The sequence below is a fragment of the Ascaphus truei genome, chromosome 13 (genome assembly GCF_040206685.1).
Source record: "Ascaphus truei isolate aAscTru1 chromosome 13, aAscTru1.hap1, whole genome shotgun sequence".
Taxonomy (NCBI): domain Eukaryota; kingdom Metazoa; phylum Chordata; class Amphibia; order Anura; family Ascaphidae; genus Ascaphus; species Ascaphus truei.
Window position 1 is genome coordinate 48,612,380 of NC_134495.1, and position 144,179 is coordinate 48,756,558.

General features: G+C 48.5%; 3 protein-coding genes across 7 annotated transcripts; 2 read left to right on the top strand and 1 right to left on the bottom strand.

Annotated features, from left to right (window-relative positions):
• Positions 1 to 12,521: 12,521 nt before the first annotated feature.
• METTL3 (methyltransferase 3, N6-adenosine-methyltransferase complex catalytic subunit) lies at positions 12,522 to 30,485 on the top strand. The gene is made up of 11 exons (XM_075569131.1): positions 12,522 to 12,823; positions 13,364 to 13,572; positions 14,138 to 14,524; positions 14,695 to 14,870; positions 23,090 to 23,306; positions 23,896 to 24,083; positions 24,404 to 24,442; positions 24,531 to 24,639; positions 25,686 to 25,751; positions 26,432 to 26,544; positions 27,326 to 30,485. Exons 1-11 carry the CDS (start codon positions 12,724 to 12,726, stop codon positions 27,435 to 27,437), a joined length of 1,716 nt encoding a protein of 571 aa, XP_075425246.1. The 5' UTR covers positions 12,522 to 12,723; the 3' UTR covers positions 27,438 to 30,485.
• Positions 30,275 to 48,787, bottom strand: TOX4 (TOX high mobility group box family member 4). Of its 5 annotated transcripts, none has more exons than XM_075569127.1 (11): positions 48,692 to 48,786; positions 41,901 to 42,098; positions 41,216 to 41,284; positions 40,968 to 41,126; positions 40,549 to 40,632; positions 39,901 to 40,161; positions 39,427 to 39,654; positions 38,161 to 38,241; positions 35,635 to 36,300; positions 31,883 to 32,049; positions 30,275 to 31,026 (listed from the first exon to the last, which is right to left on the bottom strand). In XM_075569127.1, exons 1-11 carry the CDS (start codon positions 48,752 to 48,754, stop codon positions 30,966 to 30,968), a joined length of 2,037 nt encoding a protein of 678 aa, XP_075425242.1. In that variant the 5' UTR covers positions 48,755 to 48,786; the 3' UTR covers positions 30,275 to 30,965. The 5 variants fall into 5 exon arrangements, with proteins under 5 accessions (XP_075425242.1, XP_075425244.1, XP_075425241.1 ...); XM_075569129.1 differs by having other exon boundaries at positions 48,684 to 48,700; XM_075569126.1 differs by lacking the exon at positions 48,692 to 48,786 and adding an exon at positions 43,092 to 43,328.
• A 241-nt stretch (positions 48,788 to 49,028) lies between these two features.
• RAB2B (RAB2B, member RAS oncogene family) lies at positions 49,029 to 110,495 on the top strand. Its single transcript, XM_075569132.1, has 8 exons — positions 49,029 to 49,186; positions 98,860 to 98,931; positions 101,186 to 101,253; positions 106,708 to 106,790; positions 106,979 to 107,071; positions 107,172 to 107,283; positions 109,230 to 109,298; positions 109,444 to 110,495. Exons 1-8 carry the CDS (start codon positions 49,141 to 49,143, stop codon positions 109,546 to 109,548), a joined length of 648 nt encoding a protein of 215 aa, XP_075425247.1. The 5' UTR covers positions 49,029 to 49,140; the 3' UTR covers positions 109,549 to 110,495.
• The last annotated feature ends 33,684 nt before the right edge of the window (positions 110,496 to 144,179 follow it).

Here is a 144,179-nt window from a genome sequence, read left to right on the forward strand (position 1 = left end):
AGGTAACATTGTCTATTGTTACTGTTTGCAGCTCAGCACAGTCTCCTGCTGGGAACACTGCAACCATTTCATGTATGTAAAATGTGTTGCCACAAATCTTGCACTGCTGAGGAGGTGCTAAACCCAAAGGAGGCGCAGTATATTAAAGCAGCAAAAGAGGAAATCTTATATTTGTGTGTGTGTGTTGTTTTTTTTAACGCAGTTCCTTCGTATTAGAGAATTGTACATGTTTTTGTGCTTTGTTTTGTTTTAAATTCAACTCAATATAATTTTTGATGAGTTTTAAAGCATCCTGTGATTTCTATAGCAGGTTTTAGCCCACCTCCCAAGCAGTGCAAGAACTTTGCAACACTTTCCTGTTTGTGTTCTTTGGTTTCCAATGTTCCCAGCAGTTGGAGTTGCAAACTAACAATAAAAAAATGTTACCTTAGTAATAATTGGATACACTGTAGCTGTTGAGTTACACTGACTGAAGGATTGATTGAGACTGCATGTACTGACTGATATGTGTGGTTGATTTCAAATGCTGGTTGTTTAAAGTGTGTGCAGTTAGAACCAGAAGGAAAGGGAAGTACTGGGTATACTAGCAGGGGTGGCTGTTTTTTGGGAGTGTGCAGTGGGTTAATCTATTTTTAAAGTGTGCTGTAATTTGAAGCCTGTACCTTTTTTTTCCCTTTCTCCTGCCTGAGGCAGAGTGGGTGTGGTTGGTTAATTGGCTGGCCTAACACACCTGCAGTGGGTGGGGTTAGTTAATTGATAACCTAACACACCTGGTGGGTGTCCCTATTTAAACAGAGGCTTCTAACGAATCCTGAGCTTGCGTGTACTGACTGATCTGTGTCGTTGATTTGAAGTGCTGGTTGGTTAAAGTGTGTGCAGTTAGAACCAGAAGCAGTTTGAACAAGGAAGAGGTTAAACATGGTTTAGTATATTGAAGTACAGTTTACTGTTAGTACTTCTAAACTTCATAGTTGCTAGAATGAGCAGGATTGAAAATGCCAGTCAATGCACATCTTGCCACATGTATGTGCACTTGGAGCAACTGTTCCAAGGAGCATACCGCTGTGAGAGGTGTGAGCGGGGGGTCTCTTTAGAATCAGAGATTGTTGATCTGAAGAGGCAACTTGCAATATTGAGGGACATTGGCAATCTTGAAAGGGAATTCGAGCTCACTGAGCAGGCCCTTGCTTCGACTAGTGGTGCAGATGGTGGCGCTGTTAGTGAGGAGCAGGTAGGTAGCTTGGTTGCTGTTAGTGAGGAGCAGGTAGGTAGCTGGGTGACAGAAGGGGAAGCAGGGGCAATAGGGAGAGGCAGGTTGTTTCTGAGCTGACACATCCCAATAGATTTGACATGTTGAGTGAAGATATTGGGAACGTTGGGGCAGAAATGGCAAGGCTGGGGGAGACTAATTCCTCTAGCAGCCAGGGGAATAGTTCCTCCAGTACAGAGGGGACTCAGGATGCTCAGATACAAAGAAAGATTGTGGTGGTAGGGGACTCCATTATTAGGAAGGTAGATAGGGCAATCTGTTGCCGTGCCCACATGAACCGAACAGTTTGTTGTCTCCCGGGTGCTCGGGTTCGGCACATTGCGGATCGGGTAGACAGATTGTTGGGGGGGGCTGGGATTGACCCGGCGGTCTTGGTACACGTTGGCACCAATGACAAAGTTAGAGAAAGATGGAGGTCCTAAAAAATGATTACAGGGATCTAGGCCAAAAGCTTAAGGCAAGGACCTCCAAGGTAGTATTTTCTGAAATACTACCAGTGCCATGCGCTACCGCAGGGAGACAGTCAGAGATCAGGAAGGTTAATGCATGGCTAAGAAACTGGTGCAGGAAGGAGGGGTTTGGGTTTTAAGAGCACTGGGACTCCTTTTCTGAGAGGTGCCATCTATATTCTAGGGACAGATTGCACCTCAATGAAGAGGGATCTTCTGTGCTAGGGGGGAGAATGCTAAAAAGGTTGGAGGAGATTTTAAACTAGGATGGAGGGGGGAGGGGAATGAAACAGATTAGGAACTAAATGGAATAGATGAGGATACAAGGTGGTATGGAGGTAGAATGGGGGCAAGTGCAAGTTTGACAAGCAGTGAGACACCCATAGTAAATACAGATAATACTAGAAAACTTCTAAAGACTAAACAAAGTGGGTGCAGAAAGGAAGGAGCAGATAAGATAATAGTACAGGCTGAAAAAAAACAAATGCATGCTTGCTAATGCAAGAAGCCTGACAGTTAAAATGGGGGAGCTTGAATTAATAGCTGCAAGGGAGCAGTATGATATCATAGGCATTACTGAAACATGGTGGGATGAAACTCATGACTGGACAGTTAATTTAGAGGGTTAATCTCTTTTTCGGAAGGATCGAACAAATAGAAGGGGAGGTGGAGTATGTTTAAATGTTAAACCGGATCTAAAAGCTATTATAAGGGATGATGTTTATGAAGGGAATGATGAAAATGTAGAGACTTTGTGGATAGAAATTAGCAGTGGAGGTAAAAGTATAAAGAAAATGTTTGTGGGAATATGCTATAAACCACCAAATATCTGTGAGATTGAGGAAGCTAAAATACATTTGCAAATGGAGAAGGCATCAAAACTGGGTCATGTTTGCATAATGGGGGATTTTAATTATCCAGACATAGACTGGGGCAATGAGATTAGCATTACAACAAAAGGAAACAGGTTTTTGGGGGGTGCTTAAAGACAATTATATGACCCAAATTATTGAGGAACCAACCAGGAGAGGGGCAGTACTGGATTTGGTAATACCCAAATGTTTCAGGACTTGAATATTTGTTAACAGTGATCATAACATGGTCTAATTTGAAATAAATTATCAATAAACAGATTACTTGGGTTCAAAAAAGACCTTACATTTTAGAAAGGCAGATTTTAATAAACAGGTCTAATCTACAAGTAATACACTGGGATGAGGTTTTTGCAGGGAAAAATGTAGAAGATAAATGGGCAGTCTTTAAAACATTGTTAGAAAAGCACATTTATCTGGATTTGGTCATATCAAACGAAGTAATAACAAATATTCAAGTCCTGGAACATTTGGGTAACAGTGATCATAACATGGTCTCATTTGAAATAAATGATCAAAAAATAGATTTCTTGGGTTCAACAAAGACCTTAAACTTTAGAAAGGCAGATTTTAATAAACTGAGGTCTAATCTAGTAGTAATACAATGGGATGATGTTTTTGCAGGGAAAAATGTAGAAGATAAATGGGCAGTCTTTAAAACATTGTTAGAAAAGCACACTTCTCAGTGTATACCCTTGAGTAATAAGTATAAAAGAAATAAGTCAAAACCAATGTGGCTAAATAAACAGGTAGGGGAGGAAATGGGCAAGAAGAGGAAGGCGTTTAGATTTTTGGCTTTTGATACGGTTTCACGCAAGAGGTTGGTGTACAAAATAAAGAAAATTGGACTCAGTAATAATATATGCACCTTGATTGAAAACTGGTTAAAGGATAGACAAAATAGGGTTGTCATAAATGGAACTTTTTCAGATTTGGCTAAAGTCGTGAGTGGAGTACCTCAGGGATCGGTACTGGGACCCCTGCTTTTTAACTTGTTTATTAATGACCTTGAGGTTGGCATCGAGAGCAAAGTCTCCATCATTGCTGAAGATACTAAAATGTGTAAGGTAATAGAATCAGAGCAGGATGTAATTTCTCTTCAGAAGGACTTGGAGAGACTGGAAACGTGGGCAGGTAAATGGCAGATGAGGTTTAATACAGATAAATGTAAGGTTATGCTTTTGGGATACAAGAATAAAAAGGCGACTTACAAATTAAATGGAGATATATTGGGGGAATCCTTGATGGAGAAGGATTTAGGAGTGCTTGTGGACAGCAGGCTTAGCAATAGTGCCCAATGTCATGCAGTAGCTGCAAAGGCAAACAAGATCTTATCTTGCATCAAACGGGCAATGGATGGAAGGGAAGTAAACATAATTATGCCCCTTTACAAAGCATTAGTAAGACCACACCTTGAATATGGAGTACAATTTTGGGCACCAATCCTAAGAAAAGACATTATGGAACTAGAGAGAGTGCAGAGAAGAGCCACCAAATGAATAAAGGGGATGGACATTCTAACTTATGAGGAGAGGCTAGCTAAATTAGATTTATTTACATTAGAAAAGAGGCGTCTAAGAGGGGATCTGATAACCAGTGTTCGACAAACCTATACATTTGCTCGCCCCGGGCGAGTGGATTTAACCCCCGGGCGAGTAAATATTGGTCCAAGCAGCACACATTTGGTACTAGGTGGCGAGTAGATTTTTTTGTGTGGCGAGTAGATTTTTTGGTGATTTGTCAACCACTGCTGATAACTATATACAAATATATTCAGGGACAATACAAGGAGCTTTCAAAAGAACTATTCATCCCAAGGGCAGTACTAAGGACTCGGGGCCATCCCGTAAGGTTGGAGGAAAGGAAATTTCACCAGCAACAAAGGAAGGGGTTCTTTACAGTAAGGGCAGTTAAAATGTGGAATTCATTACCCATGGAGACTGTGATGGCAGATACAATAGATTTGTTCAAAAAAAGGTTGGACATCTTTTTAGATGGGAAAGGTATACAGGGATATACCAAATAAGTATACATGGGAAGGATGTTGATCCAGGGATTAATCCGATTGCCAATTCTTGGAGTCAGGAAGGAATTAATTTTTCCCCTTAATGGGGTTTTTTGTTTGCCTTCCTCTGGATCAATAAGTATAGATAAAGATAAAGTATCTGTTGTCTAAATTTAGCATAGGTTGAACTTGATGGACGTACGTCTTTTTTCAACCTCATCTACTATGTAACTATGTAACTATGTTACATGGTACCAGCAGCTGGAGAGATGTGACACTGTATATATATGTTACATGGTGCCAGCAGCTGGAGAGGTGTGACACTGTATGTGTATGTTACATGGTGCCAACTTGATGGACGGAAGTCTTTTTTCAACCTCATCTACTATGTAACTATGAAAGGCGGCCATTATGTTAGGCACACAATCAGAACTCTTACAGATTTATAACAGGATCACCAAACGATTGCTAGCTTAGGTAAGAATATACAGTTGGGTGAAAAAGAAAGTTCACCCTCTCTGAATTATATGGTTTTACATATCAGGACATAATAACAATCATCTGTTCCTTAGCAGGTCTAAATATTAGGTAAATGCAACCTCAGGTGAACAACAACACATGGCATATTACACTGTCATGATTTATTTAACAAAAATAAAGCCAAAATGGAGAAGCCATGTGTGAAAAACTAAGTATACTTTATGATTCAATAGCTTGTAGAACCACCTTTTGCAGCAATAGCTTGAAGTAATCGTTTTCAGTCTGTCACATCGTTGTGGAGGAATTTTGGCCCACTCTTCTTTACAACGTTGCTTCAGTTCATTGAGGTTTGTGGGCATTTGTTTATTACAGCTCTCTTAAGGTCCCGCCACAGCATTTCAATCGGGTTGAGGTCTGGACTTTGACTGGGCCATTGCAACACCTTGATTCTTTTATTTTTCAGCCATTCTGTTGTAGATTTGCTGGTGTGCTTGGGATCATTGTCCTGTTGCATGACCCAATTTCGGCCAAGCTTTAGCTGTCGGACAGATGGCCTCACATTTGACTCTAGAATACTTTGGTATACAGAGGTGTTCATGGTCAACTCAATGACTGCAAGGTTCCCAGGTCCTGTGGCTGCAAAACAAGCCCAAATCATCACCCCTCCACCACCGTGCTTGACAGTTGGTATGAGTTGTTTGTGCTGATATGCTGTGCTTGGTTTTTGCCAAACGTGGTGCTGTGCATTATGGCCAAACATCTCCACTTTGGTCTCGTCTGTCCAAAGGACATTGTTCCAGAAGTCTTGTGGTTTGTTCAGATACAACTTTGCAAAGCTAAGCCGTGCTGCCATGTTCTTTTTAGAGAGAAGAGGATTTCTCCTGGCAACCCTTCCAAACAAACCATACTTGTTCAGTCTTTTTCTAATTGTACTGTCATGAACTTGAACATTTAACATGCTAACTGAGGCCTGTAGAGTCTGAGATGTAACTCTTGTTTTTTTTGCAATTTCTCTGAGCATTGCACGGTCTGACCTTGGGGTGAATTTGCTGGGACGTCCACTCCTGGGAAGATTGGCAACTGTCTTGAATGTTTTCCACTTTTGAATAATCTGTCTCACTGTAGAATGATGGACTTTAAATTGTTTGGAAATGGCCTTATAACCCTTCCCAGATTGATGGACAGCAACAATTGCTTCTCTAAGATAATTGCTGATGTCTTTCCTCCTTGTCATTGTGTTAACACACACCTGAATGCTCCAGACCAGCAAACTGCTAAAACTTCGGCTTTTATAGAGGTGGTCACATTTGCTGATGATCAATAAATCAAGGGCATTTTATTAGCCGCACCTGTCTGCTACTTAACATCTTAATTCCTATGGAAGCAGTAAGGGGGTACTTAGTTTTTCACACACGGCTTCTCCATTTTGGCTTTATTTTTGTTATATAAATCATGACACTGTGTAATATGTCATGTGTTGTTGTTTATCTGAGATTGTATTTACCTAATTTTAAGACCTGCTAAGAAACAGATGATTGTTATTATGTCCTGATATGTAAAACCATGGAATTCAAAGAGGGTATACTTTCTTTTTCACCCAACTGTACATTGTCACAGGCTTTACATATAAATTAAGAAAAATTGGGGAAAGTAGTATTGCTGCTTTAAAACTCATTAGAAATGGCATTAAGATATGAATTGATTTTTTTAATGTCGTAAGTATTATGTAATACTACAAAACGGATTTATTTAAAAAAAAAATATTTAGGATATTTAATGTTTTGCTCCTTTAAAGCAGCCTTATTTTCTCTTCCTATTTATGGTGACAAGCGTAGTCTCCCTGCTGCTAAACTGGGACACTACTCTTTCAGGAACCACATTTACCAAGGACAAAGATGTAATTGATCCCCTGGGGGATATGATAAGGTTTCCCGGGTGTAAAACAGGGGCAGAATTTGGCAACACATTGTGCCTGATTTTTCAAAGAAAAATATCCCAATATTTTAAGTGAACCCCATTGTTTTCTGATAATATAGGGTTTATCAGGCAGGGGACAGCGTGCTTTTTTCTTTGTGGAAGACTGTATATATAACCATACTCCTCCCTTTAGACGTTTGCTGCTGGTAAAAAGATTGAATAGTGAAAGTACTGCTGTCTTGCGCTCTGGATACTTTGCTTACATAGAGTCTAATCGGAATATGAAATGCCGGGAGTGAGGATATTGGAAGTGTGGAGATATGGACGCTGCTGTTCTATTTTTGTGCCATTAAAGCTTTCTATTCTTGATCCTGGTTACACTGAGTTCTTTTGCCTACCATTGCTGCTGCTCCGGATACCAGCGCATTTATTTGCTATTCCTTCACCTGGTAAAAAGATCGGCCTTGCATATAGAAAAACATAAAGAACGATTCCAGCGCTCCTACCAATATTCGGCTAAAATATAATAGTGGTCTCATGAATAAGGGTTGTTTAGTTAAACCATTTGGTCAAAGCATTATAAGCCTGCAGCCAACATCAAGGCATAACCAAATTTGCAGGTACCTACTGTACACTGAATTTATGTAATTATTGTCCCTTGGACTAGTGAAAATGTGAGAAAGCCCTGAAGGGGTTAAATAAAGCATATGCTTTTGTGAATAGTGCAATTAAAAGCTGGCCAAAGCCTGTATCATAGTTACCTTACTATAGAGGTAAACGGTGGGATCACAAATTCCCTGGTGTGACTATAATAAAACTTACACATATTTCTTTATGTCAGCCTTATACATTCATTGGTTATGCCTTGACGTGGCATGCAGGCTTATAATGCTTTGGCCAAAGGGTTTAACTAAATAACCCTCACTCATGAGATCACTATTATATTTTAGCCTAATTGGTAGGAGCACAGGAATTGTTCTTTATGTTTTTCTATATGTAAGGCCGATCTTTTTACCAGCAGCAAACTTCTAATGGAGGAGCGTGGTAATATGTGCAGTCTCTCACAAATATTAGGCCAATCCTTCTCCTTGCTGCATACTCCATGAGGGCACTATATTATAGTGTTACTGATACATTACGTCATAGGGTAGGCTATTGGCTCATCTGCTTTACATAGCAGTGAGTTCCTTGGAGGTGTATGTCTCCTCCCTTCAGGACAGAGCTCGTAACAATTCTCCAATTAGTACAGGTGTAATACCCCTCAGTGTCCGTCTGCACATCACCCTCCCTTGGTAAGAGCGCAGGAATCTTCTTTATGCTTTTTTCTTTGCTGTCCGTGCACCAGTTTGTCAGCAGATCGGTTTTGAAATATCCATACCAGATTTGCTTACCTTGCTGCGAGTTACATTTACTGCAGCGCAGATTCCTCATCTCGGCCTGAATACCAGCGCACAGTGTGGGCAAGGCTACACCTACTGAATGCGTAAACTAATATACAAAGGCAGGTGTGTCAACAGGCAGTTCCCCAACACTCATGGCAAAAATATTAAAAAGATGTATTGACTTAGATCCTGAACGACTCAGTACCATCAAGCCAAAAGTCAACCTCTTTAATGACGTGTAGAGTTCTTATATATCCAAATGATCTTATAGGAACCATTTGTAAGAACAGCCAAGGGACTCACTAAGGTTCACTAGGTACGCTGTCTTTACAAACAGCGTTGGACTAATATATCAGGGCCACGCAGCGTAAGTGGCAAAGCTAGCATAAGATCAACTTCTGTTCTCTTACCAAGGAAACAAACATCTAATGCATTCTGTCTTCATTGGTTTCTTTGGCCTCTAAGCAATGTGAGATTAATAGAGAGGGGGTGGATGTTAGCAGACAGGGGGGAGGCTGCAGGGGGATTCACTGGAGTAGAAACAGAGAGACAAAGAAAGAAGTAAAAACATAGAAAGAAAGAAAATCCTCAGGGGTTTGGACAATGTTCGAGTCTTGGGTGACCAAGAAATGAATGCAAATTCTGTGTAAACGTCTCCAGAGGAATTCGTGGGAATGGAAAAGGGAACATTGTGAGCTGGAGAAAAGCAGGTCACCTGTTTGAAATAAAAGGGCCTAATTCAAAAGGAAGCTGGTTAGATACTGTGTGCGAGAGAAGCAAAAAGGAGAAATGACAAGGAGTGAAAGAGAAGTTGGACGTATGAGGCTGAGCAGAGTTCCAAATTAGGGTTGAGTGCTGGAAACCGCTCCAGATATCGCTTGTGTTGGAAAAATGTTACCCATTAAGGGGTGGTTTATTTGTATAACATAATTGTGCACATTTTGGATAGAAGAAGATAAGTGCTGAATGCACATTTAAAATGTAAAAAAGAAACAGTGGTGTATTTGTGGAGCCATTTTGGGGGACAATTTTTGCTCAGTGAGTAAAGTCACTGACTCTGAAAACAATGACACTGAGTATGAAGCAGGGACGCCAGGTTCAAATCCCGGTGTCACCTCCTTGTTACCTTGGGTAAGTCACCCTGTGGCCGCAGGCACCACAAATATAGACTGTAAGCTCTACGGGGCAGGGAACTGTGCCTGCAAAAATTCTATGTACAGCACTACGTCCACTGTCAGTGCTATACAAGAAAAAATAATAATTATCATCATGATGCAGTTGAGAGCTGCTTAGTGTTTGAGACAGCACATGCACTGGCTCTTGTCATGCTGCAATGCACCTACGGTTATATAGTGGCAGTCCTATTTTACACTAGGCAATATTCAGTTGCCATAATAGTTAGACTTCACTTTATCCCATATTATTTGGGAATTGGGGGGCACCTTCATATGCTATCTAAGCAAATCAGATTTGTAAAATAGGTTATAGGTTTACCATTGATCTTTATAAACCCCTATTATAAGGGAGACATAGCATAGGATTATACCCTGATCTGCTTTCATCACCTACACCTATTATTAATACTAGCGTCGCTTTATGTTTTGTTAGTTTTGTGTCACATTATTTTACTATATACCCAATAAAGGTTACATTTGAATCCATTCATATACACAGAGTTGAGTGCTTGATAACGGGGGCCTTTCCTGTTCGTGCCTTACAGATAGGATTGCCAGGTGGCTTCTCCGAAAATACTGTACTCAATGGTGAAAGGTGCGTCAGGTCGCTATGTCCAGGGAGGAAAATACCGGACACATACATGTCCAGTATTACAGTATCTCTCATTGTTTACTGGACAGAGTATCCAAATACAGGACAGTCCAGTTCAATACCGAACACCTGGCATCCATACTTACAGACCAGTGGTCCGCTGTAGCCATTTCTGGAAATCCTTATGGTAACAGCCAAGCCGCTCCTCTGCAAACCGATCCCAACACTTGTTAAAGGACATTGCGTGCGGTGATCACACGGTTAATGTTATTTTGACCTTAGAAGCCGTGCAGCTCAGGGGAAAATGTGCTCACAGTAAATGTTTAAACTATGTAGCACACTAACAAATGAGAAATAACTGCATCATTTCAAGGTTAACCCATTCCCAGCCGGACAAATGTCTGTGCAACCCTTTCAGTGCCGAACATCGGAAAAGGGGGGTTCTAAGTGACCTTTTCGTATTTTGCAGTTGGTCCTGAATCCTAAATAAAATAACTGCAAATAAATCAAAGCACGGTCAGGACGAAAGTGAATTAATACACGTTGCACTCTAACATAAATACACCAATTTATGCAACTTTACTTCATCAACTGATAAAAGGAAATGCATAAGTGTACAGGTTCAATAAACTGGTAACGACAATACACATTACAGCATGAAACACTTTGGAATCAATTATAAGCCAACTTAAGTCTCCTTTGATATGTAAAAGAAGTGTCCCCCACTCCTTGTCACTCTCTGTGACCCTCCATTTGTCTTCCTGGCTTTTGTTCCCTCAGCTGTGACCTCTGGTCAGTTTCTTCTGTCTCTTGCTGATCTATTTCTTAATGACTCTGTTACCGACTTTCCTGACTCTTATTTCCCCTGGAAATCCCTCTCACTGGACCATCTATCGCAGACTAAACCCCCTCAATCTCTCTGACCCCGCCACCTTTCTGAACCCGCCACCTCACGTTATAACAGACAGGCCCCACAAACTCCAGCACTCCGTACTCAACCCTAGCAAGCCAACAATCTGTATAAGGTTTATCATAACATCGTCCCATGCCCAGAATAAATAGGTGATAGGAGATGTAGAAGAGGCCGGGTTGCCATCACTCCGAGTTTGACTCTGAGACTACGAGTCCAGCCACATATCTCTGGGCTATGGGTTTACCTGGAGAATCCGGATGGTTCTTCTTGGGGTATGTTGCTGGTAATGCTGCAGCATCTTTATTCCGTACAGTGCAATGAACCGGGCCGCCAGCCCTACCAGGTCCCCTCCTTACGTTAGTGGACCTCAGTCATTGGAATAGTTTCACACATTAAAAGCCTGCACCTCGTATTAGAAGCAGGGGGGCGCAAACTGGGGGACGCGGCTCTTACAGCGGCCCTTCGCTCTTCACCAAAGCATTTACATGAAATGCTGGGGGACCGTGCAAGGCCTCTGTAAGTTCCCTTACCTTCGGCGTCATGACGTCACATGACGTTGTGACGTCAAAAACGCCGGAGACAAGGTAAGGGGGGGGGGGGGGCGCGAGTAGCGGGGGAGAGCAGGCATGGGGGCGCAGATGAAAAAGTTTGAGCACCCCTGCATTAGGCCTCGGGCATGGTCAGCGCACTGCTGCTCGGCACTGAGCCCCTGTAGTCGTAATGAGAGCGGCTTTAGCAGGGGCTCGCGCACGCGTCAGCACGCTTGGGGAAGCGCATAGGGGAAGCGTGTGTCTGACGGAGTTTTTACATTTCCCCGCTTGCCGGAGCGCTGGGTCGGTCACGTGAGCGGTTCGCCCTCAGCTCCGTGACGTCACTGGCCCGCCCCCGACCCGGGCCCTGACGGCGCGCTGTGTAAGGCCAGAGAAAGCACCGCTTTCCCAGAGCCTCAGCACGGAACGCCCTGTTTGGGGCACTATGTCCCAGGCCTTAGAGGAATGTCTCGCTCATTAGAGGACTGTCTCTCATTTGAAGACTCACTCATTAAAGAACAGTCTCTCATTTGAAGACTGTCACTCATTAGAGAACTGTGTCACTCATTAGAGGACTGTCTCACTCATTCGAGGATGCGCTCACTCATTAGACAGTCTCATTAGAAGATGGTATTACCCATTTGAAGCCTAAATACACTCACTGAATGATATGTTTGCCACAGATGACACATTGTGGCACTTGGGATCTTTCAGCATCCCACAACCAACATGACCGTAACTCTGAAACAATAAGTGGGTCTCCCAGCAATACCCTGGGTCCCGAGCCCAGCACATCTCCATCACTACCCCACACTATAGGATACTGCCCATTCCCTGGGAACTACCAAGCAAAATAGCTGCCAGGACCAAAGATGGCTGCCGGCGACTTCAACCGGAAGTGAGGAAAGCGAGAGCAGGGGAGACCGGGAGTCCTGCTACTGAAAGGCTAAACGGAAAGACGGGGGAAGGAAAATAGTGGCGTACACAGGGAGAGGAGAGTGTGCCACCGGGAATGATAACCGGCTAAGGGAGGCGCAGGCTTTGAGAGAGTCAGGGGGGGAGAGGTGTCCCACTGTGAGGATATTGTCCCCCTATGGGGCAACGTTAGACGGGGGATTACACAGAGAGGGGCAGGAACATGTCAGACACATGGAGCTCCATCCAAGCTCACAAGAAGCAGCTGGACTCCCTGCGGGAGAGGCTGCGGCGCAGGCGGAAAGATGTCACGTCTCAGCTGGGTAACTGTTACCTCCTGTCCCGTCACCCCTTTCCCTGTCACCCCTTTCCCTGTCACCCCTTTCCTGTCCCTGCCCCCCTTTCCTGCCCCTGCCCCCCTTTCCTGCCCCCCAGCCCTCCTTTCCTGTCCCTGCCCCCCTTTCCTGGCCCCCCTTTCCTGCCCCCCCCCCTTTCCTGTCCCTGCCCCCTTTTACTGGCCCCCCCTTTACTGCCCCTGCCCCCCCTTTACTGCCCCTGCCCCCCCTTTACTGCCCCTGCCCCCCCTTTACTGCCCCCGCCCCCCTTTCCTGCCCATGTAACTCCCTTTCCTACCCATGTAACCCCCTTCCCTGCCCCCCCCTTCCCTGCCCCCCCCTTCCCTGCCCCTCCCTTTTCTGCGCCCCCTCCCTTTTCTGCGCCCCCTCCCTTTTCTGCGCCCCCCCCCTTTTCTGCGCCCCCCCCTTCCATGTAACCCCTTTCCTGCTCCTGGTCACCCATTGTCCTGGTCCCCCCTTTCGATGGCTGTTCTGAGATGCACCGTTTGCATTCATCTTTCTCCACAGATCTTCAGAACCCGGAGGCAGGACAGGCCCCGACACTTTGCAGCGACAGCCCAGTTCCTGTCGCCCCTCCACAGCCCCTGAAGGGACCCAGCGGGTCAGCAGAGGTCACACCGGACCCTGAACTGGAGAAGAAGCTGCTGCATCACCTCTCGGACCTGTCACTCGTCCTGCCCGCCGACTCCGTGTCCATCCAGCTTGCCATCGCTTCGGTGAGAGGGACTGATGACATACATGTATATCTGCTAGAGGAAGAAACCCCTACCAAACTTCTTCATGTGCCACCCTAGAGTCTGGATGGTCGTGAGGTCCCCTGTAAGATTGTGTCACTTCACCACCCTGTCTGCACTTGGAGGGAAAGGTTGGGTGGATCTGTTTATCCCCCTTCTATGTCTTTGTCATGCCCTGGTGCAACAAAAAAGGCTAATTTAGCAGTAGACTGTGTCTGTCACTATGTCACTGTCACCCCGCTCTTCTTTTCCGTGACACATACTGGTGGAAGATGGACTTGGTGGGCTTATGTCCATTTAATATCTGTCACTTGTTTTTTCAAATTGCCATTGGTGAAATATTCCTCTGCTCTCCCTCTGTCAAATCTCTCTTTTTTTTCTCTCGTGTTTTTCTTTATCTTCTGTGTCTCTTCCTGCGAACGTACCCATCTTCTCTTACCCTTCTCTTACCCTTCTCTTAACCATCTTCTCTTACCCTTCTCTTACCCTTCTCTTACCCATCTTCTCTTACCCTTCTCTTACCCTTCTCTCCTCTTTCCCATTGCAGCCCAAATTCCCAGTCACACGTCAAAGTGTGGAGAGCCTGCTGCAGAAATTTGCCGCTCAGGAGCTGATCGAGGTTAAAGGTTGGGATCTGGAGGATGATGACCGCCCCGCTGTGGTAACATTCGCGGACCGCTCCAAGCTCTCGGCCATGATGGGCGCCGTGACAGAGAGGAAGGGTCCCTCGGATCCTCCCGGAGCCAAGAAAAGACGACTGCAGGAGCCAGACCCCGCAGCCTCCTCTTTATCTTCTTCGTCCGCTGCTAGTACATCAGGGGAGAAGAAGACCTCAGAACCCCAGAAAAAGGCCCGGAAACAAGCGTCCCATCTAGACCTGGAGATAGAGAGCCTCTTGAGCCAGCAATCCACCAAGGAGCAGCAGAGCAAGAAGGTGAGCGATGGAAGGGGGCAGGAAAGTAAAGCTTAAAGCGAATGCTATGAAGAGCAGCAGCATAATGAGAAAGTGTACTGGGCCTGGGTGGAGATCAGAAGAGAGAAGGTGGGAGGCTGGAGTTCTGATATGGTTCTGTCACCTCCTGACCCTACTATTTGTGGTGTCAGATGAGTCGGGAGATCCTGGAGCTTCTAAACGCCAGCACGGCCAAGGAGCAGTCTATTGTGGAGAAGTTCCGCTCCAGGGGAAGGGCCCAGGTCCAAGAGTTCTGTGACTACGGAACTAAAGAGGAGTGTATGAGGGGAGCCGGAGCCGACATGCCCTGCCGCAGGCTGCACTTCAGGTAACGTGAAAACCGGCACAACGGGAGAGAGACAGGCGATTAAACCGAGGTACAGAGAGACAGTCACACAGGCAGTGAAACGGAGGTACAGAGAGACGGTCACAGACAGGCAGTGAAACGGAGGTACAGAGAGACGGTCACAGACAGGCAGTGAAACGGAGGTACAGAGAGACAGTCACACAGGCAGTGAAACGGAGGTACAGAGAGACGGTCACAGACAGGCGATTAAACGGAGGTACAGAGAGACGGTCACACAGGCAGTGAAACGGAGGTACAGAGAGACGGTCACACAGGCAGTGAAACGGAGGTACAGAGAGAGAGACAGGCAGTGAAACCGAGGTACAGAGAGACGGTCACAGACAGGCAGTGAAACGGAGGTACAGAGAGACGGTCACAGACAGGCAGTGAAACCGAGGTACAGAGAGACGGTCACACAGGCAGTGAAACGGAGGTACAGAGAGACGGTCACACAGGCAGTGAAACGGAGGTACAGAGAGACGGTCACAGACAGGCGATTAAACCGAGGTACAGAGAGACGGTCACAGACAGGCAGTGAAACGGAGGTACAGAGAGACGGTCACACAGGCAGTGAAACGGAGGTACAGAGAGACGGTCACACAGGCAGTGAAACCGAGGTACAGAGAGACGGTCACAGACAGGCAGTGAAACCGAGGTACAGAGAGACGGTCACAGACAGGCAGTGAAACGGAGGTACAGAGAGACGGTCACACAGGCAGTGAAACCGAGGTACAGAGAGACGGTCACAGACAGGCAGTGAAACCGAGGTACAGAGAGACGGTCACAGACAGGCAGTGAAACGGAGGAACAGAGAGACGGTCACACAGGCAGTGAAACGGAGGTACAGAGAGACGGTCACAGACAGGCAGTGAAACGGAGGTACAGAGAGACGGTCACAGACAGGCAGTGAAACCGAGGTACAGAGAGACGGTCACACAGGCAGTGAAACGGAGGTACAGAGAGACGGTCACAGACAGGCAGTGAAACCGAGGTACAGAGAGACGGTCACACAGGCAGTGAAACGGAGGAACAGAGAGACGGTCACAGACAGGCAGTGAAACGGAGGAACAGAGAGACGGTCACAGACAGGCAGTGAAACGGAGGTACAGAGAGACGGTCACACAGGCAGTGAAACGGAGGTACAGAGAGACGGTCACAGACAGGCAGTGAAACCGAGGTACAGAGAGACGGTCACACAGGCAGTGAAACTGAGGTACAGAGAGACGGTCACAGACAGGCAGTGAAACGGAGGTACAGAGAGACGGTCACAGACAGGCAGTGAAACCGAGGTACAGAGAGACGGTCACACGGGCAGTGAAACGGAGGTACAGAGAGACGGTCACAGACAGGCAGTGAAACGGAGGTACAGAGAGACGGTCACACAGGCAGTGAAACGGAGGTACAGAGAGACGGTCACAGACAGGCAGTGAAACGGAGGAACAGAGAGACGGTCACACAGGCAGTGAAACGGAGGTACAGAGAGACGGTCACACAGGCAGTGAAACGGAGGTACAGAGAGACGGTCACACAGGCAGTGAAACGGAGGTACAGAGAGACGTCACACAGGCAGTGAAACCGAGGTACAGAGAGACGGTCACACAGGCAGTGAAACGGAGGTACAGAGAGACGGTCACACAGGCAGTGAAACGGAGGTACAGAGAGACGTCACACAGGCAGTGAAACCGAGGTACAGAGAGACGGTCACACAGGCAGTGAAACGGAGGTACAGAGAGACGGTCACACAGGCAGTGAAACGGAGGTACAGAGAGACGGTCACACAGGCAGTGAAACCGAGGTACAGAGAGACGGTCACACAGGCAGTGAAACGGAGGTACAGAGAGACGGTCACAGACAGGCAGTGAAACCGAGGTACGGAGAGACGGTCACACAGGCAGTGAAACGGAGGTACAGAGAGACGGTCACACAGGCAGTGAAACCGAGGTACAGAGAGACGGTCACACAGGCAGTGAAACGGAGGTACAGAGAGACGGTCACAGACAGGCAGTGAAACCGAGGTACAGAGAGACGGTCACAGACAGGCAGTGAAACGGAGGTACAGAGAGACGGTCACAGACAGGCAGTGAAACCGAGGTACAGAGAGACGGTCACACAGGCAGTGAAACCGAGGTACAGAGAGACAGTCACACAGGCAGTGAAACCGAGGTACAGAGAGACGGTCACACAGGCAGTGAAACCGAGGTACAGAGAGACGGTCACACAGGCAGTGAAACCGAGGTACAGAGAGACGGTCACAGACAGGCAGTGAAACCGAGGTACAGAGAGACGGTCACAGACAGGCAGTGAAACCGAGGTACAGAGAGACGTCACACAGGCAGTGAAACCGAGGTACAGAGAGACGGTCACACAGGCAGTGAAACGGAGGTACAGAGAGACGGTCACAGACAGGCAGTGAAACCGAGATACAGAGAGACGGTCACACAGGCAGTGAAACGGAGGTACAGAGAGACGGTCACAGACAGGCAGTGAAACGGAGGTACAGAGAGACGGTCACACAGGCAGTGAAACGGAGGTACAGAGAGACGGTCACACAGGCAGTGAAACGGAGGTACAGAGAGACGGTCACAGACAGGCAGTGAAACGGAGGTACAGAGAGACGGTCACAGACAGGCAGTGAAACAGAGGTACAGAGAGACGGTCACAGACAGGCGATTAAACGGAGGTACAGAGAGACGGTCACACAGGCAGTGAAACGGAGGTACAGAGAGACGGTCACACAGGCAGTGAAACGGAGGTACAGAGAGACGGTCACAGACAGGCAGTGAAACGGAGGTACAGCGAGACGGTCACAGACAGGCAGTGAAACCGAGGTACAGAGAGACGGTCACACAGGCAGTGAAACGGAGGTACAGAGAGACGGTCACACAGGCAGTGAAACGGAGGTACAGAGAGACGGTCACACAGGCAGTGAAACCGAGGTACAGAGAGACGGTCACAGACAGGCAGTGAAACGGAGGTACAGAGAGACAGTCACACAGGCAGTGAAACCGAGGTACAGAGAGACGGTCACAGACAGGCAGTGAAACGGAGGTACAGAGAGACGGTCACAGACAGGCAGTGAAACGGAGGAACAGAGAGACGGTCACACAGGCAGTGAAACGGAGGTACAGAGAGACGGTCACAGACAGGCAGTGAAACGGAGGTACAGAGAGACGGTCACACAGGCAGTGAAACCGAGGTACAGAGAGACGGTCACAGACAGGCAGTGAAACGGAGGTACAGAGAGACGGTTACAGACAGGCAGTGAAACGGAGGTACAGAGAGACGGTCACAGACAGGCAGTGAAACGGAGGTACAGAGAGACAGTCACACAGGCAGTGAAACGGAGGTACAGAGAGACGGTCACACAGGCAGTGAAACGGAGGTACAGAGAGACGGTCACAGACAGGCAGTGAAACCGAGGTACAGAGAGACGGTCACACAGGCAGTGAAACGGAGGTACAGAGAGACGGTCACACAGGCAGTGAAACCGAGGTACAGAGAGACGGTCACAGACAGGCAGTGAAACGGAGGTACAGAGAGACGGTCACAGACAGGCAGTGAAACGGAGGAACAGAGAGACGGTCACACAGGCAGTGAAACGGAGGTACAGAGAGACGGTCACAGACAGGCAGTGAAACGGAGGTACAGAGAGACGGTCACACAGGCAGTGAAACGGAGGTACAGAGAGACGGTCACACAGGCAGTGAAACGGAGGTACAGAGAGACGGTCACAGACAGGCAGTGAAACGGAGGTACAGAGAGACGGTCACACAGGCAGTGAAACGGAGGTACAGAGAGACGGTCACAGACAGGCAGTGAAACGGAGGTACAGAGAGACGGTCACACAGGCAGTGAAACCGAGGTACAGAGAGACGGTCACAGACAGGCAGTGAAACGGAGGTACAGAGAGACGGTCACACAGGCAGTGAAACCGAGGTACAGAGAGACGGTCACACAGGCAGTGAAACCGAGGTACAGAGAGACGGTCACACAGGCAGTGAAACGGAGGTACAGAGAGATGGTCACACAGGCAGTGAAACGGAGGAACAGAGAGACGGTCACACAGGCAGTGAAACAGAGGTACAGAGAGACGGTCACAGACAGGCAGTGAAACGGAGGTACAGAGAGACAGTCACACAGGCAGTGAAACCGAGGTACAGAGAGACGGTCACAGACAGGCAGTGAAACCGAGGTACAGAGAGACGGTCACACAGGCAGTGAAACCGAGGTACAGAGAGACGGTCACAGACAGGCAGTGAAACGGAGGTACAGAGAGACGGTCACAGACAGGCAGTGAAACCGAGGTACAGAGAGACGGTCACAGACAGGCAGTGAAACCGAGGTACAGAGAGACGGTCACACAGGCAGTGAAACGGAGGTACAGAGAAACGGTCACACAGGCAGTGAAACGGAGGTACAGAGAGACGGTCACACAGGCAGTGAAACGGAGGAACAGAGAGACGGTCACACAGGCAGTGAAACGGAGGTACAGAGAGACGGTCACACAGGCAGTGAAACGGAGGTACAGAGAGACGGTCACAGACAGGCAGTGAAACCGAGGTACAGAGAGACAGTCACACAGGCAGTGAAATGGAGGTACAGAGAGACGGTCACACAGGCAGTGAAACCGAGGTACAGAGAGACGGTCACACAGGCAGTGAAACCGAGGAACAGAGAGACGGTCACACAGGCAGTGAAACGGAGGTACAGAGAGACGGTCACACAGGCAGTGAAACGGAGGTACAGAGAGACGGTCACACAGGCAGTGAAACGGAGGTACAGAGAGACAGTCACACAGGCAGTGAAACGGAGGTACAGAGAGACAGTCACACAGGCAGTGAAACGGAGGTACAGAGAGACGGTCACAGACAGGCAGTGAAACGGAGGTACAGAGAGACGGTCACACAGGCAGTGAAACGGAGGTACAGAGAGACGGTCACACAGGCAGTGAAACGGAGGTACAGAGAGACGGTCACAGACAGGCAGTGAAACGGAGGTACAGAGAGACGGTCACAGACAGGCAGTGAAACAGAGGTACAGAGAGACGGTCACAGACAGGCGATTAAACGGAGGTACAGAGAGACGGTCACACAGGCAGTGAAACGGAGGTACAGAGAGACGGTCACAGACAGGCAGTGAAACGGAGGTACAGCGAGACGGTCACAGACAGGCAGTGAAACCGAGGTACAGAGAGACGGTCACACAGGCAGTGAAACGGAGGTACAGAGAGACGGTCACACAGGCAGTGAAACGGAGGTACAGAGAGACGGTCACACAGGCAGTGAAACCGAGGTACAGAGAGACGGTCACAGACAGGCAGTGAAACGGAGGTACAGAGAGACAGTCACACAGGCAGTGAAACCGAGGTACAGAGAGACGGTCACAGACAGGCAGTGAAACGGAGGTACAGAGAGACGGTCACAGACAGGCAGTGAAACGGAGGAACAGAGAGACGGTCACACAGGCAGTGAAACGGAGGTACAGAGAGACGGTCACACAGGCAGTGAAACCGAGGTACAGAGAGACGGTCACAGACAGGCAGTGAAACGGAGGTACAGAGAGACGGTCACAGACAGGCAGTGAAACGGAGGAACAGAGAGACGGTCACACAGGCAGTGAAACGGAGGTACAGAGAGACGGTCACAGACAGGCAGTGAAACGGAGGTACAGAGAGACGGTCACACAGGCAGTGAAACGGAGGTACAGAGAGACGGTCACAGACAGGCAGTGAAACCGAGGTACAGAGAGACAGTCACACAGGCAGTGAAACGGAGGTACAGAGAGACGGTCACAGACAGGCAGTGAAACGGAGGTACAGAGAGACGGTCACACAGGCAGTGAAACGGAGGTACAGAGAGACGGTCACAGACAGGCAGTGAAACGGAGGTACAGAGAGACGGTCACACAGGCAGTGAAACAGAGGTACAGAGAGACGGTCACAGACAGGCAGTGAAACGGAGGTACAGAGAGACGGTCACACAGGCAGTGAAACCGAGGTACAGAGAGACGGTCACACAGGCAGTGAAACCGAGGTACAGAGAGACGGTCACACAGGCAGTGAAACCGAGGTACAGAGAGACGGTCACACAGGCAGTGAAACCGAGGTACAGAGAGACGGTCACACAGGCAGTGAAACGGAGGTACAGAGAGATGGTCACACAGGCAGTGAAACGGAGGAACAGAGAGACGGTCACACAGGCAGTGAAACGGAGGTACAGAGAGACGGTCACAGACAGGCAGTGAAACGGAGGTACAGAGAGACAGTCACACAGGCAGTGAAACCGAGGTACAGAGAGACGGTCACAGACAGGCAGTGAAACCGAGGTACAGAGAGACGGTCACACAGGCAGTGAAACCGAGGTACAGAGAGACGGTCACAGACAGGCAGTGAAACGGAGGTACAGAGAGACGGTCACACAGGCAGTGAAACCGAGGTACAGAGAGACGGTCACAGACAGGCAGTGAAACGGAGGTACAGAGAGACAGTCACACAGGCAGTGAAACCGAGGTACAGAGAGACGGTCACAGACAGGCAGTGAAACGGAGGTACAGAGAGACGGTCACAGACAGGCAGTGAAACGGAGGAACAGAGAGACGGTCACACAGGCAGTGAAACGGAGGTACAGAGAGACGGTCACAGACAGGCAGTGAAACGGAGGTACAGAGAGACGGTCACAGACAGGCAGTGAAACCGAGGTACAGAGAGACGGTCACAGACAGGCAGTGAAACCGAGGTACAGAGAGACGGTCACACAGGCAGTGAAACGGAGGTACAGAGAAACGGTCACACAGGCAGTGAAACGGAGGTACAGAGAGACGGTCACACAGGCAGTGAAACGGAGGTACAGAGAGACGGTCACAGACAGGCAGTGAAACCGAGGTACAGAGAGACAGTCACACAGGCAGTGAAATGGAGGTACAGAGAGACGGTCACACAGGCAGTGAAACCGAGGTACAGAGAGACGGTCACACAGGCAGTGAAACCGAGGAACAGAGAGACGGTCACACAGGCAGTGAAACGGAGGTACAGAGAGACGGTCACACAGGCAGTGAAACGGAGGTACAGAGAGACGGTCACACAGGCAGTGAAACGGAGGTACAGAGAGACAGTCACACAGGCAGTGAAACGGAGGTACAGAGAGACAGTCACACAGGCAGTGAAACGGAGGTACAGAGAGACGGTCACAGACAGGCAGTGAAACGGAGGTACAGAGAGACGGTCACACAGGCAGTGAAACGGAGGTACAGAGAGACGGTCACAGACAGGCAGTGAAACGGAGGTACAGAGAGACGGTCACACAGGCAGTGAAACAGAGGTACAGAGAGACGGTCACAGACAGGCAGTGAAACGGAGGTACAGAGAGACGGTCACACAGGCAGTGAAACCGAGGTACAGAGAGACGGTCACACAGGCAGTGAAACGGAGGTACAGAGAGACGGTCACACAGGCAGTGAAACGGAGGTACAGAGAGACGGTCACACAGGCAGTGAAACCGAGGTACAGAGAGATGGTCACACAGGCAGTGAAACCGAGGTACAGAGAGATGGTCACACAGGCAGTGAAACGGAGGTACAGAGAGACGTCACACAGGCAGTGAAACCGAGGTACAGAGAGAGAGACAGGCAGAGAGACGGTCACAGAGGCATGAGAAAATACTGAGATGGACAGGCAGGCGAACAGCTAATAGTGACTGGTCTTGGGATTTCTTACTGGGATACAAGTTTGCTGCAGAAACGGATGCAATAAAATCTCTGGCGGTTGATATAACCGTCACCGTGAGCCAGTACTGGTGTAATGGGTATGAAGCAGACGTTCTTTGGAGCCGAAGCGTGTTAATTTCAGCTCCGCAGGCCCCTGCTCCCAGGGCTGATCACCTTCACTGGTGCTATAGGTCCTCCATGATTCTTTACCTCCCGCGGGATAGGAAGCGGATTACGTCTCGGTAACTATTGGCCCCTGTGCTGCGGGAGATTAAAGCCTCTATATTGTTTATCCAGCCGGGAGCGCTATTGGGAGCACCTTCGGAGGGAAGAAGGGGGTCCGCGGGGCTGAAATTAATGCAGAACAGCCCCGGAGACCCCCTAGAGGGGACCAAATCTTTAAGCATTGAAATTGCACCCTATGTTTTAACGAGGCACAGAGACCTCACCGTGTCGGTCTCATCCGTTGTGCTGAATGACCGTTCCTTTCCGCCCTCCAGACGCATCATTAACATGCACACTGACGAGTCTCTGGGGGACTGCTCCTTCCTCAACACCTGTTTCCACATGGACACCTGCAAGTACGTTCACTACGAGATCGACGCCTGGGCAGAGCCTGGAGGGACCACGGCAGGAACCGTCTCCGCCCCCAGCCAAGACATGGCGCTGACCAAGGGGGTGGGAGACCCCAGCGTGGGGCGACTCTTCCCTTCACAGGTGGGAAGTGAGTCATGGTACACAGGTCAATAGAACGTGCTGAAGCAGGGACAGTACATATGGCGGGTTCCATATTGATGAGTATCACCATATTCTCACAGAGAGCAGAACGTAGAGTGGGAAACACCTTTTGTATGGATATTATTCTACGTAGATATTTCCAACTTAAACGACAATGTTGCTGTGTATGTTTGTATTTATGTATATAGAGCCAGTTAATGGGTAGAGTGCCTCCCATGTAAGAATAAATATTCGGAGGGGTCCCCGCCCCGAAGAGCTTACAATCCAAGTGATGGGATGCAGGAGATTGCATCAGTATATTGGGCATGGCCAGCCACGCTGTTCTCTGCCTGCTGGGAGATGTCGGTGCTGCGCCCGCGCATTGTAACAGGATGTGACGGAAGAACCTCTGGGCCCCTCTTGGATACTCGGCTTGCATGTTTAGGATCACAAGCATGTTTCTATTCCCTTACCGTCGGGAGGGTATTCCACGTGTCTACCACTTCTCTTTCTGTGGCATATGCTTCCCTCCTGTACTTTGTTGAATCCCGTTGTTTCCGTGGCTCACGTACTTCTGTGTGTGTGTTAGTGGATCCGCTGTGACATCCGTTACCTGGACATGAGCATTCTGGGGAAGTTCTCGGTGGTGATGGCCGACCCTCCTTGGGATATCCACATGGAGCTGCCTTATGGGACACTGACCGACGACGAGATGAGGAAGCTGCAGATCCCAGCGCTGCAGGACAATGGGTTCCTCTTCCTCTGGGTCACTGGGAGGTAAGGAGGGGAGACACAGGATCTCATAATTACACAGATTCAGGCAATGACTCGCCTGTCATTCACAGCCATGACAGCCGCTTACCAGCTAAACTCTGAAGCCACTTTGTTGTTAGGACAGCATGGGGTCTATTTAGTGAAGTCTCCCAGTTGCAAAACTGGTGCAATATCGCCTAAGCCTGGGAGATCGGCAGCTTTATCTCAGCACAGAGGTCCTGCTGCTCCAGTTCCCATATCGGAGAGACAGGAGGCTCCCACTGTCCCCTGCGTTGATGTGTGAGAGGTTGTTTGGGTTTGAGCAGAGTTGTCTCTGGTTTCAGGGCCATGGAGCTGGGCCGGGAATGCTTGAAGCTGTGGGGGTGAGTATGTCTTGTCTCTCATACATTCACCTGCTCCTGAGCCGCCTCCGCACTCTCTGACTCTCCGTCTCTTTCTCTCTCTGTACAGATATGAGCGAGTGGATGAGATCATCTGGGTCAAAACCAACCAGTTACAGCGAATTATCCGAACTGGACGCACGGGTCACTGGCTGAACCACGGCAAAGAGCACTGCCTGGTAACCCACTTCAATGACTGTCTTGTCACACTTCTCTGCCCCATAACCCTCACCGAATAGTGACCGGCTGTACTGTGTGTCATTGTCACCCTCACCACCTAGTGACCGGCTGTACTGTGTGTCAGTGTCACTCACCACCTAGTGACCGGCTGTACTGTGTCAGTGTCACTCACCACCTAGTGACCGGCTGTACTGTGTGTCAGTGTCACTCTCACCACCTAGTGACCGGCTGTACTGTGTGTCAGTGTCACTCACCACCTAGTGACCGGCTGTACTGTCAGTGTCACCCTCACCGCCTAGTGACCGGCTGTACTGTCAGTGTCACTCACCACCTAGTGACCGGCTGTACTGTGTGTCAGTGTCATTCTCACCACCTAGTGACCGGCTGTACTGTGTGTCAGTGTCATTCTCACCACCTAGTGACCGGCTGTACTGTGTGTCAGTGTCACTCACCACCTAGTGACCGGCTGTACTGTGTGTCAGTGTCACTCACCACCTAGTGACCGGCTGTACTGTCAGTGTCACCCTCACCGCCTAGTGACCGGCTGTACTGTGTGTCATTGTCGCCCTCACCACCTAGTGGCCGGCTGTACTGTGTGTCAGTGTCACCACCCTCACAGCCTAGTGACCGGCTGTACTGTGTGTCAGTGTCACCACCCTCACCGCCCAGTGACAGGCTGTACTGTGTCAGTGTCACTCTCACCACCTAGTGACCGGCTGTATTGTGTGTCACTCTCACCGCCTAGTGACCGGCTGTACTGTGTGTCAATGTCACTCTCCCCACCTAGTGACCGGCTGTACTGTGTGTCAGTGTCACTCTCACCAGCTAGTGACCGGCTGTACTGTGTCAGTGTCACCCTCACCGCCTAGTGACCGGCTGTACTGTGTGTCAGTGTCACTCTCACCACCTAGTGACCGGCTGTACTGTGTCACCCTCACCGCCTAGTGACCGGCTGTACTGTCACACTTATCCATTAGGTACCAATTCCTCTATCCGCCCTCGACCTCTCTCATGTACAGAGTTAACTCTCTCTCTTCTTGCCCAGGTCGGGGTTAAAGGAAACCCGCAAGGATTTAACCGAGGGCTGGACTGTGACGTCATCGTAGCAGAGGTAAGAGCGCTAGGAGTGACGCTCTTCAGGTTTTTACCAGGGGAGGATTAAGAGTATGATGCTCTGCAGGTCTCGATTCTCTAGCAGGGAATGTTTTAGGAGTGATGCTCTGCAGGGAATGTTTTAGGAGTGATGCTCTGCAGGAAATGTTCTGGCAGTGATGCTCTGCAGGAAATGTTCTGGCAGTGATCCTCTGCTGGAAATGTTCTGGCAGTGATGCTCTGCAGAAAATATTCTGGCAGTGATGCTCTGCAGAAATTGTTCTGGCAGTGATGCTTTGCAGGAAATATTCTGGCAGTGATGCTCTGCAGGAAATGTTCTGGCAGTGATGCTCTGCAGGAAATGTTCTGGCAGTGATGCTTTGCAGGAAATGTTCTGGCAGTGATGCTCTGCAGAAAATGTTCTGGCAGTGATGCTCTGCAGGAAATGTTCTGGCAGTGATGCTCTGCAGAAAATGTTCTGGCAGTGATGCTCTGCAGAAAATGTTCTGGCAGTGATGCTTTGCAGAAAATGTTCTGGCAGTGATGCTCTGCAGGAAATATTCTGGCAGTGATGCTCTGCAGGAAATGTTCTGGCAGTGATGCTTTGCAGCTCTCTGAATGTTTTGGGAGCAATGCTCTGCAGATCCCTAGCAGGGAATGTTTTGGGAGCAACGCTCTGCAGCCTCTCTCTCCTCCCAGGTCCGATCCACAAGTCACAAACCAGATGAGATTTACGGGATGATTGAGCGTCTCTCCCCCGGGACGCGTAAGATCGAGCTCTTCGGGCGGCCACACAATGTGCAACCAAACTGGTGAGTGCTGGGTACCCTGTGTGCTGGATACCCTGTGTGCTGGGGTACCGTGTGCTGGGGTACCCCCTGTGTGCTGGGTACCCTGTGTGCCGAGTACCCTGTGTGCCGAGTACCCTGTGTGCGTCCCACTGCGAGACCTATCGGACACGTTACATTCAGTGTGCTTAGCATAAGGGTCTCTCCCATTGTAAAAGGGTCGTCAAATATCCCTAAATGTGACATGTTCTCAATGTTACTTCCTTAAATAAGCAGCGTGCTGGGCTGAGGAAACGGTCTGATAAAGGGCCTGTTCTTGCTGCACTAAGTCTTACACTTGGTAGGATATCCGTGAGATGATTTTATGATGGGGATAAATTCCCACAGGGGACGTATTATTAGTGCTGCGAGGAGACGTTCTCATGAAGCTGGTGGCCTTCTAGCAGTCAGAATGAGGCTATGGGCACACCACTCCATGTGTAAAACAGGCTTTTCTGCAAGTATCAATGTTTCGGCCTAACGACACACCTTCATCGGGATGGTATGCCGACACCTTCATGCCCGGTGTGGCTTATATCGTCATTCTGACGTGTTTCATGGGCCGCAGCTTTGATTGAACGCACTTGGCGCTACGTGTTGTGGCATTCTCACTGTACGGGGCACATTCTCTCTCTGCGATTAGCGGTCTCCTCTTAGGAATTGGTGAGACGTTCTTGTAACATGTCTCTTCCTATTACATCGGAGCCATGGGGGGGAGGGTTCTTATAACCGCACATCCTTCCTGTAACGGTGTGTTTCTCTGCAGGATCACGTTGGGAAATCAGCTGGACGGGATCCACCTGTTGGATCCGGATGTGGTTGCTCGGTTTAAGGAGCAGTATCCGGACGGAGTGATCTCGAAACCAAAGAACATGTGAGCGAGCCAAAGTGGCATTAAACAACCCGCCGGGAGGTCTCTCCGGGCAGAACATCTCGGAGTCCTACGCAGCGGGGCTGCTGCATTAGCGAGAGCCGTCCTGTGATTTCTGGATCATCTGCCATTTACCTTTTACGTAATTTTTTTAAAATAATAATAAAAAAAAAAAAACTAAAATTATATGGATTGATCGGAAGGGGCTGTCCCACTTGGATGCTGACACAACCTTCTTTTTTTTGTTTTGTAAACTTACCAATGTAATTGGCTTCCTTAAATACATAGGAAATGTTCGTTTGCAACCTCTTCAGGAAGAGGGACCCCTTTAGTTTTTCATCATACCCTATATATATTTCTCACTCAATCCCCAAAAACATTTGCACAATTGTAGGCCTGTTATGTAAAATAACACTATATAAGAGGCACAATTTAGACAATCTAACTAAACTAAACTGATGTGACTGTATTCTGTACCAGGTACAGTGCGGGAGCTTCATGTAGATTAAACGAGAAATAGGAGTTTGTTCTCCGTAGCTCGTAAATGTGTTCAACTGTTGTAATCTGATCTAAAACACTGGGATTACAATGAAGTTTGAGTAGTGTCCTGCTGCTGAAATGTGCACCCGAAGACACCGCCGCCGCTGTCCGATTGTATCATCGCTAACACCCAGGACATACATGAAAACGAGAGGTAACTCTCAATGTATTACTTCCTGGTAAAATATTTTATAAATAAACACGGTCGGGAAGGAATTTTTTCCCCTTATGAGATATCATTGGATGAAATGTCACTGGGGTTTTTTGTTTGCCTTCATCTGGATTAATATACTGTAAGTACGGATATAGGATAAAGTATGTCGTGTACATTTAGCATAGGTTGAACTTGATGGACGCATGTCTTTTTTCAACCTCATCTACTATGTAACTATGACCCAGCTGCGCACACTTCTGAATGATACAAATGAGTTGTTTTCAGTCTCCCAGCGACCATCCTTTATCAGGAAATATTATGTATTTATTAGATAATTCAATTCTTAAATGTAATCTGTGACAGACCTATAATTGTGCAAATCTTCATGAAAACGTAGTGATTTTTCTGCAGGATGAAAAATAAAAATGGCCCTGTTTTGTCTGAACAGTGTGTGGACCGATATCTCAACAGGATTCCTGATCAAATATATTGAGGGGCAGGTTGGATGTAAGTGACCCGTGAAAAAAAAAAAAATCAGACGCAGAAGTATTTTAAAATAATTTTTTGCACTTCATATTTACATTGATCAAGTTTGGCATCTGACCACAAACATACATTATTTAGTCATCAACATTGCTGGCATAGCTTTGTTCCTTCATGTACTTTTTGTTGCCAAACCGCTGATCTGATTGAATCCCCACGAGAACAGACTCCTATTCATTTGTCACGTGATGTTATTGGAGGGGAAAGTGAATGTTTTTAAGGAAGCCAAGTACACGGACAGGTTGATTTTGTGACCTGCCCCTTGCAAAGGAAATTTAAGAGCGACCTACATGTCCAAAAACATGTAGCAGCCCCCCGCTGGTAACGTAACTACACCTAGAAAGAAGCGAAACATCAGCGTCTGCAAAATAATTTATTCTCCCCAAACGTTCAAGAACTCGTTCATCCTGTAAAACTCCGCCTGTTTCTTCCCCTTCGCCTCCTAAATATATTGTAAAAAGCAAGAGTGCAGCTAACTCCCCTCTCCCCCTCCCCACATACAGACTGAAACCCCCCTCATGGTGACATGCGGAGTCCTGGAAATGTAACATACCCAGCACTTCTGTTAACCCCGTTCTGCCAGCGTGGAGCACGTTGCAAACCAGGGAGCCCTTTAACCGCTTTGATGAAATCTCTGCCTGAGAAAGGAGTCTCTTAACCCCTTAGCTGCCAGGAATACTTACAGCTGCCCCCTTCTGTATTCAGTTTTTTGCTTTTCCTTCCCATTTATGGATTTGAGGTCGCATGCGCGCCCCACTTCCGGTGCGTTCATGACCTCACTGTGTGACCAGGAAGGAAGAGGGGAGCAAGAGTTACGTCAACACAAACATTGAACGAGCGCACCCGCACAGCGCCGCGTCTGCCCAGAGCTGGGTGTCGCGGTGCGGGTCACATTTGCACGTGTCGTGCGCATGTTTGGTTTTTCTGCTAGAACTTCCAGAAAGGAGTTAAAGAAACAGAATCGTCACGTAATTAAAACTGCAGCCGATCGATTGTCAGCCGTGCGATAATTCAACTTTTATCCATGATCACCGGGTCTGGGAAACTGCAACTCACACGTGATGAGCAGAGAGGAAGAAACGGCAGTGACTGCTTTGTAGAGGGGGGAGGTTATTAGGACCCTTGCTTGGTGGTTACACCATGTGGCGGATGAGCACAGCTGGGCACTGGTCCTGTTTTTTGTGCCCCCGTTGATGTTGGAGCAAAAACAAAAACATGACCAACCCCAGTAATACTTTAAAAAACCCTTGTACAGCGACGGCTCGGGGGGCTGCGATAGGAACCCCCTGAAATAGCCATTTCTTGGTATAACGGTGCTGTCACCGAGGACGAGACAAGTGACATGTTCAACCCATTCCCACACAATGACAGACGCTTGTTCAGAAAATTACGTAGAAAGATTTTGTCTTATTCGAACAACCAAAACCATTCCAGTTACAACCAGGTCCACGGACGTCTGCTCCGTACCTGTGACGTGTCGGTCAGATTTAGGGACGCTCACCCGGTCTCTAAGGTAAAGCGAGAACGCTAACGGAGATATAAGTCCTGTAATACTCCACACGTCAGATTATCTACCTCTACAAGGATCAGTATTTGCAAAAATAAAATGTTTTAAAATGTAATTGGTTTTCTTTTAATGGCCTCAACCAGCCAGTCTGAACCTGTTAAACACGTCTGCCGTTGGGTCAGTTTGGTCCGACATGTGACTGCATCTTTAAAAGAGGCGTGGAGGAACAGACTGGAGCCCCGGCTGCGATGGGTTACAGGAGCAAGGTAAGGACAGGTCGCCACCGTTTATATGGGGCCGGGTTCCATAAATACTTCCGATACGCTCGCGGTCCATAATTCCAACGCTGATCGCCATGATGTGTGGAAGAGGGAGGCAAACCCCAGTGTGACCCTGTCATTGCCAGAGGGGTATGCACCGCTAGAAACTACAATCCCCGCTGGAAGAGAGAGTTCATACAGCCACCTTATCCGAACACCCGTCACCTCCATGTGCACAAAATCGTGTGAAATATACATTTACTAGAACACCGTTTGAAAGGGAAAGAGGGGAAGAAAAAATAAAATAATATTGGATTAAAAATTCAATCCGTTTCCAGCCAAAAGCGGAAATTACAAATCCACAGAGGGGGTTAGTAGCGGTTTTTCCTGGTGTGCGCCGCCCCCCCCAAAAAATAATCGTATGTACAGAGCTGTCGGTAAAAAGTTGTCTCTTGGATCTTCACGTTATCCGTTAAGTCGTAGGCTTCTCATCAGGTTTGTACACAATGCCCCCTTCCAGGGGAGCGAGGGTTATTTCACAAGTGCCAGAGTGCCCTGAGCGCGGGACACCACCCAATTCAGGAACGTGTCTCTGCAGGGGACGGGAGAGAGACGGGAGATCAGACAGTGACATTTCTCTTGCATGCAGCACGGTCATCGTTCACACAACTCAATATCCAAAGTGTGTTAGGAAAATAACACAACGTTTTTTTATTATTTATTTATTAGCACGGGCTCAGATCCGACTACGTAACAATGTCATGATTAGAGACCCAGTGTAACATGGAGTCAGGAAGGAATTTATTTTCCCCTTATGAGATATATCATCCAATGATGTCCCTGGGGTTTTGTGTTTGCCTTCCTCTGGATCTATATACTGTAAGTATGGATATAGGATAAAGTATCTAAATTTAGCATAGGTTGAACTTTATGGACATATGTCTTTTTTCAACCTCATCTACTATAACCACACCACTCCACACCAAGCAAGTATGCAACACCACAACTATGCAACGCAACTAGTTAACACAACTATGTAACTATATAACTCAATCTTCAGCACGAACATTTCATTGCTCAAAAACATTTGAATCTTTTTTATTTGATCTGAATCGCTACATTTATGTAACAGGAGAAATCCCTCCCGGTTTATCTGGGCTCCTGTGTGTATAGATCTGATGTACACACACAAGGTGTTGCAAACTGTATAGGAGGTAGAGCTGCGGGACACGGCTCTTATCAGCTGTGAACATGCGTCTGGCTGAGAACAGCTGAAGCCACAACTAAAAGCCAGGGTAACCTTAATGTACAAACCGAACCCCATGGCCATGCACCAGGTAAACCAAGCGTCACACATGGTCAGCAGCTGGGGGCGCGCATCGCCGGTGACGCACACAGACGCGGTGTACGCGCGTACTCCCCCTGCCCGCCGCATTCTTCGCGCTCACCTGCAGTGCTTCACAACGCACTCGTTGCTGCAGTATTCATTGTCCCAGTCCTTGCTCTCCACGGGGAGGTTATCGCACCCGGAGCAGACGCAGCGTGGCTGTGGGGAGGGGCTGCGAGGGGGCGGGCTGCTCACCAGCTCCACGTCCATCTGCGGCGGGGGGGAATCCTGGGAGAGGAGGGGGTGACAGGTCAGGGTTGTCTTGTCCCCAGAAATCAGCGTGCAGGGAAGAGGACATGGACAATTAGCCACGACCGTTCAGCCGCGGAGGGACAGTATGGCCGTGTCGGCCCTGAAGTGTTATGTCTAGGACGATTAGCGTTAAGATTAGGGGTGAAGGTTTGGGCTCTCAGGGTAAGGGGTGAAGGTTTGGGCTCTCAGGGTAAGGGGTGAAGGTTTGGGCTCTCAGGGTAAGGGGTGAAGGTTTGGGCTCTCAGGGTAAGGGGTGAAGGTTTGGGCTCTCAGGGTAAGGGGTTACGGTTCGGGCTCTCAGGGTAAGGGGTTACGGTTCGGGCTCTCAGGGTATGGGGTTACTGTTTGGGCTCTCAGGGTAAGGGGTTACGGTTTGGACTCTCAGGGTAAGGGGTTACGGTTCGGGCTCTCAGGGTAAGGGTTGAAGGTTTGGGCTCTCAGGGTAAGAGGTGAAGGTCTGGGCTCTCAGGGTAAGGGGTGAAGGTTCGGGCTCTCAGGGTAGGGGGTGAAGGTCTGGGCTCTCAGGGTAAGGGGTTACGGTTTGGGCTCTCAGGGTAAGGGGTGAAGGTCTGGGCTCTCAGGGTAAGGGGTGAAGGTTCGGGCTCTCAGGGTAGGGGGTGAAGGTCTGGGCTCTCAGGGTAAGGGGTTACGGTTTGGGCTCTCAGGGTAAGGGGTTACGGTTTGGGCTCAGGGTAAGGGGTGAAGGTTTGGGCTCTCAGGGTAAGGGGTGAAGGTTTGGGCTCTCAGGGTAAGGGGTTACGGTTTGGGCTCTCAGGGTAAGGGGTTACGGTTTGGGCTCTCAGGGTAAGGGGTTACGGTTTGGGCTCTCAGGGTAAGGGGTGAAGGTTTGGGCTCTCAGGGTAAGGGGTTACGGTTTGGGCTCTCAGGGTAAGGGGTGAAGGTTTGGGCTCTCAGGGTAAGGGGTTACGGTTTGGGCTCTCAGGGTAAGGGGTTACGGTTTGGGCTCTCAGGGTAAGGGGTTACGGTTTGGGCTCTCAGGGTAAGGGGTGAAGGTTTGGGCTCTCAGGGTAAGGGGTTACGGTTCGGGCTCTCAGGGTAAGGGGTTACGGTTCGGGCTCTCAGGGTAAGGGGTTACGGTTCGGGCTCTCAGGGTAAGGGGTTACGGTTCGGGCTCTCAGGGTAAGGGGTTACGGTTTGGGCTCTCAGGGTAAGGGGTTACGGTTCGGGCTCTCAGGGTAAGGGGTTACGGTTCGGGCTCTCAGGGTAAGGGGTTACGGTTCGGGCTCTCAGGGTATGGGGTGAAGGTTCGGACTCTCAGGGTATGGGGTGAAGGTTTGGGCTCTCAGGGTAAGGGGTGAAGGTTTGGGCTCTCAGGGTAAGGGGTGAAGGTTTGGGCTCTCAGGGTAAGGGGTGAAGGTTTGGGCTCTCAGGGTAAGGGGTGAAGGTTTGGGCTCTCAGGGTAAGGGGTGACGGTTTGGGCTCTCAGGGTAAGGGGTTACGGTTTGGGCTCTCAGGGTAAGGGGTTACGGTTTGGGCTCTCAGGGTAAGGGGTTACGGTTTGGGCTCTCAGGGTAAGGGGTTACGGTTTGGGCTCTCAGGGTAAGGGGTTACGGTTTGGGCTCAGGGTAAGGGGTTACGGTTTGGGCTCAGGGTAAGGGGTGAAGGTTTGGGCTCTCAGGGTAAGGGGTGAAGGTTTGGGCTCTCAGGGTAAGGGGTTACGGTTCGGGCTCTCAGGGTAAGGGGTTACGGTTCGGGCTCTCAGGGTAAGGGGTTACGGTTCGGGCTCTCAGGGTAAGGGGTTACGGTTTGGGCTCTCAGGGTAAGGGGTTACGGTTTGGGCTCTCAGGGTAAGGGGTTACGGTTTGGGCTCTCAGGGTAAGGGGTTACGGTTCGGGCTCTCAGGGTATGGGGTGAAGGTTTGGGCTCTCAGGGTAAGGGGTGAAGGTTCGGGCTCTCAGGGTAAGGGGTGAAGGTTCGGGCTCTCAGGGTAAGGGGTGAAGGTTCGGGCTCTCAGGGTATGGGGTGAAGGTTTGGGCTCTCAGGGTAAGGGGTGAAGGTTTGGGCTCTCAGGGTAAGGGGTGAAGGTTTGGGCTCTCAGGGTAAGGGGTGAAGGTTTTGGCTCTCAGGGTAAGGGGTGAAGGTTTTGGCTCTCAGGGTAAGGGGTGAAGGTTTTGGCTCTCAGGGTAAGGGGTGAAGGTTTTGGCTCTCAGGGTAAGGGGTTACGGTTCGGGCTCTCAGGGTAAGGGGTTACGGTTCGGGCTCTCAGGGTAAGGGGTTACGGTTCGGGCTCTCAGGGTAAGGGGTTACGGTTTGGGCTCTCAGGGTAAGGGGTTACGGTTTGGGCTCTCAGGGTAAGGGGTTACGGTTCGGGCTCTCAGGGTAAGGGGTTACGGTTCGGGCTCTCAGGGTATGGGGTTACTGTTTGGGCTCTCAGGGTAAGGGGTGAAGGTTTGGGCTCTCAGGGTAAGGGGTGAAGGTTTGGGCTCTCAGGGTAAGGGGTGAAGGTTTGGGCTCTCAGGGTAAGGGGTGAAGGTTTGGGCTCTCAGGGTAAGGGGTGAAGGTTTGGGCTCTCAGGGTAAGGGGTGAAGGTTTGGGCTCTCAGGGTAAGGGGTGAAGGTTTGGGCTCTCAGGGTAAGGGGTGAAGGTTTGGGCTCTCAGGGTAAGGGGTGAAGGTTTGGGCTCTCAGGGTAAGGGGTGAAGGTTTGGGCTCTCAGGGTAAGGGGTGAAGGTTTGGGCTCTCAGGGTAAGGGGTGAAGGTTTGGGCTCTCAGGGTAAGGGATTAGAGGATACATAAAATGCGACGGTGAACTGTCCTGGCGGCACAATGTCCCAGCTGTGAAACGGCCACGGCTAATTGTCCTAGGCGCCCAGGTAAGTATTGGGAACCAAACAGGGTCACACCGCGCTCCAGGATACCAATACGGGAAGTGATGTGACCCCTGTCAACGATCATGTTATAAAAGGGACCTCGGTGACCATATTTGGTGATCAGCCGCACTGCATCATGGGACATACCAAATATAACACCGAGGCCTCCATGATGAAGTCATGATACTACATTACATCCAGGAGTGTCAACAGTGAAGCAGACCAGAGAAAGAGAAGAGCTACAAGCAGAGGCCACGCTCTGACGCTGGAGGGTGGGAGGCTCAGGGGAGAAAGAACTTCTTCATGGAAAGGGTGGTAGACTCGGGGAGTCGCCTCCCAGCAGAGGTGGTAAGGGCCAATACAGTAAAGTGAATTCAAAACAGAGAGATACAAGGGAATCTTAAATATGAGAGAAACTAATAGGATTCGCTATTTTACCAGAGAAGGAAACGTGCTGGGTGGGGGACAGAAACGAGTTATACCCGCTGTATTTCTATTGTGCATCGTTAAACAAGTGTAACCCCTTCAGGGCCGGTCTGTACATCCTCAGGAGCCGGGAAGGGAACTACAACATGCATTACAAAGCCCCTGTCGCACTAACTGGGCGTTTCCTACATGCACCTGCCATTCCCTTTACTCCCCAGTGCCACGCTGGTAAAGCTACCCGCGGTTTCCCACTCCAGAGAAATATTGATGGACTCGGTAAACATGGCGGCCGTTCTGATTGCTCACCTCCTGCACGACCTCCGTCAGCAGCTCCAGGCGGGCGGGGGAAGCGGGGGGCTCGGGAGACGGGGGCACGCTGATGACGGGGAGGCTCTGGATTTGCACGGCCTGAGGCTGGGGTTGCAGTGGAGGGGGGATGATCTTGATCTGCAGGGGAGGGGGCTGATGCAGGTTCAGTCGCACGTTCTGCATGGACTGCAGCGGAGGGGGGGCCTGCAGGATGGTGATTGACGGCTGCTGGGAGGGGGCCATCTGCTGGAGCCGGGGGGGCTGTTGCATCTGCTGCATCTGCTGCAAGGGAGGGGGCTGCAGGCGGGGGGGCAAGTGCATGGCCGCCTGCACCACGGAGCGAGTCACTCTCTGGGCCTGGGGGCTGGGCTGCAGCTGGTGCAGGGGAATTCCCCGGGAGGTCATCATGGTGGCCGGGATGACGGTCACCATGCCCTGGGACATGGCGATGGTTGTGGGGATCTGCCCAGACTGCAGCATCTGCTTGGAGATGATGATCTTGGTGATGCTCGGCTGAGGTATCACCACCTGAGGGGGCGGGGTGGGCATGGGGGGCAGAGTCACGCACTGCGGCAGGCTGGCAGCTGTTACTACAGAGGAGGACTCGGAGAGGAGCCGAGGGGAGACGGAAGGAGGGTCCAGATCCACCATGTCAACAACCACCTGCAGTGGGGGGAGAAGTGTCAGCAACGCACAGGGAACAAGGACATCGCGCTCTGTTATATGAACCTTCTATAGAACTGCAATGTAACTAATTCCATTCGCCGCCAAACGGCTTCTCTGCGACCGTCCGAGGTTCGGAAACCATTATCCGCTATATATTTCTGTTCCAGCTGCAGTTTTATTCCACGGATTCCTGACCCAGAGGTCTCCTTTGAAATATAGTGCAATATGTCTGTGTTAAATTAAAGTGATGCTTTTCTTCAGATTCTGGTGACGTGTGTACTCACAAGTCTCTCTCTTGTGTGGTGTATATAAAGGTATCTTTATGGCGTCGTGCCTGGTTTCTCCATAGAGATAATTTCCTTATTGCTATAATGAAGCAAGAGAACCGACCATAGTGCGATCAGAAAGTAAAAGCTTTATCTTAAAAATATGGTAAAACACTCGCATGGTGCTGGTAGGTAAAACAGCAAATGGATCATAAAATGATCCACGTCGGCAAACAACTGATCGCTCTTCCCGTCTGTGTCTGTTCCGGTGGAATCCCCGGGTGACGTCAGACGACGGGTGCCGCGCTTGGACAAACTACAGGTCGCACTGCAATCAGCCTCCCTCTTGGTACAGGATACAGGACACACTCAACGCGTTTCTCCTCTGCGTTTCTTCTCATCAGACCTCAGCAGAGGAGAAACGCGTTGAGTGTATCCTGTACCAAGAGGGAGGCTGATTGCAGCGCGACCTGTTTGTCCAAGCGCGGCACCCGCCGTCTGACGTCACCCGGGGATTCCACCGGAACAGACACAGACGGGAAGAGCGATCAGCTGTTTGCCGGCGTGGATCATTTTATGATCCATTTGCTGTTTTACCTACCAGCACCATGCGAGTGTTTTACCATATTTTTAAGATAAAGCTTTTACTTTCTGATCGCACTATGGTCGGTTCTCTTGCTTCATTATAGCAATAAGGAATTTATCTGTATGGAGAAGCCAGGCACGACGCCATAAAGATACATTTATATACACCACACAAGAGAGAGACTTGTGAGTACACACGTCACCAGAATCTGAAGAAAAGCATCACTTTAATTTAACACAGACATATTGCACTATATATTTGTGTGTTTTTTGTCTTTTACATATCTGCGCTCCCCAAACATACCTGGATTTCTACAACTTTAATTTGGATTGCGAGGACAATCTAATATTAGGGTTTGAGCTGCATATTTCAATCTGGGTGCATTGGTCACTTTCACATTATTGTATGTTAATTGCACGGTTTTTGTACATTTAATTTAAATATCACTGATTATATTTAAGCGCCACATTGATAACTACTTGTTTTTTCACCGTTTTGTCTCCTTTGAAATGAATGGGAGAACTGAAGATCCTTCTTAACGCAGCAGGGGGGGAAATTAAAGTCTCCTCGCTGCACAAACACTGCGACGAGAGATCAGGGGAGCGCCAGATACACTGTAATGTGTCAACATCTAATTCGTGCATGAAAACTAAATGTGACTACAATATGTAGAAATAGTACAATCACATTTAGTTTCTATTCACTAATTAGATATTGACACAGAGTGTAACCTTTAGGAGGGTTAATTTGGGTTTTGAGCCACCGTAAGTAACTCCCTATTAACATTATGACTACTACAGTATTTATTAACACGGTCATATTAATCACCACAGTAAGAGCGCCTTGGTGTTAGTTTTTTGCACAAACACTGCACCAGATGCAATCCAATTGCTTCTCATTCCCATGTTATTCTGTAATAAATTCGGTGCAGTTTCTTTCGCAACCGGAAGCATTTGACAAATGATCCTCATTACGTCCCATGATCCCACCTCTCCCCCGAGTTACCTGCTTAAGCTGACTTGCTTTGTACAGGGCTAACGCCTTCAAATACTCCTTCTTAGCTGCCTCTGTTTTCCTCTTGTACACCTGCAGGGAGAGAGGGAGGTTCATATCGGAAGATCGATCCTCAGCCTGGCGGAAGTGTGGAAATCCGGCAGGCCGCGCAAATGTCTCTACGTCATAAACATATCTACGTGCAACGCCGCGGTGGGAGGCAGGAGCCATCTGAACTATATCGGAGATTATAATCTTATTTATGTGAAGAAAAAACACAGAACGCACCGAAGGTAAAAAGTTATATTCACAGAAATAAAAAGAAGTATATGAACACTTACAATAGGGTGCTGGATGGCGAGCCAATCACTGCGCGCTACTCGCCGGGTCAGCAGAGCGGCCAGGATGGCCCAACGCTGAGCAGCTCCGTGTCCTGCGCGGTGGGACAGATCTTCTGCTACAAGTGTGAAGCGACCGTCACTTCTTGGATGCATCAGCAGCTTAGGCTCCGACGTGATTAGCTCTGGTGTCGGAGCTGGGGCGCAACGTGAGCACTACGCGTTTCGCACGGCTTGTGCTTCATCAGCGTTGTGCCATCCTGGACACTCTGCTGACCCGGGGAGTAGCGAGCAGTGATTATCTCACCATCCAGCACCTTATTGTAAGTGTTCATATACTTTTTTATTTCTGTGAATACAAGTTTTTACCTTCGGTGCGCTTTGTGCTCCTACACAACAGCAGCAAGGAGATTCAAGTTGCGCAAATAAACTCACCTACAAAACTTTGGAAGCACGAGCGCGGTTTCACCTCTCCTCATTATTTATGTATGCTTATCTTTATTTATATAGCGCCCACAGTGTACCAAAGTACACTTTACAAGAGAGACAATACAGTGAATTGTAATACAATAAGAGTAACAAACAAAATCAGAGTAGGAAAGGAAATCGCTGTCCCAGAGAGATTACATTGCAGCGGCATTACCTGTCAACAAGGCACGCGAAATCTGAGTCACTAACTTATTCCCCTCCCCCAAAGGGCTTCCAACACAACCCCTTAGTGTGTTACTGCTATGAAAATCCTACAATGAAAACAGCCTGTGACACAGAGAACAGACTTCTGGTGTCTCCGTTCTAGGGGCGGTTGATACGATCATGAAATTCAGATTTAGGAGTCGGAGTAATATCCGTCTAAGGAATCAGGGAAGACACATCGCGTCCTGTAAATAAGTGACACCACATAGACACCCCGTGAATCCTTCATCAGCCTCCATTGTATTACCTGTTTCTGCTCCTCCCCCAGACTGTCCCACATGGAGGCCACGATTTTGGACACCTCTCCGAAGGTGGCATTGGGGTTCTGGCCCTTGATGGCAGCCTGTGTGTCGCGGAAAAACAGGGCGTACGCGGACAGCGGCTTCTGAGGCTCGTTAGGGTCTTTCTTTTTCTTCTTCTTAGGGGTTTTCTGCTTCTTGGGCTGTTCCACCACGATGGCTTTAGGGGCCGTTATCTGGAGAGGTGAGGGGCAGGGACAGAGCGGTCAGGGATGGAATGGCAAGAGTGTACAACAGATCAATGAGGTGCAATGGGAATGCCATGTATAGATGCCGAAATGGGTGTGTCAGTACTGGAGCAGCAGAGATGAGATGCAGTGGGAAGTGTGTTTGTGTATAGGTTCTGTAGTGCATGAATGTGTTGTGTGTGCTGTGTGTGCTGTGTGTGCAGCAGGCACAAGTGATTTGTCTCCTCCTCTCACCCTCCTGAAGTCCTCCATGTCCTCATCATGCAGAGAGCTGGTTGGGGATGGGGTGGTGGAGAGAAGATCCTCAGGGGACTGAACAGGGGGCAGGATGGTACCCCCTCCAAGGCTCAGTCCAAGCTGGGAGCTCAGCTCAGACTGGTCGATGGTTGTGAGCTGACTGTGGGACAGGAGACTGGATGACATGTCGGTCATTGAGACATCTATCGTGACAGGGGGGTTGGCGTTGTACGGGGTGACAATGGGGTGATCCAGGTCCTGCACGAGATAAAGCAAAGATTCAGAGGGACCAGAGCACACCTGAGTCTGTGTTTGACCAATAACACCAACACAGTGATAAAGTGACAGACATAGTGAAAGGAGCCATCGGCCTGTCCCTTCCACCGCACGGTGACACCAAGACACAAGGAGAAGGGAGCCATCAGTGACACGGACACAAATTGAAGGGAGCCATTGGTTTGCCTTTGCCACTGCAAGATCACTCAGGCAGAAGGGACTCATTGATCTCCTTTGCAGGATGACGCAGACAGGAAAGGAAAATGTCCCACTAAGTTTGTTCCTCCCTCAAGATGAGAGAGAATGAAAAACATCCCTATCCAATTAAACAGCACATTCACACAAAATGTCAGGAGAAGGGACACTTACCATGGCCAGCCCGGCTCCAAGCAGGGCCCCTGCTTGTTCCATCACCTCATGGGACAACTCCACTGGCATGTCCAGAGTCTGCACCTGTGGAAGAAACGAGGCATCACACGTGTTTTAGGAGAACAGTCTGCCAGAGACTATGTTTATTGAAGGGGAGCGAGAGAGCAACAGAAGTTTTCAGTATTCGTATAGTTTCACACAGAAGGTGGAACTTTCCAATGATAAGCAGTAATCAGCAGAAGCAGATCTTGTGGTTAGATAATAAAAGCCTAGTTATAGCAGATTCTGAGAATAGCAGACTCTGAAAGTAGGTGAAAGGAGACTATAGTATATTTCTTTATCACATGCATTAATTCAGAACAACATGCTTTACCCATCATACATTGCAGTAACTGAGCCTGAGGCCTTATTCTACACACCCCATACTGTGCTGTGAAGCCCCCATCCTGACCCCCTGAAGGGTCTCCGAGGTCATCAAAGTGTCCAACAACATCTGAGACTGCCAGGGAGGGGTCTGAGTCCAGAGAGATTGGCGGGATTTCAAACTCCTCGTCCCCCAAGCTGGGTGTGTGGAAGGTCTGCACCGGAGGAGGGGACAGAGAGGGGACAGTCAGTGATCCCAAGGAGACTGTTGCATACCTGGTCAAAACCCCTACCCCCTACATACCTCCGCCCCAGTCAGGAAGGGGTGTCCCGATCCTGTGATGGTCAGGTAACTGTCACTGCCCCCCGGAAACTGGAATACAAAAGAGGCAAACATGGTAATGGTAAGAACAGTGCATTGGGATTGGGTGAACCCGTTTCCGGGCCCAGTGTCAGCTTCCTGTGACCGTGGGCCTATCAAACTATCTCACTGTGCCTCAGGCACCAACAATTAGATTGTTAGTTCTGCAGGAAAATCTTGTGGCTGCAAAATAATGTACTGCGCTGTGTATACGTCAGCGCTATATAGCTATATATATATATAAATATATATATAAAGTTATAAGCACCACTTCCCTGCCAGGGGGGCTTTGCATGCCATTATAGTGCTTTCAATACAACAGGCAGTAAGTAAATGGTTGTTTTGCGTTCCCTTGGTAACCCTGCTTTGCAAAGAGCGTCATTTAAACTGCGCTGGGACCAGGAGCATGGAATGCTGGGAGTAACAAAGCAAACTGAGAACAAGTAGACAGGAAACATCCCGGCGCCCATCTTATTCCATTAACAACTCATCTCTTACATAAAACAGATAACCCTTTGAGGAGAGCACATGTGGTTATAACACAGGCACAGCTGCCCTGGTTAGGTCACACGATTTAAAGTAAACCAGCGTTTCTGATTGGTTAAGCACGTGCCCCTGGACCCCTCACCTTGCTGTGCCCATACACCCCATAGAGGTGCTGGGAGGGCATTAACCCCTGAGCGTCCAGGGAGCAGGAAGGACCCTCATCGCCCGTCAGTAGCAGATGGTGGCCGGGAAGTCCGGCACCTACATCATTGCCATCAGGGTCCAGACCAGAGAAGTAGTGCAGGTCCATGGAGGGGTGCAGGAGGGTGAGCTCAGCCCCCTACAGAGCACACAACACGGAGGGAAACAGCAATACCCTAATTACACCCACAAAGGACATTCATGTGGAGAGATTATCAGGAGACCAGAGATCAACGACAGGGAAAGATCTAAGAGAGGGGGAACCACTATACTTCTCACTTATAAACCACCACAAAAAGCAGATATCCAAATGTATAAACACACAACTACATGTCAAGCTGATGGGATAAGCACCAACACACACAACATTATATGGCCAGAGAAGGTACACACCCCAAGATCAGCAGTGTTACCACTCTGCGTGATCTCTTAACCAACAGATCCCGGCACAGAGAGCCCAAAATGATGCCCAAGTGACAGATCCTGGTGTATTGGGGCTTCATGCACAATATAAGCGCACAACACGTCCCTAACTAGACAGGGTCCGGTAAGGAGGTGGTGGGATAGAGGTTAGCACACTAGTAGCAGAACAGTAAAGCAGACAGGGACTTTTTTTATACCAGGGCGCCTCACCATGCCACAAAAATCTGTATATATACATATCAGGCCCCTTACATGCAAATGGTGTCCAATTTATCACTACAAAGGAGCATTATGCCAAACAACCATTAGTGTGTAATAACATGGGGCCCTTATACACAGTGGGCATTACATATCACATTAATAGAAAGGGAGCATCAACTAACAGTGCAGACAGGCCCTTGTGTGGCAGCATCCCTCTGCATATTACTATATAAGGTAATGCTGAGTCCTTATAGAGCCTATGTATCACAGTGAGGCTCCCTTATACACAGCTGTAGACCATTTTATAGAGGGCCCTGCCTCAGTATACAGTCTGAGAGGGGGCACAGGAAGCAGCAGGCACACAGACAGCCACACAGCCCAGGACAGTGAGAGCTCATTCCCACACACCCCTCAGCACCCACTGACAACGACAAGCTGCCGCGCTTCGGGCTTAAATACCCGCCACCTTTGCACGTCACCAAACACCACGTGACCGACCGCCAATCACCGTGGTACTACTCCTCCATGCCACAGAACAGGCTCCACCCCGCGCTCTTTCCCTCTCCGCGACGCGAGACCAACGTCCACTGCACGCGCACGGCATGCGAATGAAGGAGGCGGGGGTCACGCGTCGATGCTTACGCGCCACGTACAGAGGGACTCGCGTGTTTTTACCTGACGCACGTGGCGCCCATCTTTACTGTGGGCACAAAACCGAATAAACAACAGCAATCGTGCTGATGTACAGGGTCTCCCACTCATTCCAGTACTCACTCATATCAGTACGTACTCACTCATATCAGTACATACTCACTCATATCAGTACACGTCACTCATTCCAGTACTCGCTCATTCCAGTACACTCTCTCCCACTCATTTCAGTACACACTCAATTCTGTACACACTCATTCCAGAATACTCACTCATTCCAGAACACTCACTCATTTCAGTACACTCATTTCAGTACTCACTCAATTCAGTACTCACTCAATTCAGTACTCACTCAATTCAGTACACACTCACTCAATTCAGTACACACTCATTCCAGTACACTCACTCATTCCAGTACACTCACTCATTCCAGTACTCTCTCACTCACTTCAGTACTCTCTCATTCCAGCACATTCACACTCATTCCAGTACACACTCACTCATTCCAGTACACACTCACTCACTCCAGTACACACTCACTCATTTCAGCACACACTCACTCATTTCAACACACACACTTCTGTACACACTCACTCATTTCTGTACACACTCACTCATTTCTGTACTCATTTCATTACACTCACACATCAGTACAATCACTTGTCAGTACTCTCATATTTCAGTACACACTCACTCATTGCCGTGTCACACTCAGTGTTTCTCACTCATTTCAGTGCAGTGTCACACTCATACAGTGTCACACTCATACCATTGTCTCATTTCAGTGCAGTGTCACACTCATTTCAATGTCACACTCATACAGTGTCTCATTTCAGTGCAGTCACACTCATACAGTGTCTCACTCATTTGAGGGAAGTGTCACACAGTCTCATTTCAAGGCAGTCTCACACTCACTGATATCAAAATGACAACAATAAAATCTCATTTTAATCCACAATTTCGCACATTTCTCTTAATACCTCCAGCAGAGGGAGGGAGAGAGAGTGAGAGGCAGCTGTCCAATTAGATTGCCAACTAATAGGACACACAGTTGCCAATGAGAAAGAGACTGCAAAGTGAGGCTGCTATCCAAAAAGAAAGCCAACTGACAGCAAGACAGCTAAGAAATCAGAGAGGCTGCCAACTGATGAGAGAATGTTCACAATGGAAAGAACTGCCATGTGAGTGCCAACTAATGAGACAGGCATTCTGCCACTGATGAGAGTTTCCACTGATGTTGATGTAAACCCCAATGTTGTTACATTTTACAGTAAATAACTTGTTAATCACAGAGAGAAAATCTTCATCATACCACCCCAGAGACCTCCATATACAGAGTCGGGCTGTTCAGAGCAGGACACAGAGACCCGGACTGATTCCTTATTAAGAATGGGAGGTAACTCTCACTTCCAAGCCAATGTGATGATGAGGAAGGTGGAGAGACCTCCCTCATTTCCATCCTATGTGATGACCATACCTCACTTCCATCCCATGTGATGACCAGGTGCAGAGACCTCCCTCACTTCCATCCCATGTGATGACCAAGAAGATGCAGAGACCTCCCTCACTTCCATCCCATGTGATGACCAAGTAGATGCAGAGACATCCCTCACCTCCATCCCATGTGACAGGGGCAGAGACATCCCTCACTTCCATCCCATGTGACCAGGTGCAGAGACATCCCTCACTTCCATCCCATGTGATGACCAGGAAGATGCAGAGACCTCCCTCACTTCCATCCCATGTGATGACCAGGAAGATGCAGAGACCTCCCTCACTTCCATCCCATGTGATGACCAGGAAGATGCAGAGACCTCCCTCACTTCCATCCCATGTGATGACCAGGAAGATGCAGAGACCTCCCTCACTTCCATCCCATGTGATGACCAGGAAGATGCAGAGACCTCCCTCACCTCTATCCCATGTGATGACCAGGAAGATGCAGAGACCTCCCTCACTTCCATCCCATGTGATGACCAGGAAGATGCAGAGACTTCCCTCATCTCCATCCCATGTAATGACCAGGAAGATGCAGAGACATCCCTCACTTCCATCCCATGTGATGACCAGGAAAATGCAGAGACCTCCCTCACTTCCATCCCATGTGACCAGGTGCAGAGACATCCCTCACTTCCATCCCATGTGATGACCAGGAAGATGCAGAGACCTCCCTCACTTCCATCCCATGTGATGACCAGATAGATGCAGAGACATCCCTCGCCTCCATCCCATGTGATGACCAGGAAGATGCAGAGACCTCCCTCACTTCCATCCCATGTGATGACCAGGAAGATGCGGAGACCTCCCTCACTTCCATCCCATGTGATGACCAGATAGATGCAGAGACATCCCTCACTTTCATCCCATGTGATGACCAGGAAGATGCAGAGACCTCCCTCACTTCCATCCCATGTGATGACCAGGAAGGTGGAGAGACCTCCCTCACCTCCATCCCATGTGATGACCAGGAAGATGGAGAGACCTCCCTCACCTCCATCCCATGTGATGACCAGGAAGGTGGAGAGACCTCCCTCACTTCCATCCCATGTGATGACCAGGAAGGTGGAGAGACCTCCCTCACTTCCATCCCATGTGATGACCAGGAAGATGGAGAGACCTCCCTCACTTCCATCCCATGTGATGACCAGGAAGGTGGAGAGACCTCCCTCACTTCCATCCCATGTGATGACCAGGAAGGTGGAGAGACCTCCCTCATTTCCATCCCATGTGATGACCAGGAAGGTGGAGAGACCTCCCTCACTTCTATCCAATGTGTTGAGCAGAATAAATGTCGGGACTGTGTCAGATCTGTATCCATTCTACGGTTAACTTGTATACAGCTCCACAAAACATTGTGATCATGAAAATATTTAGGTTATATTAGTTATCCTACTTTGCACAACTGGACAAGTCGCCAAACATTAAGCACACTCACACTAATTTAACGCCTCCAAAAAACCCACAACAGCCATGTGAACTCTCACGAATATGGACAGAGACTAATTGATTGGAAGGATGTCACATCAAAGGTAAATTTCCCTCAAAGTAACAGTCAATCATAGAGTGAGGGTTTTGAACAGCCACACCAAGACTCTGTCAGTGACGGTCAAGAACAGTAGCAGCAAGTCTCCCTCATTGAGGCACAGTCTCACTCAGAAGCAGTCACCCTCATGGAGTGGCAGTCACATAGCAGATCTGAGTCTCTCTCGTTGAGGGAGTCTCACAGTTGCAGAGTCTCTTATTGAATGACAGTCTCCAACAGTAGCAATGAGTCTCATTGAATGACAGTCTCACACATAAGCAGTCTCCCTCATTAAGTAACAGTCTCTCACAGTAGATTTGACTAATTGAGTGACAGTTACACAGCAGATCCGAGTCTCAATGAGTGACAGTCACACGGCAGATCTGTCTCTCTCAGTGGGTGACAGTCACACGGCAAATCTGTCTCTCATTGAGTCACACGGCAGATCTATCTCTCATTAAGTCACACGGCAGATCTGTCTCTCATTAAGTCACACAGCAGATCTGTCTCAGTGAGTGACAATCACACCAGATCTGTCTCTCAGTGAATGACAGTCACACAGCAGATTTGCCTCTCTCATTGAGTGACAGTCACACAGCTGATCTGTATCTCTCAATGAGTGACAGTCACACAGCTGATCTATGTCTCTCTGTGAGTCACACAGCTGATCTCTGTCTCTCTGTGAGTGAGTCACACAGCTGATCTCTGTCTCTCTCAATGAGTGACAGTCACACTAACTGTCTCTCTCTCAGTGAGTGACAGTCACACAGCTGATCTCTCTCAGTGAGTGACAGTCACACAGCTGATTTCTCTCTCAGTGAGTGACAGTCACACAGCTGCTCTCTCAGTGAGTGACAATCACACAGCTGCTCTCTCAGTGAGTGACAATCACACAGCTGCTCTCTCTGTCTCAGTGAGTGACAGTCACACAGCTGCTCTCTCGCTCTCAGTGAGTGACAGTCACATAGCTGATCTCTCTCGCTCAGTGAGCGACAGTCACAGAGCTGATCTCTCGTTCTCAGTGAGCGACCGTCACACAGCTGATCTCTCTCGTTCTCAGTGAGTGACAGTCACACAGCTGATCTCTCTCTCAGTGAGTGACACAGCTGATCTCTCTCTTTCAGTGAGTGACAATCACACAGCTGATCGATCTCTCTCTGTGAGTGACAGTCACACAGCTGATCTCTCTCTCAGTGAGTGACAGTCACACAGCTGATCTCTTTCTCTCTCTCAGTGAGTGACAGTCACACAGCTGATCTCTCTCTCTCGCTCTCAGTGAGCGACAGTCACACAGCTGATCTCTCTCTCGCTCTCAGTGAGCGACAGTCACACTGCTGCTCTCTCAGTCTCAGTGAGTGACAGTCTCACTGCTGCTCTCTCTCGCTCGTTCTCAGTGAGAGACAATCACACAGCTGATCTCTCTCAGTGAGTGACAGTCACACAGATGATCTCTCTCTCTCTCTCTGTGAGTGACAGTCACACAGCTGATCTCTCTCTCAGTGACAGTCACACAGCTGATCTCTCTCTCAGTGACAGTCACACAGCTGATCTCTCTCTCAGTGACAGTCACAAAGCTGATCTCTCTCAGTGAGTGACAGTCACACAGCTGCTCTCTCTCGCTCTCAGTGAGCGACAATCACACAGCTGATCTCTCTCTCAATGAGTGACAGTCACACAGCTGCTCTCTCTCTCTCAGTGAGTGACAGTCACACAGCTGCTCTCTCTCTCAGTGAGTGACAGTCACACAGCTGCTCTCTCTCTCAGTGAGTGACAGTCACACAGCTGTTCTCTCTCTCTCTCAGTGAGTGACAGTCACACAGCTGATCTCTCAGTGATTGACAGTTACACATCTGATCTCTCTCAGTGAGTGACTGTCACACAGCTGATCTCTCTCAGTGAGTGACTGTCACACAGCTGATCTCTCTCTCAGTGAGTGACAGTCACACAGATGATCTCCCTCTCTCTGTGAGTGACAGTCACACAGCTGATCTCTCTCTCTCAGTGAGTGACAGTCACACAACTGATCTCTCTCTCAGTGAGTGACAGTCACACAGCTGATCTCTCTCAGTGAGTGACAGTCACACAGCTGATCTCTCCATCAGCGACAGTCACACAGCTGCTCGCTCTCTATGAGTGACAGTCACACAGCTGACCTCTCTCTCAGTGAGTGAGTCACACAGCTGACCTCTCTCTCAGTGAGTGAGTCACACAGGTGATCTCTCTCTCAGTGAGTGACAGTCAAGCCGCAGCTCTGTCTCTGTGAGTGGCAGTGTCCGCTCCCTCCCTGTATCTCACACAGAGAGTTGTGCCCCTCCCAGGCCCCCAGACTAGGTAGCAGGACCTGTCCCTGACCATTCCTGTAGTAGGAACATACACAGCTCCGCAGAGCGCTGCCCCCTGCGGCACTCTCACACCCCCATGTATTACCCTCTCACCTCCATCATCCCGGCCGAGGCTTCCCCTTCTTCTTTAACCACTTTCCCCGCCTCCACCAACATGGCGGAGCTTCCGCTTCCGGCGGAACAGATGACGCCATTTTGGTGGAGGAGGAAGGAGTTACACAGCTCACACACTGTCCAGCAACATATTACCTCACCACCTAGCAGAGAGCCAGCCAGGCGAACAGAGCGCCTCCTCCCAGAGCAGTGGAGATGGCTCCTGGCAGACAGAGCGCCTCCTCCCAGAGCAGCGGAGATTGCTCCTGGCAGACAGAGCGCCTCCTCCCAGAGCAGTGGAGAAGGCTCCTGGCAGACAGAGCGCCTCCTCCAAGAGTAGTAGAGATGGCTCCTGGCTGACAGAGCGCCTCTTACCAGAGCAGTAGAGACCGCCAGGCGGACAGAGCGCCTTCTGTATGCACCTAGCTCTCGGGATCTGATTTGCCGTCATGTCGTACGCCTTCCTCTTCAAGTACATCATTATCGGCGACACAGGTTAGTGGGAACCAAGATGAGTTGTGTCACCAACACTTCTCTATACACACACAGTGACTGTAACCGACACGTCTCTATATACACACGCAGTGACTGTCACCGTCTCTATATACACACGCAGTGACTGTCACCGACACGTCTCTATATACACACGCAGTGACTGTCACCGACACGTCTCTATATATATACAAGCAGTGACTGTCACCGTCTCTATACACACACAGTGACTGTCACCGACACGTCTCTATATACACACACGCAGTGACTGTCACCGTCTCTATATATACACGCAGTGACTGTCACCGACACGTCTCTATACACACGCAGTGACTGTCACCGACACGTCTCTATATACACACGCAGTGACTGTCACATCTCTATACACACACAGTGACTGTCACCGACACGTCTCTATATACACACGCAGTGACTGTCACATCTCTATACACACACAGTGACTGTCACATCTCTATACACACACAGTGACTGTCACCGACACGTCTCTATATACACACGCAGTGACTGTCACATCTCTATACACACACAGTGACTGTCACGATACATCTCTATATACACACACGCAGTGACTGTCACCGTCTCTATATGCACACGCAGTGACTGTCACCGACACGTCTCTATATGCACACGCAGTGACTGTCACCGACACGTCTCTATATACACACGCAGTGACTGTCACCGTCTCTATATACACACGCAGTGACTGTCACATCTCTATACACACACAGTGACTGTCACCGACACGTCTCTATATACACACACAGTGACTGTCACATCTCTATACACACACAGTGACTGTCACCGACACGTCTCTATATACACACACGCAGTGACTGTCACCGTCTCTATATAGTGCTAGAAAAGAGTGATAAAACAGGCGCTACTTCGTGAATGAAATTTAAATGAGAAAGGTGGTACAGATAGGATTGATAATCCAACCCCTTGCTCAAACCTCACTGGTGGGACCTGTGTCACGGGTTCCAAGGGTTAAGTATTGCTCAAAACATCCAGGGGGAGTATGTGGGGAGATAAGAGAACAATATATACAATATAAGTGCAGACGTCAAGTATTTTATGGATATACTCCTGACGAAGCCGAGAAACAGTTTGGTAGCTGAGGCGAAACGCGTAGAGTTTTACCGGTGGACCAATTTTGGTCTTGGAGACGATCCGTAGAACCAGCTCTGAATGCAGTGACGTCACATCTTGCAGACGGGCGCGCAGAAGGAAGCTCCGGTCCAGGACGCAGAGCTGTAGAAGCCAGCAGACTGACCTGTTGGAGGCGGTGAGCTGTTTCGGGAGATCCTCCATTCACATATTGTGATACATGCTTTTAACTTTTGTGAAAATTGTAAGTGCGCATTTTTATTGTGTTTTTTCAAATATAAACTATCATATTGATCGCACTATGTAGTTTTCTCCCTCTCTCTATACATACACTGCTGACGGAGAATCGTTAGGGGGGTACAGCTCATAGATATCTTCAAGGGTGGCAACCCAATTTGCCAACTGCTTATATTATCACCTTGCTCCTGTGAGTAGATCAACCATAAGAGCCAAGACACTGCTTTTATATCCATAAAATACTTGACGTCTGCACTTATATTGTATATATTGTTCTCTTATCTCCCCACATACTCCCCCTGGATGTTTTGAGCAATACCGTCTCTATATACACACGCAGTGACCGTCTCTATATACACACACACAGTGACTGTCACCGACACGTCTCTATATACACACGCAGTGACCGTCACCGTCTCTATATACAAGCAGTGACTGTCAGAGATACGTCTCTATATACACACACGCAGTGACCGTCGCCGTCTCTGTATGCACACGGAGTGACTGTCACCGTCTCTATATATACACGCAGTGACTGTTGCGTCTCTATATACACACACGCAGTGACTGTCACGTCTCTATATACACACACACGCAGTGACTGTCACGTCTCTATATACACACGCAGTGACTGTCACGTCTCTATATACACACACGCAGTGACTGTCACGTCTCTATATACACACACGCAGTGACTGTCACCGTTTCTATATACACGCAGTGACTGTCTCTATATACACACACGCAGTGACCGTCTCTATATACACACGCAGTGACTGTCACGTCTCTATATACACACGCAGTGACTGTCACGTCTCTATATACACACGCAGTGACTGTCACGTCTCTATATACACACGCAGTGACTGTCACGTCTCTATATACACACGCAGTGATTGTCGCCTTCTCTATATGCACACGCAGTGACTGTCACGTCTCTATATACACACGCAGTGACTGTCTCTATATACACACGCAGTGACCGTCTCTATATACACACGCAGTGACTGTCACGTCTCTATATACACACGCAGTGACTGTCACGTCGCTATATACACACGCAGTGACTGTCACGTCTCTATATACACACGCAGTGAACATCGTCGTCTCTATATACACACGCAGTGACTGTCACGTCTCTATATACACACGCAGTAACTGTCACGTCTCTATATACACACGCAGTGACTGTCACGTCTCTATATACACACGCAGTGACCGTCTCGTCTCTATACACACGCAGTGACCGTCGCCGTCTCTATATACACACGCGGTGACTGTCGCCGTCTCTATATACACACGCGGTGACTGTCGCCGTCTCTATATGCACACGCAGTAACTGTCACGTCTCTATATACAGATGCAGTGACTGTCGCCGTCTCTATATACACACGCAGTGACTGTCACGTCTCTATATACACACACGCAGTGACTGTCGCCGTCTCTATATACACACACGCAGTGACTGTCGCCGTCTCTATATACACACACGCAGTGACCGTCGCCGTCTCTATATACACACGCAGTGACTGTCACGTTTCTATATACACACGCAGTGACCGTCTCGTCTCTATATACACACGCAGTGACCGTCGCCGTCTCCATATACACACGCAGTGACTGTCACGTCTCTATATACACACGCAGTGACCGTCTCGTCTCTATACACACGCAGTGACCGTCTCGTCTCTATATACACACGCAGTGACCGTCTCGTCTCTATACACACGCAGTGACCGTCTCGTCTCTATACACACGCAGTGACCGTCTCGTCTCTATACACACGCAGTGACCGTCTCGTCTCTATATATACACGCAGTGACCGTCGCCGTCTCTATATACACACGCAGTGACCGTCGCCGTCTCTATATACACACGCAGTGACCGTCTCCGTCTCTATATACACACGCAGTGACTGTCACGTCTCTATATACACACGCAGTGACCGTCTCCGTCTCTATATACACACGCAGTGACTGTCACGTCTCTATATACACACGCAGTGACCGTCTCGTCTCTATATACACACGCAGTGACCGTCGCCGTCTCCATATACACACGCAGTGACTGTCACGTCTCTATATACACACGCAGTGACCGTCCCGTCTCTATACACACACGCAGTGACCGTCTCGTCTCTATACACACGCAGTGACCGTCTCTATACACACGCAGTGACCGTCTCGTCTCTATATACACACGCAGTGACCGTCCCGTCTCTATACACACGCAGTGACCGTCTCGTCTCTATACACACGCAGTGACCGTCTCGTCTCTATACACACGCAGTGACCGTCTCGTCTCTATACACACGCAGTGACTGTCGCCGTCTCTATATACACACACGCAGTGACTGTCGCCGTCTCTATATACACACGCAGTGACCGTCTCGTCTCTATATACACACGCAGTGACCGTCTCTATACACACACACGCAGTGACCGTCGCCGTCTCTATATACACACGCAGTGACCGTCACCGTCTCTATATACACACGCAGTGACTGTCGCCGTCTCTATATACACACGCAGTGACTGTCGCCGTCTCTATATACACACGCAGTGACCGTCGCCGTCTCTATATACACACGCAGTGACCGTCGCCGTCTCTATATACACACGCAGTGACTGTCGCCGTCTGTATATACACACGCCGTGACTGTTGCGTCTCTATACACACACGCAGTGACCGTCGCCGTCTCTATATACACACGCCGTGACTGTCACGTCTCTATATATACACACACGCAGTGACTGTCACTTCTCTATATACACACGCAGTGACTGTCACGTCTCTATATACACACGCAGTGACCGTCGCCGTCTCTATATACACACGCAGTGACTGTCGCCGTCTGTATATACACACGCCGTGACTGTTGCGTCTCTATATATACACACACGCAGTGACTGTCACGTCTCTATATATACACACACGCAGTGACTGTCACGTCTCTATATACACACACGCAGTGACTGTCACGTCTCTATATACACACGCAGTGACCGTCGCCGTCTCTATATGCACACGGAGTGACTGTCACCGTCTCTATATATACACGCAGTGACCGTCTCGTCTCTATATATACACACACGCAGTGACTGTCACGTCTCTATATATACACACACGCAGTGACTGTCACTTCTCTATATACACACGCAGTGACTGTCACGTCTCTATATATACACACACGCAGTGACTGTCACGTCTCTATATATACACACACGCAGTGACTGTCACTTCTCTATATACACACGCAGTGACCGTCTCGTCTCTATATACACACGCAGTGACCGTCTCGTCTCTATATACACACGCAGTGACTGTCGCCGTCTCTATATACACGCAGTGACTGTCGCCGTCTCTATATACACGCAGTGACTGTCGCCGTCTCTATATACACGCAGTGACTGTCGCCGTCTCTATATACACGCAGTGACTGTCGCCGTCTCTATATACACGCAGTGACTGTCGCCGTCTCTATATACACGCAGTGACTGTCGCCGTCTCTATATACACGCAGTGACTGTCGCCGTCTCTATATACACGCAGTGACTGTCGCCGTATCTATATACACGCAGTGACTGTCGCCGTCTCTATATACACACGCAGTGACTGTCGCCGTCTCTATATACACACACGCAGTGACTGTCGCCGTATCTATATACACGCAGTGACTGTCGCCGTCTCTATATACACACACACAGTGACTGTCGCCGTCTCTATATACACACGCAGTGACCGTCGCCGTCTCTATATACACACGCAGTGACCGTCGCCGTCTCTATATATACACACGCAATGACCGTCTCTATATACACACGCAGTGACTGTCTCTATATACACACGCAGTGATCGTCTCTATATACACACGCAATGACCGTCTCTATATACACACACAGTGACTGTCTCTATATACACACGCAGTGATCGTCTCTATATACACACGCAGTGATCGTCTCTATATACACACACGCAATGACCGTCTCTATATACACACACAGTGACTGTCTCTATATACACACGCAGTGATCGTCTCTATATACACACGCAATGACCGTCTCTATATACACACACAGTGACTGTCTCTATATACACACGCAGTGACCGTCACTGTCTCTATATATACACGCAGTGACTGTTGCTGTCTCTATATACACACGCAGTGACTGTCTCTATATACACACGCAGTGATTGTCGCCTTCTCTATATACACACGCAGTGACCGTCTCTATACACACACGCAGTGACCGTCACCGTCTCTATATACACACGCAGTGACTGTCTCTGTCTCTATATACACACGCAGTGACTGTCGCCGTCTGTATATACACACGCAGTGACTGTCGCCGTCTGTATATACACACGCAGTGACTGTCGCCGTCTGTATATACACACGCAGTGACTGTCGCCGTCTCTATATACACACACGCAGTGACTGTCGCCGTCTCTATATACACACACGCAGTGACTGTCGCCGTCTCTATATACACACACAGTGACCGTCTCTATATACACACGCAGTGACTGTCTCTATATACACACGCAGTGACCGTCACCGTCTCTATATACACACGCAGTGACTGTCGCCGTCTCTATATACACACGCAGTGACTGTCGCCGTCTCTATTTACACACGCAGTGACTGTCGCCGTCTCTATATACACGCAGTGACTGTCGCCGTCTCTATATACACGCAGTGACTGTCGCCGTCTCTATATACACGCAGTGACTGTCGCCGTCTCTATATACACGCAGTGACTGTCGCCGTCTCTATATACACGCAGTGACTGTCACCGTCTCTATATACACGCAGTGACTGTCGCCGTCTCTACATACACGCAGTGACCGTCGCCGTCTCTATATAGACACACGCAGTGACCGTCTCTATATACACACGCAGTGACCGTCTCTATATACACACGCAGTGACCGTCTCTATATACACACGCAGTGACCGTCACCGTCTCTATATACACACGCAATGACCGTCTCTATATACGCACGCAGTGACTGTCTCTATATATACACGCAGTGACTGTCTCTATATATACACGCAGTGCCTGTCTCTATATATACATGCAGTGACTGTCGCTGTCTCTATATACACGCAGTGACTGTCGCTGTCTCTATATACACGCAGTGACTGTCGCTGTCTCTATAAGCACGCAGTGACTGTCTCTATACACACACGCAGTGATTGTCGCCTTCTCTATATACACACGCAGTGACTGTCACGTCTCTATATACACACGCAGTGACTGTCACGTCTCTATATACACACGCAGTGACTGTCACGTCTCTATATACACACGCAGTGACCGTCGCCGTCTCTATATACACACGCAGTGACTGTCACAGACACGTCTCTATATACACACACACACGCAGTGACTGTCACGTCTCTATATACACACGCAGTGACCGTCGCCGTCTCTATATACACACGCAGTGACCGTCTATATGCACACGCAGTGACCGTCGCCGTCTCTATATACACACGCAGTGACCGTCGCCGTCTCTATATACACACGCAGTGACCGTCTATATACACACGCAGTGACCGTCTATATGCACACGCAGTGACCGTCGCCGTCTCTATATACACACGCAGTGACCGTCTATATACACACGCAGTGACCGTCTATATACACACGCAGTGACCGTCTATATACACACGCAGTGACTGTCGCCGTCTCTATATACACACGCAGTGACCGTCTCGTCTCTATACACACACACGCAGTGACCGTCTCGTCTCTATATACACAAGCAGTGACCGTCACCGTCTCTATATACACACGCAGTGACCGTCGCCGTCTCTATATACACACGCAGTGACCGTCTCTGTCTCTATATACACACGCAGTGACTGTCGCCGTCTGTATATACACGCAGTGACTGTTGCGTCTACATATACACACGCAGTGACTGTCGCCGTCTCTATATACACACACGCAGTGACTGTCGCCGTCTCTATATACACACACGCAGTGACTGTCGCCGTCTCTATATACACACACGCAGTGACTGTCGCCGTCTCTATATACACACACGCAGTGACTGTCGCCGTCTCTATATACACGCAGTGACTGTCGCCGTCTCTATATACACGCAGTGACTGTCGCCGTCTCTATATACACGCAGTGACTGTCGCCGTCTCTATATACACACGCAGTGACTGTCGCCGTCTCTATATACACGCAGTGACCGTCGCCGTCTTTATATACACACGCAGTGACTGTCGCCGTCTCTATATACACGCAGTGACCGTCGCCGTCTTTATATACACACGCAATGACCGTCTCTATATATACACGCAGTGACTGTCGCTGTCTCTATATACACACGCAGTTACCGTCGCCGTCTCTATATACACACGCAGTGACTGTCTCTATATACACACGCAGTGACCGTCGCCGTCTCTATATACACACGCAGTGACCGTCGCCGTCTCTATATACACACGCAGTGACCGTCGCCGTCTCTATATACACACGCAGTGACCGTCGCCGTCTCTATATAGACACGCAGTGACCGTCTCTATATAGACACACGCAGTGACCGTCTCTATATACACACGCAGTGACCGTCTCTATATACACACGCAATGACCGTGTCTATATACACACGCAGTGACCGTCTCTATATACACACGCAGTGACCGTCTCTATATACACACGCAATGACCGTGTCTATATACACACGCAGTGACCGTCTCTATATACACACGCAGTGACCGTCTCTTTATACACACGCAGTGACCGTCTCTATATAGACACACGCAGTGACCGTCTCTATATACACACGCAATGACCGTCTCTATATACACACGCAATGACCGTCTCTATATACACACGCAGTGACCGTCTCTATATAGACACACGCAGTGACCGTCTCTATATACACACGCAATGACCGTCTCTATATACACACGCAGTGACTGTCTCTATATACACGCAGTGACTCACTGTCTCTATATACACACGCAGTGACTGTCACTGTCTCTATATAGACACACGCAGTGACCGTCTCTATATACACACGCAATGACCGTCTCTATATACACACGCAGTGACCGTCACCGTCTCTATATACACACGCAGTGACCGTCTCTATATACACACGCAATGACCGTCTCTATATACACACACGCAGTGACTGTCACGTCTCTATATATACACGCAGTGACTGTCACTGTCTCTATATACACGCAGTGACTGTCGCTGTCTCTATACACGCAGTGACTGTCGCTGTCTCTATATACACGCAGTGACTGTCTCTATATATACACGCAGTGCCTGTCTCTATATATACATGCAGTGACTGTCGCTGTCTCTATATACATGCAGTGACTGTCGCTGTCTCTATATACACGCAGTGACTGTCGCTGTCTCTATATACACGCAGTGACTGTCGCTGTCTCTATATACACGCAGTGACTGTCGCTGTCTCTATACACACGCAGTGACTGTCTCTATATACACATGCAGTGATTGTCGCCTTCTCTATATACACACGCAGTGACTGTCACGTCTCTATATACACAGACGCAGTGACCGTCTCTATATACACACGCAGTGACTGTCACGTCTCTATATACACACGCAGTGACCGTCTCGTCTCTATATACACACGCAGTGACTGTCGCCGTCTCTATATACACACGCAGTGACTGTCGCCGTCTCTATATTCACGCTGTGACTGTCGCCGTCTCTATATACACACGCAGTGACTGTCACGTCTCTATATACACACGCAGTGACCGTCGCCGTCTCTATGTGCACACGGAGTGACTGTCACCGTCTCTATATACACACGCAGTGACCGTCGCCGTCTCTATATACACACGCAGTGACCGTCTTGTCTCTATATACACACGCAGTGACCGTCACCGTCTCTATATACACAAGCAGTGACCGTCACCGTCTCTATATACACACGCAGTGACTGTCGCCGTCTCTATATACACAAGCAGTGACCGTCTCTATACACACACGCAGTGACCGTCGCCGTCTCTATATACACACGCAGTGACCGTCACCGTCTCTATATACACACGCAGTGACTGTCGCCGTCTCTATATACACAAGCAGTGACCGTCTCTATACACACACGCAGTGACCGTCTCGTCTCTATATACACACGCAGTGACCGTCACCGTCTCTATATACACACGCAGTTACCGTCGCCGTCTCTATATACACACGCAGTGACCGTCTCTGTCTCTATATACACACGCAGTGACTGTCGCCGTCTGTATATACACACGCAGTGACTGTCGCCGTCTGTATATACACACGCAGTGACTGTTGCGTCTACATATACACACGCAGTGACTGTCGCCGTCTGTATATACACACGCAGTGACTGTTGCGTCTCTATATACACACACGCAGTGACTATCGCCGTCTCTATATACACACACGCAGTGACTGTCGCCGTCTCTATATACACACGCAGTGACTGTCTATTTATACACACGCAGTGACTGTTTCTCTATACGCATGCAGTGACTGTCACCGTCTCTATATACACACGCAGTTACTGTCGCCGTCTCTATATGCACACGCAGTGACAGTCTCTATATTCACACACGCAGTGACTGTCACGTCTCTATATACACACACGCAGTGACTGTCACGTCTCTATATACACACACACGCAGTGACTGTCACGTCTCTATATACACACACACGCAGTGACTGTCACGTTTCTATATACACACGCAGTGACTGTCGCCGTCTCTATATACACGCAGTGACTGTCGCCGTCTCTATATACACGCAGTGACTGTCGCCGTCTCTATATACACGCAGTGACTGTCGCCGTCTCTATATACACGCAGTGACTGTCGCTGTCTCTATATACACACGCAGTTACCGTCGCCGTCTCTATATACACACGCAGTGACTGTCTCTATATACACACGCAGTGACCGTCGCCGTCTCTATATACACACGCAGTGACCGTCGCCGTCTCTATATACACACGCAGTGACCGTCGCCGTCTCTATATACACACGCAGTGACCGTCGCGTCTCTATATAGACACGCAGTGACCGTCTCTATATAGACACACGCAGTGACCGTCTCTATATACACACGCAGTGACCGTCTCTATATACACACGCAATGACCGTGTCTATATACACACGCAGTGACCGTCTCTATATACACACGCAGTGACCGTCTCTATATACACACGCAATGACCGTGTCTATATACACACGCAGTGACCGTCTCTATATACACACGCAGTGACCGTCTCTTTATACACACGCAGTGACCGTCTCTATATAGACACACGCAGTGACCGTCTCTATATACACACGCAATGACCGTCTCTATATACACACGCAGTGACCGTCTCTATATAGACACACGCAGTGACCGTCTCTATATACACACGCAATGACCGTCTCTATATACACACGCAGTGACCGTCTCTATATACACGCAGTGACTGTCTCTATATATACACGCAGTGACTCACTGTCTCTATATACACACGCAGTGACTGTCACTGTCTCTATATAGACACACGCAGTGACCGTCTCTATATACACACGCAATGACCGTCTCTATATACACACGCAGTGACCGTCACCGTCTCTATATACACACGCAGTGACCGTCTCTATATACACACGCAATGACCGTCTCTATATACACACACGCAGTGACTGTCACGTCTCTATATATACACGCAGTGACTGTCACTGTCTCTATATACACGCAGTGACTGTCGCTGTCTCTATACACGCAGTGACTGTCGCTGTCTCTATATACACGCAGTGACTGTCTCTATATATACACGCAGTGCCTGTCTCTATATATACATGCAGTGACTGTCGCTGTCTCTATATACATGCAGTGACTGTCGCTGTCTCTATATACACGCAGTGACTGTCGCTGTCTCTATATACACGCAGTGACTGTCGCTGTCTCTATATACACGCAGTGACTGTCGCTGTCTCTATACACACGCAGTGACTGTCTCTATATACACATGCAGTGATTGTCGCCTTCTCTATATACACACGCAGTGACTGTCACGTCTCTATATACACAGACGCAGTGACCGTCTCTATATACACACGCAGTGACTGTCACGTCTCTATATACACACGCAGTGACCGTCTCGTCTCTATATACACACGCAGTGACTGTCGCCGTCTCTATATACACACGCAGTGACTGTCGCCGTCTCTATATTCACGCTGTGACTGTCGCCGTCTCTATATACACACGCAGTGACTGTCACGTCTCTATATACACACGCAGTGACCGTCGCCGTCTCTATATGCACACGGAGTGACTGTCACCGTCTCTATATACACACGCAGTGACCGTCGCCGTCTCTATATACACACGCAGTGACCGTCTTGTCTCTATATACACACGCAGTGACCGTCACCGTCTCTATATACACAAGCAGTGACCGTCACCGTCTCTATATACACACGCAGTGACTGTCGCCGTCTCTATATACACAAGCAGTGACCGTCTCTATACACACACGCAGTGACCGTCGCCGTCTCTATATACACACGCAGTGACCGTCACCGTCTCTATATACACACGCAGTGACTGTCGCCGTCTCTATATACACAAGCAGTGACCGTCTCTATACACACACGCAGTGACCGTCTCGTCTCTATATACACACGCAGTGACCGTCACCGTCTCTATATACACACGCAGTTACCGTCGCCGTCTCTATATACACACGCAGTGACCGTCTCTGTCTCTATATACACACGCAGTGACTGTCGCCGTCTGTATATACACACGCAGTGACTGTTGCGTCTACATATACACACGCAGTGACTGTCGCCGTCTGTATATACACACGCAGTGACTGTTGCGTCTCTATATACACACACGCAGTGACTATCGCCGTCTCTATATACACACACGCAGTGACTGTCGCCGTCTCTATATACACACGCAGTGACTGTCTATTTATACACACGCAGTGACTGTTTCTCTATACGCATGCAGTGACTGTCACCGTCTCTATATACACACGCAGTTACTGTCGCCGTCTCTATATGCACACGCAGTGACAGTCTCTATATTCACACACGCAGTGACTGTCACGTCTCTATATACACACACGCAGTGACTGTCACGTCTCTATATACACACACACGCAGTGACTGTCACGTCTCTATATACACACACACGCAGTGACTGTCACGTTTCTATATACACACGCAGTGACTGTCGCCGTCTCTATATACACGCAGTGACTGTCGCCGTCTCTATATACACGCAGTGACTGTCGCCGTCTCTATATACACGCAGTGACTGTCGCCGTCTCTATATACACGCAGTGACTGTCGCCGTCTCTATATACACGCAGTGACTGTCGCTGTCTCTATATACACGCAGTGACTGTCGCCGTCTCTATATACACGCAGTGACTGTCGCCGTCTCTATATACACGCAGTGACTGTCGCCGTCTCTATATACACATGCAGTGACTGTCGCCGTCTCTATATACACGCAGTGACTGTCGCCGTCTCTATATACACACGCAGTGACTGTCGCCGTCTCTATACACACGCAGTGACCGTCGCCGTCTTTATATACACACGCAGTGACCGTCGCCGTCTTTATATACACACGCAGTGACCGTCTCTATATACACACGCAGTGACCGTCTCTATATACACACACGCAATGACCGTCTCTATATACACGCGCAGTGACTGTCTCTATATATACACGCAGTGACTGTCGCTGTCTCTATACACGCAGTGACTGTCGCTGTCTCTATATACACACGCAGTGACTGTCGCCGTCTCTATATACACACGCAGTGACTGTCGCCGTCTCTATATACATACGCAGTGACCGTTGCCGTCTCTATATACACACACGCAGTGACCGTCTCTATATACACACGCAATGACCGTCTCTATATACACACGCAGTGACCGTCACCGTCTCTATATACACACGCAATGACCGTCTCTATATACGCACGCAGTGACTGTCTCTATATACACACGCAGTGACTGTCACTGTCTCTATATAGACACACGCAGTGACCGTCTCTATATACACACGCAATGACCGTCTCTATATACACACGCAGTGACCGTCACCGTCTCTATATACACACGCAGTGACCGTCTCTATATACACACGCAATGACCGTCTCTATATACACACACGCAGTGACTGTCACGTCTCTATATATACACGCAGTGACTGTCACTGTCTCTATATACACGCAGTGACTGTCGCTGTCTCTATACACGCAGTGACTGTCGCTGTCTCTATATACACGCAGTGACTGTCTCTATATATACACGCAGTGCCTGTCTCTATATATACATGCAGTGACTGTCGCTGTCTCTATATACATGCAGTGACTGTCGCTGTCTCTATATACACGCAGTGACTGTCGCTGTCTCTATATACACGCAGTGACTGTCGCTGTCTCTATATACACGCAGTGACTGTCGCTGTCTCTATACACACGCAGTGACTGTCTCTATATACACATGCAGTGATTGTCGCCTTCTCTATATACACACGCAGTGACTGTCACGTCTCTATATACACAGACGCAGTGACCGTCTCTATATACACACGCAGTGACTGTCACGTCTCTATATACACACGCAGTGACCGTCTCGTCTCTATATACACACGCAGTGACTGTCGCCGTCTCTATATACACACGCAGTGACTGTCGCCGTCTCTATATTCACGCTGTGACTGTCGCCGTCTCTATATACACACGCAGTGACTGTTGCGTCTACATATACACACGCAGTGACTGTCGCCGTCTGTATATACACACGCAGTGACTGTTGCGTCTCTATATACACACACGCAGTGACTATCGCCGTCTCTATATACACACACGCAGTGACTGTCGCCGTCTCTATATACACACGCAGTGACTGTCTATTTATACACACGCAGTGACTGTTTCTCTATACGCATGCAGTGACTGTCACCGTCTCTATATACACACGCAGTTACTGTCGCCGTCTCTATATGCACACGCAGTGACAGTCTCTATATTCACACACGCAGTGACTGTCACGTCTCTATATACACACACGCAGTGACTGTCACGTCTCTATATACACACACACGCAGTGACTGTCACGTCTCTATATACACACACACGCAGTGACTGTCACGTTTCTATATACACACGCAGTGACTGTCGCCGTCTCTATATACACGCAGTGACTGTCGCCGTCTCTATATACACGCAGTGACTGTCGCCGTCTCTATATACACGCAGTGACTGTCGCCGTCTCTATATACACGCAGTGACTGTCGCCGTCTCTATATACACGCAGTGACTGTCGCTGTCTCTATATACACGCAGTGACTGTCGCCGTCTCTATATACACGCAGTGACTGTCGCCGTCTCTATATACACGCAGTGACTGTCGCCGTCTCTATATACACATGCAGTGACTGTCGCCGTCTCTATATACACGCAGTGACTGTCGCCGTCTCTATATACACACGCAGTGACTGTCGCCGTCTCTATACACACGCAGTGACCGTCGCCGTCTTTATATACACACGCAGTGACCGTCGCCGTCTTTATATACACACGCAGTGACCGTCTCTATATACACACGCAGTGACCGTCTCTATATACACACACGCAATGACCGTCTCTATATACACGCGCAGTGACTGTCTCTATATATACACGCAGTGACTGTCGCTGTCTCTATACACGCAGTGACTGTCGCTGTCTCTATATACACACGCAGTGACTGTCGCCGTCTCTATATACACACGCAGTGACTGTCGCCGTCTCTATATACATACGCAGTGACCGTTGCCGTCTCTATATACACACACGCAGTGACCGTCTCTATATACACACGCAATGACCGTCTCTATATACACACGCAGTGACCGTCTCTATATACACACGCAGTGACCGTCACCGTCTCTATATACACACGCAATGACCGTCTCTATATACGCACGCAGTGACTGTCTCTATATACACACGCAGTGACTGTCACTGTCTCTATATAGACACACGCAGTGACCGTCTCTATATACACACGCAATGACCGTCTCTATATACACACGCAGTGACCGTCACCGTCTCTATATACACACGCAGTGACCGTCTCTATATACACACGCAATGACCGTCTCTATATACACACACGCAGTGACTGTCACGTCTCTATATATACACGCAGTGACTGTCACTGTCTCTATATACACGCAGTGACTGTCGCTGTCTCTATACACGCAGTGACTGTCGCTGTCTCTATATACACGCAGTGACTGTCTCTATATATACACGCAGTGCCTGTCTCTATATATACATGCAGTGACTGTCGCTGTCTCTATATACATGCAGTGACTGTCGCTGTCTCTATATACACGCAGTGACTGTCGCTGTCTCTATATACACGCAGTGACTGTCGCTGTCTCTATATACACGCAGTGACTGTCGCTGTCTCTATACACACGCAGTGACTGTCTCTATATACACATGCAGTGATTGTCGCCTTCTCTATATACACACGCAGTGACTGTCACGTGACTGTCACGTCTCTATATACACACGCAGTGACCGTCTCGTCTCTATATACACACGCAGTGACTGTCGCCGTCTCTATATACACACGCAGTGACTGTCGCCGTCTCTATATTCACGCTGTGACTGTCGCCGTCTCTATATACACACGCAGTGACTGTCACGTCTCTATATACACACGCAGTGACCGTCGCCGTCTCTATATGCACACGGAGTGACTGTCACCGTCTCTATATACACACGCAGTGACCGTCGCCGTCTCTATATACACACGCAGTGACCGTCTTGTCTCTATATACACACGCAGTGACCGTCACCGTCTCTATATACACAAGCAGTGACCGTCACCGTCTCTATATACACACGCAGTGACTGTCGCCGTCTCTATATACACAAGCAGTGACCGTCTCTATACACACACGCAGTGACCGTCGCCGTCTCTATATACACACGCAGTGACCGTCACCGTCTCTATATACACACGCAGTGACTGTCGCCGTCTCTATATACACAAGCAGTGACCGTCTCTATACACACACGCAGTGACCGTCTCGTCTCTATATACACACGCAGTGACCGTCACCGTCTCTATATACACACGCAGTTACCGTCGCCGTCTCTATATACACACGCAGTGACCGTCTCTGTCTCTATATACACACGCAGTGACTGTCGCCGTCTGTATATACACACGCAGTGACTGTTGCGTCTACATATACACACGCAGTGACTGTCGCCGTCTGTATATACACACGCAGTGACTGTTGCGTCTCTATATACACACACGCAGTGACTATCGCCGTCTCTATATACACACACGCAGTGACTGTCGCCGTCTCTATATACACACGCAGTGACTGTCTATTTATACACACGCAGTGACTGTTTCTCTATACGCATGCAGTGACTGTCACCGTCTCTATATACACACGCAGTTACTGTCGCCGTCTCTATATGCACACGCAGTGACAGTCTCTATATTCACACACGCAGTGACTGTCACGTCTCTATATACACACACGCAGTGACTGTCACGTCTCTATATACACACACACGCAGTGACTGTCACGTCTCTATATACACACACACGCAGTGACTGTCACGTTTCTATATACACACGCAGTGACTGTCGCCGTCTCTATATACACGCAGTGACTGTCGCCGTCTCTATATACACGCAGTGACTGTCGCCGTCTCTATATACACGCAGTGACTGTCGCCGTCTCTATATACACGCAGTGACTGTCGCCGTCTCTATATACACGCAGTGACTGTCGCCGTCTCTATATACACGCAGTGACTGTCGCCGTCTCTATATACACGCAGTGACTGTCGCCGTCTCTATATACACATGCAGTGACTGTCGCCGTCTCTATATACACGCAGTGACTGTCGCCGTCTCTATATACACACGCAGTGACTGTCGCCGTCTCTATACACACGCAGTGACCGTCGCCGTCTTTATATACACACGCAGTGACCGTCGCCGTCTTTATATACACACGCAGTGACCGTCTCTATATACACACGCAGTGACCGTCTCTATATACACACACGCAATGACCGTCTCTATATACACGCGCAGTGACTGTCTCTATATATACACGCAGTGACTGTCGCTGTCTCTATACACGCAGTGACTGTCGCTGTCTCTATATACACACGCAGTGACTGTCGCCGTCTCTATATACACACGCAGTGACTGTCGCCGTCTCTATATACATACGCAGTGACCGTTGCCGTCTCTATATACACACACGCAGTGACCGTCTCTATATACACACGCAATGACCGTCTCTATATACACACGCAGTGACCGTCTCTATATACACACGCAGTGACCGTCACCGTCTCTATATACACACGCAATGACCGTCTCTATATACGCACGCAGTGACTGTCTCTATATATACACGCAGTGACTGTCTCTATATATACACGCAGTGCCTGTCTCTATATATACATGCAGTGACTGTCGCTGTCTCTATATACACGCAGTGACTGTCGCTGTCTCTATATACACGCAGTGACTGTCGCTGTCTCTATAAGCACGCAGTGACTGTCTCTATATACACACACGCAGTGATTGTCGCCTTCTCTATATACACACGCAGTGACTGTCACGTCTCTATATACACATGCAGTGACTGTCACCTTCTCTATATACACACGCAGTGACCGTCGCCGTCTCTATATACACACGCAGTGACTGTCACAGACACGTCTCTATATACACACACACACACACACGCAGTGACTGTCGCCGTCTCTATATACACACGCAGTGACTGTCGCCGTCTCTATACACACGCAGTGACCGTCGCCGTCTTTATATACACACGCAGTGACCGTCGCCGTCTTTATATACACACGCAGTGACCGTCTCTATATACACACGCAGTGACCGTCTCTATATACACACACGCAATGACCGTCTCTATATACACGCGCAGTGACTGTCTCTATATATACACGCAGTGACTGTCGCTGTCTCTATACACGCAGTGACTGTCGCTGTCTCTATATACACACGCAGTGACTGTCGCCGTCTCTATATACACACGCAGTGACTGTCGCCGTCTCTATATACACACGCAGTGACCGTTGCCGTCTCTATATACACACACGCAGTGACCGTCTCTATATACACACGCAATGACCGTCTCTATATACACACGCAGTGACCGTCTCTATATACACACGCAGTGACCGTCACCGTCTCTATATACACACGCAATGACCGTCTCTATATACGCACGCAGTGACTGTCTCTATATACACACGCAGTGACTGTCACTGTCTCTATATAGACACACGCAGTGACCGTCTCTATATACACACGCAATGACCGTCTCTATATACACACGCAGTGACCGTCACCGTCTCTATATACACACGCAGTGACCGTCTCTATATACACACGCAATGACCGTCTCTATATACACACACGCAGTGACTGTCACGTCTCTATATATACACGCAGTGACTGTCACTGTCTCTATATACACGCAGTGACTGTCGCTGTCTCTATACACGCAGTGACTGTCGCTGTCTCTATATACACGCAGTGACTGTCTCTATATATACACGCAGTGCCTGTCTCTATATATACATGCAGTGACTGTCGCTGTCTCTATATACATGCAGTGACTGTCGCTGTCTCTATATACACGCAGTGACTGTCGCTGTCTCTATATACACGCAGTGACTGTCGCTGTCTCTATATACACGCAGTGACTGTCGCTGTCTCTATACACACGCAGTGACTGTCTCTATATACACATGCAGTGATTGTCGCCTTCTCTATATACACACGCAGTGACTGTCACGTGACTGTCACGTCTCTATATACACACGCAGTGACCGTCTCGTCTCTATATACACACGCAGTGACTGTCGCCGTCTCTATATACACACGCAGTGACTGTCGCCGTCTCTATATTCACGCTGTGACTGTCGCCGTCTCTATATACACACGCAGTGACTGTCACGTCTCTATATACACACGCAGTGACCGTCGCCGTCTCTATATGCACACGGAGTGACTGTCACCGTCTCTATATACACACGCAGTGACCGTCGCCGTCTCTATATACACACGCAGTGACCGTCTTGTCTCTATATACACACGCAGTGACCGTCACTGTCTCTATATACACAAGCAGTGACCGTCACCGTCTCTATATACACACGCAGTGACTGTCGCCGTCTCTATATACACAAGCAGTGACCGTCTCTATACACACACGCAGTGACCGTCGCCGTCTCTATATACACACGCAGTGACCGTCACCGTCTCTATATACACACGCAGTGACTGTCGCCGTCTCTATATACACAAGCAGTGACCGTCTCTATACACACACGCAGTGACCGTCTCGTCTCTATATACACACGCAGTGACCGTCACCGTCTCTATATACACACGCAGTTACCGTCGCCGTCTCTATATACACACGCAGTGACCGTCTCTGTCTCTATATACACACGCAGTGACTGTCGCCGTCTGTATATACACACGCAGTGACTGTTGCGTCTACATATACACACGCAGTGACTGTCGCCGTCTGTATATACACACGCAGTGACTGTTGCGTCTCTATATACACACACGCAGTGACTATCGCCGTCTCTATATACACACACGCAGTGACTGTCGCCGTCTCTATATACACACGCAGTGACTGTCTATTTATACACACGCAGTGACTGTTTCTCTATACGCATGCAGTGACTGTCACCGTCTCTATATACACACGCAGTTACTGTCGCCGTCTCTATATGCACACGCAGTGACAGTCTCTATATACACACACGCAGTGACTGTCACGTCTCTATATACACACACGCAGTGACTGTCACGTCTCTATATACACACACACGCAGTGACTGTCACGTCTCTATATACACACACACGCAGTGACTGTCACGTTTCTATATACACACGCAGTGACTGTCACCGTCTCTATATACACGCAGTGACTGTCGCCGTCTCTATATACACGCAGTGACTGTCGCCGTCTCTATATACACGCAGTGACTGTCGCCGTCTCTATATACACGCAGTGACTGTCGCCGTCTCTATATACACGCAGTGACTGTCGCCGTCTCTATATACACGCAGTGACTGTCGCCGTCTCTATATACACGCAGTGACTGTCGCCGTCTCTATATACACATGCAGTGACTGTCGCCGTCTCTATATACACGCAGTGACTGTCGCCGTCTCTATATACACACGCAGTGACTGTCGCCGTCTCTATACACACGCAGTGACCGTCGCCGTCTTTATATACACACGCAGTGACCGTCGCCGTCTTTATATACACACGCAGTGACCGTCTCTATATACACACGCAGTGACCGTCTCTATATACACACACGCAATGACCGTCTCTATATACACGCGCAGTGACTGTCTCTATATATACACGCAGTGACTGTCGCTGTCTCTATACACGCAGTGACTGTCGCTGTCTCTATATACACACGCAGTGACTGTCGCCGTCTCTATATACACACGCAGTGACTGTCGCCGTCTCTATATACATACGCAGTGACCGTTGCCGTCTCTATATACACACACGCAGTGACCGTCTCTATATACACACGCAATGACCGTCTCTATATACACACGCAGTGACCGTCTCTATATACACACGCAGTGACCGTCACCGTCTCTATATACACACGCAATGACCGTCTCTATATACGCACGCAGTGACTGTCTCTATATATACACGCAGTGACTGTCTCTATATATACACGCAGTGCCTGTCTCTATATATACATGCAGTGACTGTCGCTGTCTCTATATACACGCAGTGACTGTCGCTGTCTCTATATACACGCAGTGACTGTCGCTGTCTCTATAAGCACGCAGTGACTGTCTCTATATACACACACGCAGTGATTGTCGCCTTCTCTATATACACACGCAGTGACTGTCACGTCTCTATATACACATGCAGTGACTGTCACCTTCTCTATATACACACGCAGTGACCGTCGTCGTCTCTATATACACACGCAGTGACTGTCACAGACACGTCTCTATATACACACACACACACACACGCAGTGACTGTCACGTCTCTATATACACACGCAGTGACCGTCGCCGTCTCTATATACACACGCAGTGACCGTCACCGTCTCTATATACACACGCGGTGACTGTCGCCGTCTCTATATACACGCAGTGACTGTCGCCGTCTCTATATACACACGCAGTGACTGTCGCCGTCTCTATATACACAAGCAGTGACCGTCTCTATACACACGCAGTGACCGTCTCGTCTCTATATACACACGCAGTGACCGTCGCCGTCTCTATATACACACGCAGTGACCGTCTCGTCTCTATATACACACGCAGTGACCGTCGCCGTCTCTATACACACACGCAGTGACCGTCTCGTCTCTATATACACACGCAGTGACCGTCGCCGTCTCTATATACACACGCAGTGACTGTTGCGTCTACATATACACACGCAGTGACTGTCGCCGTCTGTATATACACACGCAGTGACTGTCGCCGTCTCTATATACACACGCAGTGACTGTTGCGTCTCTATATACACACACACAGTGACTGTCGCCGTCTCTATATACACACGCAGTGACCGTCTCGTCTCTATACACACACGCAGTGACCGTCTCGTCTCTATATACACACGCAGTGACCGTCGCCGTCTCTATATACACACGCAGTGACCGTCGCCGTCTCTATATACACACGCAGTGACCGTCTCTGTCTCTATATACACACGCAGTGACCGTCTCTGTCTCTATATACACACGCAGTGACTGTCGCCGTCTCTATATACACACGCAGTGACTGTTGCGTCTCTATATACACACACACAGTGACTGTCGCCGTCTCTATATACACACGCAGTGACTGTCGCCGTCTCTATATACACACACACACGCAGTTACTGTCGCCGTCTCTATATACACACGCAGTGACTGTCGCCGTCTCTATATACACACGCAGTGACTGTCGCCGTCTGTATATACACACGCAGTGACTGTTGCGTCTCTATATACACACACACAGTGACTGTCGCCGTCTCTATATACACACGCAGTGACTGTCGCCGTCTCTATATACACACGCAGTGACCGTCGCCGTCTCTATATACACACACGCAGTGACTGTCGCCGTCTCTATATACACACGCAGTGACTGTCGCCGTCTCTATATACACACACAGTGACTGTCGCCGTCTCTATATACACACGCAGTGACCGTCGCTGTCCCTATATACACACGCAGTGACTGTCGCCGTCTCTATATACACACACGCTGTGACTGTCGCCGTCTCTATATACACACACGCTGTGACTGTCGCCGTCTCTATATACACACGCAGTGACTGTCACTGTCTCTATACACACACGCAGTGACTGTCGCCGTCTCTATACACACGCAGTGACTGTCGCCGTCTCTATATACACGCAGTGACTGTCGCCGTCTCTATATACACGCAGTGACTGTCGCCGTCTCTATATACACACGCAGTGACCGTCGCCGTCTCTATATACACACGCAGTGACTGTCGCCGTCTCTATATACACGCAGTGACTGTCGCCGTCTCTATATACACACGCAGTGACTGTCGCCGTCTCTATATACACGCAGTGACCGTCGCCGTCTCTATATACACACGCAATGACCGTCTCTATATACACACGCAGTGACAGTCGCCGTCTCTATATACACACGCAGTGACTGTCGCCGTCTCTATATACACGCAGTGACTGTCGCCGTCTCTATATACACGCAGTGACTGTCGCCGTCTCTATATACACGCAGTGACTGTCGCCGTCTCTATATACACGCAGTGACTGTCGCCGTCTCTATATACACGCAGTGACTGTCGCCGTCTCTATATACACGCAGTGACTGTCTCTATATATACACGCAGTGACTGTCGCCGTCTCTATATACACGCAGTGACTGTCGCCGTCTCTATATACACGCAGTGACTGTCGCCGTCTCTATATACACGCAGTGACTGTCGCCGTCTCTATATACACGCAGTTACCGTCGCCGTCTCTATATACACGCAGTGACTGTCGCCGTCTCTATATACATGCAGTGACTGTCGCCGTCTCTATATACACGCAGTGACTGTCGCCGTCTCTATATACACGCAGTTACCGTCGCCGTCTCTATATACACGCAGTGACTGTCGCCGTCTCTATATACACACGCAGTGACCGTCGCCGTCTCTATATACACACGCAGTGACTGTCGCCGTCTCTATATACACACGCAGTGACCGTCTCGTCTCTATATACACACGCAGTGACTGTCGCCGTCTCTATATACACACGCAGTGACCGTCTCGTCTCTATATACACACGCAGTGACTGTCGCCGTCTCTATATACACACACAGTGACCGTCTCGTCTCTATATACACACGCAGTGACCGTCGCCGTCTCTATATAGACACACGCAGTGACCGTCTCTATATATACACACGCAGTGACTGTCGCTGTCTCTATATACACGCAGTGACTGTCACGTCTCTATATACACACGCAGTGACTGTCTCTATATACACATGCAGTGATTGTCGCCTTCTCTATATACACACGCAGTGACTGTCACGTCTCTATATACACACGCAGTGACTGTCACGTCTCTATATACACACACGCAGTGACTGTCGCTGTCTCTATATACACGCAGTGACTGTCTCTATATATACATGCAGTGACTGTCGCTGTCTCTATATACACACGCAGTGCCTGTCTCTATATACACACGCAGTGACTGTCGCTGTCTCTATATACACGCAGTGACTGTCGCTGTCTCTATATACACGCAGTGACTGTCGCTGTCTCTATATACACGCAGTGACTGTCGCTGTCTCTATATACACGCAGTGACTGTCGCTGTCTCTATATACACGCAGTGACTGTCTCTATATATACACGCAGTGCCTGTCTCTATATATACATGCAGTGACTGTCGCTGTCTCTATATACACGCAGTGACTGTCGCTGTCTCTATATACACGCAGTGACTGTCGCTGTCTCTATAAGCACGCAGTGACTGTCTCTATATACACACACGCAGTGATTGTCGCCTTCTCTATATACACACGCAGTGACTGTCACGTCTCTATATACACATGCAGTGACTGTCACCTTCTCTATATACACACGCAGTGACCGTCGCCGTCTCTATATACACACGCAGTGACTGTCACAGACACGTCTCTATATAAACACACACACACGCAGTGACTGTCACGTCTCTATATACACACGCAGTGACCGTCGCCGTCTCTATATACACACGCAGTGACCGTCACCGTCTCTATATACACACACGCGGTGACTGTCGCCGTCTCTATATACACGCAGTGACTGTCGCCGTCTCTATATACACACGCAGTGACTGTCGCCGTCTCTATATACACAAGCAGTGACCGTCTCTATACACACGCAGTGACCGTCTCGTCTCTATATACACACGCAGTGACCGTCGCCGTCTCTATATACACACGCAGTGACCGTCTCGTCTCTATATACACACACGCAGTGACCGTCGCCGTCTCTATACACACACGCAGTGACCGTCTCGTCTCTATATACACACGCAGTGACCGTCGCCGTCTCTATATACACACGCAGTGACTGTTGCGTCTACATATACACACGCAGTGACTGTCGCCGTCTGTATATACACACGCAGTGACTGTCGCCGTCTCTATATACACACGCAGTGACTGTTGCGTCTCTATATACACACACACAGTGACTGTCGCCGTCTCTATATACACACGCAGTGACCGTCTCGTCTCTATACACACACGCAGTGACCGTCTCGTCTCTATATACACACGCAGTGACCGTCGCCGTCTCTATATACACACGCAGTGACCGTCGCCGTCTCTATATACACACGCAGTGACCGTCTCTGTCTCTATATACACACGCAGTGACCGTCTCTGTCTCTATATACACACGCAGTGACTGTCGCCGTCTCTATATACACACGCAGTGACTGTTGCGTCTCTATATACACACACACAGTGACTGTCGCCGTCTCTATATACACACGCAGTGACTGTCGCCGTCTCTATATACACACACACACGCAGTTACTGTCGCCGTCTCTATATACACACGCAGTGACTGTCGCCGTCTCTATATACACACGCAGTGACTGTCGCCGTCTGTATATACACACGCAGTGACTGTTGCGTCTCTATATACACACACACAGTGACTGTCGCCGTCTCTATATACACACGCAGTGACTGTCGCCGTCTCTATATACACACGCAGTGACCGTCGCCGTCTCTATATACACACACGCAGTGACTGTCGCCGTCTCTATATACACACGCAGTGACTGTCGCCGTCTCTATATACACACACAGTGACTGTCGCCGTCTCTATATACACACGCAGTGACCGTCGCTGTCCCTATATACACACGCAGTGACTGTCGCCGTCTCTATATACACACACGCTGTGACTGTCGCCGTCTCTATATACACACACGCTGTGACTGTCGCCGTCTCTATATACACACGCAGTGACTGTCACTGTCTCTATACACACACGCAGTGACTGTCGCCGTCTCTATACACACGCAGTGACTGTCGCCGTCTCTATATACACGCAGTGACTGTCGCCGTCTCTATATACACGCAGTGACTGTCGCCGTCTCTATATACACACGCAGTGACCGTCGCCGTCTCTATATACACACGCAGTGACTGTCGCCGTCTCTATATACACGCAGTGACTGTCGCCGTCTCTATATACACACGCAGTGACTGTCGCCGTCTCTATATACACGCAGTGACCGTCGCCGTCTCTATATACACACGCAATGACCGTCTCTATATACACACGCAGTGACAGTCGCCGTCTCTATATACACACGCAGTGACTGTCGCCGTCTCTATATACACGCAGTGACTGTCGCCGTCTCTATATACACGCAGTGACTGTCGCCGTCTCTATATACACGCAGTGACTGTCGCCGTCTCTATATACACGCAGTGACTGTCGCCGTCTCTATATACACGCAGTGACTGTCGCCGTCTCTATATACACGCAGTGACTGTCTCTATATATACACGCAGTGACTGTCGCCGTCTCTATATACACGCAGTGACTGTCGCCGTCTCTATATACACGCAGTGACTGTCGCCGTCTCTATATACACGCAGTGACTGTCGCCGTCTCTATATACACGCAGTTACCGTCGCCGTCTCTATATACACGCAGTGACTGTCGCCGTCTCTATATACATGCAGTGACTGTCGCCGTCTCTATATACACGCAGTGACTGTCGCCGTCTCTATATACACGCAGTTACCGTCGCCGTCTCTATATACACGCAGTGGCTGTCGCCGTCTCTATATACACACGCAGTGACCGTCGCCGTCTCTATATACACACGCAGTGACTGTCGCCGTCTCTATATACACACGCAGTGACCGTCTCGTCTCTATATACACATGCAGTGACTGTCGCCGTCTCTATATACACACGCAGTGACCGTCTCGTCTCTATATACACACGCAGTGACTGTCGCCGTCTCTATATACACACACAGTGACCGTCTCGTCTCTATATACACACGCAGTGACCGTCGCCGTCTCTATATAGACACACGCAGTGACCGTCTCTATATATACACACGCAGTGACTGTCGCTGTCTCTATATACACGCAGTGACTGTCACGTCTCTATATACACACGCAGTGATTGTCGCCTTCTCTATATACACACGCAGTGACTGTCACGTCTCTATATACACACGCAGTGACTGTCACGTCTCTATATACACACACGCAGTGACTGTCGCTGTCTCTATATACACGCAGTGACTGTCTCTATATATACATGCAGTGACTGTCGCTGTCTCTATATACACACGCAGTGCCTGTCTCTATATACACACGCAGTGACTGTCGCTGTCTCTATATACACGCAGTGACTGTCGCTGTCTCTATATACACGCAGTGACTGTCGCTGTCTCTATATACACATGCAGTGACTGTCGCTGTCTCTATATACACGCAGTGACTGTCGCTGTCTCTATATACACGCAGTGACTGTCGCTGTCTCTATATACACGCAGTGACTGTCGCTGTCTCTATACACACGCAGTGACTGTCTCTATATACACATGCAGTGATTGTCGCCTTCTCTATATACACACGCAGTGACTGTCACGTCTCTATATACACACGCAGTGACTGTCACGTCTCTATATACACACGCAGTGACTGTCACGTCTCTATATACACACGCAGTGACTGTCACGTCTCTATATACACACGCAGTGACTGTCACGTCTCTATATACACTCGCAGTGACTGTCACCTTCTCTATATACACAGACGCAGTGACCGTCTCTATATACACACGCAGTGACTGTCACGTCTCTATATACACACGCAGTGACCGTCACCGTCTCTATATACACACGCAGTGACTGTCGCCGTCTCTATATACACAAGCAGTGACCGTCTCTATACACACACGCAGTGACCGTCTCGTCTCTATACACACACGCAGTGACCGTCACCGTCTCTATATACACACGCAGTGACCGTCGCCGTCTCTATATACACACGCAGTGACCGTCTCTGTCTCTATATACACACGCAGTGACTGTCGCCGTCTGTATATACACACGTAGTGACTGTTGCGTCTACATATACACACGCAGTGACTGTCGCCGTCTCTATATACACACACGCAGTGACTGTCGCCGTCTCTATATACACACACGCAGTGACTGTTGCGTCTCTATATACACACACAGTGACTGTCGCCGTCTCTATATACACATGCAGCGACTGTCACCTTCTCTATATACACACACGCAGTGACTGTCGCCGTCTCTATATACACGCAGTGACCGTCGCCGTCTCTATATACACACGCAATGACTGTCTCTATATACACGCAGTGACTGTCACCGTCTCTATATACACGCAGTGACCGTCTCTATATACACACACACGCAGTGACTGTCGCCGTCTCTATATGCACACGCAGTGACCGTCTCTATATACACACACACGCATTGACTGTCACGTCTCTATATACACACACACGCAGTGACTGTCACGTCTCTATATACACACACACGCAGTGACTGTCACGTTTCTATATACACACACGCAGTGATTGTCACGTCTCTATATACACACGCAGTGACTGTCGCCGTCTCTATATACACACGCAGTGACTGTCACCGTCTCTATATACACGCAGTGACTGTCACCGTCTCTATATACACGCAGTGACTGTCACCGTCTCTATATACACGCAGTGACTGTCGCTGTCTCTATATACACGCAGTGACTGTCGCCGTCTCTATATACACGCAGTGACTGTCGCCGTCTCTATATACACGCAGTGACTGTCGCCGTCTCTATATACACACGCAGTGACAGTCGCCGTCTCTATACACACGCAGTGACAGTCGCCGTCTCTATATACACATGCAGTGACTGTCGCCGTCTCTATATACACATGCAGTGACTGTCGCCGTCTCTATATACGCACGCAGTGACTGTCGCCGTCGCCGTCTCTATATACACATGCAGTGACTGTCGCCGTCTCTATATACACATGCAGTGACTGTCGCCGTCTCTATATACGCACGCAGTGACTGTCGCCGTCTCTATATACACGCAGTGACTGTCGCCGTCTCTATATACACGCAGTGACTGTCGCCGTCTCTATATACACACGCAGTGACAGTCGCCGTCTCTATACACACGCAGTGACTGTCGCCGTCTTTATATACACACGCAGTGACCGTCTCTATATACACACGCAGTGACCGTCTCTATATACACACACGCAATGACCGTCTCTATATACACGCGCAGTGACTGTCTCTATATATACACGCAGTGACTGTCTCTATATATACACGCAGTGACTGTCGCTGTCTCTATACACGCAGTGACTGTCGCTGTCTCTATACACGCAGTGACTGTCGCCGTCTCTATATACACACGCAGTGACAGTCGCCGTCTCTATACACACGCAGTGACCGTCGCCGTCTTTATATACACACGCAGTGACCGTCTCTATATACACACGCAGTGACCGTCTCTATATACACACACGCAATGACCGTCTTTATATACACGCGCAGTGACTGTCTCTATATATACACGCAGTGACTGTCTCTATATATACACGCAGTGACTGTCGCTGTCTCTATACACACAATGACTGTCGCTGTCTCTATACACGCAGTGACTGTCGCCGTCTCTATATACACACGCAGTGACAGTCGCCGTCTCTATACACACGCAGTGACCGTCGCCGTCTTTATATACACACGCAGTGACCGTCTCTATATACACACGCAGTGACCGTCTCTATATACACACACGCAATGACCGTCTCTATATACACACGCAGTGACCGTCACCGTCTCTATATACGCACGCAGTGACTGTCTCTATATATACACGCAGTGACTGTCTCTATATATACACGCAGTGCCTGTCTCTATATATACACGCAGTGACTGTCTCTATATATACACGCAGTGACTGTCTCTATATATACACGCAGTGACTGTCGCTGTCTATATACACGCAGTGACTGTCGCTGTCTCTATATACACGCAGTGACTGTCGCTGTCTCTATATACACGCAGTGACTGTCGCTGTCTCTATAAGCACGCAGTGACTGTCTCTATATACACACACGCAGTGACTGTCTCTATATACACACACGCAGTGATTGTCGCCTTCTCTATATACACACGCAGTGACTGTCACGTCTTTATATACACATGCAGTGACTGTCACCTTCTCTATATACACACGCAGTGACCGTCGCCGTCTCTATATACACACGCAGTGACCGTCTATATACACACGCAGTGACCGTCTATATGCACACGCAGTGACCGTCGCCGTCTCTATATACACACGCAGTGACCGTCTATATACACACGCAGTGACCGTCTATATACACACGCAGTGACCGTCTTGTCTCTATTTACACACACACACACACACGCATGACCGTCACCGTCTCTATATACACACGCAGTGACTGTCGCCGTCTCTATATACACACGCAGTGACCGTCTCGTCTCTATACACACACACGCAGTGACCGTCTCGTCTCTATATACACAAGCAGTGACCGTCACCGTCTCTATATACACACGCAGTGACCGTCGCCGTCTCTATATACACACGCAGTGACCGTCTCTGTCTCTATATACACACGCAGTGACTGTCGCCGTCTGTATATACACGCAGTGACTGTTGCGTCTACATATACACACGCAGTGACTGTCGCCGTCTCTATATACACACACGCAGTGACTGTCGCCGTCTCTATATACACGCAGTGACTGTCGCCGTCTCTATATACACACACGCAGTGACTGTCGCCGTCTCTATATACACACACGCAGTGACTGTCGCCGTCTCTATATACACGCAGTGACTGTCGCCGTCTCTATATACACGCAGTGACTGTCGCCGTCTCTATATACACACGCAGTGACTGTCGCCGTCTCTATATACACGCAGTGACCGTCGCCGTCTTTATATACACACGCAGTGACTGTCGCCGTCTCTATATACACGCAGTGACCGTCGCCGTCTTTATATACACACGCAATGACCGTCTCTATATATACACGCAGTGACTGTCGCTGTCTCTATATACACACGCAGTTACCGTCGCCGTCTCTATATACACACGCAGTGACTGTCTCTATATACACACGCAGTGACTGTCTCTATATACACACGCAGTGACCGTCGCCGTCTCTATATACACACGCAGTGACCGTCGCCGTCTCTATATACTCACGCAGTGACCGTCGCCGTCTCTATATACACACGCAGTGACCGTCGCCGTCTCTATATAGACACGCAGTGACCGTCTCTATATAGACACACGCAGTGACCGTCTCTATATACACACGCAGTGACCGTCTCTATATACACACGCAATGACCGTGTCTATATACACACGCAGTGACCGTCTCTATATACACACGCAGTGACCGTCTCTATATACACACGCAGTGACCGTCTCTATATACACACGCAGTGACCGTCTCTATATACACACGCAATGACCGTCTCTATATACACACGCAATGACCGTCTCTTTATACACACGCAGTGACCGTCTCTTTATACACACGCAGTGACCGTCTCTATATAGACACACGCAGTGACCGTCTCTATATACACACGCAATGACCGTCTCTATATACACACGCAGTGACCGTCTCTATATAGACACACGCAGTGACCGTCTCTATATACACACGCAGTGACCGTCTCTATATACACACGCAGTGACCGTCTCTATATACACGCAGTGACTGTCTCTATATATACACGCAGTGACTGTCACTGTCTCTATATACACACGCAGTGACTGTCACTGTCTCTATATAGACACACGCAGTGACCGTCTCTATATACACACGCAATGACCGTCTCTATATACACACGCAGTGACCGTCACCGTCTCTATATACACACGCAGTGACCGTCTCTATATACACACGCAATGACCGTCTCTATATACACACACGCAGTGACTGTCACGTCTCTATATATACACGCAGTGACTGTCACTGTCTCTATATACACGCAGTGACTGTCGCTGTCTCTATATACACGCAGTGACTGTCGCTGTCTCTATATACACGCAGTGACTGTCTCTATATATACACGCAGTGCCTGTCTCTATATATACATGCAGTGACTGTCGCTGTCTCTATATACATGCAGTGACTGTCGCTGTCTCTATATACACGCAGTGACTGTCGCTGTCTCTATATACACGCAGTGACTGTCGCTGTCTCTATATACACGCAGTGACTGTCGCTGTCTCTATACACACGCAGTGACTGTCTCTATATACTCATGCAGTGATTGTCGCCTTCTCTATATACACACGCAGTGACTGTCACGTCTCTATATACACAGACGCAGTGACCGTCTCTATATACACACGCAGTGACTGTCACGTCTCTATATACACACGCAGTGACCGTCTCGTCTCTATATACACACGCAGTGACTGTCGCCGTCTCTATATACACACGCAGTGACTGTCGCCGTCTCTATATACACGCTGTGACTGTCGCCGTCTCTATATACACACGCAGTGACTGTCACGTCTCTATATACACACGCAGTGACCGTCGCCGTCTCTATATGCACACGGAGTGACTGTCACCGTCTCTATATACACACGCAGTGACCGTCTCTATATGCACACGCAGTGACCGTCTTGTCTCTATATACACACGCAGTGACCGTCACCGTCTCTATATACACAAGCAGTGACCGTCACCGTCTCTATATACACACGCAGTGACTGTCGCCGTCTCTATATACACAAGCAGTGACCGTCTCTATACACACACGCAGTGACCGTCGCCGTCTCTATATACACACGCAGTGACCGTCACCGTCTCTATATACACACGCAGTGACTGTCGCCGTCTCTATATACACAAGCAGTGACCGTCTCTATACACACACGCAGTGACCGTCTCGTCTCTATATACACACGCAGTGACCGTCACCGTCTCTATATACACACGCAGTTACCGTCGCCGTCTCTATATATACACGCAGTGACCGTCTCGTCTCTATATACACACGCAGTGACCGTCACCGTCTCTATATACACACGCAGTTACCGTCGCCGTCTCTATATACACACGCAGTGACCGTCTCTGTCTCTATATACACACGCAGTGACTGTCGCCGTCTGTATATACACACGCAGTGACTGTTGCGTCTCTATATACACACACGCAGTGACTGTCGCCGTCTCTATATACACACACGCAGTGACTGTCGCCGTCTCTATATACACACACACACGCAGTTACTGTCGCCGTCTCTATATACACACGCAGTGACTGTCTATTTATACACACGCAGTGACTGTCTCTCTATACGCATGCAGTGACTGTCACCGTCTCTATATACACACGCAGTTACTGTCGCCGTCTCTATATGCACACGCAGTGACAGTCTCTATATTCACACACGCAGTGACTGTCACGTCTCTATATACACACACGCAGTGACTGTCACGTCTCTATATACACACACACGCAGTGACTGTCACGTCTCTATATACACACACACGCAGTGACTGTCACGTTTCTATATACACACGCAGTGACTGTCGCCGTCTCTATATACACACGCAGTGACTGTCGCTGTCTCTGTCTCTATATACACGCAGTGACTGTCGCCGTCTCTATATACACGCAGTGACTGTCGCCGTCTCTATATACACGCAGTGACTGTCGCCGTCTCTATATACACGCAGTGACTGTCGCCGTCTCTATATACACGCAGTGACTGTCGCCGTCTCTATATACACGCAGTGACTGTCGCCGTCTCTATATACACGCAGTGACTGTCGCCGTCTCTATATACACGCAGTGACTGTCGCCGTCTCTATATACACGCAGTGACTGTCGCCGTCTCTATATACACATGCAGTGACTGTCGCCGTCTCTATATACACGCAGTGACTGTCGCCGTCTCTATATACACACGCAGTGACTGTCGCCGTCTCTATACACATGCAGTGACCGTCGCCGTTTTTATATACACACGCAGTGACCGTCTCTATATACACACGCAGTGACCGTCGCCGTCTTTATATACACACGCAGTGACCGTCACCGTTTTTATATACACACGCAATGACCGTCTCTATATACACGCGCAGTGACTGTCTCTATATATACACGCAGTGACTGTCGCTGTCTCTATACACGCAGTGACTGTCGCTGTCTCTATATACACACGCAGTGACTGTCGCCGTCTCTATATACACACGCAGTGACTGTCGCCGTCTCTATATACATACGCAGTGACCGTTGCCGTCTCTATATACACACACGCAGTGACCGTCTCTATATACACACGCAATGACCGTCTCTATATACACACGCAGTGACCGTCTCTATATACACACGCAGTGACCGTCACCGTCTCTATATACACACGCAATGACCGTCTCTATATACGCACGCAGTGACTGTCTCTATATATACACGCAGTGCCTGTCTCTATATATACATGCAGTGACTGTCGCTGTCTCTATATACACGCAGTGACTGTCGCTGTCTCTATATACACGCAGTGACTGTCGCTGTCTCTATAAGCACGCAGTGACTGTCTCTATATACACACACGCAGTGATTGTCGCCTTCTCTATATACACACGCAGTGACTGTCACGTCTCTATATACACATGCAGTGACTGTCACCTTCTCTATATACACACGCAGTGACCGTCGCCGTCTCTATATAGACACACGCAATGACCGTCTCTATATACACACGCAGTGACTGTCACAGACACGTCTCTATATACACACACACACACGCAGTGACTGTCACGTCTCTATATACACACGCAGTGACCGTCGCCGTCTCTATATACACACGCAGTGACTGTCGCCGTCTCTATATACACGCAGTGACTGTCGCCGTCTCTATATACACACGCAGTGACTGTCGCCGTCTCTATATACACAAGCAGTGACCATCTCTATATACACAAGCAGTGACCGTCTCTATACACACGCAGTGACCGTCTCGTCTCTATATACACACGCAGTGACCGTCGCCGTCTCTATATACACACGCAGTGACCGTCTCGTCTCTATATACACACGCAGTGACCGTCGCCGTCTCTATACACACACGCAGTGACCGTCTCGTCTCTATATACACACGCAGTGACCGTCGCCGTCTCTATATACACACGCAGTGACCGTCTCTGTCTCTATATACACACGCAGTGACCGTCTCTGTCTCTATATACACACGCAGTGACTGTCGCCGTCTCTATATACACACGCAGTGACTGTTGCGTCTACATATACACACGCAGTGACTGTCGCCGTCTCTATATACACACGCAGTGACTGTCGCCGTCTCTATATACACACGCAGTGACTGTTGCGTCTCTATATACACACACACAGTGACTGTCGCCGTCTCTATATACACACGCAGTGACCGTCTCGTCTCTATATACACACGCAGTGACCGTCGCCGTCTCTATACACACACGCAGTGACCGTCTCGTCTCTATATACACACGCAGTGACCGTCGCCGTCTCTATATACACACGCAGTGACCGTCGCCGTCTCTATATACACACGCAGTGACCGTCTCTGTCTCTATATACACACGCAGTGACCGTCTCTGTCTCTATATACACACGCAGTGACTGTCGCCGTCTCTATATACACACGCAGTGACTGTCGCCGTCTGTATATACACACGCAGTGACTGTCGCCGTCTCTATATACACACGCAGTGACTGTTGCGTCTCTATATACACACACACAGTGACTGTCGCCGTCTCTATATACACACGCAGTGACTGTCGCCGTCTCTATATACACACACACACGCAGTTACTGTCGCCGTCTCTATATACACACGCAGTTACTGTCGCCGTCTCTATATACACACGCAGTGACTGTCGCCGTCTGTATATACACACGCAGTGACTGTTGCGTCTCTATATACACACACACAGTGACTGTCGCCGTCTCTATATACACACGCAGTGACTGTCGCCGTCTCTATATACACACGCAGTGACCGTCGCCGTCTCTATATACACACACGCAGTGACTGTCGCCGTCTCTATATACACACGCAGTGACTGTCGCCGTCTCTATATACACGCAGTGACTGTCGCCGTCTCTATATACACGCAGTGACTGTCGCCGTCTCTATATACACACGCAGTGACTGTCGCCGTCTCTATATACACGCAGTGACCGTCGCCGTCTTTATATACACACGCAATGACCGTCTCTATATACACACGCAGTGACTGTCGCCGTCTCTATATACACACACGCTGTGACTGTCGCCGTCTCTATATACACACGCAGTGACTGTCACTGTCTCTATACACACACGCAGTGACTGTCGCCGTCTCTATACACACGCAGTGACTGTCGCCGTCTCTATACACACGCAGTGACTGTCGCCGTCTCTATATACACGCAGTGACTGTCGCCGTCTCTATATACACGCAGTGACTGTCGCCGTCTCTATATACACACGCAGTGACTGTCGCCGTCTCTATATACACGCAGTGACTGTCGCCGTCTCTATATACACGCAGTGACTGTCGCCGTCTCTATATACACGCAGTGACTGTCGCCGTCTCTATATACACGCAGTGACTGTCGCCGTCTCTATATACACGCAGTGACTGTCGCCGTCTCTATATACACACGCAGTGACTGTCGCCGTCTCTATATACACGCAGTGACCGTCGCCGTCTCTATATACACACGCAATGACCGTCTCTATATACACACGCAGTGACAGTCGCCGTCTCTATTTACACACGCAGTGACTGTCGCCGTCTCTATATACACGCAGTGACTGTCGCCGTCTCTATATACACGCAGTGACTGTCGCCGTCTCTATATACACGCAGTGACTGTCGCCGTCTCTATATACACGCAGTGACTGTCGCCGTCTCTATATACACGCAGTGACTGTCGCCGTCTCTATATACACGCAGTTACCGTCGCCGTCTCTATATACACGCAGTGACTGTCGCCGTCTCTATATACATGCAGTGACTGTCGCCGTCTCTATATACACGCAGTGACTGTCGCCGTCTCTATATACACGCAGTGACTGTCGCCGTCTCTATATACACGCAGTGACTGTCGCCGTCTCTATATACACACGCAGTGACCGTCGCCGTCTCTATATACACACGCAGTGACTGTCGCCGTCTCTATATACACAAGCAGTGACCGTCTCGTCTCTATATACACACGCAGTGACTGTCGCCGTCTCTATATACACACGCAGTGACCGTCTCGTCTCTATATACACACGCAGTGACTGTCGCCGTCTCTATATACACACGCAGTGACCGTCTCGTCTCTATATACACACGCAGTGACCGTCGCCGTCTCTATATAGACACACGCAGTGACCGTCTCTATATATACACACGCAGTGACTGTCGCTGTCTCTATATACACGCAGTGACTGTCACGTCTCTATATACACACGCAGTGACTGTCTCTATATACACATGCAGTGATTGTCGCCTTCTCTATATACACACGCAGTGACTGTCACGTCTCTATATACACACACGCAGTGACTGTCGCTGTCTCTATATACACGCAGTGACTGTCTCTATATATACATGCAGTGACTGTCGCTGTCTCTATATACACACGCAGTGCCTGTCTCTATATACACACGCAGTGACTGTCGCTGTCTCTATATACACGCAGTGACTGTCGCTGTCTCTATATACACGCAGTGACTGTCGCTGTCTCTATACACACGCAGTGACTGTCTCTATATACACATGCAGTGATTGTCGCCTTCTCTATATACACACGCAGTGACTGTCACGTCTCTATATACACACGCAGTGACTGTCACGTCTCTATATACACGCAGTTACCGTCGCCGTCTCTATATACACGCAGTGACTGTCGCCGTCTCTATATACACACGCAGTGACCGTCGCCGTCTCTATATACACACGCAGTGACTGTCGCCGTCTCTATATACACACGCAGTGACCGTCTCGTCTCTATATACACACGCAGTGACTGTCGCCGTGACTGTCGCCGTCTCTATATACACACGCAGTGACCGTCTCGTCTCTATATACACACGCAGTGACTGTCGCCGTCTCTATATACACACGCAGTGACCGTCTCGTCTCTATATACACACGCAGTGACCGTCGCCGTCTCTATATAGACACACGCAGTGACCGTCTCTATATATACACACGCAGTGACTGTCGCTGTCTCTATATACACGCAGTGACTGTCACGTCTCTATATACACACGCAGTGACTGTCTCTATATACACATGCAGTGATTGTCGCCTTCTCTATATACACACGCAGTGACTGTCACGTCTCTATATACACACACGCAGTGACTGTCGCTGTCTCTATATACACGCAGTGACTGTCTCTATATATACATGCAGTGACTGTCGCTGTCTCTATATACACACGCAGTGCCTGTCTCTATATACACACGCAGTGACTGTCGCTGTCTCTATATACACGCAGTGACTGTCGCTGTCTCTATATACACGCAGTGACTGTCGCTGTCTCTATATACACGCAGTGACTGTCGCTGTCTCTATATACACGCAGTGACTGTCGCTGTCTCTATATACACGCAGTGACTGTCGCTGTCTCTATATACACGCAGTGACTGTCGCTGTCTCTATATACACGCAGTGACTGTCGCTGTCTCTATACACACGCAGTGACTGTCTCTATATACACATGCAGTGATTGTCGCCTTCTCTATATACACACGCAGTGACTGTCACGTCTCTATATACACACGCAGTGACTGTCACGTCTCTATATACACACGCAGTGACTGTCACGTCTCTATATACACACGCAGTGACTGTCACGTCTCTATATACACACGCAGTGACTGTCACGTCTCTATATACACACGCAGTGACTGTCACGTCTCTATATACACTCGCAGTGACCGTCTCTATATACACACGCAGTGACTGTCACGTCTCTATATACACACGCAGTGACCGTCACCGTCTCTATATACACACGCAGTGACCGTCGCCGTCTCTATATACACACGCAGTGACCGTCTCTGTCTCTATATACACACGCAGTGACTGTCGCCGTCTGTATATACACACGTAGTGACTGTTGCGTCTACATATACACACGCAGTGACTGTCGCCGTCTCTATATACACACACGCAGTGACTGTCGCCGTCTCTATATACACACACGCAGTGACTGTTGCGTCTCTATATACACACACAGTGACTGTCGCCGTCTCTATATATACATGCAGCGACTGTCACCTTCTCTATATACACACACGCAGTGACTGTCGCCGTCTCTATATACACGCAGTGACCGTCGCCGTCTCTATATACACACGCAGTGACTGTCTCTATATACACGCAGTGACTGTCACCGTCTCTATATACACGCAGTGACCGTCTCTATATACACACACACGCAGTGACTGTCGCCGTCTCTATATGCACACGCAGTGACCGTCTCTATATACACACACACGCAGTGACTGTCACGTCTCTATATACACACACACGCAGTGACTGTCACGTCTCTATATACACACACACGCAGTGACTGTCACGTTTCTATATACACACACGCAGTGATTGTCACGTCTCTATATACACACGCAGTGACTGTCGCCGTCTCTATATACACACGCAGTGACTGTCACCGTCTCTATATACACGCAGTGACTGTCACCGTCTCTATATACACGCAGTGACTGTCACCATCTCTATATACACGCAGTGACTGTCGCTGTCTCTATATACACGCAGTGACTGTCGCTGTCTCTATATACACGCAGTGACTGTCGCCGTCTCTATATACACGCAGTGACTGTCGCCGTCTCTATATACACACGCAGTGACAGTCGCCGTCTCTATACACACGCAGTGACAGTCGCCGTCTCTATATACACATGCAGTGACTGTCGCCGTCTCTATATACGCACGCAGTGACTGTCGCCGTCTCTATATACACGCAGTGACTGTCGCCGTCTCTATATACACACGCAGTGACAGTCGCCGTCTCTATACACACGCAGTGACCGTCGCCGTCTTTATATACACACGCAGTGACCGTCTCTATATACACACGCAGTGACCGTCTCTATATACACACACGCAATGACCGTCTTTATATACACGCGCAGTGACTGTCTCTATATATACACGCAGTGACTGTCGCTGTCTCTATACACGCAGTGACTGTCGCCGTCTCTATATACACACGCAGTGACAGTCGCCGTCTCTATACACACGCAGTGACCGTCGCCGTCTTTATATACACACGCAGTGACCGTCTCTATATACACGCGCAGTGACTGTCTCTATATACACGCAGTGACCGTCGCCGTCTCTATATACACACGCAGTGACTGTCGCCGTCTCTATATACACACGCAGTGACCGTTGCCGTCTCTATATAGACACACGCAATGACCGTCTCTATATACACACGCAGTGACCGTCTCTATATACACACGCAGTGACCGTCACCGTCTCTATATACGCACGCAGTGACTGTCTCTATATATACACGCAGTGACTGTCTCTATATATACACGCAGTGCCTGTCTCTATATATACACGCAGTGACTGTCTCTATATATACACGCAGTGACTGTCTCTATATATACACGCAGTGACTGTCGCTGTCTATATACACGCAGTGACTGTCGCTGTCTCTATATACACGCAGTGACTGTCGCTGTCTCTATATACACGCAGTGACTGTCGCTGTCTCTATAAGCACGCAGTGACTGTCTCTATATACACACACGCAGTGACTGTCTCTATATACACACACGCAGTGATTGTCGCCGTCTCTATATACACACGCAGTGACTGTCACGTCTTTATATACACATGCAGTGACTGTCACCTTCTCTATATACACACGCAGTGACCGTCGCCGTCTCTATATACACACGCAGTGACCGTCTCTATATGCACACGCAGTGACCGTCGCCGTCTCTATACACACACGCAGTGACCGTCTCTATATACACACGCAGTGACTGTCACCGTCTCTATATACACACGCAGTGACCGTCTTGTCTCTATTTACACACACACACACACACACACGCAGTGACCGTCGCCGTCTCTATATACACACACACACACACACACACACACGCAGTGACCGTCGCCGTCTCTATATACACACGCAGTGACTGTCGCCGTCTCTATATACACAAGCAGTGACCGTCTCTATACACACACACACGCAGTGACCGTCTTGTCTCTATATACACACGCAGTGACCGTCTCTATATACACAAGCAGTGACCGTCTCGTCTCTATATACACACGCAGTGACCGTCACCGTCTCTATATACACGCAGTGACTGTCGCCGTCTCTATATACACAAGCAGTGACCGTCTCTATACACACACACACGCAGTGACCGTCTCGTCTCTATATACACACGCAGTGACCGTCTCTATATACACACGCAGTGACCGTCACCGTCTCTATATACACACGCAGTGACCGTCGCCGTCTCTATATACACACGCAGTGACCGTCTCTGTCTCTCTATACACACGCAGTGACCGTCTCTGTCTACATATACACACGCAGTGACTGTCGCCGTCTGTATATACACGCAGTGACTGTCGCCGTCTCTATATACACACGCAGTGACTGTCGCCGTCTGTATATACACGCAGTGACTGTTGCGTCTCTATATACACACACACAGTGACTGTCGCCGTCTCTATATACACACACGCAGTGACTGTCGCCGTCTCTATATACACACGCAGTGACCGTCTCTGTCTACATATACACACGCAGTGACTGTCGCCGTCTGTATATACACGCAGTGACTGTTGCGTCTCTATATACACACACACAGTGACTGTCGCCGTCTCTATATACACACACGCAGTGACTGTCGCCGTCTCTATATACACACGCAGTGACCGTCTCTGTCTACATATACACACGCAGTGACTGTCGCCGTCTGTATATACACGCAGTGACTGTTGCGTCTCTATATACACACACACAGTGACTGTCGCCGTCTCTATATATACACACGCAGTGACTGTCGCCGTCTCTATATACACACGCAGTGACTGCCCCGTCTCTATATACACACGCAGTGACTGTCACGTCTCTATATACACACACGCAGTGACCGTCCCGTCTCTATATACACAAGCAGTGACCATCTCGTCTCTATATACACACGCAGTGACCGTCACCGTCTCTATATACACAAGCAGTGACCGTCTCTATACACACACACACGCAGTGACCGTCTCGTCTCTATATACACGCAGTGACCGTCACCGTCTCTATATACACAAGCAGTGACCGTCTCTATACACACACACATGCAGTGACCGTCTCGTCTCTATATACACACGCAGTGACCGTCTCTATATACACACGCAGTGACCGTCACCGTCTCTATATACACGCAGTGACCGTCGCCGTCTCTATATACACACGCAGTGACCGTCTCTGTCTCTATATACACACGCAGTGACCGTCTCTGTCTCTATATACACACGCAGTGACTGTTGCGTCTCTATATACACACACACAGTGACTGTCGCCGTCTCTATATACACACACGCAGTGACTGTCGCCGTCTCTATATACACACGCAGTGACTGTCACGTCTCTATATACACACACGCAGTGACTGTCCCGTCTCTATATACACACGCAGTGACTGTCACGTCTCTATATACACACACGCAGTGACTGTCCCGTCTCTATATACACACGCAGTGACTGTCCCGTCTCTATATACACGCAGTGACTGTCGCCGTCTCTATATACACGCAGTGACTGTCGCCGTCTCTATATACACGCAGTTACCGTCGCCGTCTCTATATACACGCAGTGACTGTCGCCGTCTCTATATACATGCAGTGACTGTCGCCGTCTCTATATACACGCAGTGACTGTCGCCGTCTCTATATACACGCAGTGACTGTCGCCGTCTCTATATACACGCAGTGACTGTCGCCGTCTCTATATACACACGCAGTGACCGTCGCCGTCTCTATATACACACGCAGTGACTGTCGCCGTCTCTATATACACAAGCAGTGACCGTCTCGTCTCTATATACACACGCAGTGACTGTCGCCGTCTCTATATACACACGCAGTGACCGTCTCGTCTCTATATACACACGCAGTGACTGTCGCCGTCTCTATATACACACGCAGTGACCGTCTCGTCTCTATATACACACGCAGTGACCGTCGCCGTCTCTATATAGACACACGCAGTGACCGTCTCTATATATACACACGCAGTGACTGTCGCTGTCTCTATATACACGCAGTGACTGTCACGTCTCTATATACACACGCAGTGACTGTCTCTATATACACATGCAGTGATTGTCGCCTTCTCTATATACACACGCAGTGACTGTCACGTCTCTATATACACACACGCAGTGACTGTCGCTGTCTCTATATACACGCAGTGACTGTCTCTATATATACATGCAGTGACTGTCGCTGTCTCTATATACACACGCAGTGCCTGTCTCTATATACACACGCAGTGACTGTCGCTGTCTCTATATACACGCAGTGACTGTCGCTGTCTCTATATACACGCAGTGACTGTCGCTGTCTCTATACACACGCAGTGACTGTCTCTATATACACATGCAGTGATTGTCGCCTTCTCTATATACACACGCAGTGACTGTCACGTCTCTATATACACACGCAGTGACTGTCACGTCTCTATATACACGCAGTTACCGTCGCCGTCTCTATATACACGCAGTGACTGTCGCCGTCTCTATATACACACGCAGTGACCGTCGCCGTCTCTATATACACACGCAGTGACTGTCGCCGTCTCTATATACACACGCAGTGACCGTCTCGTCTCTATATACACACGCAGTGACTGTCGCCGTCTCTATATACACACGCAGTGACCGTCTCGTCTCTATATACACACGCAGTGACTGTCGCCGTCTCTATATACACACGCAGTGACCGTCTCGTCTCTATATACACACGCAGTGACCGTCGCCGTCTCTATATAGACACACGCAGTGACCGTCTCTATATATACACACGCAGTGACTGTCGCTGTCTCTATATACACGCAGTGACTGTCACGTCTCTATATACACACGCAGTGACTGTCTCTATATACACATGCAGTGATTGTCGCCTTCTCTATATACACACGCAGTGACTGTCACGTCTCTATATACACACACGCAGTGACTGTCGCTGTCTCTATATACACGCAGTGACTGTCTCTATATATACATGCAGTGACTGTCGCTGTCTCTATATACACACGCAGTGCCTGTCTCTATATACACACGCAGTGACTGTCGCTGTCTCTATATACACGCAGTGACTGTCGCTGTCTCTATATACACGCAGTGACTGTCGCTGTCTCTATATACACGCAGTGACTGTCGCTGTCTCTATATACACGCAGTGACTGTCGCTGTCTCTATATACACGCAGTGACTGTCGCTGTCTCTATATACACGCAGTGACTGTCGCTGTCTCTATATACACGCAGTGACTGTCGCTGTCTCTATACACACGCAGTGACTGTCTCTATATACACATGCAGTGATTGTCGCCTTCTCTATATACACACGCAGTGACTGTCACGTCTCTATATACACACGCAGTGACTGTCACGTCTCTATATACACACGCAGTGACTGTCACGTCTCTATATACACACGCAGTGACTGTCACGTCTCTATATACACACGCAGTGACTGTCACGTCTCTATATACACACGCAGTGACTGTCACGTCTCTATATACACTCGCAGTGACCGTCTCTATATACACACGCAGTGACTGTCACGTCTCTATATACACACGCAGTGACCGTCACCGTCTCTATATACACACGCAGTGACCGTCGCCGTCTCTATATACACACGCAGTGACCGTCTCTGTCTCTATATACACACGCAGTGACTGTCGCCGTCTGTATATACACACGTAGTGACTGTTGCGTCTACATATACACACGCAGTGACTGTCGCCGTCTCTATATACACACACGCAGTGACTGTCGCCGTCTCTATATACACACACGCAGTGACTGTTGCGTCTCTATATACACACACAGTGACTGTCGCCGTCTCTATATATACATGCAGCGACTGTCACCTTCTCTATATACACACACGCAGTGACTGTCGCCGTCTCTATATACACGCAGTGACCGTCGCCGTCTCTATATACACACGCAGTGACTGTCTCTATATACACGCAGTGACTGTCACCGTCTCTATATACACGCAGTGACCGTCTCTATATACACACACACGCAGTGACTGTCGCCGTCTCTATATGCACACGCAGTGACCGTCTCTATATACACACACACGCAGTGACTGTCACGTCTCTATATACACACACACGCAGTGACTGTCACGTCTCTATATACACACACACGCAGTGACTGTCACGTTTCTATATACACACACGCAGTGATTGTCACGTCTCTATATACACACGCAGTGACTGTCGCCGTCTCTATATACACACGCAGTGACTGTCACCGTCTCTATATACACGCAGTGACTGTCACCGTCTCTATATACACGCAGTGACTGTCACCATCTCTATATACACGCAGTGACTGTCGCTGTCTCTATATACACGCAGTGACTGTCGCTGTCTCTATATACACGCAGTGACTGTCGCCGTCTCTATATACACGCAGTGACTGTCGCCGTCTCTATATACACACGCAGTGACAGTCGCCGTCTCTATACACACGCAGTGACAGTCGCCGTCTCTATATACACATGCAGTGACTGTCGCCGTCTCTATATACGCACGCAGTGACTGTCGCCGTCTCTATATACACGCAGTGACTGTCGCCGTCTCTATATACACACGCAGTGACAGTCGCCGTCTCTATACACACGCAGTGACCGTCGCCGTCTTTATATACACACGCAGTGACCGTCTCTATATACACACGCAGTGACCGTCTCTATATACACACACGCAATGACCGTCTTTATATACACGCGCAGTGACTGTCTCTATATATACACGCAGTGACTGTCTCTATATATACACGCAGTGACTGTCGCTGTCTCTATACACGCAGTGACTGTCGCCGTCTCTATATACACACGCAGTGACAGTCGCCGTCTCTATACACACGCAGTGACCGTCGCCGTCTTTATATACACACGCAGTGACCGTCTCTATATACACGCGCAGTGACTGTCTCTATATACACGCAGTGACCGTCGCCGTCTCTATATACACACGCAGTGACTGTCGCCGTCTCTATATACACACGCAGTGACCGTTGCCGTCTCTATATAGACACACGCAATGACCGTCTCTATATACACACGCAGTGACCGTCTCTATATACACACGCAGTGACCGTCACCGTCTCTATATACGCACGCAGTGACTGTCTCTATATACACACGCAGTGACTGTCTCTATATATACACGCAGTGCCTGTCTCTATATATACACGCAGTGACTGTCTCTATATATACACGCAGTGACTGTCTCTATATATACACGCAGTGACTGTCGCTGTCTATATACACGCAGTGACTGTCGCTGTCTCTATATACACGCAGTGACTGTCGCTGTCTCTATATACACGCAGTGACTGTCGCTGTCTCTATATACACGCAGTGACTGTCGCTGTCTCTATAAGCACGCAGTGACTGTCTCTATATACACACACGCAGTGACTGTCTCTATATACACACACGCAGTGATTGTCGCCGTCTCTATATACACACGCAGTGACTGTCACGTCTTTATATACACATGCAGTGACTGTCACCTTCTCTATATACACACGCAGTGACCGTCGCCGTCTCTATATACACACGCAGTGACCGTCTCTATATGCACACGCAGTGACCGTCGCCGTCTCTATACACACACGCAGTGACCGTCTCTATATACACACGCAGTGACTGTCACCGTCTCTATATACACACGCAGTGACCGTCTTGTCTCTATTTACACACACACACACACACACACGCAGTGACCGTCGCCGTCTCTATATACACACACACACACACACACACACACGCAGTGACCGTCGCCGTCTCTATATACACACGCAGTGACTGTCGCCGTCTCTATATACACAAGCAGTGACCGTCTCTATACACACACACACGCAGTGACCGTCTTGTCTCTATATACACACGCAGTGACCGTCTCTATATACACAAGCAGTGACCGTCTCGTCTCTATATACACACGCAGTGACCGTCACCGTCTCTATATACACGCAGTGACTGTCGCCGTCTCTATATACACAAGCAGTGACCGTCTCTATACACACACACACGCAGTGACCGTCTCGTCTCTATATACACACGCAGTGACCGTCTCTATATACACACGCAGTGACCGTCACCGTCTCTATATACACACGCAGTGACCGTCGCCGTCTCTATATACACACGCAGTGACCGTCTCTGTCTCTCTATACACACGCAGTGACCGTCTCTGTCTACATATACACACGCAGTGACTGTCGCCGTCTGTATATACACGCAGTGACTGTCGCCGTCTCTATATACACACGCAGTGACTGTCGCCGTCTGTATATACACGCAGTGACTGTTGCGTCTCTATATACACACACACAGTGACTGTCGCCGTCTCTATATACACACACGCAGTGACTGTCGCCGTCTCTATATACACACGCAGTGACCGTCTCTGTCTACATATACACACGCAGTGACTGTCGCCGTCTGTATATTCACGCAGTGACTGTTGCGTCTCTATATACACACACACAGTGACTGTCGCCGTCTCTATATACACACACGCAGTGACTGTCGCCGTCTCTATATACACACGCAGTGACCGTCTCTGTCTACATATACACACGCAGTGACTGTCGCCGTCTGTATATACACGCAGTGACTGTTGCGTCTCTATATACACACACACAGTGACTGTCGCCGTCTCTATATATACACACGCAGTGACTGTCGCCGTCTCTATATACACACGCAGTGACTGCCCCGTCTCTATATACACACGCAGTGACTGTCACGTCTCTATATACACACACGCAGTGACCGTCCCGTCTCTATATACACAAGCAGTGACCATCTCGTCTCTATATACACACGCAGTGACCGTCACCGTCTCTATATACACAAGCAGTGACCGTCTCTATACACACACACACGCAGTGACCGTCTCGTCTCTATATACACGCAGTGACCGTCACCGTCTCTATATACACAAGCAGTGACCGTCTCTATACACACACACATGCAGTGACCGTCTCGTCTCTATATACACACGCAGTGACCGTCTCTATATACACACGCAGTGACCGTCACCGTCTCTATATACACGCAGTGACCGTCGCCGTCTCTATATACACACGCAGTGACCGTCTCTGTCTCTATATACACACGCAGTGACCGTCTCTGTCTCTATATACACACGCAGTGACTGTTGCGTCTCTATATACACACACACAGTGACTGTCGCCGTCTCTATATACACACACGCAGTGACTGTCGCCGTCTCTATATACACACGCAGTGACTGTCACGTCTCTATATACACACACGCAGTGACTGTCCCGTCTCTATATACACACGCAGTGACTGTCACGTCTCTATATACACACACGCAGTGACTGTCCCGTCTCTATATACACACGCAGTGACTGTCCCGTCTCTATATACACACACGCAGTGACTGTCCCGTCTCTATATACACACACGCAGTGACTGTCCCGTCTCTATATACACACACGCAGTGACTGTCCCGTCTCTATATACTCACGCAGTGACTGTCCCGTCTCTATATACACACACGCAGTGACTGTCCCGTCTCTATATACACACACACAGTGACTGCCCCGTCTCTATATACACACACGCAGTGACTGTCCCGTCTCTATATACACACGCAGTGACTGTCCCGTCTCTGTATACACACGCAGGGACTGCCCCGTCTCTATATACACACGCAGTGACTATCACGTCTCTATATACACACGCAGTGACTGTCACGTCTCTATATACACACGTAGTGACTGTCCCGTCTCTATATACACACACGCAGTGACTGTCCCGTCTCTATATACACACGCAGTGACTGTCCCGTCTCTATATACACGCAGTGACTATCACGTCTCTATATACACACACGCAGTGACTGTCCCGTCTCTATATACACGCAGTGACTGTCCCGTCTCTATATACACACACGCAGTGACTATCACGTCTCTATATACACACGCAGTGACTATCACGTCTCTATATACACACGCAGTGACTGTCCCGTCTCTATATACACGCAGTGACTGTCACGTCTCTATATACACGCAGTGACTGTCACGTCTCTATATACACGCAGTGCTGGCCTCCGGATGTATAAAGTGAATGTGTCACCAATCTGTCTAGTTAGTTACATTTTGGGCCATTAGGAGCCGGAGGTTCAGATCTGAGCATTGCACTGACAGGCAGCCGAATTCCCCCCACCAAGGATCCACTGTCCAGCCATATGGTCTGACTAGGACACGCTGTGGCTATTGTCTTCTGATCTCTGTGTCTCCGCGCTCCCCTCTCCCAGGTGTGGGGAAGTCCTGTCTCCTCCTCCAGTTTACAGACAAGAGATTCCAGCCTGTCCATGACCTGACCATCGGTAAGAACCATTTACACTGGTAGGAGGATGCTGGGCGGCAGTGCAGTGCGCTGTAAGGGTGATCACTCCCATGCCAGGGGCCCGCGTTCTAACTCCCATGCCAGGGGCCGGCGTTCTGACTCCCATGCCAGGGGCCCGCGTTCTGACTCCCATGCAGGGGCCCGCGTTCTGACTCCCATGCAGGGGCCGGCGTTCTGACTCCCGTGCCAGGGGCCGGCGTTCTGACTCCCATGCAGGGGCCGGCGTTCTGACTCCCATGCCGGGGCCTGCGTTCTGACTCCCATGCCAGGGGCCGGCGTTCTGACTCCCATGCCAGGGGCCGGCGTTCTGACTCCCATGCAGGGGCCGGCGTTCTGACTCCCATGCCGGGGCCCGCGTTCTGACTCCCATGCAGGGGCCGGCGTTCTGACTCCCATGCCGGGGCCGGCGTTCTGACTCCCATGCCAGGGGCCCGCGTTCTGACTCCCATGCCAGGGCCGGCGTTCTGACTCCCATGCAGGGGCCGGCGTTCTGACTCCCATGCAGGGGCCGGCGTTCTGACTCCCATGCAGGGGCCGGCGTTCTGACTCCCATGCCAGGGGCCGGCGTTCTGACTCCCATGCCAGGGGCCGGCGTTCTGACTCCCATGCCAGGGGCCGGCGTTCTGACTCCCATGCAGGGGCCGGTGTTCTGACTCCCATGCCAGGGGCCGGCGTTCTGACTCCCATGCAGGGGCCGGCGTTCTGACTCCCATGCCAGGGGCCGGCGTTCTGACTCCCATGCCAGGGGCCGGCGTTCTGACTCCCATGCAGGGGCCGGCGTTCTGACTCCCATGCCAGGGGCCGGCGTTCTGACTCCCATGCCAGGGGCCGGCGTTCTGACTCCCATGCCAGGGGCCTGCGTTCTGACTCCCATGCCAGGGGCCTGCGTTCTGACTCCCATGCCAGGGGCCTGCGTTCTGACTCCCATGCCAGGGGCCTGCGTTCTGACTCCCATGCCAGGGGCCTGCGTTCTGACTCCCATGCCAGGGGCCTGCGTTCTGACTCCCATGCCAGGGGCCTGCGTTCTGACTCCCATGCCAGGGGCCTGCGTTCTGACTCCCATGCCAGGGGCCTGCGTTCTGACTCCCATGCCAGGGGCCTGCGTTCTGACTCCCATGCCAGGGGCCGGCGTTCTGACTCCCATGCCAGGGGCCGGCGTTCTGACTCCCATGCCAGGGGCCGGCGTTCTGACTCCCATGCCAGGGGCCGGCGTTCTGACTCCCATGCCAGGGGCCGGCGTTCTGACTCCCATGCCAGAGGCCGGCGTTCTGACTCCCATGCAGGGGCCGGCGTTCTGACTCCCATGCAGGGGCCGGCGTTCTGACTCCCATGCAGGGGCCGGCGTTCTGACTCCCATGCCAGGGGCCGGCGTTCTGACTCCCATGCCAGGGGCCGGCGTTCTGACTCCCATGCCAGGGGCCGGCGTTCTGACTCCCATGCCAGGGGCCGGCGTTCTGACTCCCATGCAGGGGCCGGCGTTCTGACTCCCATGCAGGGGCCGGCGTTCTGACTCCCATGCCAGGGGCCGGCGTTCTGACTCCCATGCCAGGGGCCGGCGTTCTGAATCCCATGCCAGGGGCCGGCGTTCTGAATCCCATGCCAGGGGCCGGCGTTCTGACTCCCATGCCAGGGGCCGGCGTTCTGACTCCCATGCCAGGGGCCGGCGTTCTGACTCCCATGCCAGGGGCCGGCGTTCTGACTCCCATGCCAGGGGCCGGCGTTCTGACTCCCATGCCAGGGGCCGGCGTTCTGACTCCCATGCCAGGGGCCGGCGTTCTGACTCCCATGCCAGGGGCCGGCGTTCTGACTCCCATGCCAGGGGCCCGCGTTCTGACTCCCATGCCAGGGGCCGGTGTTCTGACTCCCATGCCAGGGGCCCGCGTTCTGACTCCCATGCCAGGGGCCGGCGTTCTGACTCCCATGCCAGGGGCCGGCGTTCTGACTCCCATGCCAGGGGCCGGCGTTCTGACTCCCATGCCAGGGGCCGGCGTTCTGACTCCCATGCCAGGGGCCGGCGTTCTGACTCCCATGCCAGGGGCCGGCGTTCTGACTCCCATGCCAGGGGCCGGCGTTCTGACTCCCATGCCAGGGGCCCGCGTTCTGACTCCCATGCCAGGGGCCCGCGTTCTGACTCCCATGCCAGGGGCCCGCGTTCTGACTCCCATGCCTTTGCACTGTGTCACAGGCCCTGACGCACACACAGCCACCCCCGCTGATGGCCTTTCTCTCTGCAGGGGTCGAGTTTGGCGCTCGTATGATCAATATCGATGGAAAACCGATCAAACTGCAGATATGGGACACGGTGAGAGGAGAGCGATGGCCTAAAACGGTTGTTTTAGGGACCCCATCATCACAGGGCGACTCTAGCACGCTACGAAATCCACTTCTTGCAGTCTAAAGAGCCACGCAAAACACAGACACTACTGTGTGTCAATTCCAGTCTTATACCTGGGGTAATATAATGTGCAGTACACAGTGAGCACACAACGTGTGTGATCCCCACAGGTAGCGTGCCTTGCAGTACACTGTGAGCACACGTGTGTGATCCCCATAGGTAGTGTGCCTTGCAGTACACTGTGAGCACACGTGTGTGATCCCCACAGGTAGTGTGCCTTGCAGTACACACAGTGAGCACACCACGTGTGTGATCCCCACAGGTAGCGTGCCTTGCAGTACACAGTGAGCACACATGTCTGTGATCCCCACAGGTAGCGTGCCTTGCAGTACACAGTGAGCACACATGTCTGTGATCCCCACAGGTAGCGTGCCTTGCAGTACACAGTGAGCACACAACGTGTGTGATCCCCACAGGTAGCGTGCCTTGCAGTACACAGTGAGCACACAACGTGTGTGATCCCCACAGGTAGCATGCCTTGCAGTACACAGTGAGCACACGTGTGTGTGATCCCCACAGGTAGCGTGCCTTGCAGTACACAGTGAGCACACAACGTGTGTGTGATCCCCACAGGAAGCGTGCCTTGCAGTACACAGTGAGCACACAATGTGTGTGTGATCCCCACAGGTAGCGTGCCTTGCAGTACACAGTGAGCACACAACGTGTGTGATCCCCACAGGTAGCGTGCCTTGCAGTACACAGTGAGCACACATGTCTGTGATCCCCACAGGTAGCGTGCCTTGCAGTACACAGTGAGCACACATGTCTGTGATCCCCACAGGTAGCGTGCCTTGCAGTACACAGTGAGCACACAACGTGTGTGATCCCCACAGGTAGCGTGCCTTGCAGTACACAGTGAGCACACAACGTGTGTGATCCCCACAGGTAGCGTGCCTTGCAGTACACAGTGAGCACACGTGTGTGTGATCCCCACAGGTAGCGTGCCTTGCAGTACACAGTGAGCACACAACGTGTGTGTGATCCCCACAGGAAGCGTGCCTTGCAGTACACAGTGAGCACACAATGTGTGTGTGATCCCCACAGGTAGCGTGCCTTGCAGTACACAGTGAGCACACAACGTGTGTGATCCCCACAGGTAGCGTGCCTTGCAGTACACAGTGAGCACACATGTCTGTGATCCCCACAGGTAGCGTGCCTTGCAGTACACAGTGAGCACACATGTCTGTGATCCCCACAGGTAGCGTGCCTTGCAGTACACAGTGAGCACACAACGTGTGTGATCCCCACAGGTAGCGTGCCTTGCAGTACACAGTGAGCACACAACGTGTGTGATCCCCACAGGTAGCGTGCCTTGCAGTACACAGTGAGCACACAACGTGTGTGATCCCCACAGGTAGCGTGCCTTGCAGTACACAGTGAGCACACGTGTGTGTGATCCCCACAGGTAGCGTGCCTTGCAGTACACAGTGAGCACACAACGTGTGTGTGATCCCCACAGGAAGCGTGCCTTGCAGTACACAGTGAGCACACAATGTGTGTGTGATCCCCACAGGTAGCGTGCCTTGCAGTACACAGTGAGCACACAACGTGTGTGATCCCCACAGGTAGCGTGCCTTGCAGTACACAGTGAGCACACAACGTGTGGGATCCCCACAGGTAGCGTGCCTTGCAGTACACAGTGAGCACACAACATGTGTGATCCCCACAGGTAGCGTGCCTTGCAGTACACAGTGAGCACACAACATGTGTGATCCCCACAGGTAGCGTGCCTTGCAGTACACAGTGAGCACACAACATGTGTGTGATCCCCACAGGTAGCGTGCCTTGCAGTACACAGTGAGCACACGTGTGTGTGTGATCCCCACAGGTAGCGTGCCTTGCAGTACACAGTGAGCACACAACGTGTGTGATCCCCACAGGTAGCGTGCCTTGCAGTACACAGTGAGCACACAACGTGTGTGTGATCCCACAGGTAGCGTGCCTTGCAGTACACTGTGAGCACACAACGTGTGTGATCCCCACAGGTAGTGTGCCTTGCAGTACACAGTGAGCACACAACGTGTGTGTGATCCCCACAGGTAGCGTGCCTTGCAGTACACAGTGAGCACACAACGTGTGCGATCCCCACAGGTAGTGTGCCTTGCAGTACACAGTGAGCACACGTGTGTGTGATCCCCACAGGTAGCGTGCCTTGCAGTACACAGTGAGCACACGTGTGTGTGATCCCCACAGGTAGCGTGCCTTGCAGTACACAGTGAGCACACGTGTGTGTGATCCCCACAGGTAGCGTGCCTTGCAGTACACAGTGAGCACACGTGTGTGTGAACCCCACAGGTAGCGTGCCTTGCAGTACACAGTGAGCACACGTGTGTGATCCCCACAGGTAGCGTGCCTTGCAGTACACAGTGAGCACACAACGTGTGTGATCCCCACAGGTAGCGTGCCTTGCAGTACACAGTGAGCACACAACGTGTGTGTGATCCCCACAGGTAGTGTGCCTTGCAGTACACAGTGAGCACACTTGTGTGATCCCCACAGGTAGCGTGCCTTGCAGTACACTGTGAGCTCACAACGTGTGCGTGATCCCCACAGGTAGCGTGCCTTGCAGTACACAGTGAGCACACATGTGTGTGATCCCCACAGGTAGCGTGCCTTGCAGTACACTGTGAGCTCACAACGTGTGCGTGATCCCCACAGGTAGCGTGCCTTGCAGTACACAGTGAGCACACGTGTGTGTGATCCCCACAGGTAGTGTGCCTTGCAGTACACAGTGAGCACACAACGTGTGTGTGATCCCCACAGGTAGCGTGCCTTGCAGTACACAGTGAGCACACGTGTGTGTGATCCCCACAGGTAGTGTGCCTTGCAGTACACAGTGAGCACACAACATGTGTGTGATCCCCACAGGTAGTGTGCCTTGCAGTACACAGTGAGCACACGTGTGTGATCCCCACAGGTAGCGTGCCTTGCAGTACACTGTGAGCACACAGCGTATGTGATCCCCACAGGTAGCGTGCCTTGCAGTACACAGTGAGCACACGTGTGTGTGTGTGATCCCCACAGGTAGCGTGCCTTGCAGTACACAGTGAGCACACAACGTGTGTGTGATCCCCACAGGTAGCATGCCTTGCAGTACACAGTGAGCACAAAACGTGTGTGATCCCCACAGGTAGCGTGCCTTGCAGTACACAGTGAGCACACAACGTGTGTGATCCCGACAGGTAGTGTGCCTTGCAGTACACAGTGAGCTCACGTGTGTGATCCCCACAGGTAGCGTGCCTTGCAGTACACAGTGAGCACACAACGTGTGTGATCCCCACAGGTAGCATGCCTTGCAGTACACTGTGAGCACACAACGTGTGTGATCCCCACAGGTAGTGTGCCTTGCAGTACACTGTGAGCACACAACGTGTGTGATCCCCACAGGTAGCATGCCTTGCAGTACACAGTGAGCACACGTGTGTGTGATCCCCACAGGTAGCGTGCCTTGCAGTACACAGTGAGCACACGTGTGTGTGATCCCCACAGGTAGCGTGCCTTGCAGTACACAGTGAGCACACGTGTGTGTGATCCCCACAGGTAGCGTGCCTTGCAGTACACAGTGAGCTCACAACGTGTGCGTGATCCCCACAGATAGCGTGCCTTGCAGTACACAGTGAGCTCACAACGTGTGCGTGATCCCCACAGATAGCGTGCCTTGCAGTACACAGTGAGCTCACAACGTGTGCGTGATCCCCACAGGTAGCGTGCCTTGCAGTACACAGTGAGCACACGTGTGTGTGTGATCCCCACAGGTAGCGTGCCTTGCAGTACACTGTGAGCTCACAACGTGTGCGTGATCCCCACAGGTAGCGTGCCTTGCAGTACACTGTGAGCACACAATGTGTGTGATCCCCACAGGTAGCGGGCCTTGCAGTACACAGTGAGCACACAATGTGTGCGTGATCCCCACAGGTAGCGTGCCTTGCAGTACACAGTGAGCACACAATGTGTGCGTGATCCCCACAGGTAGCGTGCCTTGCAGTACACAGTGAGCACACAATGTGTGCGTGATCCCCACAGGTAGTGTGCCTTGCAGTACACAGTGAGCACACAATGTGTGTGTGATCCACACAGGTAGCGTGCCTTGCAGTACACACAGTGAGCACACGTGTGTGTGATCCCCACAGGTAGCGTGCCTTGCAGTACACTGTGAGCTCACAACGTGTGCGTGATCCCCACAGATAGCGTGCCTTGCAGTACACAGTGAGCTCACAACGTGTGCGTGATCCCCACAGATAGCGTGCCTTGCAGTACACAGTGAGCTCACAACGTGTGCGTGATCCCCACAGGTAGCGTGCCTTGCAGTACACAGTGAGCACACGTGTGTGTGTGTGTGTGTGTGATCCCCACAGGTAGCGTGCCTTGCAGTACACTGTGAGCTCACAACGTGTGCGTGATCCCCACAGGTAGCGTGCCTTGCAGTACACTGTGAGCACACAATGTGTGTGATCCCCACAGGTAGCGGGCCTTGCAGTACACAGTGAGCACACAATGTGTGCGTGATCCCCACAGGTAGCGTGCCTTGCAGTACACAGTGAGCACACAATGTGTGCGTGATCCCCACAGGTAGCGTGCCTTGCAGTACACAGTGAGCACACAATGTGTGCGTGATCCCCACAGGTAGTGTGCCTTGCAGTACACAGTGAGCACACAATGTGTGTGTGATCCACACAGGTAGCGTGCCTTGCAGTACACACAGTGAGCACACGTGTGTGTGATCCCCACAGGTAGCGTGCCTTGCAGTACACTGTGAGCTCACAACGTGTGCGTGATCCCCACAGATAGCGTGCCTTGCAGTACACAGTGAGCTCACAACGTGTGCGTGATCCCCACAGATAGCGTGCCTTGCAGTACACAGTGAGCTCACAACGTGTGCGTGATCCCCACAGGTAGCGTGCCTTGCAGTACACAGTGAGCACACGTGTGTGTGTGTGTGATCCCCACAGGTAGCGTGCCTTGCAGTACACTGTGAGCTCACAACGTGTGCGTGATCCCCACAGGTAGCATGCCTTGCAGTACACTGTGAGCACACAATGTGTGTGATCCCCACAGGTAGCGGGCCTTGCAGTACACAGTGAGCACACAATGTGTGCGTGATCCCCACAGGTAGCGTGCCTTGCAGTACACAGTGAGCACACAATGTGTGCGTGATCCCCACAGGTAGCGTGCCTTGCAGTACACAGTGAGCACACAATGTGTGTGTGATCCCCACAGGTAGCGTGCCTTGCAGTACACAGTGAGCACACAATGTGTGTGTGATCCCCACAGGTAGCGTGCCTTGCAGTACACACAGTGACCACAGAGTGTCAGTATTGTAACTATCCCACTCAGCTCCTCTCCGCTTCTTCTTGTTCCCAGGCCGGACAGGAGTCATTCCGTTCCATCACACGGTCTTATTATCGAGGTGCGGCCGGCGCTCTTCTAGTATACGATATCACGAGGTGAGGGCGGCCTTAAAGCATTCCTTCCCCATAGAGCTTACTCTCTAATGTCTGTGCCTGAAGCAAAGGGATGTTGTTACTCTGCAGGAGCTGGGTGAAGAGCTCTTGGGTTGGAAGACCCAATCAGCCGCGGGAAGCAGTGAAAGGGATTGTAGGAGGATGAGTTACTAACACATTGTGTCCTTCAGGCGTGACACATTCAATCATCTCACCACCTGGCTGGAGGACGCCCGGCAGCACTCCAGCTCCAACATGGTCATCATTTTAATTGGAAACAAGAGGTCAGAGCCGCCTCTGTCTTGGTGTCTCTCTCTCCTGAGTCGCCTGTGTGCTGTGCCCCTTTCTCTGGGTTTCCCTGACTCCCTCTCTCCTCTGACTCAGTGACCTGGAGTCCCGCAGAGACGTCAGGAAAGAGGAGGGCGAGGCCTTCGCTCAAGAACATGGGCTCATCTTCATGGAGACTTCTGCCAAGACAGCGGCCAACGTAGAGGAGGTGAGGGAGGGAGGGGGCGGGTGTGTTTGTGTGTGTGTTTCTCCCACTCCCACCTCCCCTCACTGTGTGTGTGTGTGTGTGTGTCGCCCTGTGTTTCTCCCACTCCCACCTCCCCTCACTGTGTGTGTGTGTGTGTGTCGCCCTGTGTTTCTCCCACTCCCACCTCCCCTCACTGTGTGTGTGTGTGTGTGTATCGCCCTGTGTTTCTCCCACTCCCACCTCCCCTCACTGTGTGTGTGTGTGTGTGTGTGTGTGTGTGTGTGTGTGTGTCGCCCTGTGTTTCTCCCACTCCCACCTCCCCTCACTGTGTGTGTGTGTGCCGCCCTGTGTTTCTCCCACTCCCACCTCCCCTCACTGTGTGTGTGTTTCTCCCACTCCCACCTCCCCTCACTGTGTGTGTGTGTGTCACAGTGTGTGTGTGTGTCGCCCTGTGTTTCTCCCACTCCCACCTCCCCTCACTGTGTGTGTGTGTGTGCCGCCCTGTGTTTCTCCCACTCCCACCTCCCCTCACTGTGTGTGTGTGTGTTTCTCCCACTCCCACCTCCCCTCACTGTGTGTGTGTGTGTGTGTGTCACAGTGTTTCTCCCACTCCCACCTCCCCTCACTGTGTGTGTGTGTGTGTGTGTATCGCCCTGTGTTTTTCCCACTCCCACCTCCCCTCACTCTGTGTGTGTGTGTGTGTGTGTGTGTGTGTGTGTGTTTCTCCCACTCCCACCTCCCCTCACTGTGTGTGTGTGTGTCGCCCTGTGTTTCTCCCACTCCCACCTCCCCTCACTGTGTGTGTGTGTTTCTCCCACTCCCACCTCCCCTCACAGTGTGTGTGTGTCACCGTGTGTTTCTCCCACTCCCACCTCCCCTCACTGTGTGTTTGTGTGTGTATCGCCCTGTGTTTCTCCCACTCCCACCTCCCCTCACTGTGTGTGTGTGTGTATCGCCCTGTGTTTTTCCCACTCCCACCTCCCCTCACTCTGTGTGTGTGTGTGTGTCGCCCTGTGTTTCTCCCACTCCCACCTCCCCTCACTCTGTGTGTGTGTGTGTGTGTTTCTCCCACTCCCACCTCCCCTCACTGTGTGTGTGTGTGTGTGTGTTTCTCCCACTCCCACCTCCCCTCACAGTGTGTGTGTGTCACCGTGTGTTTCTCCCACTCCCACCTCCCCTCACTGTGTGTTTGTGTGTGCCGCCCTGTGTTTCTCCCACTCCCACCTCCCCTCACTGTGGGTGTCGCCCTGTGTTTCTCCCACTCCCACCTCCCCTCACTGTGTGTGTGTGTGTGTGTGTGTGTGTGTGTGTGTGTGTGTGTGTGTGTGTCGCCCTGTGTTTTTCCCACTCCCACCTCCCCTCACCGTGTGTGTGTGTGTCGCCCTGTGTTTTTCCCACTCCCACCTCCCCTCACCGTGTGTGTGTGTGAATGACCACTTCTCTCTTTCATTTTACTCCACATTTTCACTTTTGTTGTTAACTTCTTTCTGTCTGTCTCCCACTTCTCTCTTTCTTCTCCTTTATCTACCCCTCTCGTGTCTCTCACACTATCTGTTCTCTCTCTCTCTCTCTCTCTTTGTATCTCTCACCTCTCCCCCCTCTCGTGTCTCTCACACTATCTGTTCTCTCTCTCTCTCTCTTTGTATCTCTCACCTCTCCCCCCTCTCGTCTCTCTCACATTATCTGTTCTCACTCTTTGTATCTCTCAGCTCTCCCCCCTCTCACATTATCTGTTCTCACTCTCTTTGTATCTCTCAGCTCTCCCCCCTCTCGTCTCTCTCACACTATCTGTTCTCTTTCTCTTTGTATCTCTCACCTCTCCCCCCTCTCGTCTCTCTCACACTATCTGTTCTCTTTCTCTTTGTGTCTCTCACACTATCTGTTCTCTTTCTCTTTGTGTCTCTCACACTATCTGTTCTCTCTCTCTCTTTGTACCTCTCACTTCTCCCCCCTCTCGTCTCTCTCAGGCCTTCATTGACACAGCTAAAGAAATTTACAAGAAGATCCAGCAGGGCCAATTTGACGTGAATAATGAGGTGGGTGTGTCCTGGTGCCACGTGCTGTATTAACCCTGCGAGTCTGTTACAGGAGGATCTGACTGATGGGAGCGTGGTCCAGCTCACTGTGAGACCCATCACCTTCTCCCCTTACACGCTTTCTTCTCTCTCTCTATCTCTCAAGGCGAACGGCATCAAAATAGGACCCCAGCAGTCAATAAACCAGCCCCTGGGAGGCGGGGCGCGGCAGAACCTGGCGGACGGGGCCGGTAACTCTGGGTGCTGCTGAGCCCAATACAACTGGCAGAATTCGATGCACAGAGGGGTCCAAGTCCCTGCTCACCCTATCTGTTCCCCTCTCTCACCCTATCTGTTCCCCTCTCTCACCCTATCTGTTCCCCTCTCTCACCCCCTCTGTTCCCCTCTCTCACCCCCTCTGTTCCCCTCTCTCACCCCCTCTGTTCCCCTCTCTCACCCTATCTGTTCCCCTCTCTCACCCTATCTGTTCCCCTCTCTCACCCTATCTGTTCCCCTCTCTCACCCCCTCTCTCACCACCCTCTATTCCCCTCTAACCCCCCCTGTTCCCCTCTCTGACCCCCTCTGTTTCCCTCTCACCCCCCCTGTTCCCCTCTCACCCCCTCTGTTCCCCTCTCTCACCCCCTCTGTTCCCCTCTCTCACCCCCTCTGTTCCCCTCTTTCACCCCCTGTTCCCCTCTCTCGCCCCCTCTGTTCCCCTCTCTCGCCCCCTCTGTTCCCCTCTCTCGCCCCCTCTGTTCCCCTCTCTCGCCCCTTCTGTTCCCCTCTCTCGCCCCCTCTGTTCCCCTCTCTCGCCCCCTCTGTTCCCCTCTCTCGCCCCCTCTGTTCCCCTCTCTCGCCCCCTCTGTTCCCCTCTCTCGCCCCCTCTGTTCCCCTCTCTCGCCCCCTCTGTTCCCCTCTCTCGCCCCCTCTGTTCCCCTCTCTCGCCCCCTCTGTTCCCCTCTCTCGCCCCCTCTGTTCCCCTCTCTCGCCCCCTCTGTTCCCCTCTCTCGCCCCCTCTGTTCCCCTCTCTCGCCCCCTCTGTTCCCCTCTCTCGCCCCCTCTGTTCCCCTCTCTCGCCCCCTCTGTTTCTTCTTCTCGTCTCTTTTATCCTCTTTTCAAACTTTTTTCTCCCTCGCTTTTTTTTTTTTTTTTTTTTTAATATATATTTATTACGTTTTTTGCTGTTACATGGCATAAAAATCTAATTCCACTTTCAAGTCCATTTGTATCATTTGTGTGAAGACAGATATATTAACAGTTATGACTGCGCTTTTGCTCCTTTATTACACTTTTTATATCAAATCAAACCTAATATTCCTTTTAAATAATGGTTACATAGTTACATAGTTACATAGTTACATAGTAGATTAGGCTGAAAAAAGACGTACGTCCATCAAGTTCAACCTATGCTAAATTTAGACAACAGATACTTTATCCTATATTCGTATTTACAGTATATTAATCCAGAGGAAGGCAAACAAAAAACCCCAGTGACATTTCATCCAATAATATGTCAGAAGGGGAAAATCAATTCCTTCCTGACTCCAAGAATTGGCAATCGGATTAATCCCTGGATTAACATCCTTCCCATGTATACTTAATTGGTATATCCCTGTATACCTTTCCTTTCTAAAAAGATGTCCAACCTTTTTTTGAACAAATCTATTGTATCTGCCATCACAGTCTCCATGGGTAATGAATTCCACATTTTAACTGCCGTACTGTAAAGAACCCTTTCTTTTGTTGCTGGTGAAATATCTTTTCCTCCAACCTTAAGGGATGGCCCCGAGTCCTTTGTACTGCCCGTGGGATGAATAGTTCTTTTGAAACCTCCTTGTATTGTCCCCGAATTTATTTGTATATAGTTATCATATCCCCACTTAGATGCCTCTTTTCTAATGTAAATAAATCTAATTTAGCTAGCCTCTCCTCATAAGATAGATTGTCCATCCCCTTTATTTATTTGGTGGCTCTTCTCTGCACTCTCTCTAGTTCCATAATGTCTTTTCTAAGGAGTGGTGCCCAAAATTGTACTCCATATTCAAGGTGTGGTCTTACTAATACTTTGTAAAGGGGCATAATTATGTTTACATCCCTTCCATCCATTGCCTGTTTAATGCAAGATAAGATCTTGTTTGCCTTTGCAGCTACTGCATGACTTTGGGCACTTTTGCAAAGCCTGCTGTCTACAAGCACTCCTAAATCCTTCTCCATCAAGGATTCCCCCAATTTATCCCCATTTAATGTGTAAGTCGCCTTTTTATTCTTGCTTCCCAAATGCATAACCTTCATTTATCTGTATTGAACCTCGTCTGCCATTTACCTGCCCACGTTTCCAGTCTCTCCAAGTCCTTCTGATGAAGAACTGTAGCAATGTAGATCTACACCCGAGGATATAAAGCCAACGAACCACAATAAAGTATATAACCTCTGCAAACGAGATAGAAAGTAAAAACACAAACGGTCTCCTTCCATTCCTTATTTCTTTTGTTTTACGAATGTATCTTGAGATTGTTTGCTCACGCAATGCTTGTCCCATTATTCTACGTTGCTATCCCTGCACTTGTTGAATGGACATCATGTCAAGTCATTATACCAAACCACAATATTGTTACGCATTTCTCATATTTTCTGCAATTAATGCTGGAACAGACAAGAAGGCAACTTTAGCAGAGATTTACGACTATATAATTTAAAAATATGAATTCTTCACATTTTGACCAAAACAACGTGGCTGGAAGCGTTCGATAAGGCAAACATTAACTAATGAGGATGGCTTTTTTCGCACAGCCCCTCTTGTGGGTGATATCTGTACAAGAGGATATTGGTCTGTGCTCCCAGCTTTTGCCAATATGTTTGCTCATAGCGACTGCAAAAGAAGAAAGGTCGGGTTTCAACCATTTAAGATTCGTACAGTACCTGTACGTACTTCCAGACCCTGCAGTGTACAGGTACCCAAACCAGCTTCCCAATCCTATAGCAATAATGGGCCGACTGTGACTGAAAACCTGGTGAGCAGCAATCCTTGCTACCTGGCCCCGCCTGATTACCAGCTTCAGCAGGCACCTGTCAACTATAATACTGATTACATGAGTGATCCCGGCTGTTACGCACAATGCTGTACACCCCTGACATTGGGTCATCTCCACCCGGTTGGCAACGTATATAATGAAGATAAATATAATGCAGACTACATGAGTGACCCCAGCTTGTACGCTCAATACACCTCTGACATTGACTCATCTCCACCCGGTTGGCAAAGTTTATAATGAAGGTAAATATAATGTACTACACAGTATTAACTTTAATTCCCCTGGGGGTTGCTAGATTTTATGGGGGGATAGGGGGACGCGGCAGTTATACAGGTCCCCCGCTCTCCTCCCAGGCATGCCGGGTGTTCGCGCGAAGCCTCCGTAATCCACTTATAGTACCTTCCCTTCCAGCAATGTGTTGTCATGGTAACCCGGCATCAAATTACCATAGCAACGTGGCGTCACATGACCCTGTATGTCATTTGACGCCGGGGCTCAGCAGGGGGGTGGAGCGAGGCGCCGAGGAGAGCATCCTGGTATAGTGCACTGTATGCCTGCCATAGCCCTTCAATGCTTGTACACATGCGCACTACTGAAATTTATAGCATAATTTTTTTCCCAGAAACGAAACTTTGAAATCTAGTGTCAAAAGATAAGGATGCCGTTCAATGGAACTCTAATATGGCTTTTTTTTTTTTTTTTTTTAAACGTTGCCTTTTTTACTTTTATACAGTCGGTATTACTAGCTACACGCTTTCAAAACTTTGCCACGCTACAGTATTATTTTGGACAACACACTGTGCACTGTGATTCAATCACATGTCATAACCTGTAATAAAATTTCACACGGAGATGTTGATTGATTTTATTCCACTTCAGGGTTAATGGAGAACATTAAGTTGCTTTTTTTTTACATTTTTAATCAATGTTAATATTTAGAACATAACTACATTTGCAAACAGTTGTTTTCTAATCCTTCACGATCATCTGTGCAGTACTGTAAGACAGACCAATTGAGTTGCATCTTACCTCCCCCCCGACCCCCACAAAGCAAAGGCATGGGACAACAGTAGCTACTGTATCTAAAAGTCTAAGATGGTTTCATGATTTGTCTGCTGGTATAGAAATTTACATTTCCTGGTTCCTCACGCATGCGCATTGTGAACTAATGTACAATAGAAAGACTTCACTGTCAATGGACTTACTGTAGAAATCCAATAGTAAACAAACTTAAAGTAACATTTTTTTTTTGAGGAGAGAATAGTTGTGAGTTGTAAACAAAACTTTATGCGATAAATTTTGTTTAATACGTAATCAATTTTTACATTTATAAAATGACTACATTTTTATTTCTCTGACTCAAGGGACTGAAAAATGTTGTTTATATTTTACAACATTTCAAATGATTTATTTCAGCTGTAATCCTGCACGCTCATCACAGCATTATGTACACTAAGATTAAACATTTTAGTTGCACCTTCCCCCCAACCCCCACAAAGCCAAGGAAAAGTCATTCAACTCGTTATCAACACCTCCCCCGACCGATCCAGGACATTGACACGGACACATTATGTATGCTTCGGGTCTTGCATGGCTCATAGGAAGACCTGCCCTGTAATTTGGCTAGAATTACTTCCCTGTCAATGTGTATTTCCAGTAAAGTAAATAAAAGGCATATCCTTTTTTTTCCCCCTTTTTTTCTCGAGAAGGGATTCATAAATGAGCGATTTGAAGAAACTTTATGTAATGCTTTTTTTAAATATTTCATCAATTTCAACATTGTTCAAATCACAACATTATTATTTTAGCAATGAGGTTGCTTTTTACTGTATGATTGGACTTTACAGGTGTAATTTATTCGGACAAGAAACCCATAAAAAAAATTATTAATTAAGTTTGGGGGGGGGGGGGGGGGAATTCTAGTCAATACCTTCAACTTTAGGTCGTACAGTACCTTTTATTATATTTTACAACAGTTCAGTTCAAATTATTTCTTTCAAGTGTAATCCTGCACGGTCAACCCAGAATTATACAAAGATGAAACAATTTACTTAGTTGCACCTTCCCCCACACCTCCCTCAGTAAACCAAGCAAAAGGCGTTTGGCTCCTTAACACCTCCGCTCCCCCGGGCCATGGGACCTTAAACAAGAAAGTAACATTATCTTTGAGCCTTTTGTTCTTGGTCTGGTTTCACACGCATGCGCATGCCTGAGAAGTCCAGCAGTCTACAGTAAAATGGTCTAGAATGACTTCACTGCCAATGGGATTTTCAAATCCAAAAAAAAAAAAAAAAAATGACGTCATATATATATATATTTTTTTCTTGAGCAGGCCTTAATAAATGAGTGATTTTAAGGAAAACTTTGTTATTGTGTGCATTTTTTCTCATATTTTATCAATTTTTACATTTATAAAATCACTACATTTGTATTTCTCTATGAGGTGGCATACTATTATATTTTTTTGGGCGGGGGGGGGGGTGGGAATTCTATTCAATACCTTCAACTTTGGGTAGGCTTGGTCTGCTTACAGAATCATACTGCTTATGGAAATATCAGACACACACGGTACCGTATCAAGGAAGTCATCATTTTTATTGTATTTTACAAGAGTTCAAATGATTTCTTTCAACTTTAATCCTGCAGGCTCATCCCAACATTATGTACACAAAGATGAAACATTTTGGTTGCTGACATCCTGAAAAGTCTCACCACTTTTGATCCATGCCCGTGCTTGGTCCACTCTTTTTACCTTGTTGGTATCCCTTATCCTTGGATATGCTCTGTTAAGACGAGGAACAATTTTACAGGTACAGTAAAACCACACTTACCTACAGTACAACACTTTACCTTTACTGTCCTAACTAAGGCACAGTGATTAAAGTATCAACCCTGTTCTGTTACTTTGCATACTACAGTAATGCATTATACTATACTTTATTACAGTAAGACACTTACTTGACACGTCCATTTTTCCATGCCAATTGGCATCTCATCACCCTGATGCTGGTCTCAGATGCTGTGATTGTTCTCTAGAACAGTCTTGACTCTGTCTGCACAGCGCTCATCATTAGCCTCACTGATTTTGTCCACCAGACGCTTTGCCACACTACAGTACAGTTTAAAGGAAAAGAGAACAATTTGTTAGGGCCTAAAAATAAGTAAAAACAAATACACGACATGCAGTATTCTAAAATAATTGCAAAGAAAACAAGTGGGGACTCAGGATGCTCAGATACAAAGAAAGATTGTGGTCGTAGGGGACTCCATTATTAGGAAGGTAGATAGGGCAATCTGTTGCAATGACCACATGAACCGAACAGTTTGTTGTCTCCTGGGTGCTTGGGTTCGGCATATTGCAGATCGGGTAGACAGATTGTTGTGGAGGGGGCTGGGATTGACCCGGCGTTCTTGGTACACGTTGGCACGAATGACAAAGTTAGAGAAAGATGGAGGGTCCTAAAAAATGATTACAGGGATCTAGGCCAAAAGCTTAAGGCAAGGACCTCCAAGGTAGTATTTTCTGAAATACTACCAGTGCCATGCGCTACCGCAGGGAGACAGTCAGAGACCAGGGAGGTTAATGCATGGCTAAGAAAGTGGTGCTGGAAGGAGGGGTTTGGGTTTTTAGAGCACTGGGACTCCTTTTCTGAGAGGTGCCATCTATATTCTAGGGACGGATTGCACCTCAATGAAGAGGGATCTTCTGTGCTAGGGGGGAGAATGCTAAAAAGGTTGGAGGAGATTTTAAACTAGGATAGAGGGGGGAGGGGAATGAAACAGATAATGAACTAAATGGAATAGAGGAAGATACAAGGTGGTATGGGGGTAGAATGGGGGCAAGTGCGAGTCTGACAAGCAGTGAGACACCCATAGTAAATACAGATAATATTAGAAAACTTCTAAAGACTAAACCAAGTGGGAGCAGAAAGGAAGGAGCAGATAAGATAATAGTACAGACAGAAAAAAAACTTAAATGCATGCTTGCTAATGCAAGAAGCCTGACGGATAAAATGGGGGAGCTTGAATTAATAGCTGCAAGGGAGCAGTATGATATCATAGGCATTACGGAAATATGGTGGGATGAAACTCATGACTGGACATTTAATTTAGAGGGTTATTCCCTTTTTCGGAAGGATCGAACAAATAGAAGGGGAGGTGGAGTATGTCTATATGTTAAACCGGATCTAAAACCTATTATAAGGGATGATGTCTATTAAGGGAATGATGAAAATGTAGAGACTTTGTGGATAGAAATTAGCAGTGGAGGTAAAAGTATAAAGAAAATGTTTGTGGGAATATGCTATAAACCACCAAATATCTGTGAGATTGAGGAAGCTAAAATACTTTTGCAAATGGAGAAGGCATCAAAACTGGGTCATGTTTGCATAATGGGGGATTTAAATTATCCAGACAGACTGGGGCAATGAGATTAGCATTACAACAAAAGGGAACAGGTTTTTGGGGGTGCTTAAAGACAATTATATGACCCAAATGATTGAGGAACCAACCAGGAGATGGGCAGTTCTGGATTTGGTCATATCAAACAATGTAGAAGTAATAACAAATATTCAAGTCCTGGAACATTTGGGTAACAGTGATCATAACATGGTCTCATTTGAAATAAATGATCAAAAAATAGATTTCTTGGGTTCAACAAAGACCTTAAACTTTAGAAAGGCAGATTTTAATAAACTGAGGTCTAATCTAGTAGTAATACAATGGGATGATGTTTTTGCAGGGAAAAATGTAGAAGATAAATGGGCAGTCTTTAAAACATTGTTAGAAAATCACACTTATCAATGTATACCCTTGGGTAATAAGTATAAAAGAAATAAGTCAAAACCAATGTGGCTAAATAAACAGGTAGGGGAGGAAATGGGCAAGAAGAGGAAGGCATTTAGATTTTTGGCTTTTGATACGGTTTCACGCAAGAGGTTGGTGTACAAAATAAAGAAAATTGGACTCAGTAATAATATATGCACCTTGATTGAAAACTGGTTAAAGGACAGACAACAGAGGGTTTTCATAAATGCAACTTTTTCAGATTTAGCTAAAGTCGTGAGTGGAGTACCTCAGGGATCGGTACTGGGACCCCTGCTTTTTAACTTTTTTATTAATGACCTTGAGGTTGGGATCGAGAGCAAAGTCTCCATCTTTGCTGATGATACTAAATTGTGTAAGGTAATAGAATCAGAGCAGGATGTAATTTCTCTTCAGAAGGACTTGGAGAGACTGGAAACGTGGGTAGGTAAATGGCAGATTAGATTTAATACAGATAAATGTAAGGTTATACAATAAAGAAATATGTGCGCAACCCAAAAAACACCTTAATAATGTGAATTACTATATACTATAGTGTACCATATAAACCACCCTTATATAATAGAGCTAAATGAAACAAATATGCTACTATATACAGGTACTACTCTACTATGAAAGTGTAATTCAAACAATACAATCCGTTAGTTGTGGCGTGTGCTGCTAAATCAGAGAGTGGCTCAGCACTCACACAAACTAAGAGAAAAAACACAAGAAAAGCGCAAAACGCAAATGGTGAAGTATGTCATATACAAATGTAATTGTGATAAAGAGGTAAGTATTCTGCGTACATCAATATAGGGCAATATATGCATTCACGTGCAACATTGCACCAAGTTACCGCATTGCAGTCATCTGGGTGGAAGGTAAGGCCCACTGGTTTAACAGCTGTCGTTAGCACGACGTCATCAGCGTCTCTCACAGCCTGGACGTCTTCGCGATCTGCAGCTGCAGTCCTTGAGCTGACGGATTCACCGCACCGACCGGAGCATCTGTGTGGAGTGAGGCACTGTGTGCAAACCGCAAATGCGGAAGTCCGTAGAGCAAGCAGTGCACGTCCGTGTTGAGGCGCTCTCTCTGTATCCAGATCAACCGGTGTGCAGCAATGGCATTCAGTCCCGACACTCGCGCACCTCAATGACGCATTTCCAGCTTCGAAACGCGTTGGATTATTTTACGCGTTTCGTTAGCATTTGTTATGCCTCTGCGGTATTTACTATTGACCTAGTGCGTTCCGTGTTTACTCTGCACGCTACCCGTGACGTCATTGAGGTGCGCGAGTGCCGGGACTGAATGCCATTGCTGCACACCGGTTGATCTGGATACAGAGAGAGTGCCTCAACACGGACGTGCACTGCTTGCTATACGGACTTCCGCATTTGCGGTTTGCACACAGTGCCTCACTCCACACAGATGCTCCGGTCGGTGCGGTGAATCCGTCAGCTCAAGGACTGCAGATGATAGATTCAGCTTTAGAAAAGGTAAACAATATTAAAAGGGATGATCTGTTGAAAGATGGAAGTAATAAAAATAATGATAATAAAAAAATCATGAAAGATTTAAATTTTTCTTTTATTACAAATTATAATAGGCAAGCCGGGAAAATTATCAATATAGTGAATAAGTGAATAAGTACTGGCATATTGTAAAAAATGATGGTATTATTGGTGACAGTGTTCCAGACAAACCAGTAATCATCTTTAAAAGAGCGAGGACACTTAAAGACAAGCTTGCTCCAAGCGCTCTACCAAAAAATCCTTCTAGTAATAGATGGTTACCAACAATAAATGTTTTTTTTGGCTGCACTATGTGCAAAGCTTGCAGATATAGGGCTACAGATAAATATGGGTTTGTCTCCAATAACACTAAAAAGAAGTTTTTAATCAAGAAACACATTACATGTAGGAGTAATCATATCATCTACCTCATAGAATGCCCATGTGGGCTACAATATGTTGGGAAAACAAAAAGACAAATAAACATTAGAATCCTTGAACATATTGGCAATATCAGACGCAATGTTTTAACACATCTTTTATCTGAGCATTTTATTAAAAAACATAATTGTGATCTTACAGGTTTTAAATTCAGTGCAATTGAACAGGTCCTCCCCCATTGGAGAGGGGGTGACAGAGAATTGGAATTAACTAAAAGGGAATCCTTTTGGATTTATACATTAAAAACATTGGTTCCAAATGGTTTGAATGCTGAATTTGATTTTAAAGCATTTTTATAAATTGTTTTTTAGTAGCTTTAAAATTACAGATATTTTTAGTTGATTTTTATTAAATAAATTTTATTATATTGATTGTATTCTATCATGTTCATCTCTTAATATGTTTCTTTCTCATCTTATCACCACCAGAGTGCATCAATCGTCGAATTTGCTATTGGATTCGTAATGCATATTAGATCCTTGAGTGTTCATGCTGTTTGGGGGCAGCATCAACACGTTTTTAATTGTTATACAATTAGTCATTTTATTAGTATTGTATTAACTAACAGTGTCTATATACATTGGTTTGTTGATTTTAGAATAAGATTCTTAATATTAGACCATGTGACCCATAAGCTATTTTATTGATATTGTCTTAACTTATAGCGTGCATATGTATTAGTCTGTTTATTGTATAAGTGTATGGATTAGATAACGTTATTTAAAAATCTCGCCATTAATATGTTAAGCACCAATCACAGCAAGGTAGTAGGTATATATACCGAGCTGTCAGTACCCATAAGCCACTCCTGAAGAAGACGTCATCACGTCGAAACGCGTCGAGTCGGGCTTCCGCCGCCATCTTGGTAGAGGAGGGAAAGAAGCAAGGGAACTCTCACGATCCTTAGCTCCGGCGGGAAGTGACGTCACGATCCGGAAGTGACGTTCGCGGACGCCGCCAGCGGGTAGAAGCAGACGAGACGATCTATGCTGCATCTGAGATAACATCCCCAATGCTGTATTTCCTTCTAAAGCCGTAAGCCTCCAATTGTCTTACTTATTAGATAAAGTTTATTTCCATCTACACTATGGCTGTTTTCTATTTTTCCAAGATATGCTGACCCATATACCAAATCTCCGGAACGAGCTGCATCACAGAGTACTATTGACTCACATGCCTATATTCCTGCTACTTTTGTGAGTAGGAATTCGTTATTCACTGTCACTTTTTATTATTGTTTTTACAATATTACACTATCCACTGTTTTTTTCTTTTTATGTGCATACGGCGACGCTCCCCTGGAACTTCTTCTACACTATTGCTGCAAGACTTCTGGAACAGTCTTTTGTCGGGGTCGAGTGATAAGTTGTTTTTGCCTTTATTTCACTGTCATTAATATAATTCACTGTTTATTATTTGAATTTTGTTATCACTGCACAAGTTTTGCATAAGATTTTATTTTCACTGCTTGTGGTGCAGTAGAGCGCCATCTAGTGTTTTTTTTACAGACAGCAGGCTTAGCAATAGTGCCCAATGTCATGCACACAAACGGGCAATGTATGGAAGGGAAGTAAACATAATTATTCCCCTTTACAAAGCATTAGTAAGACCACACTTTGAATATGGAGTACAATTTTGGGCACCAATCCTAAGAAAAGACATTATGGAACTAGAGAGAGTGCAGAGAAGAGTCACCAAATGAATAAAGGGAATGGAAAATCTAACTTATAAGGAGAGGCTAGCTATATTAGATTTGTTTACATTTGGAAAAGAGGCGTCTAAGAGGGGATATGATAACTATATACAAACAATCTTAGGTAATATCCCATATCTGAATCCTGTCTGCTTCAACTGTTAATTGAATTAAGTGTAGCCCTTTTTCTGAACCCTCCCAAAGGAACTACTGGTCACTGTACGACACCTGCGGCTCCAGGAGATCTGAGCCTCCGCTAGCTGGGAGCCTGGGGTAACACTTATACATATACTTAGCGCAGCGCCTCCACTTACCCAGGATCCCCGTGATGTGAGATTCCCCTGGGCAAGAAATACATACACACACATGTGATGCAACCAACTTTATGTAATATGATAATGCATGGCAACCTTATCACTCTAACATGCAAATTAGCAATAACACATATCCTAATAACTGGTACCGTCCTTATAATGGTAGTGGCTTAGCCACCCTCTTACGGAGTACTGTCTCAGTCCCGCTACCGCGTGCTCCACACCGTGTCCGTGTACGGTACTATATGGTATAGGCTCAGTCTTGTAACCACTCGCTCAGTGTTCCTACAAAGAGTTTAGCCTAAGGCGGGATCAGCGCCTGATGACCGGTGTTGGTGCACTTGATGATATAGTACCTGCCGAGCACTCCAGTGCTCGAATCGGCAACTACTTCGTAAAGGATCCGTCAAGTTACGGCCCGACATCCAGGATCCACCATCTGGGGAGACCCCACCAAGATGGCCTCTGCAGCCGCAACGAAGAGCAGCGCCCAACCTTCTGCACGGGTGCGCAGCATCAATGGAGTCCCTATCTGACTCCGTGAACTAACGTGACACTTGCTGTACTATAGGCCGTCCCTACAGCACAGCAACCTTGAATGGCTTTAGAGGAAACTCCTAGGGCCTGCGGGGTAGCTTATCCTATGCAGGTGGGTCACTGACCCCCTGCACCCACACTACCTCTCCCGTACCCACCCGGGTCCCCTCTGGCTAACTTCTCCCTAAACTCTGCAGCAAACACACTGCACACACACTCAACCTGCAGCAACCCACTGCACTGCACACACTGTGCCTACTTGTCAGCGCTCACAGCACTACCAGCCGTGACACTGACAAGACTGCACACTCACACACCTAAGGGCAGAGTCCCTAACCTATGGGCCCTCCCTCAGTACCTACCCACTACCCTGGTGGGGGTTGGGGCCTGCCTGGGATCTGGGGAACTACCTTACCTGGTGTAGGAGCCACTTGCTCCCTACACCCTTCCTCCCCCTTCCTGCTCCCAGCTTCAACTGCCAAACGTGGTCCCCGCAACATTGTAGCCATCCTCCACAGGAGAAGCTGCAAAACCCTATGTGCTGGCTGGCTGCACGTGATGTGGGTGAAAGGGCAATCCCCAGAGGCTGCTGGGAATTGTAGTCCACTCAGGACCTCTTTAGCATTGGGACCGCGTGCGCTACCCTTACTGCGCCTGCGCGATCCTGTAATGGCTACCGCGGTGGTTCTACGTATGTGCGACCTCACGCCAACATTAACATTGCCGCCGGCACTCCTGGCACTGTACAGCGCGTGCGCGACTACACTGCGCAACCGCGAGCAGACACAATGGCGGCTCCCGCTAGCCGGGTGCGCCGCAGAGCCTTGGAGCGCTACATGGGGGGTCTCTTGGGCTGAAAAGAGACCGGGGTTACATAAGCATTGACACCTAGGCAGGGAACACCCTGTGTAGAAAACCATCTGTTTGAATGTGCCTCAGATGTGCTAATTAAGCAGACAGAACCACACTGCCAGGTGACTTTTTAGGCCTATATAACCCCAGTCAGAACAGCTAGTCTGCCTGCAGCACATCTCCAAGTGGCACATTATAAGTGGCAGGACAACTCTACTGAACAACTGAAGTTTAAAAGTAAGTTCAAAAGAAGTGAAGAAGAAGGGAACACCCCAACTTGCCCTGATTCCTGCATTTGAACTACGCTGGAAAGGAGGAAACCATCTATACCAGACTGCATCATTACTGCTATGATGCTGCCTTTACCATTTATATTTGCTGTGACTTCACTTCTTCTCAAATTATGCACTTCTTTTTACCAGCCTCATTATGTCTCTAACTCTATTCATATATCTCCATCTCTCCTTCCTTCCCCACTTCTCAGTTCAAATGAACTCCTTTCTTACCTGCGTCCTCTGACACCACACAGCTATATCCCCTGCACTAAAAAACACCCCTACAAATCATCCTCACACATCCTCTTTCTATCCATGCTTCTCCTCCTTGCTTCTAGGGATATCTCTCCCAATCCTGGTCCCTGCCTTATTCCTACATTGCATCCTCTACTCCTTCTGGTGTCAACCCCTCCAACCTCATACCCATCCCCTGCCACCCTCCCTCCTCTCTCCCTTTCTCCTGTGCCCTTTGGAATGCTCACTCCCTCTCTAACAAGTTCCTCTCTGTACATGACTTCTTTCTCTCTCACTCCCTGCTTCTCTTTGCTATAACTGAGACCTGGCTCACTCAGACTGACTCTGCTCTGGAAGCTGCCCTCTCCTATGGTGGCCTTTCCTTCTCCCACACGCCGCGCCCTGATGGCAGGGGTGGAGGCGTGGGGCTCCTGCTCTCCTCTCTCTGCCGTTACCGAACCCTTCCTATTCCCCCCTCTCTTGCTTTTCCCTCCTTTGAGGCTCACACTGTCCAGATCTTCTCTCCTCTCCCTGTCCATGTGGCGGTCATATATCGCCCACCTACCTCTACTCATCCCCCGTCTGCCTTTCTCTCTCACTTTGAATCCTGGCTCTCTTTCTTCCTCTCCTCAGACTCCCCTGTTCTTCTCCTTGGGGACTTCAATTGCCACATTGATGACCCCTCTCTCTCTTGGGCTTCCCGCTTTCTTTCTCTAACCTCTTCTTTTGGCCTTCAACAGTGGACTGCAGCCAGCACCCACAAGGATGGCCACTACTTAGACCTGGTTTTCACTAAAAACTCCTCTCTCTCTGATTTCTCCATTTCCTCTCTCTTACCATCACCTCATCTCATTCTCTCTATCTTGCTTCTCCCCTTCTCCACCTCCATCTACCCCCCGGTTCTGCAGAAACCTGCGCTCTATTCACTTACCTGACTTTGAGTCCAATTTAAGCTCCTCCCTCTCCCCTCTCCCCTTTCAGCTCTGCTACAGACCCTGACAACCTGGTCAGGAACTACAACTCTGTCTTGTCCTCCTCTCTTGATCTACATGCCCCGCTTTCTCTCTGCCGCCCTCGCCCTTCTAACCCCAGACCCTGGCTAAATTCCCACACGCGCATGCTGCGTTCCTCCACTCGTTCCTCTGAACACCTCTGGAGGAAGTCTCACACTCTCGCAGACTTCCTTCACTACAAATTTATGCTATCCTGTTTCAACTCTGCCCTCTCGCAAGCTAAACAAGCCTACTTTTCTTCACTAATCAACATGCACAAGTCTAACCCACGCCGACTGTTCTCTGTCTTTGATACTCTACTCAAACCACCCTCTACTCAAACATCCCCTCTGTTCCTTCCTCCCATCCTACACCACTTCCTAACTCTCCTCCTGCCTTCCTTGACTCTTTTTCCACTGTCTCAGAGGAGGATGTGTCGCTGTTGATCGCCTCTTCTCCCTCTACCACTTGCCCTCTTGACCCCATTCCCTCCCATCTCCTAAAACCTCTTGCTCCTACTATAATCCCTACGCTCACACACATTTTTAACTCCTCCCTCTGCTCTGGAACCTTTCCATCCTCCTTCAAACATGCAACAGTCATACCATTACTCAAAAACAGCAAGCTTGACCCTACCTGTCTTTCTAACTATCGACCTGTCTCCCTCCTGCCTTTTGCCTCTAAACTCCTTGAACGTCTTGTATTCTCTCGCTTGCTCAATTTTCTCAACACCTATTCTCTCCTAGACCCTCTACAATCTGGCTTCCGCACTGCTCACTCCACCGAAACAGCCCTCACTAAAATAACTGACGACCTCCATGCTGCCAAAGACAGAGGTCATTACACTCTGCTCATATTACTCGAACTCTCTGCAGCATTTGCCCCTCACATTCAAAACATTTCTAAAACTTGTCGCTTTTTCCTCCGCAATATAACAAAGATACGCCCTTTCCTCTGTTGCTCGACTGCTAAAACTCTGACTCAGGCCCTCATTCTCTCCCGTCTTGATTACTGCAACCTCCTGCTGTCCGGCCTTCCTGCCTCTCACCTGTCTCCCCTACAATCTATCGTAAATGCTGCTGCCAGAATCACTCTACTTTTTCCTAGATCTGTCTCAGCATCTCCCCTCATGAAATCCCTCTCCTGGCTTCCGATTAAAATCCTTCATCTCACACTCCATTCTTCTCCTCACTTTTAAAGCTTTACATTCTTCTGCCCCTCCTTACATCTCACCCCTAATTTCTCGTTATGCACCATCCAGACTCTTGCGTTCTTCTCAAGGATGTCTTCTTTCTACCCCTTTTGTATCTAAAGCCCTCTCCTGCCTTAAACCTTTTTCACTGACTGCCCCACACCTCTGGAATGCCCTTCCCCTCAGTACCCGACTAGCACCCTCTCTATCCACCTTTAAGACCCACCTTAAGACACACTTGCTTAAAGAAGCATATGAATAGCACTGTGGATATTCTGAACACATGATACATAAGCTTGGCCCCCTGCAGACGCACTTACCAGAACTCCCTCCCACTGTCTCTGTACGTTCTCCCTACCTACCAATTAGACTGTAAGCTCCTCGGGGCAGGGACTCCTCTTCCGAAATGTTACTTTTATGTCTAAAGCACTTATTCCCATGATCTGTTATTTATATTATCTGTTATTTATTTGATTACCAGATGTATTACTACTGTGAAGCGCTATGTACATTAATGGCGCTATATAAATAAAGACATACAATACAATACAATATATATTCGGGGACAATACAAGGAGCTTTCAAAAGAACTATTCATCCCACGGGCAGTACAAAGGACTCGGGGCCATCCCTTAAGGTTCTAGGAAAGGAGATTTCACAAGCAACAAAGGAAAGGGTTCTTTACAGTAAGGGCAGTTAAAATGTGGAATTCATTACCCATGGAGACTGTGATGGCAGATACAATAGATTTGTTAAAAAAAAGTAGGATATCTTTTTAGATAGGAAAGGTATATAGGGATATACCAAATAAGTATACATGGGAAGGATGTTGATCCAGGGATTAATCCGATTGCCATTTCTTGGAGTCAGGAAGGAATTTATTTTTCCCCTTATGAGATATCATTGGATGATATGACTGGGTTTTTTTGTTTGCCTTCCTCTGGATCAATAAGTAAGTATAGATATAGGATAAAGTATCTGTTGTCTAAATTTAACATAGGTTGAACTTGATGGACGTACGTCTTTTTTCAACCTCATCTACTATGTAACTATGTAAGTAAACAACAAATTGCATTTTTATATGCAAGACGCTTTTAGAGTAATTAAAGCAGCAAGAGAGAAAAAAAACATTTTATATGTTCTTCTAAAAGTAGTACAGTATTTTATGGCTCTAAAATAGTTGCAAAGAAAACAAGTAAACCACAAAATGCATTTTGATATGCAAGACGCTTATACAAGTAATACAGTAATTACAGAATGAAAACAAAAATACTTACTCTGTTGTTACTGGGGGACACTTTTTGCCTTACCATGGGCATGATAACTTACAGTGCTTTGTGCTAAATCGAGGCCCAAATTCAGTAACCAGCATTTGATCTGTAAAATTCGGTGTCCTTGCTTGGACATGTCCTGTATTCTCGTGCTGAGATCCTTTGAAATAACTTTCTTCGGCATCGCTGCTTTAGAAAATAAATCAAGCACAGAGGAATGTATATTCAATGTGCATCGAATCAACAGAAGTGATGGTGTATTTATAATAGACCACAAGAGGTAAAGTACTGTACAGTATACAGCCACTTTTAACACCTGCAGCTCATGTTCACGGCGACCCCTATATTCCAATAGGGACACCGTGCATAAAAGGTGACACAAAATGCATAGCCTCCCACACGCTGATCTCTATCTGAACGAGCTCTTGAACAGATACTGTGCATTCTTCCATCTGCTTCCATGGATTAACCTGGATTCTACAGATGAAGGAACCTGCTTTCTTCTGCTGTGCCGCCACGAGAAAGTGAAAGTTGGAAGCTGTTTTCAAGCCAAAGGTGCCTAGAGAAAAGGTTCCCAAGGCAACGAACCCTGGCCCTTATTATGTGAAGAAGAAAATGGCCAAAATCCACAAGGATCAACTTGTTTGGATGGGCACCAGAAGTGCTCCTGCACCCACCAAAGCAGAATCGGACGTCCCGGATTTTTCACTGCCATCGCCCACCACTACCGATTCCAAAACATCCGCCCACTCTGACCCTTTGTCCACGATGCTCGTCCGGAAACCCCCAGCTCACCTGCTCCAGCACCCATCCACACCGATGCTCGTCCGGAAACCTCCAGCTCACCTGCTCCTGCATTCAGCAACGGCGATGTAAGTCCCAAAGCCCCAGCTCACCTCCTCCAGCACCCAGCCATGCAGATGTTCGTCTGTATGACACCATCACTCCTTGCACCAGATCCAGCTCGGTCGCCCGCATGGTGGATGTTTTCAGTAGTATAGAAATCACTGACAACTCAACAGAGCAATACAGGGACCGAATGGAGGCCAAGATAGATCGTCTTTTGGAGACCATGGTGAATATGGATAGGTGCATGGGTGTTCATCTGGATAAGATTGAGAGGAACATCGCAGGGCTCCATTCTTTGATTGGAGCCCCTGTATGTCTGACACAGGAGCAGGAGGGTGGCCTGGAGGTGCCTTATTCTCCCATGGAGGAACCGCATATCTTCCCCCCTCCCCCTCCTGAGTAGCCTCTCAATCCCTGGATTTGACCTTCACAATGCCAATACCAAGCACACCACAGGCTTCCCCACGCTCACCCCCTCCGTCTCCAGAATACATGTATACCCTTCTGTTGGAGGAGATTACAATCCCGGTAAGCGCTAGGCCATGACAGGAGGAAAGCATCCTCCCTGACCATCTACCCCCGCCCCCTGCCAGAAGCACACCTGCTCCAGCACACGGGATTGTACAGCTCCCAGACATCACCCTGAGAGACCTGCCCCAGGGCGTCCGGGAGAAATACAAGATCAGATGTGGTGGTCTACCGCAGAAATCTGCCCAGTTCATCTTTAAACACCACGTCAGTTTTGAGCTGTACAGCGAGTGGACCCAAAATGTAAATTATGAAGGCAATAAATACAAGAAGGCTCTTCCAGCTAATTAAAGGAGAACGATTATGGAGGAAGTGAAGTGCAATTTTTTTGAAGCTACCAGTCTTCTTATGAAAACCGTGAGAGAGCATCAATAGCCTTTTGAGGCATACAAGGGCTCTTCCCTGGAGGTCCATCGACTTGGTTGATGACTACTAGTTATAAATGTATTTACAAATAACGATGAGCCGCCAATGTTTTTAATCTTAAAAAAAAAGGGGGGGGCGCATGCGCGACGGTGAGGCGAATGGAGGCTTAATTGCTGAGCTCCGCTTCCACCAGCGCCAATAAATCAATTAACTACAGCAGAAACGCGACCATCGCAAGAACCTATACTACAAAACAACCCTAAACTATTAGAGATGGCTACGGGCAAAACAACCCGCAATAAAAGCCAACCCGTCTCTACTTATTTCAAGAGGAGGGGGGCAGTCCAGGCAGATAAACCGGAGACTCCAGCGCAGCCCGCGAATATGGAACCTTATATAGATAGCCCCGCTGATGAAGTCGGGGATGAAGAGGTTGTATGGCGCAAAGATCTCAAAGAATTTTGCGCACAAATGAAGAAGTTCTTCAATACGGAATTATGGGCTATCAGAAAGGACGTTGATGCACTGGGAGAGCGGACAGAGTCTCTAGAATCTAAAGCAGATGAGACTATAACTGCCCTGACACAAACACAAGATATAGTAGCCACGCTAAATTACAAGGTCAGGTCCCTGGAGGAAAAAGTTGAAGACGCTGATAATCGGGACAGAAGATGTAACATCAGACTAAGGGGAGTCCCTGAAACTATCACCGACCCAGAGGAATTCACTGCTAAGTGGCTGGAGCACCTTTTCCCAGAGAAAAATGACAGAGAGCTCCTACTGGACAGATGCCATAGAGCTTTACGGGGGAGACCTCAAAATGGTGACCCCCCCTAGGGACATAGTGATCCGATTTCACCATTATCGTACCAAAGAGGAGATCTGCAGAATCGCTAGAGAGGCTAAAACGTTGGAATTCGAAAAGATAAATGTTCAGATTTACCAGGACTTGGCACCAGCCACCCTCATCAAGAGGAGAGCTTTAGCCCCATCACAAAGGTGCTAAGAGACCAAAGCATTAGATACCGTTGGCTATTCCCATGCGCAATATTCATGCTAAAGAACGAAGTGCCACATACCTTAAGGAAGCCAGAAGATGGAGAAGGTTTCCTCATCAAACTAGGAGTCACGGAGATTCACCAGAGTCACTCGCCCGAGATCAGACAATCCGAGTGCTCCCGAGCCCTCCTGGAACAAAGTGGGGGCCACCCGGGCAAAGACCGGGGCTGCTCCGGTAGCTTCAGGCTCCGTCTGAGATCCCCCTTTATGTGTCCGCGTCCTGTCACATCTTCCAGAGGGAGGGGTAGCTCTAGAGTGGATCCCGGTCACATATGGACTCCCCTGAGATTCGCCTCGTTCCCCTGGTACCAGAACCAGGGCTGGTGAGCAGAGCAGGTCCGCTTGCGACTTTGGAGCGGCGGCCATCTTGCCCCGATCCTCCCCCGTGTCGAGCGGGAACCTCACTGAGCTTCGCACGCTTGGACGGTGATGTAGACTGTAAGCGTCATCCTAGCGCAGGAATTGGGGGACATAGATCCAGTCGGTGACGTCAGCACGTCAGGCGTGACCCTATCACAGGAAACTGAAGCGCTACTTGCTCTGGGGCGGAGGGAGGGGGGGGGTGGATGATATGTAGACGGAAGACGGAAGACCACACTTGACAGGACACTAGACAAGACGCAATAAAGTGGAGCGCCCTGGCCCTGGGGGAGGGGGGTTATTAAAGAGTTAAGACCTAATGCTAGAGGCGGTTAAAAGTATGGTTAAATTGAGATATTTTCTCAATATGTAGTGATACAGGTTATACATAGTTGAGTGAATGTATATATATATATATATATATATATATTTATAAATAGATGAGATTATATTTAGTTCTACAGAGGTATAGTCATATGGAAATATGTATGTGTAAGAGAATACTTGTATTGAAGTTACAGTGATGTAGATTGTATATACATATAGATGTCAGTAGATATATATATAGATACTTAGTTATGAGTGTTTACAGCTTTACATAGTTACACATGAGACTTAGAGATATAAACATATTAAGCATTTTACATAACACTAATAAAAATACTAATATAACAGCCATAATAATCCTAACAACAAGAATAGTAATTATAACAATAATAACAAGAGTTAATTAGAAAGTATTAATAATAATAATAAATGTCTGAACTCGATCGGTTAACCAATAGGATAATTACTTTTTGAGAAAATATTATTGGGATTAATGATATTTAATGTCTGGATAATAATAATTCTAACAACAATAAGGCCAATTAAATGCTTCTCTCTATAGAACACATGGTATAAGAAGTATATATGTACAGAATATATCATGTTTTGACGTTGAAATAAGGATAATTACTAGAAGTATATAAGGATGTAATTTGTACTAAATTGTAGTATATTGTCAATAATAATATAAATAAACATACACATTTAAATACTTAAAAAGTTATTAGTGAGGGGATACCAGAGGAGGTGGTATAGTTGGATAGTTATAACTCATAATACTCATTAAACTTGTTATGTTACGTTACTTTATTAATACATTGTTAAGACAGAGGATAAAGAACGGTTTGATTAAATATCAATTAGTTACCAATGATCTAAAAGACGTTGGCCCTTTGAAAATGTCCCATAGACCGGAAACACTGAGATTCCATATATGTGTAGAAATGGTTAGAGGACAGGACCCCACAAGGTATGGAACACAGCTAACAGCTCTCACAGCCCAGGAGTAGTGGGGTCCACAAAGGTAGAGGTATATATAATGTGTAACCACTATATGACTCCATATAACATACAAAGTGCAGGAGGTGGTAAGAGGGATTTATTAATGTTGGTTTATAATTGGTTAAGGTTGGTTAATGTCGGCTAAGGTAGATATTAATCTGTAAGGTGTAGGTTATTGACGTTATTGATGTTATCGATGTTATTGTCGTTGTTGTAGATGTTATTGAGGTTTTGATGTTACCGTTAATGTCATTAATGCCTCCGGTGACGCTATCGTTATAGATTTTGTGGTCGTGCTAGGTAAACATTTTGCTGCAGTTACTCATAAGCTGTTTAATGGAAGCGCGCCGGTGGAAATACCCCCGGCGGAGCGCATGTGTTTTACTTCTCGGTCCCCAAAGTTGCGGGACCGCAGACAAGACCCAGGGAGGTCAGTCCCCAACAAGGGAGGTTGGCTCATTTACAGGATGGAGTCAGATGACCTACCCTCTGGGCACAAGAGCCGTACTCGGGGGCTCCCGAGGCGAGCTCTTGTTTTTTTTTTTTCATTCCCCTTTCAATTTATACCCATTATTGTTTTATTTTTGGTATTTTGCTTTGTTCCTTATGTTGTTTCCCTGGTTATGTCTGCCCTTTCCGACCCCCACCCTTCCGCCCTCCCCTCCCCATGGCAGTGGGGGAGCTGTCCTTGGCGAGACAAGATGATCAAAATAGACAAGTGTGCCGCAGACAACCCTCAGCGAAGCTCCAAACGTGACAGGGAGGGTGAGTACTTAGGTCATAAAGTGATACACCTCCCACATTGTAAAATATGGCGTTAACGTTACTATCTCACAATGTAAAGGGCTTTAATAGCCCAATCAAAAGAAAATTAGCTTTCTCGGATTATAAGAGAAAACAACTATAGAGTGTAAGGGGCATGAACCCCAAAATGTCCGGTGCTCTACACAGTGTATATGACTGGGTGTGGGTTAATATTTAGCAACCTCAGATGCGCATATAAATGAAGTAAAAACAATCCCACTGCAATTGAAGTGTTCAAAAGTCAATAATATATATGAAGGAAGGAACGTTAAGGGAGACAGACTAATGACCTCGGTGGGGGGCCAGTTTTGCAGGGATTAGTATAGAGACAGGATGAGAAGCTGTTTAAGCCCCTCTCCTGTGCTCACGGAACAACCAAAAGCCTGCTGCCCTTACCCGCCTGGTGTCTTCACTGCTCCTTCAGTAGATTGCCGGTCCCAGGCTCTGCAGGATCTGCGCTTCAGTATGACGTCACTGTGGTCACTGTGCAGCTTACTCCGGGACGGGTTGAGACGTGCCTTGCGTGCTGGCGGTCCTTGTAACCGCAAAGGGAGGCAGCTCCGTGGCTTTCGTCTTGTAGAGCAGATGGGATTGTCTGCGTGCTCCAGCCGGAAGATGTGCGGTAGAGACGGATGGATTCGTAGGCGGTCACTGCATAGATAGGAACTCAGCCAGAATCGAAGTTAAAATCAGCTTTATTAAACCATAGTGCTGGACATCACAGAGACTCCTGACCTCTGACGCGTTTCATCCCGTCCAGGGACTTTATCAAAGAGTGAATGAAATCTCTCGAGACAGACCTTAAGTAGGCAGGTCACCTTCCACTATTGGCTAAGAAAATTATTCACACAGTGGGAAGCACTCAGTCAATCAATCAAAACCTGATTGAAACCTCATGTGGGAAGCAACCTGTCTGCCTATAAGATGTGCTGTATGAATACACAAAACAAGTGATAACATATGAAACAACATACAAAAACATTAAAAACAACTTTGTGATGTGGAGCAACATGAGTGTAAACATTATAATTAATTGCACTGGATGGTACCTTAGATCCATAAGGGGAGTGAGTAGAAGGAACATAAGTGTTGAAATCATAAGCAATTGGTATACAATGTATACACAATTATATTTGCCAATATGATAATATACAACAAATATTGCAATAAATACATAAGAAATATTTGCAATGCAACAGTACAAATGATTTGTAATATGAATATTGAATCCAATTGAATTATTGTAATCAATTTGTATATATAATGTTTAAATGTATATATACATGCTGTCAAGGATTGGACATCGGCTGGAGTGGATCCCAGTGGCAGGAACAGCAGGGAGCGAAGTCAGAAAACAAGCAGAGGTCGGCAACGAGGAAACTGGAACAGGATGATAGCAATAGCTAGCACAGCAGTAAACACAGGAACCTTGCAGAAGCTAAGGAACCAGTATAAACAGGCAAAGAGGAACAGGAAAGGGAGGTTTATATAGGCAGGCTGGGAGGTGGAGCACAGGTGCAGAGGTGTCAGGTATCAGAGTCTGGAATGTTCCTTAGTTTAGCAGCAGCACTCCCGGTGGGCAAGTATAGGTACTGCAGGCTAGAACCAGACATTGAGAGTGGCAGCAGTCCCGGTGGCCAAGCACGGGAACAGCAGGCTAGAGAATATGACATTACTCCACCCTCCCAAGAGCGTTCTCCGGACGATCCTTGCTAGGCTTGTCTGGATATCTCTGGTGAAAAGCTTTGACTAGTCGCGGAGCATGTACAAAATCTTTGGGTTCCCAAGACCTTTCCTCTGGGCCATAGCCCCCCCAGTGAACCAGGTACTGTAGTTTCCCTCGGTGTAACCTGGAATCCAAAATTCTCTCCACAATGAATTCCTCTTCATTATCCACGAGGACGGGTTCAGGGGGAGGAAGTCTCCGTCCAGGAAACGGATTCTCACGGAAAGGTTTCAGCAGAGAAGAATGAAACACAGGGTGTATTTTGATGGTCTCAGGAAGCTCTAATCTGAAGGACTCTGGATTTATTAATGCTGAGATGCGAAATGGCCCAATGTATTTTTGGCCCAATTTAATGGTTGGAACCTTTAGACGTAGATTTCTTGTAGAAAGCCAGACTTTATCCCCGACTTGAAATTCTGGGGAGGGTCTGCGGTGTTGGTCTGCTGCTCTTTTGTACTTTACTTGAGTCTCACGAAGTGTCTCTTTGAGGGTCTCCTGGATGTCTCCCAGAGTCTCCAGTTTCTCTGTAACTGCCGGAATGGGGACCGAAAATGGAAAACGAGGAATAAAGGTTGGATGAAATACATAATTTGAGAAAAAGGGGCTCTTCTGAGTCGAAGAATGATGTGAATTGTTGTATGAAAACTCAGCTAATGGTAGGAAATCAATCCAGTCATCCTGGAGATGACAAACAAAACATCGTAAGTATTGTTCCAAAGTCTGATTGGTCCTTTCTGTTTGGCCATTGGATTGTGGATGATAGCCAGACAATAAATTTAAACGAATTCCTAGAGAGGAACAGAAGGTCCTCCAAAATTTTGAAGTGAATTGTACCCCTCTATCGGATATGATCTCATCAGGAGCCCCGTGAAGCCGAAACACCTCTTTCACAATCAACTTTGCTGTCTGGTCTGCAGAAGGAAGATTCAGTGCTGCAATGAAGTGAGCCATCTTTGTAAGTTGATCCACCACTACCAGGATGGTATTATGTCCACTTGATCGGGGCAGGTCAACAATAAAATCCATTGATATGGACCCCCAAGGACGAGTTGGAAGCGGAAGGGGCTGCAGTAAACCCATAGGTGATGCTCGAGGGGTCTTGGTCCTAGCACAAGTCTCACAGGAGAGGACATAGTCTTTAACATCTTGTGCTAATTTAGGCCACCAAAAAGAGCGAGACAACAGTTCCTGTGTCTTGAGGACACCTGGGTGACCAGCGGGTCGGGAGTCGTGCATTAATTGGAGCACCTCTAATTTTACCTCCTTAGGGATGAACAGACGATCCTTATAGTTCCAGAGACCATCACATAGAAATAGTTCTGCTTCTGGAGGAGGGTTTTTAAGAAAAGAGTCATTTGAGTAGGCTCCCTTTATTCGTGTGAGGAGATCGGCGGAGAATGTGACGCCCAAAAAATTTCTTTTTGGAAGAATAGTTTCTTCTTGCTCTTTGTCTGAACTAGGATTAGGAAAGGACCGTGACAAGGCGTCGGCTTTTCCATTCTTGGAGCCAGGGCGGTAGGAGATGTGGAACTGAAATCTTGCAAAGTAGAGAGCCCACCTGGCTTGTCGCGCAGACAGTCTCTTTGCGGATCGAATGAATTCTAAGTTCCTGTGATCCATAAAGACCGTAATTGGGTGATTGGCCCCCTCCAGTAGATGTCTCCACTGAGAGAATGCAGCTTTTATAGCCAAGAGTTCTTTGTTTCCGATATCATAATTTCGTTCAGCTGTTTACATTTGGTATGAATAAAAGGCACATGGATGAAGGAGCATCTTGGGTCCAATTCTTTGTGACAGAATGGCACCAACAGCGGAGTCGGATGCATCCACTTCCAAGATGAATGGTAATTCTGGATTTGGATGGATGAGGATAGGGGCAGATGTGAAGAGTGACTTCAATTGTTCGAATGCCGCATCCGCTTTAGGAGACCATTTGAAGGGGAATTCCTTCCGTGTGAGTTGGGTGATTGGGGCAATAATGCCAGAGAAATTTTTAATAAAACGTCTATAGAAATTGGCAAAATCCACAAATCTCTGAATGTCCTTTTCATTCCGAGGGATTGGCCATTCCACCACGGCTTGAATCTTGCCTGGGTCCATACTCAAACCCTCGGGAGAGATGATGTAACCGAGAAATTGCATGCTGGTTTTTTCGAATTCGCATTTTTCTAACTTGATGTATAATTTGTACTTACGGAGACGCTCAAGGACAATTCGGACATGTCTCTGGTGATCCATGATGTTATCTGAGAAGACTAGGATGTCATCCAGGTATGCCACTACGAATTGGTCCAATAACTCTCGGAGGACATCATTGATTAAATGCTGGAAGGTAGCAGGGGCATTACAGAGTCCGAAAGGCATCACCAGATATTCATAGTGCCCATAACGGGTTCGGAAGGCTGTTTTCCATTCGTCACCGGGTCGAATGCGGACCAAATTATACGCTCCTCTGAGATCTAATTTGGTAAAGATTTTGGCTGACCGAATTCTTTCCAATAGTTCAGGAATCAGAGGTAATGGGTACCTATTCTTCACCGTTATCTTATTTAGTTCCCGATAGTCAATGCAGGGGCGTAGAGAACCGTCTTTCTTTCCCACAAAGAAGAGCGCAGCGCCTGCTGGAGAAGTAGAGGGTCGGATAAAACCCTTTGATAGGTTCTCCTGTAGGTAGTCATTGAGGACCTTCAATTCTGGTTCTGAGAGGGAATAAATTCTTCCAAACGGAATAGCAGCACCCGGTAATAATTCAATGGGACAGTCATAAGAGCGATGTGGGGGAAGCGTATCCGCGTTCTTCTTGTCACACACATCTAAAAACTCAGAGTAAGGAGCCGGCAGAAGATTTTCTTGAGACGAAAAAATCTTATGTATTCCTACACACTCTGGTATAGGAGTTTTAGGTAGACAGGCTAGCTGACAGTGCTCCGAGGGAAACGTGAGTGTCTTGGTCTTCCAGTCGATTAGTGGGTTATGGATCATGAGCCATAGAATTCCCAGAATCACTGGAAATAAAGGTGATGGAATGAGACCAAAGGAAATCTTCTCCTGGTGATTGGGCTCCATGATTAGTGTTAAGTTACTGGTTTCATGGGTAACAGGTCCAGAGCTCAAGGGAGAACCGTCAACGACTTCCATCCTTTCTGGCGATTCCTTGGCTACAAATGATACCGAATTGTTCTTGGCGAATTCTATGTCCATAAAATTCCCTGCCGCCCCTGAGTCGACCATTACTGTGGTTGAAAAATGATGTGTTCCTTCCTCGATGATAATAGGAACCAGGAGGTGAGGGTGTAGCGAAGGAGGGTTATCTTTCCTTTGAGAAGCAGAGAGAACAGTTTTTGAAATAGCGTGCAGCTGATTTCTTCTAGGGCTCTGGAAAGAAGACCGCCTGGACTTGTTTGGGCAATCAGCGAGATAGTGCCCATCATTTCCGCAATATAAACAGAGATCTTCTGTTCGGCGTCTATTCCTTTCCCCGGTTGAGATGGGTCCCCGCAGTGTATTTACTTGCATCGGCTCCTCCTCAGTCTCCCTGGAACGTCTTGGGGAACTGACATCTCTAAACCCGGGGTTGCTTGGCATGAACCCCTGTCTCTCCAATCGTCTTTCCGTAAGCCTGCAATCAATTTGGATGCATAAACGGACAAAGTCCTGAAATCTCTCTGGGGTCTCCACCCGGGCTAGTTCGTCTTTAACTTGCTCCGAGAGACCCTGCCGAAAATGATATTTCTGCGCGGCCTCATTCCACTCAGTATCGTTAACCCATCTGCGGAATTCTGCGGCGTATTCAGCTGCAGAGCGTCTTCCTTGACGAAGATTGTTCAGAGTTGCCTCAGCGGTTGCACTACGATTTGGGTCATCAAAAATAAGACTCATGGCATCGATGAACTCCTCCAGGTCCCTTAGTAGTGGGCTATCCTGTTCTAACATAGGGGAGACCCAAGCAAGGGCCTCATCCTTGAGCAGGGTTATGATCAGTCCAACCTGGGCTTCGTTGGTATTATAGATGGTAGGCTGAAGCTTGAAAACATGTCTGCATTGATTAAGGAAATCCCGAAAAGATTGTCTTTTTCCTCCAAATTTTTCCGGGAGGGTTACACGGGGTGCGGTTTGCACAGTCAGAGTCTTTTGAACAGATGCGGTGATTAAAGCTGCACGTAGTTCACGGTTTTCAGCTTCTGCGGCGGCAGCTCGTTCCTCTGAGCGGAGGGCACATCCTTCCGCGCGGACGACACATTCTTCCCAGCGGGCATCACGTTCTACCTCGCGGGCATCCCCTTCTTTCCGGAGGGTATCCTGTTCTTCCACGTGACCAAGACGTTTGATAAGGTGTCCTTGTTGTTCTTGGAAACCAACCATGATACGTTTTAAGTCCTGCAGTGTCCGAGCCTGGGCCAGGTCTGTTCCGGAGGAATCCATGGCAGGTCCTGTTTATTCTGTCAAGGATTGGACTTCGGCTGAAGTGGATCCCAGTGGCAGGAACAGCAGGGAGCGAAGTCAGGAAACAAGCAGAGGTCGGCAACGAGGAAACTGGAACAGGATGATAGCAATAGCTAGCACAGCAGTAAACACAGGAACCTTGCAGAAGCTAAGGAACCAGTATAAACAGGCAAAGAGGAACAGGAAAGGGAGGTTTATATAGGCAGGCTGGGAGGTGGAGCACAGGTGCAGAGGTGTCAGGTATCAGAGTCTGGAATGTTCCTTAGTTTAGCAGCAGCACTCCCGGTGGGCAAGTATAGGTACTGCAGGCTAGAACCAGACATTGAGAGTGGCAGCAGTCCCGGTGGCCAAGCACGGGAACAGCAGGCTAGAGAATATGACATTACTCCACCCTCCCAAGAGCGTTCTCCGGACGATCCTTGCTAGGCTTGTCTGGATATCTCTGGTGAAAAGCTTTGACTAGTCGCGGAGCATGTACAAAATCTTTGGGTTCCCAAGACCTTTCCTCTGGGCCATAGCCCCCCCAGTGAACCAGGTACTGTAGTTTCCCTCGGTGTAACCTGGAATCCAAAATTCTCTCCACAATGAATTCCTCTTCATTATCCACGAGGACGGGTTCAGGGGGAGGAAGTCTCCGTCCAGGAAACGGATTCTCACGGAAAGGTTTCAGCAGAGAAGAATGAAACACAGGGTGTATTTTGATGGTCTCAGGAAGCTCTAATCTGAAGGACTCTGGATTTATTAATGCTGAGATGCGAAATGGCCCAATGTATTTTTGGCCCAATTTAATGGTTGGAACCTTTAGACGTAGATTTCTTGTAGAAAGCCAGACTTTATCCCCGACTTGAAATTCTGGGGAGGGTCTGCGGTGTTGGTCTGCTGCTCTTTTGTACTTTACTTGAGTCTCACGAAGTGTCTCTTTGAGGGTCTCCTGGATGTCTCCCAGAGTCTCCAGTTTCTCTGTAACTGCCGGAATGGGGACCGAAAATGGAAAACGAGGAATAAAGGTTGGATGAAATACATAATTTGAGAAAAAGGGGCTCTTCTGAGTCGAAGAATGATGTGAATTGTTGTATGAAAACTCAGCTAATGGTAGGAAATCAATCCAGTCATCCTGGAGATGACAAACAAAACATCGTAAGTATTGTTCCAAAGTCTGATTGGTCCTTTCTGTTTGGCCATTGGATTGTGGATGATAGCCAGACAATAAATTTAAACGAATTCCTAGAGAGGAACAGAAGGTCCTCCAAAATTTTGAAGTGAATTGTACCCCTCTATCGGATATGATCTCATCAGGAGCCCCGTGAAGCCGAAACACCTCTTTCACAATCAACTTTGCTGTCTGGTCTGCAGAAGGAAGATTCAGTGCTGGAATGAAGTGAGCCATCTTTGTAAGTTGATCCACCACTACCAGGATGGTATTATGTCCACTTGATCGGGGCAGGTCAACAATAAAATCCATTGATATGGACCCCCAAGGACGAGTTGGAAGCGGAAGGGGCTGCAGTAAACCCATAGGTGATGCTCGAGGGGTCTTGGTCCTAGCACAAGTCTCACAGGAGAGGACATAGTCTTTAACATCTTGTGCTAATTTAGGCCACCAAAAAGAGCGAGACAACAGTTCCTGTGTCTTGAGGACACCTGGGTGACCAGCGGGTCGGGAGTCGTGCATTAATTGGAGCACCTCTAATTTTACCTCCTTAGGGATGAACAGACGATCCTTATAGTTCCAGAGACCATCACATAGAAATAGTTCTGCTTCTGGAGGAGGGTTTTTAAGAAAAGAGTCATTTGAGTAGGCTCCCTTTATTCGTGTGAGGAGATCGGCGGAGAATGTGACGCCCAAAAAATTTCTTTTTGGAAGAATAGTTTCTTCTTGCTCTTTGTCTGAACTAGGATTAGGAAAGGACCGTGACAAGGCGTCGGCTTTTCCATTCTTGGAGCCAGGGCGGTAGGAGATGTGGAACTGAAATCTTGCAAAGTAGAGAGCCCACCTGGCTTGTCGCGCAGACAGTCTCTTTGCGGATCGAATGAATTCTAAGTTCCTGTGATCCATAAAGACCGTAATTGGGTGATTGGCCCCCTCCAGTAGATGTCTCCACTGAGAGAATGCAGCTTTTATAGCCAAGAGTTCTTTGTTTCCGATATCATAATTTCGTTCAGCTGTTTACATTTGGTATGAATAAAAGGCACATGGATGAAGGAGCATCTTGGGTCCAATTCTTTGTGACAGAATGGCACCAACAGCGGAGTCGGATGCATCCACTTCCAAGATGAATGGTAATTCTGGATTTGGATGGATGAGGATAGGGGCAGATGTGAAGAGTGACTTCAATTGTTCGAATGCCGCATCCGCTTTAGGAGACCATTTGAAGGGGAATTCCTTCCGTGTGAGTTGGGTGATTGGGGCAATAATGCCAGAGAAATTTTTAATAAAACGTCTATAGAAATTGGCAAAATCCACAAATCTCTGAATGTCCTTTTCATTCCGAGGGATTGGCCATTCCACCACGGCTTGAATCTTGCCTGGGTCCATACTCAAACCCTCGGGAGAGATGATGTAACCGAGAAATTGCATGCTGGTTTTTTCGAATTCGCATTTTTCTAACTTGATGTATAATTTGTACTTACGGAGACGCTCAAGGACAATTCGGACATGTCTCTGGTGATCCATGATGTTATCTGAGAAGACTAGGATGTCATCCAGGTATGCCACTACGAATTGGTCCAATAACTCTCGGAGGACATCATTGATTAAATGCTGGAAGGTAGCAGGGGCATTACAGAGTCCGAAAGGCATCACCAGATATTCATAGTGCCCATAACGGGTTCGGAAGGCTGTTTTCCATTCGTCACCGGGTCGAATGCGGACCAAATTATACGCTCCTCTGAGATCTAATTTGGTAAAGATTTTGGCTGACCGAATTCTTTCCAATAGTTCAGGAATCAGAGGTAATGGGTACCTATTCTTCACCGTTATCTTATTTAGTTCCCGATAGTCAATGCAGGGGCGTAGAGAACCGTCTTTCTTTCCCACAAAGAAGAGCGCAGCGCCTGCTGGAGAAGTAGAGGGTCGGATAAAACCCTTTGATAGGTTCTCCTGTAGGTAGTCATTGAGGACCTTCAATTCTGGTTCTGAGAGGGAATAAATTCTTCCAAACGGAATAGCAGCACCCGGTAATAATTCAATGGGACAGTCATAAGAGCGATGTGGGGGAAGCGTATCCGCGTTCTTCTTGTCACACACATCTAAAAACTCAGAGTAAGGAGCCGGCAGAAGATTTTCTTGAGACGAAAAAATCTTATGTATTCCTACACACTCTGGTATAGGAGTTTTAGGTAGACAGGCTAGCTGACAGTGCTCCGAGGGAAACGTGAGTGTCTTGGTCTTCCAGTCGATTAGTGGGTTATGGATCATGAGCCATAGAATTCCCAGAATCACTGGAAATAAAGGTGATGGAATGAGACCAAAGGAAATCTTCTCCTGGTGATTGGGCTCCATGATTAGTGTTAAGTTACTGGTTTCATGGGTAACAGGTCCAGAGCTCAAGGGAGAACCGTCAACGACTTCCATCCTTTCTGGCGATTCCTTGGCTACAAATGATACCGAATTGTTCTTGGCGAATTCTATGTCCATAAAATTCCCTGCCGCCCCTGAGTCGACCATTACTGTGGTTGAAAAATGATGTGTTCCTTCCTCGATGATAATAGGAACCAGGAGGTGAGGGTGTAGCGAAGGAGGGTTATCTTTCCTTTGAGAAGCAGAGAGAACAGTTTTTGAAATAGCGTGCAGCTGATTTCTTCTAGGGCTCTGGAAAGAAGACCGCCTGGACTTGTTTGGGCAATCAGCGAGATAGTGCCCATCATTTCCGCAATATAAACAGAGATCTTCTGTTCGGCGTCTATTCCTTTCCCCGGTTGAGATGGGTCCCCGCAGTGTATTTACTTGCATCGGCTCCTCCTCAGTCTCCCTGGAACGTCTTGGGGAACTGACATCTCTAAACCCGGGGTTGCTTGGCATGAACCCCTGTCTCTCCAATCGTCTTTCCGTAAGCCTGCAATCAATTTGGATGCATAAACGGACAAAGTCCTGAAATCTCTCTGGGGTCTCCACCCGGGCTAGTTCGTCTTTAACTTGCTCCGAGAGACCCTGCCGAAAATGATATTTCTGCGCGGCCTCATTCCACTCAGTATCGTTAACCCATCTGCGGAATTCTGCGGCGTATTCAGCTGCAGAGCGTCTTCCTTGACGAAGATTGTTCAGAGTTGCCTCAGCGGTTGCACTACGATTTGGGTCATCAAAAATAAGACTCATGGCATCGATGAACTCCTCCAGGTCCCTTAGTAGTGGGCTATCCTGTTCTAACATAGGGGAGACCCAAGCAAGGGCCTCATCCTTGAGCAGGGTTATGATCAGTCCAACCTGGGCTTCGTTGGTATTATAGATGGTAGGCTGAAGCTTGAAAACATGTCTGCATTGATTAAGGAAATCCCGAAAAGATTGTCTTTTTCCTCCAAATTTTTCCGGGAGGGTTACACGGGGTGCGGTTTGCACAGTCAGAGTCTTTTGAACAGATGCGGTGATTAAAGCTGCACGTAGTTCACGGTTTTCAGCTTCTGCGGCGGCAGCTCGTTCCTCTGAGCGGAGGGCACATCCTTCCGCGCGGACGACACATTCTTCCCAGCGGGCATCACGTTCTACCTCGCGGGCATCCCCTTCTTTCCGGAGGGTATCCTGTTCTTCCACGTGACCAAGACGTTTGATAAGGTGTCCTTGTTGTTCTTGGAAACCAACCATGATACGTTTTAAGTCCTGCAGTGTCCGAGCCTGGGCCAGGTCTGTTCCGGAGGAATCCATGGCAGGTCCTGTTTATTCTGTCAAGGATTGGACTTCGGCTGAAGTGGATCCCAGTGGCAGGAACAGCAGGGAGCGAAGTCAGGAAACAAGCAGAGGTCGGCAACGAGGAAACTGGAACAGGATGATAGCAATAGCTAGCACAGCAGTAAACACAGGAACCTTGCAGAAGCTAAGGAACCAGTATAAACAGGCAAAGAGGAACAGGAAAGGGAGGTTTATATAGGCAGGCTGGGAGGTGGAGCACAGGTGCAGAGGTGTCAGGTATCAGAGTCTGGAATGTTCCTTAGTTTAGCAGCAGCACTCCCGGTGGGCAAGTATAGGTACTGCAGGCTAGAACCAGACATTGAGAGTGGCAGCAGTCCCGGTGGCCAAGCATGGGAACAGCAGGCTAGAGAATATGACACATGCATATACCCTCAGAAACAACTTGTATATAGAAAATTATATTTAGAAAATTTGTATATAAAAAATTATATTACAAAGCATAATCCTAGAAAGCTGTGCATATAGAGATCAGAACAATAAACAAGTAAATAATGTATATGTTGAGATGCATGGAGACACACTCCCAAGACTCCCCAATCCTTCAAACCTGAAGGAAGTGTTTAAGCTCCCAATCAAGGTTGATGCCATGTGGGTGAAGAGTGTTGAGAGTGTATATCCAATAGGGTGGCAAGGTATATGTTCTATTGCTGAAAAAGAAAAATTATTAATGCCACCTTTAGAACATTGGGAAAAATGTCTAGGGACTGGATGGTTCAAATCTCTTTTTTTGATCAACGTACATGCTCAGCTATTCTTGTCCTAAGTGGTCTTGTGGTGCGACCCACATATTTGTGGCCACACCCACAGAAAAGAATATAAATGACAAAACTAATATTGCAATTAAGAAAATTCTTGATGTAATACTTCCTACGATTGTCATTATATGAGATGTATTTGATTTGGGATGTATACTGACACATAGAGCATCTACCACATCGGTAAAAACCTTTTGGGATGTTCTTAATATGTGTAAGATTGGACTTGGAATTGAACATGCTGGGAGATAGATGAAAGGCCAAAGTTTTGGCTTTCCGATAGGAAAAGCTTGGTCCCTGTTGTACTATGGGGCAAATATCTTTGTCTAATAACAACGTATGCCAGTGTTTGGATATTATATTACAGATTTGTTGAGACTGGGAACTATATCTACTAATAAAAAAAAGCTGTGTGTGCTGTGCACGCGCATAGTAAGTGAAACTTCTTTGACTTTTGTCACAGAAATTGTATTTGTGTTTGTGATGTTTTAATTAAAAATCAAAATACAATTTCATTGACAAAACGCAAATAAATTTGACTTATAACGCGCGTGCTCGGCACACATCCCCTGTATTAGCTATTTGCACTAAGTGTGAATTCCTCGTGTGTGCGTGTGACTGAGAGTGTG

Excerpts from the sequence above, each read along its gene's own strand:
- METTL3 (XM_075569131.1), top strand. The coding sequence starts at position 12,724 with ATGTCAGACACATGGAGCTCCATCCAAGCTCACAAGAAGCAGCTGGAC. Across the intron at positions 24,443-24,530 it reads GAATGCTTGAAGCTGTGGGG|ATATGAGCGAGTGGATGAGA; the intron begins GTGAGTATGTCT and ends CTCTCTGTACAG. Across the intron at positions 25,752-26,431 it reads GTGACGTCATCGTAGCAGAG|GTCCGATCCACAAGTCACAA; the intron begins GTAAGAGCGCTA and ends CTCTCCTCCCAG.
- TOX4 (XM_075569126.1), bottom strand. The coding sequence starts at position 43,187 with ATGCCGTGCGCGTGCAGTGGACGTTGGTCTCGCGTCGCGGAGAGGGAA. Across the intron at positions 36,301-38,160 it reads AAGCAAGTCAGCTTAAGCAG|GTGGTTGTTGACATGGTGGA; the intron begins GTAACTCGGGGG and ends CCCCCACTGCAG. Across the intron at positions 31,027-31,882 it reads TGCGTTGTGAAGCACTGCAG|AGACACGTTCCTGAATTGGG; the intron begins GTGAGCGCGAAG and ends CGTCCCCTGCAG.
- RAB2B (XM_075569132.1), top strand. The coding sequence starts at position 49,141 with ATGTCGTACGCCTTCCTCTTCAAGTACATCATTATCGGCGACACAG. Across the intron at positions 106,791-106,978 it reads CTAGTATACGATATCACGAG|GCGTGACACATTCAATCATC; the intron begins GTGAGGGCGGCC and ends TGTGTCCTTCAG. Across the intron at positions 107,284-109,229 it reads CAGCGGCCAACGTAGAGGAG|GCCTTCATTGACACAGCTAA; the intron begins GTGAGGGAGGGA and ends CGTCTCTCTCAG.